Below are 121,896 nucleotides of genomic sequence, written 5' to 3'. Positions count from 1 at the left end.
AGTATACATATTAGGTATCGCCGCGTCCGTATCGACCAGCTCTATAATAATATCACATGAGCTAACCCCTCAGATGAACACCGTAAAAAATAAAAACTGTCCTAAATAAACAATTTTTTGTCACCTTACATCACAAAAAGTGTAATAGCAAGCGATCAAAAAGTCATATGCACCCCAAAATAGCGCCAATCAAACAGTCATCTCATCCCGCAAAAATCATACTCTACCCAAGACAATTACCCAAAAACTGAAAAAACTATGGCTCTTAGACTATGGAAACACTGACTAAAACATGATTTTTTTTGTTTCAAAAATGAAATCATTGTGTAAAACTTACATAATTTAAAAAAAAAGTATACATATTAGGTATCGACCGGCTCTATAAAAATATCACATGACCTAACCCCTCAGTTGAACACCGTAAAAAAATAAAAATAAAAACGGTGTAAAAAAAGCCATTTTTTGTCATCTTATGTCACAAAAAGTGTAATAGCAAGCGATCAAAAAGTCATATGCACCTCAAAATAGTGCCAATAAAACCGTCATCTCATCCCACAAAAAATGAGACCCTACTTTAGACCCTACTATGGAGACACTAACACATTTTTTTTTTGTTTCAAAAATGAAATCATTGTGTAAAACTTACATAAATAAAAAATTGTATACATATTAGGTATCACCGCGTCCGTGACAACCTGCTCTATAAAAATACCACATGATCTAACCTGTCAGATGAATGTTGTAAATAAAAAAATAAACGGTGCCAAAAAAGCTATTTCTTGTTACCTTGCCTCACAAAAAGTGTAATATAGAGCAACCAAAAATCATATGTACCCTAAACTAGTACCAACAAAACTTCTACCCTATCCCGTAGTTTCTAAAATGGGGTCACTTTTTGGGAGTTTTTACTCTAGGGGTGCATCAGGGGGGCTTCAAATGGGGCATATTGTCAAAAAAGACAGTCCAGCAAAATCTGCCTTCCAAAAACTGTATGGCATTCCTTTCCTTCTGCGCCCTGCCGTGTGCCCGTACAGCGGTTTACGACCACATATGGGGTGTTTCTGTAAACAACAGAATCAGGGCCATAAATAATGAGTTTTGTTTGGCTGTTAACCCTTGCTTTGTAACTGGAAGAAAAAAAAATAGTAAAAAATGGAAAATTTACCCAAACATTGAAATTCTGAAATGTCATCTCTATTTGCCAATAACTCTTGTGGAACACCTAAAGGGTTAACAACGTTTGTAAAATCAGTTTTGAATACCTTGAGGGGTGTAGTTTCTTAGATGGAGTCACTTTTATGGAGTTTCTACTCTAGGGGTGCATCAGGGGGGCTTCAAATGGGACATGGTGTCCAAAAAAAACTGTCTAGCAAAATCTGCCTTTCCAAAACCGTATGGCATTCTTTTCCTTCTGCGCCCTGTCGTGTGCCCATACAGTGGTTTATGACCACATATGGGGTGTTTCTGTAAACTACAGAATCAGAGCCATAAATATTGAGTCTTGTTTGGCTGTTAACCCTTGCTTTGTAACTGGAAAAAAAAATATTACAATGGAAAATATGCCAAAAAAGTGAAATTTTGAAATTGTATCTATATTTTCCATTAATTCTTGTGGAACACCTAAAGGGTTAACAAAGTTTATGCCCGACACAAAGTGACTTCAGACCTGAACTGGTCCCTAAAAATTGGGTTTTTGAAAAGTTCAGAACAATTTCAAGATTTGCTTCCAAACTAAGCCTTGTAACATCCCCAAAATATAAAATATAATTCCCAAAATGATGCAAACATGAAGTAGACATACGGGGAATGTAAAGTAATAAATATGTTTGGAGGTATTACTATGTATTATAGAAGTAGAGAAATTGAAACTTGGAAATTTGCAATTTTTAAAAAAAATTTGGTAAATTTGGTATTTTGTAATAAATTTTTTATTTTATTTTTTTTACTTCATTTTACCAGTGTCATGAAGTACAATATGTGCCGGAAAAACAATCTCAGAATGGCCTGGATAAGTTAAAGCGTTTTAAAGTTATCACCACTTAAAGTGACACTGGTCAGATTTGCAAAAAATGGCTTGGTCCTTAAGGTCAAAATGAGCCGGGTCCTTAAGGTGTTAAAGAGGACTTTTCATCAGAAAAAAGTATGTAAACTGACTATACCAACGTGTAGAGCGGCGCCCAGGGATCCCCCTGCACTTACTGTTATCCACGGGCGCCGCTCCGTTCTCCGGTTATAGCCTCCGGTATGTTCCTACTTAGGCTTCACCCAGGGGAACCTGCCGCGGTCTCTTTCTCCTATGCTGTAGCGCTAGCCAATCGCAGCGCTCAGCTCATAGATTTCTAGTGTTTTAAGTTTTGTGATTACAGCAGCCTCTGCATCGATTCAGGAAGTGTGTAATAGTGTACTAACAGGGAAGATGGGTTAAAGGGAGCAAATGTAATGCGAAATAGCAAGCTTATAGAAACCGGGCTGCAACTCCACTGCATCTGTCACATGGCAGTTAATGATGACAGTGAATTAGGAAGGTGATGTCTAAAGCACAAACAGCTGAGCTTTAAAGGCAAATAATTCACAAAGAGTGCTTCACATGAGGATCTAATCGCAATGCAACATTTCTTTTAACTCTGGAGGAATACCAAGTACAGTTTGCCCTGTAAAAATGTGAAATCCGGAATCTAATAATTCAAAATTTCTAACAGTCTGGCACATCTGGAATAATTGGCAGAACTGCCACCATAACAGATGTCCATCATTCATTACAGCCTGGGCCTCTCCCCAGTAACATCATTGTGCCTGATGTGCTGAAAAGATCGCACAGCCCAAGGACCTATCCCTCATCCTGTATTTGTCCCATGCAATGATCCTCCACCTGTACACTCTCTCAGCCTAGCAGGCACGTTGACTTCATTGCATCACACCTGCTAGGTTGAGTGGGATGTGCTCCGTTCATTGGGGGAACGGGGTAGGCAAGTATTAATGTTTCTAGTATTTACACCAAAGGACCAGCATTCATGTAAATGGGGAGCGTTCAGAAATTTGCTATTGGGTCCAGCCTTCTCTAGTTACGCCCCTGTCTGGAATCCTGGGATCTAAATTGTTTCAGGTTGCCTACTGAGAGATTCTATTCTATAGTACTAGTTTTATATTAGATTTATTGTCTGTGCCCATCAAATAAATCAAAATGTGCGATAATCCGACCACAATTATGCCATATTAAATATTTATTTTTTTAACTTCCTTTATGTGTTGCCTTAACGGTACCAGGGATGGGCAAACTGCGGCTCTCCAACTGTCTGCCTACAGCCATCAGCCTATAGCAGGGCATGATGGGATTTGTAGTTTTACAACAGCTGGAGAGCCGCAGTTTGCCCATCCCTGCCTTAACCCATCCCATATGTAGATTATTTAAAGCACAATTACAATTTAATAAAAAAATTTATTATATATTTATGTATATAATTTTATATACAAGACCAAAACTTCTATATACAGTTAAAATATCACAAATTACAGAGCTAATAACAATACTGTTCAAAATATTTTATCTGTATGAACATTAAAATTAGACGTTTAAAAAAAAAAAAATGAAAAAAAAAAAAATGAAAACAAGGAGTTCTCCTTTTCTAGTGCTTCCAAAGCACAGCGAGTGCAAGGCCACCTGACGAGTCTCCGTCCTGCTCACAGGATGAAAGAAGTCGGGGACCTGGGGAGTCTCAGGTGCACTTTCTTAAGGTCTGCAGACAAAACAGAAGAGAGTCTGAGGTAGGTTGTTTAGTGACTCATAGGATGTATACAGTCACAGGGCTGTCTTTCATGTTCCTCAATACAAAATGGCAGCCTATTCTGAAAATGGGACAAGCTACCTCATGTACTCATGAATGCGCCAAACAGAGACCATCACCAAGACCGCAGCCAGGAAACTGCTGGCTCACTAGTTGCAAGACTACAACTCCCATTTTGCCCATAACCAGCCACCAGTTACTTGCTTTGATCAAAGTAATGATCTGTGCTAGAGCATTGTTTTGCCTCTCACTCCCTCGAGTGCTTTCTAGAGCATGAAAATGGTGTTATATGAGTACATTTATCACCTGTTGGAGGGCCACCAGTGGTTATCATCTCCAGCCGGCACACCGGGCGGCACCCTCCATACAGAAAAAGCCTCACAGTTCATCGCAAGTCCTGACGCCTACATCAACTTGCTATTTCGCTGCTTGTCCTCTGTCTCTGGCCAGAAAGTGTCCCGAGATGCAAGGTGTTGGAGGAGGTCACCATGTCCTCTTTCTTTCTTCTGCGACAGCAAGCTCAACCCTGGTCCTCAGTCTTGCGGGCAGACTGCTATCTGCTGTTGACATGATTCACCATGTTTGGAACACCGCTGGGATCCAGTTCAGACAGAACTCTTTCCAAGTGCTGTATTAACACTCTCTTTTTAAACCTGATCAGTAAAAATACACAATATACATGTAGGTTTAATATGGGAAATTCCAAACTTACACCCCGTGAAAATAAAACAAAGGGAACTGATCTGCAGAACATTAAACTTAAAAGTGACATGTATGAATGATGCGGCACCATATTCTGAATATTGAATATATATTTAATAATCGCTCATCACAACTACTTCTGCAGCTCTCTAAAATGGCTCCTGTTGAAGGCACAGAAGTGGGGGAGGGCTCCTGCTGCAGCCAGTTGCCTTCAGCCAGAGACAGATCTGAGGTTTGTGTGAAAAAAGGGAAAAAAACAAAAACGATGATCTCCTCGGATACACGTAGAAGAATTCTTTATATATTTATTGTCATTTTGAAGTAATAGTGGAAAGTGTTTTCCGCTGGATTTTTTTTTTAAAGGCGCTTCCTGTTTGTCAAAAGGGAAAAGGACGCAGAGACCCGAGGCTTCAGAAAAGGACCGGCAGGGGATCGGTGGAGGAGGGCAACTCGGAGTTTGTATATTTTCTACATTTAGTGTCTTACCGTGCCGCTTCCTTGATTGTAAATTCTATTAACGTTTTTTGTACTTCAGATGATCCTTGCACTTCTTCAAGCAGGGCGAAGATTTTTTCATAATCTAAAAGATACAAATAAACCAATATAAGTTTACAATATAAAAAAAAAGCAAAGCATGCATTTATAGTCATACGTGATAGACCACATGCACATGAACGTTGTTTGTTTCCATGTCCGTTCCATTTTTATTTATTTTTTTGTGACGATAGGATGCGGACCCATTCATTTCAATGGGTCCGCAAAAAATGCAGACAGCACAGCGTGTGCTGTCCGCATCAGTATGTCCGTTCTGTAGCCCCGCAAATTTTTTTTAACATGTCCTATTCTTGTCCGTTTTAGGCATTGTTACAATGGATGCGCCCAAAAAAAAATAAAACGAAACGGATGGCATACGGATGTCAACCATATTTTTTTTTTTATTATTATTATTTTTTTTGCGGACCGCAAAACACATACGGTCGTGTGCATGTAGCTGAAATGAAGTTTCATGAGATCTTTCAATACAATGGCATATCTAGTCTAGAATGAATGCTTGCAGCCATTTTCTTATCCAGAGAATATTCCTGGATGACGTTCTTGCCTATGGTTACAATACATATTGGATCTTCCACATCCCACAAAGCAAAGTTGCTTTATTCTATATAGTAAACACTCCAAAATAAAAGGCAGTGTAAAAGCAGTTCAGTCACATAGAGAATCACATTTTATTTACTTTAAAGGGATCCTGTCATCAACTTTATGCTGCCCATACCAACGGCAGTATAAAGTAGAGACAGGTGAATTGATTTCAGCGGTCGATCCAACATCACAATCATTACAGACTGGGCCTGGAAAAGTCCCGGCCCCCTGAGAAGAGTCCTGGTTATTTAGGACTTCCTGCCCACCTGCTGATGGCTGACCGTCTTCTACCTAGTTTTCTCTCTTTTTCTCTAGGAGAGAACTGCCAACCATCAGCAGATGGGCGAGGAGAGCAGGAGATTAGGAATAACCAGGACTCTTCTCAGGTAGATTTGACTCTTTTCAAGGCCTGGGCTGTAATCATTATGATGCTGGTTCTCAGCAACCTCTTACTTTTAGCTCATGAGGGACAACCCGCTGAGATCAGAGCAGAGCATCGGTCACTACTTTATGCTGCCCTCAGTGACTTCAGCATAACGTTGATGACAGATTCCCTTTAAAGGGAGTCTGTCACCACTATATACAGCGCTTCCATGGCTCTGTGGCATACCTATGCATGATTGTAATGGTACCTTTGTTATTTTCCTTGCACAAGCAGGAAAAACAGCGTTTAAAGGGATTCTGTCACCTCTTTTTACCCTATAGTGATGCGGACATGCACGGCTAGATCGCCGCTAGCATGTCCGCAATATACCTGTCCCATATCATTGTGTGGTTTTATTGAGTGTAAATTTTTTTTATATATATATATATATATATATATATATATATATATATATATATATATATATAAAGTCCAGTGGGAGCACCACCAGAGTACGGGTGCAAGGTCCAACACAGGGCAGTGGCAAACCCCAAAATTGTATAAAGCGAAGAAGTAGGACTGCACTCCAAAATGTAGTAAAATAGCAGTGATTTATTCACCCATGATATGGCAAGTCTTGCGACGTTTCGGCTCACAAGAGCCTTCCTCAAGCTTGAGGAAGGCTCTTGTGAGCCGAAACGTCGCAAGACTTGCCATATCATGGGTGAATAAATCACTGCTATTTTACTACATTTTGGAGTGCAGTCCTACTTCTTCGTATGTATATATATATATATATATGTATATATCAGCCTGATAAGGAGCCCAACGGGTAGCACTAACCGTTCTGGAGCCCAGCCACGCTTCCCTGTGAAGGAGCCCAGCACCGCCTGTATCCACGAGTCTCCTCCTTGTTCACAAAGGCAGATCGCTGTAATCTCGCATGCACAGTTCCTTCCCTGAGGCTGATGCCAGCACAGGGAAGGAACACTATGCCGGCACGAGATTCCGGCGATCTGACTTTGTGAACAAGGAGGAGATTCGTGGATACAGGCGGTGCTGGGCTCCTTCACAGGGAAGCGGTGCTGGCCTCCAGAACGGTTAGTGCAGCCCCTTGGGCTCCTTACCAGGCTGATTTAATATATATATTTAAAATAATTTTTTACACTCAATAAAACCACTCAGATATGGGACAGGAATATTGCGGACATGTTAGTGGCGATCTAGCCGTGCATGTGCGCATCTCTAAAAAAGGTAAAAAGAGGTGACAGAATCCCTTTAATTTATATGCAAATGATCACTCGCAAGTGTCCAGGGGCGGCGTTCCCTGCGTAGGAGCCCAGGCTGCTCTGCCTTCTTTTCTCTTTACTCCTTCCCCAGCCTCTGCCTGCCCTCCTATTCCCTTGCGTCATCGCTAGGTGCGCAGAATCTCACCCAGACTTAGTGATGACGCAAGGGAATAGGAGGGCAGGCAAAGGCAGAGGCTGGGGAGGAGTAAAGAGAAAAGAAAGCAGAGCAGTCTGGGCTCCTACACCAGGTACGCCACCCCTAGGGCACTTGCGAGTGCTCATTTGCATATGAATTAAACACAGTTTTTCCTGCTTGTGCAAGGAAAATAAAGGTACCATTACAAATATGCATAGGTGTGCTACAGAGCCATGGAAGCGGTGTATATAGTGGTGACTCCCTTTAGAGGGAACCTGTCATCAACGTTATGCTGACCTCACTGAGAGCAGCATAAAGTAGTGACAGAAATGATGATCTCAGCGGTGTGTCCCTCATGAGCTAAAAGTAAGTGGTTGCTGAGAACCAGCATCATAATCATTACAGCTCAGGCCTTGAAAAGAGTCCTGGTTATTCATAATCTCCTGCTGTATTGTTTTTTTATAGGACGTTAGAAGGCTTAGAAGCATTTCTTTAATGTAAGAAAATTTCCAAAACCCACTTTTTAAGGTACTGATGGCGGTTTATGATCCATTTTGGTGTTGACAGGTTCCCTTTAACACATTAAGGGGTTAACAGCCAAACAAAACTCTATATTATTACCCTGATTCTGCAGGTTTACAGAAACACCCCACATGTGGTCGTACACTGATGTATGGGCACAAAGCAGGGCGTAGAAGAAAAGGAGCGCTGTATGGTTTTTGGAAGGCAGATTTTGCTGGACTGGTTTTTAGATGCCATGTCCCATTTTAAGCCCCCCTGATGCACCCTTAAAGTAGAAACTCCCATTTTGGAAACTAGGGGATAAGGTGCCAGTTTTATTGGTACTATTTTAGGGTGCATATGATTTTCAATTGCTCTATATCACTTTTTTGTGAGGCAAGCTAACCAAAAAATGGCTGTTTTGGCACTTTTTTTTATATATATTATTTACAATATTCATCTGACTGGGTAGATCATGTGCTATTTTGTAGAACAGGTTGTTACGGACGCAATGATATCAAATATGTCTACTTTGTCTATTTGTTTCAGTTTTACATAATAAAGCATTTTTGAAAAAAAAAAATATGTTTTTGTGTCTCCATTTTCTGAACACCATATTTTTTTCATTTTTCTGCCGATCGTCTTGTGCAGGGGCTAGTTTTTTGCAGGAAGAGTTGACATTTTTATTGGTACCATTTTTGGGTGCATATGATTTTTTTATCATTCATTATTACACTTTATGGGGCAAGGTGACCGAAAAATTGGTAATTTTGGCACAGGTTTTATTTATTTATTTTCCAGCATTCACCTGGGGGTTAGGTCATGTGATATTTTTATAGAGCTGGTTGTTACGGACACGGCGATACCTAATATGTATACTTTTTTATTTATTTTTTCACTTTAACACAGTAATAGCATTTTTGAAACAAAAAAAAATAATTATGTTTTAGTGTCTCAATAGTCTGAGAGCCATAGCTTTTTTTATTTTTTGACCGATTGTCTTAGGTAGGGTCTCCTTTTTTGCGGGATGAGGTGACGGTTTGATTGGTACTATCTTATGGGGCATACACCTTTTCAATCGTTTGGTGTTCCAATTTTTGTGATGTAAGGTGCCATAAAAAATTTGAGCCCTGTTTTTATTCAATTTTATTTACGGTGGTCACCCGAGGGGTTAGGTCATGTGGTATTTTTTATATATAGCATGTTGTTACGGATGCGGCAGCACATAATATGTCTACATTTTATTTATTTCACTTTAGCACAATAGCGGTTTTGAAGCAAAAAAATATATTTAAGTGTCTCCATTGTCAGAGTGATGGTCAAAAAATAAACTCATTGTCTTAGGTAGGGTCTCATTTTTTGCAGGATGAGGTGACAGTTTGATTGGTACTTTTTAGGGGGCCAACGCCTTTTTGATCTCTTCGTGTTGCAATTTTTGTGATGAAAGGTGACAAAAATGGCTTTTTTTTTATATACAGTTTTTATTTTTTATGGTGTTCACCTGAGGAGTTAGGTCATGTGATATTTTTATAGAGCTGGTTGTTCCGGACATGGCGATACCCAATATGTATTTTTTTTATTTTTTTATTTCACTTTAACACATTAATAGCATACTTGAAACAAACAAATTATGTTTTAGTGTCTCATGTTCTGAGACCTATAGTTTATTTTTTGAGCGATTTTCTTATGTAGGGGCTCATTTTTTTGCAGGATGAGGCGATTGTTTTATTGGTATCATTTTGTGTGACATACGCCTTTTTAATCGCCTGGTGTCACACTTTTTGTGATGTAAGGTGACAAAAATCGTTTTTTTTTTTATGGTGTTTATTGGGCGGGGTGAATCATGTGATATAATTACAGAGCCGTTCGCTACGGATGAGGCGATACCTAATATGTGTGGTGTGTTTTTTTTTTACATTTTTTATTATAAAATTAGGGGAAAGGGGGCGTTTTTCCCTCTTTTTTTATTTTTTTACTTGAAACTTTTTTTTTTTTTTTTACTTTATTTCTGACTAACTTTTGGGGGTCTGATCCCCTCTGCAATGCATTACAATACATCTGTATTGTAATGCATTGCCTGTTAGTGTATTACACTGAGTAATACACTAACAGGTTGCCTAGGAGACCAGGCCTGGGACTGGATCTCCTGGGAAACCGTAGAAGGCAGGTCCCGATGCCTTGCAAAGCATTGGACAGCCTCTGCATGGCATTGGGCTGCCTTCTCACCCATCGGGTCCCCACCACAGCAGCGCGGGGACCCGATGGGCTCCCTCACCCGCAGCAAAACCCTTCTATGTCACGGTCAGCGCTGACCGTGGCATAGAAGGGGTTAATGCGCCGGCATCAGTGTTTTCACAGATAAAGGCGCATACAGCAGGGGTCCGGCTAACGGAAACAGCCAGTACCCTTCAGCTAATCGGGCGGGCGCAGCTCCTGCAGCGGTCCGTAATAGTAAGACGTTGGGCGGCAAGTCACGTCCCGCTGCGCCATACTATTACGGCGCTGGGCGGGAAGGGGTTAGCCCATATCACACATTGATGGCATATTACTAGTATATGCCCACCAATGTCAGATAGATGTGGGTCCCAGAGTTGGGAACTGCACCTATCTCTAGATTGGGACCCCCGGGGTAAAGAAGAGCACACCGTGCATTCTCTCCATTCACTTCTATGCCCGTTCTGAAAAGAGCAGAGCTCGCTCGCTCGCTTGGCTATGTCCGAAACTCCCATAGAAGTGAATAGAGAGCACGCTGCGCAAGAGCGGCCTCATCTTCATTTGCCTCTAGGGGAGTTCCAAAATTAGCTGAGCCAGCACTCCGATAGAAGTAAATGGAGGGTGGCCACTTTCGCGCAATGAGTCCTCATTTACTTCTAGTCATAGGAGTGGGTTCCAGAGGTGGGACCTGCACCTATTGGACATTGTTGGCATATCCTAGTGGTATGCCACCAAGGTGTGAGATGGGCCAACTCCTTTACCCAATACAATAAGTTACATAAAACTGTACCATCACTTAATTTAGAAACCTTTTGTCCACATTAGCAGGATACGCTTACAATATAATGGGGCTTGGTTCAAGTAAAACAAAGATCAAAACGCATGGATTTTTAACCCACTTTTTCCCTCAACCCTTGACATATGCAGTACTTTCGGCAGATCATGGCAGTGAAGGAGTCCAAATAATTATTTGGCCACAACTTCCTTATTATAAGCTGCTGAGAACCATGGCATATTAGTCTTTGCATCTCGTCCAGTAGGCATCTTTAAGCCAGTTTTATTTCCCTCATACTAAAGACCTACAGATAGGCTAACTGGCCCATGTGAGATAGGGAGCTTAGTTTGTAAAGACACTGGGACAGGGACTGATGGTTTACATTTTTAATATGTTGAAGTTATATATTTTTAACTCAAAATAACTGGATTTTTGTACTCGCCATAAAATCCTTTTCACGTAGGATGCATTGGGGGACACAGCACCATGGGTATATGCCCAGCTGCCACTAACCATAGGAAATATTTTAAACAAAGCCACTTACTCAGCTCATCGCGACTCCCATAGTAGTGAATGGAGAGAGACGCACATGTGCAGCCACTGCTCTGTTCACAATGATGAGAACCAAGGAAGGTCGTGGGGACGCCCTCCCAGTTTTACGCCGAAGGGGGAAGGTTACGATCGTTTTTTCCCTCTGTTGGTACTTTTTCGCAGTCCACTTCTGTGCACTGTTAACTTTAGGCGCTGCCTTGTAACGACCTTGTAGCCTCCACTATACACTCCTACTCTATCATTCTTTGGTAATTCCTTGGCGTTTCTTTCCCATAATCCCTTTTCCCACCTTTTACTCCCTTTTTTTGTGTGTTCTGACACAATGGTGAGAGACAGGGCCCCATTCTCGAGATAGGTGCATGTCCTTTGGGACCTGCACCTTTGGTCTTGCACTCCTAACGACCATTCATTCCCACAGGCTGCTTTTTGTTGCGTTATTTAGCTGGAGCCCTGCTTTCCCTGAATTTATTTGAGGCCTGTTGGCACAAGCAGAGGAGTCATTATAGAGTAGGGTCCCATCTAAAACAGATTAGCTTGCCGTGGTGGATGGGCACAAATGATTTTGACCAAAAGATATTTGCCAAGTGCCACATATTCATTTATAGAGTGAATATATGATTAGTAAAACTTACGATCTGTATATTCAATGTTTGCATTGCGTTTTGGTTTTACTTGTATTTTCAGCCACAGCGACGCAGACCTATGCATTCACTTAATTTTATAGGATGTACTGACTGTGTGTCTTGTTTTTACAATATCCTGTGGATATGCCATAAAGGAATGACCCTTTAAAGGGAACCTGTCACCATGTTAATGCAGTGTAATCTGCAGCATGTTATAGAGCAGGGGGAGCTAAGCAGACTGATATAATTGTTTTATGGGGAAGATTCAGTAAAATCAGTTCTTTCTGAGCTCAGTTGCCCATATGAGGTATTACCAGTGATTGACAGCCTCTCCTGTATAAGTGTGCATACATAGATAGATGTCAGTCACTGTTAGATCTGCCCACATGGCTAATGACCTCAGAAAGAACACAGATTTTAATGAATTGCAAGTTTTTCCTATAAAGCTTCATATAAATCTATCTGCTCAACTTCTCTGCTCTATAACATGATGCCTGCAGATTGCGCTGCATTTCGGGGGTGATGGTATGTTATCGTACATGTGGTCTCTAAACTGCCAAGTTTCTGGATTTTACCACAATTCTACTGCACTTTATTGCCTTCATGTCCATAGCAGAGCAGGAAAACTCCTGTATAAACAATCTCTCCAATCCAACATTTTTAATAACATGCTTGAAGGGAACCTGTCCCCGGGATTTTGGGTATAGAGCTGAGGACATGGGTTGCTAGATGGCCGCTAGCACATCCACAATATCCAGTCCCCATAGCTCTGTGTGCTTTTATTGTGTAAAAAAACAACAGATTTAATACATATGCAAATTAACCTGAGATGAGTCAGAGCTTGAAAATATGACTTCTCTGGTCACACAAGTAAGATATGACTCTTATGTTAATTTGCATGAAAGGCAGGAAGTACAAAAATGCATAATCCTTATTGAATTTGTCTGCAAATGAAATTAAAAGTGTAATTTATATGTTATGGGTAAGACAATGAACATTTAGAAACGCTCAGTGAGGGTAGCATAGTAGAGGTGACAGGTTCCCTTTAATATACTGACTGCCTCTACTTACTTCGCCCCGGCTTTCGTACTTCTTTCATGACTTTAATCTTAATATCAGCGTTGATTCCATTGATGATACTTTGCATTTCCTTCAGGGAGTTTGGTGATGTTATTCCTGATGTACATTCCCGAGTCACAAGAGAATCTTCCAAAGGCACATAGTTTTCTAAAGGCGCCTTTATCAGTGTGTTATTAACTGGTTTGTGGTCCATGTTATCATCGTTCAAACAATTCAGTTCATCAGTAACAGAATCAAAGTTATTATTAGGCAGCATATCCTCATCTGCCAAAGCAGCAGGAACCATAAATGGAGACAGTCCATCCATTGGCTTGTCCACAGCCTGACCATTGTCCGTTCTTTCTCCATTCCCTTCTGTAATTAGCGAGTTATTACCATCTGTACAAACACAAAAGGCAGCATGCATGGATCTAATGTATACATGTACACAATAAAATACATTCCCAAAGTAGCTCCACAGCTGTTGACAGCATTATACCAATATATCGTTGCATCTAAAGGACCCTTTACACTGCTGACATTTGACCAGATTATCGCTAACGAGCATTCATACGAATGATCGTAAGTGATAATCTGCCAGGGTAAAAGTGTCGCCAATTACCCGATGAACGAGCAAAACATTCGCTCACTGGGTAACAAGAGGGTTCATGCAGATACCTAAATCGTCGTACCGTCAAATCACACTCTGCTGCCGGCAAATATTAATTTTGTATGGAGACGAGAGGTGGAGTTAGTGATCGCTCCTCCCCATACTGTGGAGGAGATCACTGCATGTAAATGCAGCTGTCTACTCTGCTGACAAGCAGGCGATTGTCAGGAAAGAATGCTACCTTCCCAACAATTGTCTGCTCCATTGGGCCATGTGAAGGGGGCTTAAGGCATGCCCTAACAAGGGCTTACACTAATCTGCTCTGGACGACCTCTTTTAGGCCCCATGCTGACAGCAGAAAACAGTCAGCACTTGGACAAAAGGGATCATGGTGCATAAAGGATATTTGTAGGTTGTCATGCAGGAAAGGGACCCTTTCCCTGACGTACATGTTAATCTTATTCAGATGTATCAAGAGTATTTCTGCAGCAGGTGTCAGCATGTCCTTACAGCTCTTTATTGTCTATGGGTACATCCACAAGAGGCATATATGCTGCAGATTTACAGAAGCAGCAAAGTGGGCGAGATGTAAATTTCATTCCACCCGCTACAAGGCACAATCCACCTAAAAACTGGCATGCCGTGCATCGATTTTAAATCCAGGTTTCGACCATGGACTTCAACCATTGCAATGCATAAGGTGAAACAAAGCATGTGTGGACATACCCCAAGGTATTCTGTGTCCATCCACAGGTCAAGCAGTCAATAAGTACTATGCTGATACAGCTCAATAAATTATAAAACTCTGCAGCAAGTGATCTGCCAGTGTATGTACTCCAGCCACTCTCTACGTCTCAGGTCCAGCATCTAGCAAATACCAGTAGCAGCAGCTTTATTTTAACAGCTTACCTTTGTGTATGGGAATTGGCTTTATTAGGTTGTGTGGAGCAGGGCTCCCAGGCACTGCAGGGGGCCCCTTCCCTCCCACGTGATTGGTTATTATAGGAGGGGTCTGAGGTCTTCTTAGCAGCAAAGGAGACATACTACGCCTTCTCTTCAGGGAGGCTGGAGTGTTGGACTCTCCCGGACGTTTTACTTTATTTTGGGGTCCAGCAACAAACTCGTCAGCTTCATCAATCATCATACCCTATAATTGAAGAGGAATAAATAAATTCCAGTGTTGAAAAAACATCAAATTGATCCACAATGTATAGTGGAAAACTGTATTTTTCCATCATTTAGATAATAACCCACATCTGCTGACACATATCCCTTTAAAGGGGTTCTCTGTTTTTCATTTATTGATGACCTATCCTCAGGACATCCACATCAGGTCAGCGAGGGCCCGACAGCCGCCAACCCCGCCGATCAGCTGTATGAAAGCAACTCTCTGCTCTTCACTTTTTTCCCTGCTCGCCGTCGACATTGCAGTAGCGAGCAGTGTAACTACAGCTCCTCCGTCCCCATTCACTTCAATGTCTTCAGGCCCAATTACATGTATGGAATTTTTCAAGAGATTCCGTAAAACATTTCATCCTAATAGGGACATAGTCCTTCTATTTCCTGTACAGTAGTGATTTCCAGACTGGCACTGCGAGTGTCAGAGTACAGGCTGCTGTGAATGTCACCTGCATTCTGCTGATGGAGCTTGCAGGGAATTTCAGAAGACGCAGTTACCCTGATTCACGGCTTGTGATGGGAGCCTTTCCAATAAGAGAGCTGTTATTAAAGCAATCCCCTAATACAGCAGATAATATTGCTTCTCTTTTACAATCACATTTTGGTATGAACAGCAGCAATACCTTTTTATCCTGTTTAAATGGATTTCCAAACGTGTGAAGCCTCTTTGGTTGATCTGGATCAATCTCTCTGAGAGGAGAAGGCATAAGTTTCAAATATTCTTGGTAGTTACCCATCTGAGCCACCGGGACGCTATGCAGACAGTCTGCAAAACCAGATAAAGGACACAACTGTAAACTGGTGTTTCTTTATCCAATGAATGAATAAATAAATAAAACCTGCCATCATCACAACCTAATATTAGCACCAGTGAGGGAAAACCATAACCATACCTTCATCCTGACCAACAATCAGCTTATGGGTTTTCAGTAAATTGGTCCTCATCCTTGTCAACTGATCCAAAAGATTTGCACGGGGAATGTCATAGGCATTTCTGTACGTTTGGGGCTTGAGATCCTAATGAGAAAAAATAAATAAATGCAATTTGAGGTTATTCAGAATGGTTGTTAATAACTTGTTATACAATGGGCAATCCAATTCAGTATTATATTGGAGCCAAATTACGCTAAGACCCTGGCGGCCATCCACATCTCTATCTAGTGCATCAAAGCAGTTGAACCTCTCATGCATTTGCAGGACATCAAAGCCTCAGACAATAACACCCCTTTGCTCTTTTTATGCCCTGTGGTTCTCCCATAGACTGAACTTCAGGACTCCCCAGCCTTCTCTACCTGACCAAATTAGATTCATGTGTGGCCACTGAACCCTACTGTTGGGCGACCCTTGGTCCACCCTCTATGGCTCCCCCTTCTTTCCCAGTTAGTATTTTTGTCTGTTACCCTTTTAACATAATGGAAACCATATCTGCATTGCAATTTCAGTCTATAACTCCAACTTTACTAACTTCCTTTTTTCTTTTATAAGACTGCTTCTCCTTATTGTGACTATAATGTTAAGACCTATAACTTTCCTGAAGATTTAATACTTCAATGAACCATAAAACATATGTACAGGAGACAAAACCCACTGTAACAGAACTACACAGGTTTTTAGAGTAATGAATGGAGGAGTCCGAGCAGACATTTCGGTAGACCTAGTCCGTTCAATGTATTACATTTAATGGAGAGGATTTCACTGCCAGTTTGCAGGATCATAGGGTAGCGCCGGCAGCAAGCATGAAGATTCAAATTATAGAATAAGACTCTGCAATCTTTATATTATACAATGTGTACTGTAGTTTGGGAGCTGACAGATTCCCTTAACCACTTAAGGACCACAGGTTTATACCCCCCTAGTGACCAGGCCCTTTTTTACAAATCGCCACTTCACAACTTTAACGGTTTATTGCTCGGTCATGCAACTTGGCACCCAAATGAATTTTACCTCCTTTTCTTCTCACAAATACAGCTTTCTTTTGGTGGTATTTGATTGCTGCTGAGATTTTTCGTTTTTCCGATATTAATCAAAATAGGCAGCAATTTTCTCCAAAAAAGTGTATTTTTTAACGTTCTCTGGTTAAATTGTTCAAATATAATTACATTTCTATACAAGTTTGTGTCAGAATTTATTGTGCTACATGTCTTTGATTAAAAAAAAAATCCAATAAGTGTATATTTATTGGTTTGCGCAAAAAGTTATAGCGTTTACAAACTATGGTACAAAAATGTGAATTTCCGCATTTTGAAGCAGCTCTGACTTTCTGAGCACCTGTCATGTTTCTTGAGGTGCTAGAATGCCAGGATAGTATAAATACCCCCCAAATGACCCCATTTTAGAAAGAAGACACCACAAAGTATTTGCGGAGGGGCATGGTGAGTTCATGTATGATTTAATTTTTTTTTCACAAGTTAGCGGAAAATGACACTTTGAGGGAAAAAAAAGATATATAAAGTTTCCATTTCTGCTAACTTCTGGTAAAAAAAATAAAATAAATCTCCCACGGACTCACTATGCACCTCAGTGAATACCTTGGGGTGTCTACTTTCCGAAATGGGGTCATTTGTGGGGTGTGTTTACTGTTCTGGCATTTTGGGCGGGGCTAAATTGGGAGTAACCCTGTAAAGCCTAAAGGTACTCATTGGACTTTTGGCCCCTTTGCGCATCTTGGCTGCAAAAAAGTGTCACACATGTGGTATCGCCGTACTCAGAAGAAGTAGGGCAATGTGTTTTGGGGTGTCTTTTTACATATACCCATGCTGTGTGTGAGAAATATCTCTGTAAATTGACAACTTTGTATAAAAAAAAAAATGGAAAAAGTTGTCATTTACAGAGATATTTCTATATAGTTCTGGCAAAATGCCACAATGCCGGTGTCCGTGTTTTGCGGATCCGTAAAACACATACGAATGTCTGAATGAAGCCTTTGATCAGGGAGTCTATTAGGGGTGATCAGGGGTTAATAAGTGACCTGGGGGGGGGAGGGGGGACAGGGTTGTAGTGTAGTGTGGTGATTGGTGCTACTTACTGAGCTGCCTGTGTCTTCTGGTGGTCGATCCAAGCAAAAGGGACCACCAGAGGACCAGGTATATTAGACGCTGTTAACAAAAAAATCGCATCTACTGCCTTCCAGCGAATGATCGCGCGTTCACAGGAAATCTCAGGCGAGACGACGCCTTTCTGCGTTAGCGTGACCTGGGAGAGCCGCCACAGTCACGCCTTTCGGTGTGACGGGAGGTGGTTAAACTGTCACATGTAAGTACTTCTGTCAAGGTACTTAAAGGGGTTCTCCTAAAAAATTAAAATACTTAAATACTTTATTATAAATATATTCTCAAATACCTTTAATTAATTATAATGGCTCGTTTTGTCTGGGGAGCAATCATCAGGGGAAACAAAATGGCCGCTGTCCTATTAGTTCACACAAAACCCGTCCTGATTACACAGGAGGACAAGTTACTTTACAACATTGAGGTAAAGAGCTGCCTCATCCTCCTCCTCCTCTCTACTTGCCAGGGATTATGATCCTGAATACAGATAAGAACTTTAGCTGAATCTCTGGGGAATTTAGTTCACAAAGAGACAAAGTACAGAAGAGAGGACGGACAGGACAGGCTGTGGTAATGGAGACTGTAAACAAGTGCTGCTGCTCATTAGCCGTACCTCACCCTCCTCTCATGTCTCCTCATCCTCTCCATTCCCAGAGAGATTTACCTGTATTCAGGATCACGATTCCTGACGAGAAGAGCAGAGAGGAGGATGCGGCAGCTCTTTACCTCAGTGTAGTGAAGTTAGGCTGAATTCACACATCTGTGGAACACTGTCCGTGAGATACCGGACTGGCATCCTGCTTAGTGCAGGAGCGCACGGCGTCGTAGCAACCAATGACGCAGTGTGCTCCTGCACTAAGCAGGATGCCAGTCTGGTATCTAACGGACTGTGTTCCACGGACGTGTGAATTCAGCCTAACTTGTCCTCCTGTGTGACCAGGACATGTTTTGTGTGTACTGATAGGACGGCGGCCATTTTATTTGTCCTAATGATCCCTAGACAAAACAAGCCATTCTAAAGTAATGGAAGGTATTTGTGAATAAGGAGATTTTTGTATAACTTACCAGTTAAATCTCTTTCTCGCTCTTCCTTGGGGGACACAGACCTTGGGTATAGCTCAGCTCCCTAGGAGGCGTGACACTAAGTAAAACTGTTAAGCCCCTCCTCCATCAGCTATACCCTCAGCCTGGAGATAGAGGCTACCAGTTGCGTGTCCAAGTAGTGAAAGGAAAACAACCAATAACAGGAACAACCAACCAGCAACCCAACGGGGCGCCAAACCATAACCCTGTAACCAAACACAGAAGGGTGGGTGCTGTGTCCCCCAAGGAAGAGCGAGAAAGAGATTTAACTGGTAAGTTATACAAAAATCTCCTTTTCTCGCCCATTTTCCTTGGGGGACACAGACCTTGGGACGTTCAAGAGCAGTCCAAGAAGGGAGGGACCACAAACCCAAGGCGGAACACCACCAGAGCATCAGGAAACCGCTGCCTGCAAAACCAGGCGGCCCAAAGCAGCATCCGCTGATGCATGCGTATGCACTCTATAGAACTTTGTGAAAGTGTGCAGAGAGGACCAAGTGGCTGCCTTGCACAACTGTTCAGCCGAGGCCCGATGCCTCTGCGCCCAGGAAGCACCGACTGCTCTGGTGGAATGAGCAGTGATGCCGAAAGGCGGAGCTCTGCCCTTGGCTCGATAAGCCTCAGACACCGCCAGTTTAATGAAACGGGCAATAGCCACCTTGGAGACCGCCAAACCCTTGCGCGAACCCTCCGGAACCAAAAACAGGGAGTCCGTGCGCCGAAAGGATCCGGTGACCTCCAAGTAAATCCTCAACGCCCTGACCACATCCAGACGGTGCAGTTCCCGTTCTCTGGGGTGGGAAGGAGAGGGACAGAGCGACGGAAGGACGATGTCCTCATTGATGTGAAAGGCGGAAACCACCTTTGGCAGGAAGGTCGGGACAGGCCGAAGCACAACCTTATCCTGGTGGAAGACCAGGAAAGGGTCGGAGCAAGAAAGAGCCGCCAACTCCGACACCCGTCGGAGAGACGTGATGGCCACAAGAAAGATGACCTTGCAGGACAGAAGACGAAGGGAGACTTCCCGTAAAGGCTCGAAGGGGGCGGATTGGAGCGCCGAGAGCACCACATTCAGGTCCCAGGAAGGAACTGGAGGGCGGTACGGCGGAACAGAGTGAGCCACCCCTTGTAAGAAGGTCTTAATGGGCCCTAGAGGGGCCAGGGGACGCTGGAGAAGAATAGACCGCGCCGAAATCTGTCCCTTCAGAGAACTGAGGCTCAGCCCCAGGTCCAGACCCGACTGGAGGAAGGACAGGAGTGTGGGAAGGGAGAATCGGAGAGGAGGGATGCTCCGGGACTCACAGAACCCCAGATAGGACCTCCAAACCCGATAGTAGATCCTAGAGGATACAGGCTTACGAGCACGGATCATGGTGCGGATTACGTCCGCGGAGAAACCCCGTCGCGTTAAGACGGCGGTCTCAATAGCCACGCCGTCAAACGTAGCGAGCCTAAATGCTCGTGGAAGATCGGTCCCTGAGAGAGAAGGTCTTCCCTGGAGGGCAGTGGCCACGGTGCGTCTGCCAACAGCAACATTAGGTCGGCGTACCAAGACCGGCGGGGCCAATCCGGGGCGATTAAAATCGCGGGAACGCCCTCTGCCGCGATCCTCCGAAGAACCCGTGGCAGGAGGGGAAAAGGAGGAAAGACGTACAGAAGGGAGAATTCGCGCCACGGAAGGACGAGCGCGTCGGCGCCGTATGCCTTCGGGTCCCGTGCCCTGGCCAGGTATAGGGGGACCTTGTGGTTGAATTTGGAAGCCATGAGGTCCACGTCGGGGCGACCCCAGCGAAGACAAAGGGCTTCGAACACCTCTGGGTGCAGGGACCATTCTCCCGGGTCGATGGTGGACCGGCTGAGGAAATCCGCCGCCCAGTTGTCCACCCCCAGGATGTAAATCGCAGATAAGGCCGGCACGTGCGTCTCCGCCCAGAGGAGAATGAGGGTCACCTCTTGCATCGCTGCGAGTGCCTCCCTGATGGTTTATGTATGCCACAGCCGTGGCATTGTCCGATTGGATCCGAACAGGGTGGCCCTTCAGTAGATGGGTCCAGTGTCTGAGGGACAGAAAAATCGCCCTCAGTTCCAGAATATTGATTGGAAGTCTGGACTCCGATAGAGACCAAACGCCCTGGACGGACCGGGGAGGGAAAACCCCCCCCCCACCCCCGTAAGCTGGCATCGGTGGTAATCACCAGCCAGTTCAGTGGGAGGAAGGACTTCCCCCTTAGAGGGATATGCAACCACCAGCTGAGGGAAGCCCGAGCCAGGGGAGGCAGAAGAAAGGTCCTGTCCAGACTCCCCGGTGATTTGTCCCAGGCCGACAGAATTGCCCTCTGAAAGGTGCGGGATCGGAATTGTGCGAACGGCACCGCTTCGAAACAGGCAACCATCTTTCCCAACAACCGCATGCTGGATCTGAGGGAAGGGCGGCGATGACGGAGGAGACTGTGAACCGACCCGCGAAGGGCCAGACGCTTGTCCGACGGGAGGCGAACCTCCGCCAACTCTGTATCCAGGAGCATCCCCAGGAAGATCAGCCGTCTGGAGGGGATAAGGGAAGACTTGGGGTGGTTGATAACCCAACCGAACCGCGTCAGGGTCTCCAGGGTGAGGTCCACACTGCCGGATGCCTGAGAGAAGGAGGGTGCCTTGACCAGGATGTCGTCCAAGTATGGGAGAAGAAAAACACTTCTTGAACGTAGAAGGGCCAAGACAGGGGCCAGGACCTTGGTGAACACCCGAGGAGCCGTCGCCAGACCAAAGGGAAGGGCGACGAATTGGAAGTGATCGTCCCCCACCGCGAAGCGCAGGAAGCGGTGATGACATGGAGCAACCGGAACGTGGAGGTATGCATCCTGAATGTCGATCGAAACCATGAAATCCCCTCTTTCCAGGGAGGCCACTGCGGACCTGAGAGACTCCATCCGGAATCTCTGTAGTCGGAGAAAACGGTTCAGGCGTTTTAGGTCCAAGATCGGTCGCACTGAGCCTTCCTTCTTGGGAACCACAAAGAGGTTCGAGTAGAACCCCCTGAACCTTTCCGTCGGAGGCACGGGGGCGACGACACCCTTGTCCATTAGAGAGCGAATAGCCGCGGAGGACGGGATCGGAAGAAACGGTCTGGCGGAATGGACGCAAATTCGATCTTGTATCCGCAAGATACAATCTCGAGCGCCCATGCGTCTGAGATGTGGGCCCGCCATACGTTCCTGAACAGGAGAAGGCGGCCCCCCACCCGGGTGGGTGGGGGCGCACCTTCAGGCAGAGGGCTGCTGGCCTGTGGGAGCCCGTGCAGGCTGGGACTTGCGCCAGGTAGGTTGCGTCCGAAAAAACGGCTTCTTGCGCCTATCTTGGGCTGGGCCAGAGGAAGAAGAACTGGCCGCGGGTCTAGACCCGGTGGTCTTGCGAAAGGACCGAAACCGGGACGAACCAGCGCGACCACGGGGGGCGCCCTTTGGCCTGGACTGGGGGAGGAGAGTACTCTTCCCACCCGTGGCCTCTGATATAAGTTCGTCCAGACGGGTCCCGAACAGGCGGGAACCCGTAAATGGTAGGCCGGCCAAAGAGCGTTTGGAAGCGGCGTCCGCCGCCCAAACCTTCAGCCAGAGTTCCCTCCTGACAGAAACTGCCAGGGCAGAGGAACGGGCAATGAGGGCACCCGCATCAAGGGAGGCCTCAGCAGACGAATTTTCCGGCCTGAACAATTAGTTGGGCTAAGGAGCGGAGGTCCTGAACAGGGACGTCCGACCCTAACTCCCGTTCCAGTTGCAAACCCCATTCAGAGACCGCTTTACCAACCCAGGCGGAGGCAAAGACCGGTCTAAGGGCCGAACCAGAGGCAGTAAATATGGCCTTGGAGAGGGATTCCGTACGACGGTCCTCAACAGACTGGAGGGAAGATCCGTCCTGTACCAGAATAGTAGTGCTTTTGGACAGGCGAGCCACGGGAGGATCAACCTTAGGCGGGGATGTCCACGTGGTCACAGAATCCGCTGGAAAGGGATAGCAAATGTCCAGCTTTTTGGGTGTAATAAAGCGGACGTTAGGCCGGGTCCAAGCCTTGGATACCACAGAAGAAAAATCAGCGTGTATGGGAAAAACCTTGGAGGCCTGTCTGGGGCGGAGAAAGGACACGCCGGCCTGTTCGGAGCTGGGGGGGTCATCGTGTATCTGAAAGGTATCACGGATGCTAGCGATAAGATGCCCCACCGCGGACGCCAATTTGGACGGAAGCTCTGAGTCCATGTCCACGTCCGAATCCGCCAGTTCTCCCTCAGAAAGCGTATCCCTTTGAGAGGATAGACTCGACTGAGCTCGCACGCATGGCGGAGAGAGCGAAGCATCTGGAGAAGATGTGCGCTCAACCCTTGAACGTTTCTGAGTATGCCGGGCCCTGGAAGATTCGCTGGGAGGCAGGGAACCAGTGGGGGCGGCAGAAACGGTAGTCCCAGCGGGTGCGACAGGGATTGTGGCAGCCTGCGGGAGAGGCGGTCTATCCACGAGACGGCCCACTACGTGTGTAAGGCTTTCCACTGCCTGAGACAGAGACCTAGCCCAGTCAGGGGGTTCAGAGGCACCGGGGGTCGCAGCGGGAAGCGGGCCCTGCATAGGGGCCTGACATGCAAGGCAATGCGGCTCAGATTGTCCACGCGGAAAAAGTTCCTTACAGGCGGTACAGGCATGGTACCAGGGTTTGGGGGCACCCGTGGGATCTGACATGCTGAAAGGTGGTTGTACTCTAATACAGAGACCACAAAGGGTTATAGCAGCTATGACCAGGAGGGTTAGGAGAGGGTTAACTGTCCTACCAGTGCCTCAGAAGAACGTCAGGAGTAAAGATGGAGCAGATCAGCAGCAGCAGAGAGCAGCAACAGCAGTGAGCCAGCAGATAGCGCCCACAGAAGCCGAGCGATGTACACAGGAGTTTAGAGTCCCCCACCGTGTCTCAGCTTCCTGTCAGGAGTGAGGAAGCGCGGGAATCTCAGCAGAATCGCGGGGAAAACAAGCTCCGCCCCCAACAGGACGCGCGCGTAAGCCACGCCCCCTGCTGCCGAAAATGCTCTCAGGGCTAAGAAGAAGCCAGATGCCAGAAAATAAAGGGCCCGCAGGCCCCTGGAGTGCGGCGATTTGCCCAGGTGGGTGACCCTCTGCCACCAAGTCCCCTGTTTCGCCGAGAAACAAGCTCCGCCGCGATCTGCCCATGTCGGGCATAAGCCCCGCCCCCCGATACGGAGCGGGCAGCGGCGGGAAGGGAGAGAGGGAGAGAGAATGCCGGGCTGAAGAAAGCAGCGTGGGGGGAACGGCGTGGAGGAAGGCGGCCCCCCTGCTGAGGATAACCTGAGGGGAGCTGGGGAGGGTCTGCTTGAGCGCTCAGAATAAGCGACCACGGGTGCCCCCCTTACCCAGAGGGGTAGGTGCTGCAAATAGGGACGGGGTATGGGCTGGAATAGCCATCTCACCGAACGACGTCTTCACCCTCAGTTCCTTCCAGCAGGGTCGCCCCTTCAGCCACTGGCACCGCAGTGGCAGGAAGCTGGTAGAGGGGCTTGGCGTGCGGGCGACCCCCTAGCTGGCGGGATGTAGGGGAGCCATTGCTGCCCAGATCCTCCTATTGCTTCTGTGGGGGAGGCAGCAGTGCAGATAAATTGGCACTGGCGCAGCTCAACCCCGGGAGAGCAGAGAGGTCCATGCGTCTCTGGTATCCCTAGGAAAAAGTAAAATAACAAAATTAGAAAAATAAAATATCAAGGAGAAAACAGCCCTGCAGTAGCAGGGAGTGTCTTGCCTCCTTGGACACTAAGCTAAAACTGGTAGCCTCTATCTCCAGGCTGAGGGTATAGCTGATGGAGGAGGGGCTTAACAGTTTTACTTAGTGTCACGCCTCCTAGGGAGCTGAGCTATACCCAAGGTCTGTGTCCCCCAAGGAAAATGGGCGAGAAATATTTATTATAAAATAATATTTAAGTATTTAATTTTTTTAATTCCTGGAGAACCCCTTTAATAGATTTCCAGGCAATATCCATAAATCTCAGCAGAGACTGACCAATTTCTCAGAAATGACAGACCTTCCGAATGAAGTAAAAACATTTCGTTCACACATTACCTATAGATGCACTGGCCAGCAATTCAGTGCATTAGTTTGTTTCTTGGCCCATTTTACACCAAAATTGTGTGTCATCTGCTGTAAGGCACATTTATTACTCATTTGCACCATAAAGTAGAGCCATATGCGCCATACATAGTCTTTTTCAAAGTGGAGGAGACTTGCTGCTTGGACACAATGCAGACACATTTGTGAATTGGCATTATTGGCAGCCATATTGGTTGTCACCCAGAAATAGACCGCTCAACAGAATTTTTAACGCAATGCAACAGTTTTGGGTTTTTTTTGTGTGAAAAAGCTCTTTACGGGGCCATTAAGGCAGGATATGAACACAGTACAGACTGAATGTGGCTTCTTGATTTACCTTATTTAAGAGGCCAATCTGAAAACCAGGAAACTCCTTCACGTTCATCTCCTGCAATCGTATTGGGCTTTCTCCAGAGATTTCCTGTAGCAGCTGTTTGAAGTGTTTGTTGTGAACTAAAGACAGTCTGGTGGAGTTATTTTTCACTTTAATCCCCGTCTCCTGTGGGACCTTCTTTCCAACAGATGCAATTATTCGTTCTGACTCCATTTTAGTCTGAAACATACAGAGAATTATGAGCAAGCAGTCACATTGGCAGGGAAGGACACGCAGCAGCATGAACAACCAGAGATGAATGAACCCCTCAAACAATGTCAGCATCAATCAGAAACGACATAGCTCACATGCTACAGAGCCTAAAACCTATCCACAAAAGGCTCAAGTAGACTATGTACAGCTCAGTATCTGACTTGCAAAGAAAAAGACACTCACCATTTCAAAGCCCCTCCGTTTCAGCGTCGAGGCTCCCGTCCCCACTGAACAGGAAGTAGTAAAGTCCTGTGTGTGGTCACTTAGACCGCTGCAGTCATTCACTGGCCTCAAAGGTAACGCGTCCCCAAGTGGCATGTGACCACAGAGGCTCAGCTGTCACGTGCCACTCAGGGACATATCACCACCGAGGTCAATGGAATGGTTCAGGGTTCAACAGGTCTATGAATGGGTCTTCATCACTTCTGTCAAGGACTGGAAGCACCAGGATTGGGAGACTTGGTGCTGGAACAGAGGGGGCTTTCAATCATGTTGGTTTTTTTTCTTCTTGTTTTAAGCAGTTTCCCAGCTCTCTAATTTGTTTTGTGGGTCAGACAACCCCTTTAACAAATCTCATCCACACACTTTACAAAAATATCCTCATGTAACTGGCATACGGTGCAGTTTTAAAGACTCCAGCCAGAGCCTGCACAGCATATTATTTTAGGAGCATATAATCATTTATGTCAAAACCGCTTCCCCAAAATCCGAATGGTATGTCACCTGTCAGGCCCAGCACATAGTCTGAGAAGGACAGCTTTAGAAGGATGGTCAATAGACACAGGAACAACATAGGAGAAATGAAGGAACTGTAAGTCTACAATAATGACAGTGGAAGGTTACCTGTTGACTAAGCTTTTTCAGATAGGAAATGATACTATAACTAAGACCACAATCCAAGTTGTCAGATATTAGGTTTGGTGCTCCCATCATTCTCAGGGCTTTCTTTAATGGCTAAAAAGAAGAGACAAAATGTTAAAATATTTTGCACAAAATAATTAAAAACTAAAAGTGATAATTGTCACTGTACCTATGGCCTCATGAATACCTACCATGACGCAATACATTGTGCCGTACCATGGAGACAGTCTCCACTAGAAGCAACACTAGTAATGTCAATGTAGCCTTAGGGCTTACAGATTTGTTTCAGAGATTTCTGAGACCGTTCCATAGATTAAAATGGGGTTGGTAAAAAAAAATCCATGCACACGCTGCAGAGACAACCCCATTCAGATGTATGGAATGGCTTTTCAGTCGTAGAAATGTTCGCAACTAGTAAACCATTATGACAAGGTCTGTTTTGCATTTTTAGACACAAATGTTTTAATTCATCTCATAACTTTACTGACTTTAAAGGGGTTTTCCGTGTTATAGGTTTTGAGGACCTATGCTTTGGATAGGTCAATATCAGATTGATGGGGGTCCGAGCCTCACCCCCCTCCAATTTCATCAATGGCGCTGAAAAGGCTAGAGCTTACCATTAAGAAATAGGGTGGCATCGTTTTCAAGTAGTTCTCAAAGGACTGACGCCATTTCAGCGTTGGCTTTAGTTTGTGCAGCTTGAACAAATCATCTGTAAAATGAGTGACATAAATTATTTGAAATTCCCCAAAAAAGAAAAAAACAATGATATATGTATATCCATGGCCAGTATAAAGCGAACTCACCGAGTAAAGGAAGTAACACAGGATAGTTGTATGGCATGACGAACAGGTTGACACAGGTAAGGGTGGTGCTGGCTTTTAAATAGCCAAACGGCTGTCCAATTTCACTGTACTTTCCGCTACTGCTCACAAAAACCTGCAAAAAAAAAAAAAAAAAAAGGAAAAGATGTTGACATAATAGAAAGTTACTAAAACACCATTTTACAATTTACATATATCAAGAATCACATACAAAGATGAGTAGTTTAGTCAATAAATTATTTAATTGATCCCGAGTTACAGTCTGTACTCGCCAGAGCTAGATGCACAATTCTCCCAACATAATCAAAAACACACATTAGAGGGCCACGCTCCCAAATCAATTCAAAACGCCAAATTCCTTGCATGTTGGATCTTTTAATGCCCTCTTAAAATGGCAAAAGACAAAAAAATTAAAAATGCATTTTCTATATGGTGCAATTCTCTCAGCATCCCTCGCTGCCTTAAAGGGGTTATCCCACAACAAACATGGATCCCTTATCCACAGAATTGGTGATAATTGTATGGCCAATGGAGGTCCGATGATCACCATAATGGTGTCCTGTGCCTTAGCCTGTGGCTAGAGTATAAGTATCTGATTGGAAGAGATCTGACCTCCAAAACCCCCACATATCATGATAACAGGGGTCCCAAGATCCCCCAATGACGGAAGTGACAGTAACGCTTCCGTGCTGCTGTCTAGGGCTGCAACGATTAATCGATGTAATCGATTATATTCGATAACTGGATTCGTTGTCGACGAATCCAGTTATCGAATAATCGCCGATTCGTTGCTATTCGGGCGGGCGCTGCATCTTTATTTTACCTTTTTACAATGACGCTCCCGCTCCTGTAACAGCCAGGCAGAGCGGACGGCGGCGTAACGTCACTCACTCACGTGACACGCCTGCTCCGCCTCCTTCATTCATGAAGTGGGCGGAGCAGGCGCGTCACGTGAGTGAGTGACGTTACACCGCCGTCCGCTCTGCCTGGCTGTTACAGGAGCGGGAGCGTCATTGTAAAAAGGTAAAATAAAGACGCAAGCATCGGGGCCGGGGCTGTTAGGGGGAAGGGGGAGGGGGGAATCTGTCTATGGCACTGCTATGGGAAGGGGGGTCTGTGTATAGCACTGCTATGGGGAGGGGGGAGGATCTGTCTATGGCACTGCTATGGGGAGGGGGGTCTGTGTATAGCACTGATATGGGGAGGGGGGGGGGGTCTGTGTATGGCACTGCTATGGGAAGGGGGATCTGTGCACTGTTATGAGGAAAGGGATCTGTGCACTGTTATGCCCATAACAGTGCACATATCCCCCTCTCCATAACTACGCCGTCCACAGATCCCCCATAATAGTGTCGTCCACAGATCCCCCATAATAGTGTCGTCCACAGATCCCCATAATAGTGTCGTCCACAGATCCCCCATAATAGTGTCGTCCACAGATCCCCCATAATAGTGTCGTCCACAGATCCCCCATAATAGTGTCGTCCACAGATCCCCCATAATAGTGTCGTCCACAGATCCCCCATAATAGTGTCGTCCACAGATCCCCCATAATAGTGTCGTCCACAGATCCCCCATAATAGTGTCGTCCACAGATCCCCCATAATAGTGTCGTCCACAGATCCCCCATAATAGTGTCGTCCACAGATCCCCCATAATAGTGTCGTCCACAGATCCCCCATAATAGTGTCGTCCACAGATCCCCCATAATAGTGTCGTCCACAGATCCCCCATAATAGTGTCGTCCACAGATCCCCCATAATAGTGTCGTCCACAGATCCCCCATAATAGTGTCGTCCACAGATCCCCCATAATAGTGTCGTCCACAGATCCCCCATAATAGTGTCGTCCACAGATCCCCCATAATAGTGTCGTCCACAGATCCCCCATAATAGTGTCGTCCACAGATCCCCCATAATAGTGTCGTCCACAGATCCCCCATAATAGTGTCGTCCACAGATCCCCCATAATAGTGTCGTCCACAGATCCCATAGGTCCCACAGATCCCCCATAACAGTGTCGTCCACAGATCCCCCATAACAGTGTCGTCCACAGATCCCCATAACAGTGTCGTCCACAGATCCCCCATAACAGTGTCGTCCACAGATCCCCCATAATAGTGTCGTCCACAGATCCCCCATAATAGTGTCGTCCACAGATCCCCCATAATAGTGTCGTCCACAGATCCCCCATAATAGTGTCGTCCACAGATCCCCCATAATAGTGTCGTCCACAGATCCCCCATAATAGTGTCGTCCACAGATCCCCCATAATAGTGTCGTCCACAGATCCCCCATAATAGTGTCGTCCACAGATCCCCCATAATAGTGTCGTCCACAGATCCCCCATAATAGTGTCGTCCACAGATCCCCCATAATAGTGTCGTCCACAATTTGTTTTAATATGGCCTTTGAACATAATTTTTCAAGTAAGTAATTTTGTCGTTTTTCCCGATTAATCGATTAATCGTAGAAATTAATCGGCAACTAATCGATTATTCAAATAATCGTTAGCTGCAGCCCTACTGCTGTCCCACTAATTCTCTATGGAACTGCCAAAGAGATCGGAGTACAGTGCTCTGCTATCTCCAGCAGTTCCATAGAGAATTATTGGAGCACACCTGCTCGACGGCTGCCCCATTCATGCAAGGAACTTATTCTCGTGATCGGTGGGGGTCCCAGAGATCCGATCCTCACCAATTCGACTGTTATCACCTATCTTGTGAATAGGATATAGGTCTGTGTCTTGGGAAAACCCTTTTAAAATATTTACTCTCATATCACATAAAATGCAATACATTTTAATTGGGAACCATTAAAGGGGTTGTTCTGTATACCTGCACCTCACACTGTTGGTGTATCAAGGCATATAAAATATCAGCAGCAGGAGAGCATGTCCAGCACTGCAGAGAACAGCACTGAGGGACGTCTAACGCATTTTATTTTAAGCCAGTTAAGGGCTTGTCCGAGATTTTTTATTATGATCTTGTAGAACTCCTTAAAAAAAATCTCCTGCATCTAGATGTGGTACATACAGTTCTTTGCACAGAAGATGCCCCCAGCACAGCTATGCCTGGATCTTAGAGGTCAGCCCCCACACCTGTACGCCACTGTATCAAATGAGAATACCCCCATAACTTTTACAGTGTGCGGTGCCTAGACGAGGCAACTGTTAAAAAGAAAACTCACCAACAATAGACTAACAGAAAAATGTTTTACGGATTAATAATTTTACAAACAATTAAACGTATTAAAGGAATCTGCCACCAGTTTATATGGCCCTTTGTTAGGACAACATAAAACTGGTGGCTGCAGATTCCCTTTAACAGGTCAACCCTATGGATATTCTGCCATGACTGCCAGGCTGTCCACTAAAACATTTAGCATGTAGAATCACAGATGACATGGTGCACTGACCTGCCAGCAGGTATGAGGCGACTTTCGTTCTAAAATATACTGCGTCAGCGGAGATGGCTCAAGCTCATACTTGTCAAAAGGTAGTTTGTCAATGACCATTGGTTCACAGTCCACACAGGAGAATTTCACCACAGGATGGGCAGTGCGTGGGGGCTGAAAAGACACATCAAATAAATACGAGCATTGTAGGAGTCTTGTGTCAGTAGCATAGTGGTGCACTGCTTTTTCTTTTATACATGACGGAAGTGAAATGCCACTCCGCTGCAGAATCTAAAATACTATTTAAAGGCAACCTGTCACCTGGATTTTGTGTATAGAGTTGAGGACACGGGTTGCTAGATGGCCACTAGCACATCCGCAATATCCAGTCCCCATAGCTCTGTGTGCTTGAATTGTGTAAAAAACAAAACGATTTGATACATATGCAAATGAACCTGCAAACAATAAAAGCACACAGAGCTATGGGGACTGGGTATTGCGGATGTGCTAGCGGCCATCTAGCAACCCATGTCCTCAGCTCTATACCCAAAATACCGGTGACAGGTTCCCTTTAAGAATAAGCAGTCTCAAAGGAAAGGATTAGAAAAACATGACTGCTGTCTTCCAAAAAAGTCCTACACCCGTCCATGGGTTTTATCTGCCATTTTAGCTAAGATGTATTACAATGAATGGGGCTGAGCTGCAATATCACACAAAATCTGGACAACCATGCTAGGAGTGACCAAGACCTAATACTTCTGACAGCTCAGACTGCCACAGTATATCCGTTTGGATACACATGTCAACCTTCAGATGTAAAGAAGAATGTCCTGACACAGCCCAGGAATCTCATCTGTAAATGGTGAGAAACTGAGACATTGGGTAATTTAGAAAGCTACAGAACTTCTTGTTATGTGCAACTGGAAAAATCACTTTCAAAATGGAACACCCCCCATGTAAACTATGTGACATGCGTAAAGTCCACTTACCAATGTTGGAGAGTTCTGGTCAGGCCAGAAGGACTCTGGAATTGGCCAGTGCCCAACAGGAACGCCAGTTTTTGGATTAGGCCGCACATAGATCAGTTTATGACAGCTGTGCCATGAGTGTGGCGCAAAAGAATTAATGGGTCTGAGGGAATCTGAAAGAACATCTAGATCGAAGGAAAAAAAGAAAAAGAAAAAATATCTTGATGATTAAGAAAATGGAAAGAAAATGACAAGTGATAAAACCACCTCCCAGTCACAGTGGAGTCTAGTGGAGAAGTGAGCAGCAGCCAATCTCCAGCACGGATGCAGCGTGTGGTTATCTGCGTCTCCTGATGAGCTGAGAATTTCATGTCCCCGCTCTATTATCTGATCATTTGGAAAGGCTGTTATTTGCCCATTTAAAATGACATGCTGCTCACGCTCAGCAGTATCCTGGAAGATTTTAATGTAATGAATGCATCTCTAAAATGCCTTCAACAGTGAAAGGTTTAGAGCGATAGGAATCAAACTGATCGGATAGTTTCAGATGTAAAGACAGACAGCTGCTCCTGGGTGGACATTCTGTCATTTTCCATAGACAAAGCCTAAAATGTCTGAACATTTTTACCTTCACCATTTGGCGTGGGGTCAGGGCCTGTCTTCTCAAAGTTGATCACGACACCACTCTGAACTTTTTGGACTAAGGACTCCAAACATTGGTTCAACATCCTCTGTGTCCTGACACAGTATGATCGGCCTGGAACCAGAAAAGCAGATAAAATGACCGACTGTTCGCACACTAAATATTCTGCTTATTATGAATAGTTTTTACAGTATTAGGGTCCATTCACACGTCCGTAAGTGTTTTGCCGATCCGCAAAACACGGACACCGGCAATGTGCATTCCGCATTTTGCGGACCGCACATCGCCGGCACTGTAATAGAAAATGCCTAATCTTGTCCGCAATTGCGGACAAGAATAGGACATGTTCTATTTTTTTGCAGAACAGGAAGCACAGATGCGGCAGTGCGGATAGCACATTCTGGCCCCATTGAAAATGAATAGGTCTGCACCCGTTCAGCAAAATTGCGGAACGGATGCGGACCCATTTTGCAGACGTGTGAATGGACCCTTAGGCTGGTTTCATACGAGTGTGTGTCACGCTCCAGGCTCGAAGTGTGAATATGCAGCAGCTCCCGTCCTGACCTCCCAGCACTGGCGGGGTTGCATAGCATTATATTGATTTATGATGCTATGTAACCCTTACAGTTCTTTCATCCTACCCTCTCACAGTTCTCATGCTACCCCACCTCCACTGGATCTATGTCTCGCATAGATTTGTTTTTTGTCACCAGAGATCTACTTCCCTATATTAGAACCTTACCTAGAGGTATTTCGGATCATGCCTCCCTTCTCCTGATTTTATCACAGCCTTTGGCCCTCCCCACTAGATGGTGGCGTCTAAACCCGATGTGGCTGGATGTCCTCCCGGTGGCGAGTAGCAACTATGAGAACATGACAGACAATACTGGGCAGAAAATGAGGGGTCCTCAGTTCCTATGGTGGAATGGGATGCCTTCAAATCTGTTATGAGGGGAGCATTAATCCATGCAATAGCGACGCACAGGAGGGAATTGCGCATAACACGGACTAGGTTGGAGGTAGAGGTCTCTGATAAGGAGCAAGAATTTCTAAAGGATCCGAGCAGTGAAAAGCGGGGGAACTGGTTGGAGGCGCAGCGTCTGTTCTGTTTACACCTCACAGATTATACTCAGAAGAAACTCTTAGCCCAGAAACAGACAATTTTTTATGATGGGGATAAGAATGGTAGGGCTCTGGCGTATCAATCTCGCTCAGAAACCCCCCAAACAGTGGTCGCAGGTGTTATGTCTGACCAAGATGAACTTGTGATTGTCAATTTGCCTCCTACTACTCTTCCTTATATGCCTCCAACACTACTTATACTACAACAGAGATATAACCAACTTTCTGGCTAGAATTCCAATCCCCACTCTTGCACGGGAGGATCGAGAAGCCTTGGCGGCACGAATCACGGATATGGAGATTGAACTAGCTATCAAATCCCTGACCGCAAGGAAAGCTCCTGGTCCGGATGGCTTCCTGGATGAATGGTATAAACTCCATTCAAAGGTACATAGCGGCAGGCTTCAGAAGCTTTTTGACCATGCTTTTGAACAAGGCGCTTTACCCACCTTCCTTCTACGAGGCGATACACAAGCTGGGGAGACCGCCGGATTAGTGTAACTTTTACAGGCCTATCTCACTCCTGAACCTAGACACTAAAATTTTAGCAAAGGTACTGGCACACTGAGACTGAGGGAGGTGATAGGTGATCCTCTCAGTAGTGGGAGCGGACCAGTCAGGGTTTATGCCAGGGAGAACCATGGATATAAACCTGAGACGTCTATATACCAATCTTCAGGTCCAACATAATACCAGGGGCATGAGAGTCCTGGCGTCATTAGACAATAAAAAAGCCTTTGACTCAGTGGAGTGGGACTTTATGTGGGCTACGCTTAAACTAATGTGTTTCCCAGAGAGTTTCCTACAATGGTTGCAAACACTTTATAAAACTCCAACAGCCAAGGTCAAGGTAAATGGGTATGTCTCTGATCCCTTTCCCCTTGGAAGGGGCACCAGGCAGGGTTGCCCTCTTTCCCCCTGATAATGCAGCCTTTGTCACTACCTATTTCGTCCAACTCAGCTATAGGTTAGGGGGTGGCAAAAATAACTGAGAAACTCTCCCTGTATGCAGATCACATGCTGGTATATTTGTCAAACCCAGGTAGATCTGAAGGCCCCTCTTAGATACTGTGGATAAGTCGAGCCTCTGCTTGATAGATGATTTTGATCCCATTCATATTTCGTTGCAGTCCAAGCTCCAAGTAGTAGAACAGTTCAAGTATTTGGGGATTGTTATACAATGAGAAGCCGCAAAGTTCTACCAGCTAAACATAGTCCCTACAAGGACCTATATCACTAGGCAAATGGAGGCATGGAAAAACCTACCACTGACCCCAATTGGTCGTGTTAATATCATAAAAATTATCCTTCTGCCAAAAATATTATATCTATATATTTTGTTCTTATGGACGGGATGTTTACCCCATTTCTGTGGCACAAAATGTGTCCTAGCATAGCGAGAAACCCTTCAGGCGCCATATGGGCGAGGGGTCTTGGCGCTGCCGAATCTCTCTCTTTATTATGAGGCGGTACAGCGGAGTTATGCGACATGGTGGATCACAGCAGATACAAGCAACTCGGCGGTAGTGTTGGAAGCTGCTCTAGTGGGGTCATATGAAGCTCTCAGACTCATTATATAGGAAAGAGACTTATGCAGCACGTCACTTTACTCCTACTATGGCAATCTGGGTTAAGTGGGTGAGTGTGCACACAGTTCAGGATGGTGGAGAGAGATGGTCACCGTATGCGCCATTATGGAGGAACAAAGTTCTGCCTGAACTATTTTCTCTGACAGATGGAATTTTGGCCTCAGAGGGGTTTGCGGTATCTCACACAACTCTATGACTTATGGTTTAAGATCCTTTAATAGTCTGAAACAAGAATTCATATTACCCCAGCACTCGCTGTACAGGTACTTCCAGCTCAGGCATGCCTGTAGTGCTCCGTTCGGTAGCGGTCCACTGAGGTTGGAATGTAACCCGGTGGAGGCTCAATTAGATAAACCAGTATCCACTTTGTAAGTAGCACTAATGGCTGGTCAAGATTCTCAAATTGATAAATCTTTTGGCAAATGAAGACGAGATGTGGTGGCTCTAGAGGCCCATCATGTGAAGGAATTGAGCCACACAAGAAGATCCATGGTTGTTAGTGCCAACTTGGGGTACTTTCACACTTGTGGCAGAGGATTCCGGCAGGCAGTTCGGTCACCGGAACTGACTGCTGGCATTTGTCAGACGGATCCAGATCCATCTGACAAATGCATTGCAATACCGAATCAGTCTCTCCGGTGTCATCTGGTGTGGCAATGCCCGATTATCCAGAACTTTTGGGTAGAGATACATGCCTACATAAACACGAAACTAGGATTTCCAGAGATTTGCACGTCGACAACGAGTCTGTTGGGAATAGTGAATGTTGTTATCCCCACAAAATATGGTAGAAAACTATACAGGCTGCTTCTATATTACGCAAGGAAAACTATCCTTCTGAACTGGAAGACCCCTAAAATACACAAACACCACTGGATACAGTTAGTCAATTCTGATCTAGGGCTTTACTAGCTTGTTTACGAACATAGGGGAACCCCTGACCGTTTCCTTGAAATATGGAATCCTTGGATTAATGCAGTAACACCTTGATTGAGTAATATTTCCTTTGTTTGATCCCGTGGGGGAGTGACTGGTTTGAATGTGCGTCCGTGTGACTGGAATGGAACATTTTGCATTTACTATTGAGGTTTCACCACTAATTTCTCTTCAGACAGAAACCACCTGTGCATTCAATTCTGAATAAGGACATGGAAACCACTAGATTACTTATGCAAATGTGATTGTCTGTGTACTGTTATACCTAGAAAGGTTTATTTTTTTCTTTGAAAATGTAATAAACTGATACTATAAAAAAAAATGTATCCTTACAGTTCTGGAATGTATTCTATAACACTGTCAGCATTATGTCCGTGTTATCCAGTACATTCCACAATTCCTAGGCCCCTTTCACACGGGCGAGTTTTCCGTGCGGGTGCGATGCGTGCGGTGAACGTATTGCACCCGCACTGAATCCGGACCCATTCATTTCTATGGGGCTGTGCACATGAGCGGTGATTTTCACGCATCACTTGTGCATTGAGTGAAAATTGCGGCATGCTCTATATTGTCCGATTTTCACGCGACGCAGGCCCCATAGAAGTGAATGGGAAGCGTGAAAATCGCATAGCATCCGCAAGCAAGTACGGATGCGGTGCGATTTTCACGCACGGTTGCTAGGAGACGATCGGGATGGAGACCCGATCATTATTATTTTCCCTTATAACATGGTTATAAGGGAAAATAATAGCATTCTGAATACAGAATGCATAGTAAAACAGCGCTAGAGGGGTTAAAAAAAATATCTCACCTTAGTCCACTTGATCGCGAAGCCCGGCATCTCCTTGTGTCTCTTCTGCTGAACAGGACCTGGGGTGAGCTGCTGCATTAAATACAGGTTAAAGACCTTTGATGACGTCACTCCGGTCATCACATGGTCTTTTACCATGGTGAATCACCATGGTAAAAGATCATGTGACGTACCATGTGATGACCGGAGTGACGTCATCAAAGGTCCTTAACCTCTATTTAATGCAGCAGCTCACCCCAGGTCCTGTTCAGCGCAGAGGAGACACAAGGAGATGCCAGCTTCGCAACCAAGTGGACTACTGTGAGTTAAATTATAAAAAAAAATTTTTTTTTTTAACCCCTCTAGCGCTGTTTTACTATGCATTCGGTATTCAGAATGCTATTATTTTCCCTTATAACCATGTTATAAGGGAAAATAATACAATCTTCAGAACATCAATCCCAAGCCCGAACTTCTGTGAAGAAGTTCGGGTTATGCAACCCCGGCATTGTTATGCAACCCCGGCAGTGCTGGGATTTCAGGACGGGAGCTGTCTGATACTCACGTAGCGAGTTCGGAGCGTGACACCCTTGTGTGAAACCAGCCTTAGGCTTCCTTGACACACAGCAGAAAATTTCTAGGACAAAATCAGTTTCATTCACTTGATTGGGGATTTCAGAAATCCACATGTTTGCCACCAAAACAGCCCAGCTCAGATGAACGAAATTTCAGCAACAAAGCCTGCACGTGTGAAGGCTGTGGCTACAAAACTGTAGGGAAAATGGCAGCTGCAATGTGACTCCAATTATTCCTAAGACTGCAGTCACTTCTCCTGCCACAAATTTAAGGCTGGGTTCACAAGTGACAGTGATTAGTTGCGGATTTGCGGTACAAATTTTCCGGCAGCAAATCTGCAGGGTTATACAGTACCAGCAAAGTGAATGAGCTTTCAGCAATTCTCACACATGGAAGGAAAAATCCAAAGCAGAAACTGACCTGTGGTGTGGATTTTAAATCTGCAGCATATCCGTTAATAGTGCGGATTTTACCCTTTCCAATGCAAATAACGATACTGCATCTAATCTGGAGCTTTTCTGCAACAAAATCCACAAGGTGTAAACTCTCACTTGGTGTGTTTTTTCTGCTGCAGATTAGAAGCAGAAATGCTGCAGATTTTTTGCTGCAGATAATTCACAGCTAATCAGTCAAGTGTGAACCCAGCCATAGGGGAAGGATATGCTGTGGATCTGCCGCAGCATATCTGCATGCTGCAAATCCGCAGCTTTAAGAAATCTCATCCACATGCTGGAATAACAAAACTGTAAATTGACCTGTATCTCAGATTTTAAATCTGCAGCACATCAATTTATGCTGCAGACTATCCACCATGGATTTCACCCTTTGCAATGCATAGAGTAAAGTCTGTGGCACTTCCGCCCTTTGTGGCCATACCCAAAAGAGGAGGCATCAGTAACAATTATCCTTGCATCCTACCTCCAGTGACTTCACACATCTGCGTAATAGCAGACTCATCAGTGGGTACACTCCCGACCTGCTCCGGCTCTACAGATGAAGCTCCTGGAAGCCGCAGTACAAGTGCAAATAGCCTTTGATCCCAACGGAATGGTTCTTTTGTAAGCTCACTTCCAGGCAACGGAGAGTTTAGGGGAAGATGGAGCTAAAGAAAAATATAATACAAAGAACAGTTACAGCAAATGTATTTTATTCATAAAAGAGTTAATTAACAATTAGCCACAAGTGTGTGCAGGGCATCTCTCCTGCATAAACCGATGACATACACCAGGCGGCAGGGAGCTCTCTGAGGGTCACTGCCCCTTTATTCTGCTGACTGATTCATGGGAGTCAGAAACCCACCAAATATTTCTGACCTACTGTATGGATATGACATTATTAAGGGGTACTCCCATCTTATAGAGAGATGGTATATATGGGACCCTCACCAACTCAGAATAAAGCTATCAGCACTGGTGTAGCACTGCCGCCCCTTCACAGTGGTGGCCCAGCCCCCGGCCGTGCAGGAAATTGAAGCACATCCCGTTCAACAGAACAGTAGAGAGTGCCGCAGTGCAGGGAAAATGCAGAGCTACAACAGTACTGTGGACCTTAAAGGGGTTGTCTCATCTTGGACATCGGAGGCATATCGCTAGGTTATATCGCCACCTCTGGGACCTGCACCAATCTTTAGAATGGAGCACACAAAGTGACAGAGGGTGCACCACCATGCTCGGCTGCGCTCCATTCATTTCTATTGGAGTGCAGCCGAGCGTGTCATGGCCTAGGCGTGAATGGTGCTCAGCTGTGATATTAAGCACAACTACTATACAATGTACAGTTTTGTGGTTGGTGTGCTGCAAGGAGACTCTGGCGGTACAGTGCCGCTGTCTTCTTACACAGCTGAACGGCAGGGGTATCTAACGGAGCTCCACGGATATGATATTGATAAGCTATCCTGAGATTAGGGCATCAGTTTCTAGATCTTGGAAAATCCATTTCAAGAACAATTTACATGCATAAGGCTCCATTCACACGTCCGTAAGTGTTTTGCGGATCCGCAAAACACGGACACCGGCAATGTGTGTTCCGCATTTTGCGGACCGCACATCGCCAGCACTATAATAGAAAATGCCTTTGCTTGTCCACAATTGTGGAAAAGAATAGGGCATGTTCTAATTTTTTCGGGAACGGAATTGCAGATCCAGAAATGAGGATAGCACATAGTGTGCTGTCCGCATCCGTTCCGGCCCTATTGAAAATGAATGGGTCTGCACATTGCCGGTGTCCGTGTTTTGTGAATGGACCCTTGATGTGATATTCATACACCATAATTGGGAACTCACCTCATCCAAAACACCTGAAGGAATTGTAAGCTTGTTGCCATCTGTGATCGTAATTAAAATGGAGGGCTCCAAAAAGAACGGATTTCTTCCCTGTAAGACATTAATAGCACACGTTTTAGAATCCAGCATGCAAACGTCGCCTCGCAGAATTCTCCTCTACATATGTATACGTCTAACCCACATACTGTCTACGGCTGCCTGCACACATCATTTCCTGGCAGTTCATCCTGCGATCTGCTGGCCATCTAATGTGTACCCTTACACTAATGTCTATCAGGGGGCAATTAGACGGCTGCTGTTAGGTACGCTCGCCATCTTCACAGTCAGTAGGCAATCTGATGTTTGGAGGGGCTGCCAGACACGCAGGTGTCTTTACTTTCAGAAGGCAATTAGCAAGGCCATGTTAGATTTTAACAGCTGATCCTCCTGTCCTACCCGGACGTTCATCCAAGATAACTGCTACTAGAGGTGTCTCGCTTACATTCTCCTACCTCTGTAGACATCAAGATGCTGATTTTCTTAAAAGGAACCTGTCCTCTGTTACATGCTGCCTGTACCATGAGCAGAATGACAGAGCTGTGTTTTATTCAGGAAAGCTGCGCCATTTGAGAGAGAGAATTTTTTTTAATTAACCTGAGCACATGAAGAGTCCAGGAACAGTAAGAAGAGTCCACTGTCCAACTTCTCCCCTCTTGACTTGATCGAGAGATGTCTTCTTGTATGCAGATAGGAAGCTCTTTGAATCAAGCCAAGAAGGGCAGGGAGAAGCTGTTTCTCCCCATGACCGGCTCGTTTAAACTATACTTTCTCTGAAACAACACAGCAATTCAGAGTAAGGCTCCATTCGCACTACAATATTTTTGGTCAGCAACCGATCCGCATTTTTTTTCGAATTGGAAGGGAGAGCGCATCCACCATGTGCTGTCCGCATCTGTATGTCCATTCCACAGCCCCGCAAAAAAGACAGAACACATGTCCTATTCGTGTCCGTTTTGTGGACAAGAATAGGCATTATAAAAAAATATAAATAAATAAAATAAAAAAAAATAAGACATCACCCGTATTTTTTGTAGACCGCAAAATCCATATGGTCGTGTGAATGCACCCTAAAACAAAGCTCTCTGTAACGGAGCCGGTTGGGATCGTTTGCTGCAGCATGAAACAGATGACAGGTCCCCCTTAAGCCAAAATTAGGGAAGGGTTGGTGGCACGAAGCTAAAGCACATGACTGGAGGAAATAGTTTGGTCTCTAATTTGGTAGATCAAGCAAAGACCATCTCACTGTCAGGTTAAGGGCTCATGCACACGACAGTATTTTGCGTTCAGTATACTGGACTTTTTTTAGCTCAGTATACGGAACATATACTGAACCATTCATTTCAATGGTTCAGCAAAAAATACTGAAGTGTCTCCGTGTGCATTCCGTTTCAGTATTTCAGTATTTCCGTGCCGTGAAAAGATAGAACATGTCCTATTCTTGTCCGCAAATCACGGTGCTTGGCTCCATTCAAGTCAATGGGTCCGCAAAAAAAACGGAACACATACGGAAATGCATCCGTATGTCCTCCGTATCCGTTCCGTTTTTGCTGAACCATCTATTGAAAATGTTATGCTCAGCCCAATTTTTTCTATGTAATTACTGTATACTGTATATGGCATACGGAAAAACGGAAAGGAAACGGAAACACAACGGAAACAAAAAACGGAACAACGGATCCGTAAAAAACGGACCGCAAAACACTGAAAAAGCAATACTGTTGTGTGCATGAGGCCTAAAAAGAATATATCAGTTTTTTGGGAAGGGCAGGGAGGTTACTCATTTAGCATTATTCAGCCAGGCCACATGCCGAGCTCACGCTTGGCTTTTTCTGTCGGCCCCCTAGAAATGAATGGGAGCGGGCCAATGGGAAGGCTTGGTGGTGGCTGGACCCAGCACTGCCGGCCACCACTTTGCCAGTCTTGTGTTTAGCTTCAGCAGTGGGACCCGTACCTATCAGACAATGGGGGCATATCCTAGCGATATGCCCCCATTGTCTGAGATCAGAATGCCCCATTAACTTCTACCTGTGAGAATTGTACTTTCATTTTGTGCCATCATCTAATAACCTTTATCTCTAAATTACCAATAGCTTAAAGGGAGTCTGTCAGCAGATTTACCCCTTTTTAACAGTTGCCATACCGCTGTAGCCGCAAAACAGATGATTAACACAGTACCTTTATATGCTTTGGTGGACTTTTAAATCTGCCAAAAATGAACTTTGATGAGGGCTCGCAAGTGCCCAGGGCGGAGTCCACCGGGTTGGAGCCCAGGCAGCTCTGCCTCTTCGGCTCTTATCCCCGCCCAGCCTCCTCCTCTGCTCGCCTATCTGTTGTCTCTCTTCCTCAGCGAGATCCCGCGCCGACGCAATGACTTCCTTGGCCGGGGCATGCGCACTGCCATGCCCATTGCTGACACGGCATCGCAGTAGCTTATGCGCATGCCCCGACCAAGGAAGTCATCGCGTCGGCGCGGGATCTCGCTGAGGGGGAGAGACAACAGATAGGCGAGCAGAGGAGGAGGCTGGGCGGGGATAAGAGCTGAAGAGGCAGAGCTGCCTGGGCTCCAACCCGGTGGACTCCGCCCTGGGCACTTGCGAGCCCTCATCAAAGTTCGTTTTTGGCATATTTAAAAGTCCACCAAAGCATATAAAGGTACTGTGTTAATCATCTGTTTTGCGGCTACAGCGGAATGGCAACTGTTAAAAAGGGGTAAATCTGCTGACAGACTCCCTTTAAAAACACTTATTTATCCCCTTCATGACATGTACGGCGGATGTCAGGTCTTTAGAGATGGTGTCCTTTCCAGAGCGAGTGCCATAGCTAGCATGTGCCTGTTTTATACAGCAGACACCAGCAGCTAATATCCACAATCAGCTGTAATGCCGATCGCAGACATTTAACACCTCCGATGCTGTGGTCAAATGTGTCCACGGCATCTAAGAAGCCGGAAACCCAGCGGAGATCGGGGGAGACATTCCTTGAAAGTAATGAGCCTGAGCTCGTATTAGGCTTCTAGGCTCATTACTTGTATATTACAATTCATGCCAGCAGGTGGCAGCCATTTCTGTATTGGATAATGGAGAAAAATTCCATTACCCTGTACCAGTGATGGTGAACCTTTTAGAGACCGAGTGCCCAAACTGCAACCCAAAACACACTTATTTTTCTCAAAGTGCCAACGCGACAATTGAACCTGAATACTACAGTCCAGTATAGTACATCTTTCATGTACTTTATCATTTAGCTATAATAGCCTGCCTGCAGTCAGTGTGCCCTGTGCTGATTAATGGCAGGAAAAAATAAAAATAAAAAAAATAAATCGAAGGAATAGTGGTACACCATAGACTTTTTCCAGGGCACGGGTGCCCACAGAGAGGGCTTTGGGTGCGGCCTCTGGCCCTGGTGCCATAGGTTCGCCACCACTGCCCTATACAAATTGCATGTCGAAAAATAAAAATAAAAAATTACCCATTTCCCCAAAATAAAAATACTTACACAATAAAATAAAAAAATTATGGGCATCGCCGAGTGCGAAAATGCCCTTACTATTAGAATCTAAAAACGTATCCCATACAGTGAATGATGTAACAAAAAAAGAAAAAGAAAAAAAAATAATGTCTGTTCCGCTGTTCTTTCATCACTTTACTGATGAAAAAAATTGAAATGATCAAAATTGAAAAGTGATCAAAAAAGTCATACACACCCCAGAATGGTATTATCAAAAACTACAGATCGCCCCTAAAAAAGTTATGTTGGTCAGAATATGGAGATTAAGATTTTTTTATATTTTTTTTTTTTAAAGTCCCCCCCCCCCCCAGTATTAAAAACACAAAAAAACAAACACTATACAATATCGTCATAATTGTAGTGACCTGGAGAATGAAAAGCACATGGTAAGTGAAAGTGGACGGCTTAAAAACAAAGTCTGTAGGGCTGGTTTCACACGGGCGTTGCGGGAAAAGATGCGGGTGCGTTGCGGGAACATGCACGATTTTTCCTCCGCGCGAGTGCAAAACATATTTATTGGTTATAAGGGAAAATAATAGCATTCTTAATACAGAATGCATAGTACAATAGGGCTGGAGGGGTTAAAAAAAAAGAAAAAAATATTTAACTCACCTTAATCCACTTGTTCGCGCAGCCCGGCTTCTCTTCTTTCTTCAGGACCTGGGTAGAGGACCTTTGATGACATCACTGCACTCATCACATGGTCCATCACATGATCCATCACAATGGTGATGGATCATGTGACGGACCATGTGATGAGCGCAGTGATGTCACCACAGGTCATTTTTCCTGTGCACAGCAAAGATGAAGACAGAAGAGATGCCGGGCTGCGCGAACAAGTGGATTAAGGTGAGTTAAATATTTTTTTCTTTTTTTTTTTAACCCCTCCAGCCCTATTGTACTATGCATTCTGTATTAAGAATGCTATTATTATAACTTGGTTATAAGAGAAAATAATAATGATCGGGTCCCCATCCCGATCATCTAGCAACCGTGCGTGAAAATAGCACCACATCCGCACTTGCTTGCGATTTTTACACAGCCCTATTCACTTTTATGGGGCCTGTGTTGCGTGAAAAACACACAATATAGAACATGCTGCGATTTTCACGCAACGCACAAGTGATGCGTGAAAATCACCGCTCATGTACACAGCCCCATAGAAATGAATGGGTCCGGATTCAGTGTGGGTGCAATGCGTTCACCTCACGCATTGCGTCAGCGCGGAAATCTCACCCGTGTGAAAGGGGCCTAGAACTGTGGCAGAATTGCATGGTTTGATTTTTTTCAAATTCCATCCCATTTAAAATTTATTTCCGGCTTTCCACTGCATTTGATGCCATATTAAATGGTGGCATTAGAAAGTACAACTTGTCCCACAAAAAAACAAGCCCTCACACCCCTATGTGAATGGGAAAATAATAATAAAAAGTTATGGTTTCAGGTAGGCAGGAAACAATAAAAAAAAAAAAAAAAAAAAGACTCCCGAAAATTAAGCCACATTCTTATCAGATAAAAATGTTTATAAGGTCAGATAAGGAGCCATCAGCTGAGCTGCCTGACTGAGCGCAGTAAAAACACAGCGCATGCTACTAGAAAATCCCAAGGTTGTTGAGAGAGAGAGGCTCAAAATTTTTAAGGTCAATTGAAAAAATTATTCTTTTTAGCTCAAAACGAGTACAACGCAATAAAAAAAATAAAAAAAAACTGTCACCAAAGGTGTCCTTAGCCTTTATTATAAATATATATGTGAAAATCTACATCTAAAAATAGGATTTTCTGATACACACCTGTCCATAGTTATCGATTCCAGACACCAGCCTATTCAAATTGAGTAAATCAAAAGAGGATCTTAGTGCTTGACCAAGCGTGGTGAGTCCGGAGGCCTGTAGGTTCTTCAGCTCATTCATGAACGTTGCATGGTTTTCCTTCCAGCCAGCCTGCAAATAAGAGATTTTATTTAAAAAAAAAAAAAAAAGTTTTAAATTTCAAGATATACGCAAGTTCTCACAGTAAAAAAATAAAAATATGGATGACAGTGTGTATGCTCTATTCACCTCGCGTTAGAGCCACCAGGAGTACTGCGCGACATCTCTCTGACAGCAGGCTCCAGTATATTCCACTGTAGAAAAAAACATATCTTGCGGTATACTTTATTTTTGTAGGATGCCTCTAAACAGGAAAGCACACTCCACTATGTTTTCTACACTGAAATATACCAGACTGACTGCGACCAAAAGGACACTTCGCTTCTGTCGAGGTAATGGACCCTAGGTATGGCTCAAAACACAATGTGAACACAGCCTTACTTAATTTGGTAACCCTGCGTGCGGTATAGATCTGTATCGACTCTTGACGTGTGTACGATGCGATCTTTATCATGGATATGTTACATCGCCCGTACACAAGTGCACAGTTGGCCAAAAGGTTTATGGCCACCTTTACTGCGCGAGAACCGCTAAAGCCACAAGGAGCGATATAGAAATCTTACTTGTATCTTATACGGACATGCCTTAGACACTACTATAGTTCTAGCTTTTCCCTGTGAACCAGAAAGCTTAGGATGAACAAATTTAGACCACATAATAGAGGGTTGTTTTTCTTAAAATAAAAGATTGAAAACCTGCAAAATCTGGATTGATGTCTTCAGCATATAGCAGCCGGACATAGAAGCTTGCCCTGTAGGTATACAGTGAGGATTCTGGCCAGGTGTGCTTATTGTGAAAAGGATTATCCTCTGGATAGGTCATAAGTATCCAATCGATAGGGGTCCAACACCCGGGATCAGCTGTTTGAGAAGGCACCAGTGTTCGCAGAAGCTGTGGCCTTCTGACAGCTTTTCCTAGCCCATGTGAGGTCACCATAAATGAGTCACGTGGACTAGGGGCAACTCCGCTCCATAGAAGTGAATGGGGCAGAGCTGTAATACCAAGCACAGCCGGGAGGGGAGGGGGGGGAGGGTTTTAACATTTCACAAACCAAAAAGAATGATCTACTGCACCTCACTCTCATGGGAAAGGAGACACCTAAGATGCAACATTTTGCCCCCAAATTTTAGCACAGGATCCTGTTGCAAGTAAGACAACCAAAAGTTAGACAATAGCGTCTAGCCGTGCGTCAATGTGACGTCCAGCCTGAGCCCCTGTGATGGACCGGGCACGCCTACCACAGGGTTAGTAAATCTGTCTCCTGTTGTCCTGTCCCGAGGGGAGGAGAACCGCTTCTGGTCTGCAGTGTCAATGAAATGGAGGATCTATGGCCAGGCCAGAAGACGTACAGCGAGTGTGACGTGTACAGTGGGAAGAGTAATGTAGGGTGTGAGGGGCAGAAGTGCCGGAAGCAGCGTGATGTGAGCCGTCTGCAGGATTTCACCTTCCTTCTTTTTCTATGAGCTAGGAATAATAAGGGCTGCAGAGCCGCAGATGAATACTAAATCTGGCCGCCCATCCTTTCTGCAAGCAAACTATCCTCGAGAAACCAGACAGTCAAAAGAATCGTCCCTGTGCGACCCACAAACCACCCATTCCAATGGTGACGGCACATCCAAAACGGGATACCGCCTACACTCTGTCGCTGGGCTCAAAGTCTTCCCAAATCAAATATTTAGGGAAACTTAAAGGGGTATTCCGGTAGATAAAAGTTATCCCCTAACTAAATCAGATTGGTGGGGGGGTCCCCCAGCGATCACAAGAACAGGAGCTCCGTACCCCCTGCAATGAAATTCATTTCTATGGGCGTTCCGAAGATAGGTGAGAGCTGTACTCTGGCATCTCCAGGATGCCTACTGGAGTACCCCTTTAAGGTCAGAAACACAAGTTCAAGGGCTCCTTTAAGTCCAACCCAAACCACAGGACTAAACGTATGTGGACACCCCTCCACAGCGAAAGCGTGGATTATAGGCGTTGTTCCACAAAAGATTCTTTTTTTTTTTTCAAACCAGCACCTGGACCTGAAGACTTCTGTAATTTCATGTAGTTAAAAATGTAGTATAGCCGCTGAGTTATTCACTGAAATCTAGCCGTTTGCACCAGTTTTTTCTAAATTCTCTGTCCAGCTCATCGTTGGACGCACATGCTCTGTTCCATTCTTCAACTGCCGCAGAAAGGACAGACCCCTTGAGCGGTCAGCTTGATAGACATCTACTAGAGCAATGAGTGGGGAGATCTCTGGATCCATGTGAGGTACAGGGCTGATTCTAGCTCATTAGAAAGAGATTGACACGGAGTATATGCATATGTCTGATTTTTAATGTTTTATATTACTCATTGAATACCTCTTTAAAGGGAACCTGTCTCCGGGATTTTGTGTATAGAGCTGAGGACATGGGCTGCTGGATGGCCGCTAGCACATCCGCAATACCCAGTCCCCATAGCTCTGTGTGCTTTTACTGTGTATAAAACCCGATTTCATACATATGTTAATTAACCTGAGATGAGTCCTGTACAAGAGATGAGTCAGGGACAGGACTCTTCTCGGGTTAATTTGCATATGTATCAAATCGGGTTTTATACACAATAAAAGCACACAGAGCTATGGGGACTGGGTATTGCGGATGTGCTAGCAGCCCATGTCCTCAGCTCTATACCCAAAATCCCGGTGACAGGTCCCCTTTAAAGAGGACCTCTCACCACTCAGAGGCTGTTAGTAAAGTATTCTTCATGAAGCAATAATTCTGGAGCATCTGGTCTTAGGACTCTTGTTCCTCTGTTATACCTCCTTTTATGAATTTGAATTGACAACTGAGGGTGGATCAGTGCTGTCAGAGTCAGGGTGAGGTCCGACAGAGGATGGCCAAATGCAGGCAAGCCATGCCACCCAATGCCGCACCCAACGTCCACACAATTTTACTGCAAATCTGTACAATCAGTGGATGCCACAGGGAGGATGTGGCTTGGACAAGTGCCAGGTGGAATAACAGAGGATGAGATAGATAGATAGATAGTCTGTTGAGAAGTAGCAGAAGCACAAGCGATGTCCTCAATGCTGACCAGAACTGTACTGGAAATCTCAAACTCAGGAGAAAACCAGTCAGCAGAACTGAAAAGCCTCAACTATTAAAACAACCCTATGGACAAACTGGTGCCTAACAAAACAATTCTCCTGCACATAGCTCCAGGGGGCACTTTAACCCCTTAAGGACACAGCCTTATTACACCTTAGGACCAGGCAATTTTTTGCAAATCTGACCAGTGTCACTTTAAGTGGTGATAACTTTAAAACGCTTTGACTTATCCAGGCCATTCTGAGATTGTTTTTTCGTCACATATTGTACTTCATGACACTGGTAAAATAAAGTAAAAAAAATATATTTTTTTTTGCATAAAAAAATGCCAAATTTACCAAAAATTGGGAAAAATTTGCAAATTTCAAAGTTTCAGTTTCTCTACTTCTGTAATACATAGTAATACCCCTAAACATTGTGATGACTTTACATTCCCCATATGTCTACTTCATGTTTGAATCATTTTGGGAATTATATTTTATTTTTTGGGGATGTTACAAGGCTTAGAAGTTTAGAAGCAAATCTTGAGAAATTTTTCAGAAATTTACAAAAACCCAATTTTTAGGGACCACTACAGCTCTGAAGTCACTTTGTGAGGCTTACATAATAGAAACCACCCAAAAATGACCCCATTCTATAAACTACACCCCTCAAGGTATTCAAAACTGATTTTACAAACTTTGTTAACCCTTTAGGTGTTGCACAAGAGTTATTGGCAAATGGGGATGAAATTTGAGAATTTAATTTTTTTGCCTAATTTTCCATTTTAACCCATTTTTTCCACTAACAAAGCAAGGGTTAACAGCCAAACAAGACTGTATCTTTATTGCCCTGACTCTGCCGTTTACAGAAACACCCCATATGTGGCCGTAAACTGCTGTACGGCCACACAGTGGGGCATAGAGTGAAAGGTGCGCCGTTTGGTTTTTGGAAGGCAGGTTTTGCTGGACTGGTTTTTTGACACCATGTCCCATTTGAAGCCCCCCTGATGCACCCCTAGAGTAGAAACTCCATAAAAGTGACCCCATCTTAGGGTCCATTCACACGTCCGTTGTTTGTTTCCTGATCTGTTCCGTTTTTTGCTGAACAGATCTGGACCCATTCATTTTCAATGGGTCCTGGAAAAAAACGGACAGCACAATGTCAGATTTGTTTTCAGGACCCATTGAAAATGAATGGGTCCAGATCTGGTCCAGATCTGTTCAGCAACAAAACGGAACAGATCAGGAAAGAAACAACGGACGTGTGAATGGACCCTAAGAAACTACACCCCTCAAGGTATACAAAACTGATTTTACAAACTTTGTTAACCCTTTAGGTGTTGCACAAGATTTAATGGAAAATAGAGATACAATTTCAAAATGTCACTTTTTTGGCAGATTTTCCATTTTAATATTTTTTTTCCAGTTACAAAGCAAGGGTTAACAGCCAAACAAAACTCATTATTTATTGCCCGGATTCTGGAGTTTACAGAAACACCCCATATGTGATCGTAAACCACTGTACGGGCACACGGCAGGGCGCAGAAGGAAAGGAATGCCATACGGTTTTTGGAAGGCAGATTTTGCTGGACTGTTTTTTTTGACACCATGTCCCATTTGAAGCCCCCTGATGCACCCCTAGAGTAGAAACTCCAAAAAAGTGACCCCATTTAAGAAACTACGGGATAGGGTGGCAGTTTTGTTGGTACTACTTTAGGGTACATATGATTTTTGATTGCTCTATATTACACTTTTTGTGCGGCAAGGTAACAAGAAATTGCTTTTTTGGCACCGTTTTTTTTTTGTTATTTACACCATTCATCTGACAGGTTAGATCATGTGGTAATTTTATAGAGCAGGTTGTCACGGACGCGGCGATACCTAATATGTATACAATTTTTTTTATTTATGTAAGTTTTACACAATGATTTCATTTTTAAAACAAAAAAAAAAATTTGGTGTCTCCATAGTCTAAGAGCCATAGTTTTTTCAATTTTTGGGCGATTATCTTAAGTAGGGTCTCATTTTTTGTGGGATGAGATGACGGTTTTAGTGGCACTATTTTGGGGTGCACATGACTTTTTGATTGCTTGCTATTACACTTTTTGTGACGGAAGATTACAAACAATTGCTTTTTTTACACAGTTTTTATTTTTATTTTTTTACGGTGGTCACCTGAGGGATTAGGTCATGTGATATTTTTATAGAGCCGGTCAATACGGATCATGTTTTAGTGTTTCCATAGTCTAAGAGCCATAGTTTTTTCAGTTTTTGGGCGATTATCTTGGGTAGGGTATGATTTGTGCGGGATGAGATAACGGTTTGATTGTTACAATTTTGGCGTACATGCGACTTTTTTGATCAATTTTATTACCTTTTTTGGGAAGTAAGGTGGGCAAAATTTCAATTTCATCATAGTTTTTTATTTTTTATTTTTATGGCGTTCACCGTTCGGGTAAAGTAACATGACCGTTTTATAGATCAGGTCGTTACGGACGCGGCAATACCAAACATGTGTAGGGAATTTTTTATTTTTTTTAATCAGTGATAAATGTGGTTTTTTTAACTTTATTTTAACTTTTTTTTTTACCCAGACCCACTTGGTTCTTGAAGATCCAGTGGGTCTGATGTCTGCATAATACAGTACAGTACAATATATATTGTACTGTACTGTATTTTACTTACACTTTGTCTGAACAGATCTATGCCTTCAGCACAGATCTGTACAGCACCATGGACAGCAGGACGCCTGAGAAGGCGTCCTGTTGCCATGGGAACCTTCCCCGTCTGCTCAGTAGTGGCCAGAACTACCCCGCGCATTTAGCCTAGGTGCCTGCTCAATGATTTGAGCAGGCACCTGGTTCCGATCACTGCCAGCCGCACGGCAGTGATCGGAAATACACAGGGCGTACATGTACGCCCTGTGTCCTTAAGTACCAGGGCACAAGGGCGTACCTGTACGCCCTGTGTCCTTAAGGGGTTTTTAAAGAGACCCAGCCATCCCAAAAAGGTTGGAGGGCAATTATGATGCCTCTCAGCCAAGCAGTAGGGCACGGTTGTGTCCCAGACAGATGACAATCTCTTTTAAATGAAAATCATATAAAAATTGCCCAAAAGGTGCCCATAGCATTTACTGCAGTTAATTCAAGACCAAAGCAGGCTCTATATGGGCAGATCCTGCCGCCTATACATTTTCCTATCAGCAGGGTACTACTCTATTCTATCTAAGGCTTCTTTCACATCAGCGTTAGGCCTGTCCAACAGGGGGACAGCCTGCTGGATCCGTACTAAGGCTTGCACACGTGTGCTTCACTATAATGGGGACGGGTGGGAGATGCGGCCGCAGCATAGCAAACATGCAGAGAGGCGGCCGGACAAAAAATGCAAGCCTAACGCTAATGTGAAAGAAGCGTCATCTATTCTAAACGATCTCCGGTGAATAGTAACCCAGACAATCCAGACTGTAAGAATGGGAATTTGGGACTGACATGACTTCAATATGGCTACTTTCACACTCGCGTTTGGTGCGGATCCGTCTTGTATCTTCACAGACGGATCCGCACCAATAATGCAAACGCTTGTATCCGTTAATAATGGATCCGTTTGCATTATTTATTTAAAAAAAAGTCAAAACGGATCCATCCTGACTTACATTGAAAGTCATTGGGGGACGGATCAGTTTTTAATTGCACCATATTGTGTCAGTGAAAAACGGATCCGTCCCCATTGACTTAAATTGTAAGTCTAGACGGATCAGTTAGGCTCTGCATCGTCAGTCGGTCACCAAAACACTGCAAGCTGCGCTTTAGTGACCGTCTAAAAAATGCAACGGAGACCAAACGCAGCCATACTGATGCATTCTGAGCGGATCCTTATCTATGCAGAATGCATTGGGGCTGAAATGATCCGTTTTGGGCTGCTTGTGAGAGCCCTGAAACGGATCTCACAAGCGGACCCAGAAACGCCAGTGTGAAAGTAGCCTAACAAGACTGCGCAAAATAAAAAAAATGACTTTAGTACAGCAACCAGTGAACCAGACACCAGACCGCGTATCGGGGTGTTCCAGGATGTTATTGCTCATGGCCTATCCTAAAAGCCATGAATAACTAATCAGCGGCATCCAACACCCTGCACCCCCCCACGGATTAACTTGCGGCAGCAGCTCCGGCGCTGGAACGGCACAGCTACATCCACTGTACAGTCATAGATGTCAGTGAGGGCAGTGCTGCACTGCCACCCACTACACAATGGACGGAGCTGTACTGAACAGCTTATCGGCGGGGCGTCAGACCTCAAGATAGACCATCCTGGACAACCCCTGTAATGCAGACACCTTATTTGATTTGGGTTTTTTGGCGATCTAAAAACATTACTAAGAGGGTCCAAACACCGTAACCACCCGGACTGTGGTCCAGAAGGAAACTACTTCTACAGCATATCCTCTAGCTGGACCGGGTCATGGTGCCCCTCACTATCCGTGCAATGTCTTTGACAAGCCCTTGTGTGTTAAAAAAATACCTCCATCAATGACTCCCTGTACGAGACCGTCCCTCTGAGACGACCGTCCCTCTAAGTCCTTCCTCGGGGCATCTATTCACACATGCAGCGTCTCAGTTGTGAATTTTCCTCCCACCAATTTCTAAGATTGAAAAGGACTCGACAAATGTGCCAGAGGATTTCAGTATTCCCCACACAAACAAGCGGCACTCCGGAGACGATATTCGGCATGAGGCTACCTGCACGTGGGTTTGGGTTGTCAAACAGAATTTCGGCACGGATCCATCTGCCTTTCTGCATGCGTTACTTGCGGGTCTGCCCCGATCTCGCCCTTTGCACTGCAAAAGGTAAAATCTGCAGAAACAGTCGACATGCAGGTCAATAGCCACACGGGAAAAAAAATAAAAAAGCTATGGTAAGTGTACATGAGATTTGTCAGATCTCATTCACTTTGCTGGTACGGTATTACGCTGAGGTTTCCAGCATGTAAATCCCATGTGCAGGGAGCCTCATGACTGAGACCAGGAGGATGGATGTGCACTCCCAGCATCCTGACCGCTTGTTGTGCGAGATCATATGAAAGGGAAGGCGTGATCTAAAGATTGGCGTTCACTTGGTATTTTTAGAAATATTTGCAGATAACACACTTTGCATTTACTGGCATGAAAAATATTTGCAGTATGTAAACCAGGCTATAATTGCCTTATCCACGTGAAGTGTTCAAAAGGCCAGAGCCTCTCAGCTGCGCAGATTTGGATCTGATCTTTCGCACGCCCCTGAATCTCCACCTTTTAACAACAAGGTTGGTCCTCCGTTTCTCTGAGACACAGCTCCAATTTCCCTTAGACCAGGATTTAAAGGGGTTTTCCGGTAATAATTACATTTTAGGTAATGCCCTGGCTTCAGCGGCCACAAGCAGCACGTCACTGCTAAAGCGGTGCTGTGACCCCGAGCATGGCCAGCTGGATGCAAGCAGTACATAGACTGGAAGATGGAAAAGGACCAGAGCAGCGTAAAGCAGACAAGTATGTCTTCTTTTCAAGGCAGCAGGCATTACATAAAATATAATGATCATCGGAAAACCCCTTTAAAACCAAAAGATTTGGGCTGGCTGCAGCCACCACTAGAGGGAGCTGACTGCATCCAGGTTTACTATTACATTCAGTGCATGCAGCAAGCTCCCTCTAGTGGTGATTGGAGGTAGACAGCTGGTTATCTTTTGAACCCATGTGGAGACAGGGGACTTTAAAGGGGGGCCATGTGGGCAGAGCTCCTGTGCTGTGTGTGAGAGGTTAGTGGCTTCCCTCTATAAGCTGTCAAATACTAGAAGTTGTAGTTCTTGTCTTATACTCACTCCCTGTAATGTCCTCTGATCGCCCATAACAACATGCTAGGAGTTGTAGTTCTCTCCTCTTATACCCCTCTCCCTATAATGGCCTTTGATGCCCCATAACAGTCTGAACATGCTGGCAGTTGTAGTTCTCTCCTCATATCCCTCTCCACGTAATATCCACTGATGCCCCATAGTGGATGGGGAAGGTTTCCATCAGAGTAGGCATTCTCTCTTACGGACTCTCGCTGGGTTATATGAGTAGGAAGGGGATTTTTCTTCATAGATTCAGTGTCCTGCAGTCTATGACAGTTCCACATGGTGGTAACCCAGCTTTTTCAGAAACCTAGATCTGCCTAACTGTGGCACTATTTAGGAGTGAGGAGGGGGGTTTTCTTTTCAGTTTGGACCCTGTCTTTAGTTCATTTTTAGGGTACCAACTACTAAAAAACCTATAGAACAATCAGAATGGAGTTTTGAACATTTACTTTAAAGAAGTTTTCTGGTAGTAGAATACTGATGTCCTATCCACCGGTCTCCCAGCGCTGTTTGAAGAGGCCGTGGCCTCCCCAAATAGCAGATCGGCTGCGACCTCGTATCAGATATTATATCTTCTGCTCAATCTTATAACTACTGGGCACATCCAGAAGTGCTGGTCTGGGGACTGATAACAGGTGAGGTCCATCATGACAGGTCACTAGAACTTCCCTGCAGGCCTCACTTGTAAAGAGCAGGAGAAGCCTAGCACGTTATGAGGATCATTGTGGATATAATAGGGGTCATTTTCCATTTCATATTTTGTAGCCCAAAAAAAATAAAAAAGGTGAACAGCAGAGATTTGGGAATGTTTATTTTGTCACTTCCCCCATGCTCTTTAGAAATTATTGGACTATATAAAGTCTTTGAGGAAAGCACAAGAGCCCTTCTAATATTATCTGGAGGGACTGAGTACAATGTGTTCTCACCAGACACATAGGACAAGCCTCATCATTCAATACACTGATTATTAACACCAAGCCTTTTTAGAGAAATTCATTTAGCTTTGGAAGGCATTTTCTACAGGTTATGAATATTCATTGGAGGCTGGAGCCCCCCCCCCCCCCCCCAAACTCAGTATATGTGCTGCATAACCTGATAATTAGTTTCTTACTGCTTGTAATGTACCGTAATTATTCTATCCCTGCATTAAGGGAAATCTTTTCTCCATGACCTGACTTTTTGATGTACTGTACTTTGTGCAATGCAGTCAATCTGAGCACACAGAGCTGCAGTGTAAAGCATGGGGAAGCGTCAGAGCAGCAGCAACATGAGTGCTGGGGACCAGCCGGACAAAAATCGCTACGTGCTCCGTTTTTTGTCCAGCCGAAACAAAAAAGGTATAGGCAAGGAAGTTGTGATGGCACACCCCACCGATTTCTAATAAGACCTCACCTATCAATGAGAGTCAAAGGGGTAGGAGAAGCCGGCATTTATATGACTGACCCAATGATAGATCTCAGCTGGTATATCTATTAGCCAGCAATTACTGAATGGTCCACGGCCTGCTGTCTAATATTTGGACGCTGCACACTTCTTCTGTAGGAGTACTTGAAAGGGCGACCATGCATCAAGTTGCATGAATCCCCCAAAGCAGGGGTTACTCTATGTACCCCGTTGGGGGTCTTGGCTAAAGGACTAAAAGGCGCACATACACTTTCAATAGCTGTTGGCCCCCCGACTCCTCCGTACTCCTATGTGCTGTGTTCAGCCAAGTGTGCATGTGCTTTCAATGGGGAGGAACAGATCGCCTGTTCAGGCTATTTTACTCCTTAAAATAGTTTAATGAAAACCAATGCACCTTAGACTTTTCCCCGCCATTCATCAGCGCAGTGAGTGCTGTGAACGGCACGGGCAGCGCAGCGCAGTGATGCTGCCTGAAATAACCAATAACAAGGCTCCGCACAGCAAGGAGCTTTGTTCTTGGTTGGTTTGGGCGGGCTGTCAGACCGGTATCATGTCCTACAGCTGGCGGGAGAAATAACTGTAAGGAGAAGGGGCTGTACTCAGGAGAGTAAGGGGAGCGGTGAGCTCTGCCAGAGGACATCGGCGAACACGGAGGCAGTGGAGCCAAGAGGATTCTGGAGTGGTGAATAACTACAGCCCAGACATCCAGTTTGATGTGCAGTACAAGGTGACAGTGCACATTGTAATGCAGGGGTGCACAACCCCCGACCCACATGCGGCCTCCGTCCTGCTGGGCAGAAACGCAGCTGATCGTACGATCAGCTGTGTTTCTGCCCGAAGTGCTGCACAACTGCAGGATTACAGCTCCTGCACTGTAGCAGCAGCAGGACAGGGAGACCGCACGAGAGCCGAGGAGAAGGCAGAAGCAGTGTATCAGCACTTCTGCCTTCTCAGATAGGTGAGAGGCGCACTGAGCAGTTTAGACCCAGCGATCACGTGATCGCCGGGTGTCAAGGGCAGAGGAGTACAGAGACTAACCAGCTCTGCCCTGTACAAAGCCTCTCCAGGAGGCTGGTTTTCCCTGTAACTGGGGCTCCTTTAGATGAAAAAAATAAAAAATAAAAAAATCTGTGTCCCCAAAAGGTCTTTTATGGACCTTTTGGGGACAAATTATGTGGCAAATATATATACCGTATTTTTCGCCGTATAAGACGCACCGGCGTATAAGACGCACCTAGGTTTTTGGGGAGGAAAATAAGAAAAAAAATATTTTTAACCAAAAGGTGTGCTGTGGGTTTGGAACTAGGTGGTCTGTGGATGGCACTATTACTGGGGATCTGTGGATGACGGACACTGTTATGGGGGGATCTGTGGATGACGGACACTGTTATGGGGGGATCTGTAGATGACGGACACTGTTATGGGGGGATCTGTGGATGACGGACACTTATGGGGGGATCTGTGGATGACGGACACTGTTATGGGGGGGAACTGTGGATGACGGACACTGTTATGGGGGGAACTGTGGATGACGGACACTGTTATGGGGGGAACTGTGGATGACGGACACTGTTAGGGGGGAACTGTGGATGACGGACACTGTTAGGGGGGAACTGTGGATGACGGACACTGTTAGGGGGGAACTGTGGATGACGGACACTGTTAGGGGGGAACTGTGGATGACAGACACTGTTATGGGGGGATCTGTGGCTTTCACTGTTACAGGGGGATCTGTGGCTTTCACTGTTACAGGGGGATCTGTGGCTGGCACTGTTACAGGGGGGGATCTGTGGATGGCACTGTTATACATGTGTCATTCACAGACCCTCCCAGCCCATAACTGTGCCATCCACAGATCCCCCGCCGCTCCTGTATACTAATATCATATGTCTTATTCAATTAATAGTTTTTAAATATGCCTCTTTATTCCTAAAAGTACCTTAAATCCGAAGCGCTTCAGTACAATGCCGGCAGGCCGGGCAGCCGGCGCGGCGCGTCACTCACTGACGTCACTTGCCTGCGCCGCCTGCTTCATTCATAAAGTAGGCGGCGCAGGCACGTGACATCAGGGAGTTACGCTGCCGCCCGCCCAGCCTGCATACTACTGAAGCGCTAAGGATTTAAGGTACTATTAAGCATAAAGGGGCATATTTAATAACCATTCATTGAATATGCCATATTTTATTAGTACACCGGAGCGGCGGGGCGGGCCTTTAGTACAGTGACTGCACCGCCCCGCCGCTATTGCCGGCCCCAGCTCCTCCTCCCAGTCCCTCCCCGAGTCCTCGCTCTCTTTACATCGCTGCCAGCGATGTAAAACTGACTGCATTCGCCGTATAAGACGCAGGGGCATTTCTCCCCCATTTTGGGGGAAGAAAAAGTGCGTCTTATACGGCGAAAAATACGGTAAAAAGTTTAAAATAAAAGAAAAAAATAATTGGAGAAAAAAAAAGTGCAAAAAAAAGTGCAAAAAAAAAAATACTAAAAGTCAGTGTCCCCCAGAGGTCTTTTAAAGACCTCTTGGAGGACATACAATGCTGCAAAAATATATTAAAAACATTTTTTGCAAAAAAAGATGTAAAATAAATAAATGAATAAAATACAAGTAAAAGAAAACAATAAAATGGAAAAAGTGCAAAATAAAATTGTTCACTTTTTTTTTTACATATTATGTGGCAAAAATATTTTTAAAAAATAAATGTGCTGATAAAAAAAATTAAAAATACAAATAAAATAAAATAAAGTGTGTAAAAAAAAAAAAAAGTCAGTGTCCCCCAAAGGTCTTTTTGTAGCAAAAATAAGTTACAAAAAAAAAATATATATAGTAAAATATATAAAAGAAAAAAAACGCCCACACCAACCAAAACCATTACAATTATCACCCCATTCATGTGAAACTATACATAGTGTATAATAAAACGATCCAACACATAAAGGGAACTAATTATAATAATTTGCCTATTTAAATAATGAGCTATAGTTTGAAAATAAAATGACCCCCCAAAAAAAATTGTAGTTTCCACTAATAAAATTAAAAATAATATTTTTTTAAATCCCTCTGTCATGTAAGAAAAAGCAGCAAAGGTTATTTTGGTAGTCCAACAAATAAAAAAGTTACAAGTGTTTGAACCATGTGCTTTAAATCACAAAAAAAGTGACTGGTCATTAACCCCTTAAGGACCCAGGCATTTTTTGCAAATCTGACATGTGCCACTTTATGTGGTGATAACTTTAAAACACTTACTTATCCAGGCCATTCTGACTGCTTTCTCGTCACATATTGTACTTCATGGCAGTGGTAAAATGGAGTTAAAAAAATGTATTTTTATTTATTTAAAAAAATACCTAATTTACCCAAAACTTTTAAAAATACCGTGCATAGTAATACCTCCAAAAAAAGTTATTACTTTACATTCCCCATTTGTCTACTTCATGTTTGGATCATTTTGGGAACGACATTTTATTTTTTGAGGACGTTAGAAGGCTTAGAAGTTTAGAAGCAAATCTTTCTTTCTAAAATCCACTTTTTAAGGACCAGTTCAGGTCTGAAGTCACTTTGTGAGGCTTACATAATAGAAACCCCCCCAAGAAACCACACCCCTGAAGGTATTCAAAACTGATTTTACAAACTTTGTTAACCCTTTAGGTGTTCCACAAGAATTAATGGAAAATGGAAATGAAATTTCGGAATTTCACTTTTTTGGAAGATTTTTCATTTGAATAAAAAAAATTCCACTAACAAAGAAAGGGTTAACAGCCAAACAAGACTCAATATTTATTGCCCCGATTCTGTAGTTTACAGAAACACCTCATATGTGGTCGTAAACTGCTGTACGGGCACACGGCAGGGCGCAGAAGGAAAGGAACACCATATGGTTTTTGAAAGGCAGATTAGAAACTCCAAAAAAGTGACCCCATTTTGGAAACTACAGGATAAGGTGGCAGTTTTGTTGGTACTACTTTAGGGTAGATATGATTTTTGGTTGCTCTATATTACACTTTGTGAGGCAAAGTAACAAAAAAAATAGCTGTTTTGGCATCGTTTTTCATTTTTTGTTTTTTCTAACATTCATCTGACAGGTTAGATCATGTGGTATTTTTATAGAGCAGGATGATACGGACGCGACAATACCAAATGGGACTACTTTTTTGGGTTTGTTTCAGTTTTACATAATAAAGCATTTTTGGAAAAAAGATTTTTTTAGTGTCTCCACATTCTGAAAGTCGTAATTTTTTTTTTTTGGGCGACTGTCTTGTGTAGGGGCTTATTTTCTTCGGGATGAGATGACAGTTTAATTGTTACTATTTTAGGGTGTATATGACTTTTTGATCGCTTGCCATTACACTTTTTATGATGTAAGGTGACAAAAAATGGCTTTTTGACACCGTTTTTTTTTACGGTGTTCACCTTTTTATTTAAGTATTAAACAATATTTTTGAAACTAAATAATTCATGTTTTAGCGTCTTCATAGTCTGAGAGCCATAGTTTTTTTCAGTTTTGGGGCAATTGTCTTAGGTAGGGTATCATTTTTGCGGGATGAGATGACTGTTTGATTGGCCCTATTTTAGGGAGCATACGACTTTGATCATTTGCTATAACACTTTTTGTTATGTAAGGTCCCCGTCACAGCAGCGCAGAGACCCGATAGAAGCCCCGATTCCCGCAAGAACATCGCACATGTACGGCGCAGGTCCTTAAGGGGTTAAACAATGAGTGCTTTCCCAGCTAGTAAGGCCTCATTCACACGACCGTACCTTTCTTTTGGTCTGCAGGACACCAGCCATGCGTGTTCTGCACTTTGCAGAACGGAGTAACGGATGCAGACAGCACATGGAGTGCTGTCCGCATCTTTTGCGGCCCCATTGAAGTGAATAGGTCCACATCCAACAAGCCACAAAAAATGCGGCTCAGATGCGGACTAAAAGAATGGCCACGTGCGTGAGCCCTCAGGGAAAGTGCTTACTGGTTATTGCACCTACAGTATATCTGAGGGTGCAGAAGGTGGTAATAACTAAGGATGAGCGAATCGACTTCAGATGAAACAGCCAAAGTCGATTTGTATAAAACTTTGTTCTATTACTGTACGGAGCAGTAGCTCCGTACAGTATTAGAATGTATTGGCTCCGATGAGCCGAAGTTATTAGTTCGCGAAGTCTCACGAGACTTTGCATAATAACTTCATAAATCAATTTCTACTGTAAAAAAATAAAATAAAAACATTTCCCGAACTCAGGTTCGGTTCCTAGTGGTAGCCAATACATTCTAAGGGCTCATTCAGATGGACGTATGCTGTCCGCAAAAAATGCGGATCCGTTTTTGGCAGACAGTTCAGCATGTCCGCAAAAAAAGGATTGCATTCCGTTTTTTTGCTGATCTATAGACTTCAATAGGGCCATGTCCTGATTTTCACTGACAAGTATAGGACATAAACAATTCACTGAAAAAAATGCACCAAAATGATACGCAACTGACAATACTAGCTAATTCCTCAGGCCGATGTTAAAAGCACTGTTCACTGTTCACTGTTCACTGTAATATTATGTTTGAAGGGACGCTGGGGGGTGGGGCTTGGCTGGGGGAGAGCGGCCGGAGGTTAGAGGTTCGCTGATTAGATCGGGCGGATCAATGGAGAAGGGGTTGGGGGGTGGGGGGGGGTTGGGAACTCACCTTGCAGGCTGGGGTTTTTTTTTTTTTTTTTTTTTTTTTTGGGTTTTTGTGTTTTTTGTTTTTCTTTATTTTTTTGATTGATGTCTATTAGAATTGTATCTTGGAATGTCAGAGGGCTCGGGGAAAGGGTTAAAAGGCAAGCTATTATGGATGCAGTAAAGAGATACCTTCCAGCAATTATATGCATAGTAGAAACTCATCTTACTAAAGAAACCCTGCGCCGTCTGACGACGGGATGGCACTCCCAGTCTTATCACTCCACTTTTAGCGGATCTTCTAGGGGCGTTTCAGTCCTGATTCATAATTCTGTAGATTTTATCCTCATAAAATCTCATATAGATGATCAGGGCAGATTCATTTTTCTACATGGTAAGCTGTATGGCCATAGTTACATTCTGGCCTTCTTCTACATTCCCCCTCCATTCTCAATGTATCCCTTGACTCAGCTATTGCTTTTTGCCGAAAATAGATCAGAATGCCGGTTAATCCTGATGGGGGACTTCAATGCGGTTATGGACCCCAATAAGGATAGACTTACGTTAGATGCAGACCGGGGGAGGAACCCCTGCAACTCCTTGCTGCCCCAGTTCTGTTTAGAGGTAGGAGTGGTAGATATATGGGAATACCTCGGCGGAGGAAAGAGAGTATACTCCTGTGTCAGCAGGGGGGGGAGAGCAATGTCTCGGATTGATTTAGCACTCACTAATGAGAGCAATTTGAGCAACATCAGCAAGATCCGATACGGAGTACGAACCGTTTCGGACCACTCACCCGTACTAATTGAGGTTCGCACTGGGGAGAATAAGGACATAAGGGGGCTAGGATTCAAGTTGAACCCATATTGGCTTGCCGTTATGGAGAATCCTCAGTCTATTATATTATTGATATCCTCCTTTTGGGAGGTAAATTTTCCCTCTGCCAACATCAATGTAGTATGGGACGCTTTGAAAGCGTATTTAAGAGGGGTCTTCATCAGTGAGATTGCTGCAGCAAGGCGAACATTTAGGGGTAAAGAGGAGGAACTGGCTAAGATCGCTATCCTTACCAATGAATGTTTTACCAGTCAACCCACGGAACACAACAGGGAAGAGATGCAGAAGGCTAGCTGTTGCTTGGAAAAGTATCTAGTAGAGAAAGCAAATCATAGAGTATTCTTTAAGGGGCTTAAATATTTCTCGGAGTCCGGACGTCCTGGTAAGCTCTTAGCAAGAATAATTTCTCAACAAGATAGGAAAAATCAATCCATCACTTTAATTCGAAATTTAGAGGGGGAAACTATAACAAATTTAGAGGGGATTAGGGATGCCTTCTTACAATATTTTGCTCAGATATATAGACCCCCTCTCGATACGACATCCGAACTGGCGATGCGACTCTTGGAGAAGATTCCACTTTCCACTTTGAATGAAGTTCAGGTGGAATTTTTGGAGGAGGATCTGTCTCTTTCTGAGTTGAAGGAGGCCTTGGGGTCTATCTCGGGGAGCTCATCGCCAGGGTTGGATGGCCTCCCATATGAAGTTTATCGTAGGTATGGTGAGACGCTCCTCCCCCAGCTACTTGAGGTGTTTTCCCAAGCGGCCCAGGGAGGGGGCTTGCCATGTTCTATGATGGAGGCTCTTATCGTTCTGGTTCCGAAAAAGGATAAAGACCCGGCAGAATTGAGCTCCTATAGACCAATTTCTTTATTAAATACCGATGTTAAGCTACTATCAAAAATTTTGGCTAGGAGGCTCTCGCGGGTTATTTCCACTATTATTCATCCAGATCAAAATGGTTTTATGCCAAGAAGGGGCACCCATCATAACTTGCATAGGTTATTTATGAATATTCAGTCCCCGGGGAGTGGCGCCCGCTCCATCCTGTCGTTGGATGCTACTAAAGCCTTCGACAGGGTGGAGTGGACCTTTCTCTGGGAGGTGATGAAAAAAATGGGCTTTGGCCCAAGATTCTTGGCGATGGTACAGCTCCTTTATAACTCCCCAGTCGCTAGGATAAGGATCAATGATATGATTACAGAGAGCTTTATATTAGGAAGAGGCACCCGTCAGGGTTGTCCTCTTTCCCCTCTGTTATTTAATATTTACATTGAACCCCTAGCGGCTAGTATTAGGCTGGATCCGAGGGTGGCCGGTTTTGGTACAATGGGGAATCAGGATCGAGTATCATTATATGCAGACGATATCTTGATTTTTATGCATCAGACAGATACGACTCTTCCTCGCATAATGGACCTGGTTGGTCTCTTTTCCGGTCCTTCCGGTCTCGAGATCAACTGGGATAAGACCGTTCTCCTCCCCATAGATGAACTGCGGGGCGAACGGTACAACCAGCTAACGATCTCAGATTCAATAAAGTACCTGGGTATAACAGTTTCTGCCAAACCACAGGAATATCTTCAACTCAATCTGCTCCCTCTGTTGATAAAGCTGAGGGTTAAAATAAAGATTTGGCAAAAAATTCTGTCGGCGAGAGCCGACAGAATTTCATTAATAAAAATGGTGGTGCTGCCCCAGGTTCTATACATCTTGCGCAACTCGCCTGTATGGATTGTAGATAAGTACTTTAGATTGATAGAGCGGATGCTTAATGACTTAATATGGGGGAGGAAGCGTGTGAGACTGAAGGTACTCTATTTTTCTATGCCCTATAATCGGGGAGGTCTTAACCTCCCCTACTTTAGGGGGTACTTTGTGGCCTCCCAACTCTGCTTGTTTAATGAATGGGAAAATAGCCAGTTCTGCAGCAGGGTGGTGAAAGACTCAGGCTTTGCAGATTTCTTTGCAGTACTTGAGTCTGACTATTTACTAAATGCAGTGAGTGGGTATACACTCTTCTGCAGAATGGCTATAAAGTCTTGGCGAATTATAAGGAACTGGTGTGGAGTTGGGGCATCACTTATTTGTACTCCATTGTGGCACAATCCAAAGCTTTTGAATTTAAATGACCTGAGTTGCAGCCAGTATTGGAGGACCAAGAATATTCAGTACCTGCATCAAGTGGTCAGTGGTGGACACATCTTGTCCCTTGCGGATTTAAAGCAAGGGGCAAATTTAGGTGAGGTGGCTTGGTATGCATATTTTCAATTAAGGTCAGCACTTTCTAGCACTGTGAATCGCTATCTTTTTATTATAGAAACTCCAGAATTTTTACACGATTTAATTTCCAAGAAAATAGTCACGAGAATTAAAGTATCTCACTGTTATAGACACTTAATGAAGAAGTTTTTTTCTGACGTTCTTTCACCAGGACAGAGAGCCTGGTCATCCTCGCTCTCAGCGACGGGCTCTCCGAACTGGGAGAATATAGGGGAAAGCTTAACATTGGTCTCGCACAATTTTAATCACATTGTGGTACAATTCAATATTTTGCACAAAATATATGTGACACCTATATGGTTATATAGGAGAGGACTTAGTACCTCCTCTGGCTGCCCACGCTGTGGTGAACCCGAGGCAGATCATCTACATCTGTTCTGGGATTGCCCAATGGTGAGCAGGTACTGGAGATCGGTTCAAACCAACCTGGCTCGTAAACTCAACATTGTGGTTCCCTTCACTCCCAGGATATGGGTTCTGGGAGATTTATCGGAGGTTAATTATCAACCCGCAAATGGTCGATTGTTGATTAAGGTGATGTTTCTGGCCAGGCTTCTCATTTCTAGAGCATGGTTTTGCCCCTCCGCTCCAGATTGTAATAACTGGTTGGGTCTGGTTGAGAAGGTGAAAAGTTACGAGAAGATCTTGCATAAACAACGAGGCTCCTACTTAAAGTGGGATAAATTGTGGAAAGACTGGGATATGATCAACTAATTTAAATATATATATATCTTTTTTTTTTTTTTTTTTTTTTTTTTTTTTTCTCTGCAAGGTGGGGGGAGGGGGGGGGGGGTATGGTAGGGGATTTGCTGGGGGAAGATCCAATTTGTCCGGCTTTTTGTTTGTATGCAATGTATTAATGCAGAATGTGAAGCTATAATGGAGCATCTTTTGAAATGCCGGGGGCTGGCAGGACTTACCGGCATTGGATATTGGTTAATTCTTGATTAATCTAAATTATGGACTAATATTCTGGTGAGGGTTCGGGGCTCAGGACCTTGGGGGGTCTGGGCATCGGGTGTGACCCGGGATGCGGCTTTTTCTCTTGGACGTGAGTTTCTACCACGGGCAGTGAGCTGACTCGGGTGTGGTTTGGGTCCCGTCATTTGTCCCTTCTTAATGAACTGGAGTTTATGCTGGGCACGGTTCTCTTAATGAGACAGTGCTGGCTGGTTACGTTTTTTTCTTGTCTTCTCAAGTGCTGGAGATTGTTGAGTGACACTTTGATTGTGTCCTCTCTTCACGAGATACCGCGGCGAACCCATGCGAGTCATGCTTAAACAGGCTATTATCATTTAATCCAACTTTATGGGGATGAGGCAGGAAATCCTGGGAGTGGGTTTTATACCACTGGGATAGAAGACTGCTGGACCCCCTTTTGTTCTTCTCCGGTTCTATGGAAGGGTGCGATTAAAGATCGCTATGAGCCTGCCCCAGATGGGATAGGTGTGCATCAGAGGACTCGCCCCACGGGTCTTGGTCCTGTCCGTGGCGCTTGCTTACGTCTGAGAGAGGCCGTGGCAGGTGCGTGTTCGCTGCTTGGCGGGCCCCCCGGGCCTCGGGCCTATGCTCCCTCCCAGTATAGAGATAATTATAATAAATAAGATGTCTCCTTCTATCTGTAATTCTAAACCCTTCAATGCCGGGTGGGTCCTGCTTCCCCCTCAGGCAGAGAGACCTCTATCTGAGTTTGGTCAATATCTATTTAATTATGGGTATTTGCATGAAATCATATTTAACTATGCTTTATGGACTAGAACTGACGGACACTTGGATCTTATTGCATTGTAAATGGTATATTGTCATGTATCTTTTTGTATGATAACTAAAAAAAATAAAATAAAAGTTTATATAAAAAAAAAAAAAAAGCACTGTTCAGACCCTGTTCACACACCACAGGCGGTTTAGTGGTAGGACCCCATGCGTGCTGAGACACCGTGACGTGGTGCATGAGGGGCTCCGATATGTTCCTGACTGAAAGATATTGGCAAAGTTCTCAGCTTTTAACATCGGCTTGAGGAATTGGCTAGTATATATCATTTTGGTGTATTTTTTTTCGGTGAATTGTGTATATATATTTTTTCATCTGCACAATGTATCATTTTGTGTAAGATGTCCTTGTGGTGCATGCAGTCCGCACCGGCATCCTCCATTGTACACATTTTTTGCTGGGGATTGCCGTTGTCTGCGGACCACATGCAGAGGAATTGCTCCCCCGGTTATAGACGCGCCACAGTGTCTGGGTTTGGAGCATTTTCACCCGTTTAGGCCACTTTTTTCAGTGAGTTTAAGGCTGGGTTCACACCTGAGCGTTTTACAGCGCGTTCCCACGCGCTGTAAAACACCCTACGCCCCAAGAAGTACATGAGCTTCTTTGGGGCGTCTTGTCGCGCGTTCCCGTGCATAGACTTCAGCGGGAGCGCGCGACAATGGGCGTTCGCTTGTCTCTGTATGCGCGATTGCAAACGCCCGTACAATTGCGCATACAGAGCGTACGCTCAGGTCTGAACCCAGCGTAAGTATAGGACATGTTTCATTTTTTTGCTGAGCCATGCAATGGAAGAAAAGGGCCCCATAGAAGTGAATGGGACAGCATCTAATCCGCAAAAAAACTGATCCGCATTTTTGCGGACAGCATACGGCCGTCTGAATGAGCCCTAATACTGTACGGAGCACTCGCTCCATACAGTATTTAAACAAAGTATTATGCAAATTGACATTGGATGTTTCATCCGAAGTCGATTCGCTCATCCTTAGTAATAACCAGTGAGCCCCGTCTTCTGCAGTGGAGGAAAGCACTCATTTGTGAATAGGAGGCAGGAAGGAAATGTCGCCACTTAACGGGGTCTCCCAGTAAAAAAATATTTTTATCAAGTTCCGGCAGCATAGTCCCCGAAATAGAAGATTCCTACTTTCCTGCTGTCTTCATCCTCCGGTCCCGGAGCACCTCTCCAGTAAATGACTTCAGCAGTGAAACGCTGCTTGTGGCCACATCACCACTGAAGCCAGTCATTGGCTGGAGCGGTGCAAGTGACTATGCCCACAGCCAGCCGGATGTGAACAGCACCGGGATCAGAAGATGGAGATGGTGGGAGCAGGAGTGTATAAATCTTTCTGGGCCATGCTGCAGGAACGTGTTAAAAAAAAAAAAAAATTACCGGGAAATCTCTACATCCCTATTACGCGGCACGATATTCAGGACAATTACTGGGAACAAGTCTTCATAGGAACATTCCCGATATCTGTCCGGTATAATCGTGCCGCTGGTCAGCCGATTCCTTGTTTATCAGGATGAAAGATGTACGATAATTGTGAGCATTTCTCCCTGTGTAATCAGGATTGTGCTGCCGATAATCAACAGAACTGAATGAAGCAATGACGAGCACTGATTAACCTTTTATTTTTTTTTGCATCCCCTTGAAATAGAGTGATGTGACAATGTGGCCCCCAGACCAAAAAAGGTTGTGCACCGCTGATGTAAGGCATCAGTGTGTGTAATGCATGGGGAGCCAGGTGTGAAGTATGTGGCGCAATGCGCGATGCCTGTGGCGCCATGTGTAGTGAATGCACAGCAGGCTATTATGGTAAAGTGACAATGTACAGGAAGATCCACCATGTTGGACTGGACTTTATCACTTGGCTATAATAGTCTGATGCTATTAAGGCTTCTTTCACACTTGCGTTTGATGCGGATCCGTCATGGATCTGCACAGATGGATCCGTTCAGATAATACAACCGTCTGCATCCGTTCAGAACGAATCCGTTTGTATTATCTTTAACATAGCCAAGACGGATCCGCCTTGAACACCATTGAAAGTAAATGGAGGACGGATCTGTTTTCTATTGTGCCAAATTGTGTTCCCGCTGAAGTCTATGTACGGGAACGCGCGACAAGACGCCCCAAAGAAGCTCATGTACTTCTTGGGGCGTTGGGCGTTTTACAGTGCTATCGTACACGCTGTAAAACGCTCAGATGAGAACCATAGAGCGTTTTACAGAGCGTAGGAACGCGCTGTAAAACGCTCAGGTGTGAACCCAGCCGTAGGGCACGTTCACACCACCACTATTTCTTTCTGTTGTTCTGCTATGTTAACTGACAGTCAGTGGAGTCTATTCAGCTCCGTTCCCATGATGGGATTCATTCAGTTTCCGTTCAGGATCCTGTCTTTTTATATAATCTGCAACAGATGCCTCGAACGGAGCCTCCAACGCAGATGTGAATAAGCCCTTAACATGATGTAGGCCTACGTATTATGTATTTCAGTTACTGAAACTTTCGTACTCTTCCTCGGCTAAAAATACTCTCAGAAATCGTAAGAGTATTTTTACTCTTCTGGAAAAAATGTAGTGTGACAGCTGGGGAGAAAGCTGCTGTCGAACACCTCTGGCAGCACCTTTTCCTGAGAGACCAGAAGAATCAGGTGAAAATTGAATTCGCCCAATCCTGGGGGGGGGGGAATTTGGCAGCTCCACATACACATTAGAATGCTGGTTAGGCGGAGAAAATGGTACTGTGTATGGGGGCGCTTTACACTCGCCATAATGAGCAACATAAACAACATTTTTAATATTGTGGAGACTCTGGACGAGAACTTCCACCTGCACGGGTAGCCAACAGAGGCAGGAACAGAGACAACCAGCCGACACGCTGTCCTAGGCTTTCTGACGGTTATACCTGGACTTTCTTCACTTGTTTCACCGCTGTCATGGCCGTTCTCTGAAAGTCAACTGATCGAAACCAAAGTAAAATCAGTGTTACTTTTTACATCTGTACCGCTGGCCGCAATGAATTAAGGATCTGATTTAAAAGGTGCAAAAAAAAAAAAAAAGTGAAATCTGTCACATCCCATTTATTCCTACGAGATGCAGTCGATGGATCCATCCTGCTATTAACAATACCACTGACATCAAGTTGATCAGGTTTAAAGGGCATCTGTCAGCAGATTTGTACCTATGACACTGGCTGACCTGTTACATGTGCCCTTAGCAGCTGAAGGCATCTGTGTTGGTCCCATGTGCCCGCATTGCTGAGAAAAATGATGTTTTAGTATATGGAAATGAGCCTCTAGGAGCAACTGGGCATTACCATTACACCTAGAGGCTCAGCTCTCTCTGCACTTTGACAGGATCAGGCAGTCAAAAGGTCATCAAGCCTGGGGCTGTCAAAGTACAGAGGGTGCAACAGCTGGAGAGAGCAGAGCCTCTAGGTGTAATGGTAACGCCCCCGTTGCTCCTAGGTGGTCATTTGCATATAATAAAACATCATTTTTCTCAGCAATGCGGCACATATAAACATGGGACCAACACAGATGTCTTCAGCTGCCAAGTGCACATGTAACAGGTCTGCCAGTGTCCTAGATACAAATCTACTGACAGATGCCCGTTAATAAAAATCTTCTGAGAGATAGTGTATGAGAAACATTTCAAACATTTTAAAGGGGTTTTCCAAGCATCATTTTCCCTTCTATGTGGGTGTCTATGCCAGCTGCTGGAAACCCCCTTTAAAAGCAATGGTGACAGCATAAGGCACTTTAAACATTCTGGTCATGGATTTTCTGTAGGCGATAAAGAACATATCCCTATTCAAGGCTGCCCACTTCTGACAAGTCTTTGTCTTTTGGTAGAAGGGTCTCCAGTAAATAAGCCATCTCAAGGCATTTCGCTGCTGTGACCCACAGTGATCCAAGTATGGGAACCTGCCGACAGGCCACGACACCTAGCAGCAGATTTCATCTCTGGTCAATTCCTGAATAACGGACAACCCCCTCCCCCCCTCCCTTCAAAATGTCCTATAAGGCCTCACGGACAAAAAGGCATTTTATACGGATAGCACAGACCCATTCATTTCTAAGGGGGCCATGCACAAATCTGTACTACTTTCCAGATTCATGCGGCCGGTCCTCAAATTATAGAACATGTCCTATTTCAGTCCCATTGCAGATGAGAACAGCCCTTTCTATTGATAGAAGTGCAAAAAATGCGGCGTGCACACGGAAGGTATCCGTATTATCCTGACCCGTTGTTTGCGAACTGAAATATGGACACGGCTGTTTGCATGAGGCCTAAATAGATTAATTTCTTGGATTTATAGGCCATTCTTCCTTCAGTACTGCTCATGTCCTTGCAGATACGCTTGTGCTGGTTCTCGCTTCTGTAAATTTATGCCACTTCAGCCAATATTAGCCAAGTAATGGACACAGATAAAACGCCTGCAGTGAATAATCCATCACTTTACAATTAAGGAGCATCAACTGTCACGTCAGTGGGCTGCTATGTATGTTATGTATGGCGAGGACCTGGGGGTATACTACATGTCAACATATAGACAAACTATGGACGCTAAAAGATCAAATATTTCAAAAGGTAAATTTAGTTACAACAAAAATGGCCAACACCGTGAAAATATCAGTACATAGTGTGAAAACCATCAATGGCCCAAGGGGCTGGTCATCTAGCCTTGCACAGACCCTAAATACCCTTTACCCCTGCTCAAACTTTCATCAGACACATTGATATTCAGCTCAATATCCAGGATGGACAGGGCACAGGAGTCATGGACAGCATGGAATTGGGGTGTCTGACCAGAACAGCTTATGGCCTATCCACAGGGTAGAGAAGTGTTTTATTCCTTAGGGGGTCTTGAGTTCTCCATTTTAATGGAGTGGCAGTCTTATATGTACCCAGCTGATCTATTTAAATAAAAAATAAAAAAAAGTAGTAGTCCATGTCTGGTAGTCCCCAATGGAGAAGAAGCGAGCACGTGTGAATGTCACTCATGAGCAATCTCCATTCTCGTGATTCCTAGGCGGTCCAACTTGGACCCTAACCAATCATCTCCTATACTGCAGATAACCCCTTAAGGGTCTATTCACACGTCCGTTGTTTCTTTCCTGATCTGTTCCGTTTTTTGCTGAACAGATCTGGACCAGATCTGGACCCATTCATTTTCAATGGGTCCTGAAAAAAAATCTGACATTGTGCTGTCCGTTTTTTTTCAGGACCCATTGAAAATAAATGGGTCCAGATCTGGTCCAGATCTGTTCAGCAAAAAACGGAACAGATCAGGAAACAAACAACGGACGTGTGAATGGACCCCTTAGGCCTCATGCACACGACAGTATTGCTTTTTCAGTGTTTTGCGGTCCGTTTTTTACGGATCCGTTGTTCCGTTTTTTGCTTCCGTTGTGTTTCCGTTTCCTTTCCGTTTTTCCGTATGCCATATACAGTATACAGTAATTACATAGTCAAAATTGGGCTGGGCATAACATTTTCAATAGATGGTTCAGCAAAAACGGAACGGATACGGAAGACATACGGATGCATTTCCGTATGTGTTCCGTTTTTTTTGCGGACCCATTGACTTGAATGGAGCCAAGCACCGTGATTTGCGGACAGGAATAGGACATGTTCTATCTTTTCACGGCACGGAAATACTGAAACGGAATGCACACTGAGACACTTCAGTATTTTTTGCTGAACCATTGAAATGAATGGTTCAGTATATGTTCCGTATACTGAGCTCAAAAAACGTCCAGTATACTGAACGCAAAATACTGTCGTGTGCATGAGCCCTTAAAAAGTTTTCCAGGATTTCATTACTGATGGCCTATCCTCAAGATAGGCCATCAAAATATGATCGCTGGGGTTCGGACACAGTAGCTCCTGCACTGGAACTACATAGCTCTGTCCATGGTGGAGTGGAAGGAGCTGGCTACTGCTCCTACGGAAGGGAATAGGACCAGTAGCCAGCCCAGTCCATTACAAAATGGAAGGAGCTGTGACTTTAAAACAGCTGATCGGTAGGGATGCGGGGTGTTGGACCCCTGGCTACAAATAATAATGGCCTATCGAGAGGATAAGCCATCAGTAAGAACCTCGTGGACAACCCCATCTGCATCGTGGTTTCTGTTACACCCAGAAGCAAAGCCAGATCAGTCACACAGACACCAATGGGGCGCAATGGACTCCTTTGAGCAAAAATGTGGCCCATCAGGGAACACCTGTCAGACCATCCATCGATTTTACAGGAGAAACACGGGGGGGGGGGGGGGGGGGGGGGGAACAGGCCTGAAACTGTTAAAAATAACAAATGATTACTCCCCTCCACTAGAGTCCCTGCTGTTCTGCACTCAATCACTGGCCTTAATGGCGACACGCCTCTGCCACCGATTGGCTGAGCAGGTCTTTCCTAGTGTTTCTGGGGTGTCGGGCCAAGACTGGAAGTGCAGAGCAGCAGGGACTGAGGCAGCGGCGGAGGCGAGTACTGTCATCCTTTGTTATTTTTAACATGTACTGCCCAATTTTAACTGGTGTAAAAGGTGGTTTTGCCGTAACCCTCAATATTAAGTTATTAAAGTTATCTGAAAAGGAAGAGGGGGTGGGGAGTGAATATGTGCAGAAACGCCGCCATACAGCTACACCCTGAGGTTGCAGTTAAACCAGCTGCAGCTTGAAGGGCAGAACAAGTCATACTCTGTTCTACTGAAGGGCAATCTACCAATATGTCAGGACTGAATGGTAAACTACAATTTGTTTTACTAGCTAGATATTAGGTGTCCAGACAGGAACAGTCATTAACATTCTTCCAGAAAAATGCCAGAAGAGATATAAAAGTCTAAACAGCTTTGTGAAATGGCACACGGCTCAAGATTCAATTAGTGTCAACGGGCCAAAGCCACATGACAATAAAAGCAAACTGACATTTACAAAGATCGCCATGCCGCATTCCCACATATAAGTGGGAAAGAAATCCTAAAAGAAGAGATAAGGATACATCTACGTAGGACGTAATTTGCGGCAAAAAAATAAATAAATCTACAAACAAGTCTGCATGAGTCATATACAGATTTGCCAAAAATTCCAACCTGTGCTTTGTAAAAGGCGATCTGCAGCGGAAATCTGCAGAGCGTGGATAAGGCATCGTAAAGCCTCATCCTATCGCTATTATTGTAAAATGCCAAATCTGGACCATTTCAGACGTGCCCTAAAGGTACGGCCACGTGTGGAATAAATTCTGTTGCTTCTCCGCAGGGAGATTTTTCAAGGAAAAAAATAAATAAAAATCACAGCAGAAAAGTGGATGAGATTTCACACTATGTGGAGAAAGCCTACGGCAAGAACGGACTCCTCTCCATTTATGCTGCAGGTTTAACCCCGACTTTCAACCTTTGCACCCTGGCGGAAAGAAGGGGTTTTTCACCCCTGAGGACTTTTTTTTTTTTTACGCACACAGACCCCAACCCCCCCCCAATTCCCACCGTGGCCGGAACCTGCAGCAGTAATCTTGCTTACCTGATCACTGCTGCTGGGTTCCCGTTCCACCAGTTCTGCAGGTCCCGGGTTTCCCCGTTTTGACGCAGGTCACGTGACTGATAGAACTAATGACTGGCCCAAGCGTTCACCTTATGCGCCTGATCACGCGATGCACGGGCGACATTACTGCTGCGGAGGTCACATGACCCACGTCAAAAAGGATGACGACGAGGGGAGACCTTAAACCGGCAGAACCGAAGGGGCAGCAATGGACCCAGAACCCCAGACGGGGATCAGGCAAGAAGGACTACCACCGTGGGTATGCAGAATAGATCCCCAGGTGTGAACGATCCCTTCACAGCCGAATTTGCTGCAAACTTTCTGAAAGAAATAAAAAAAAAAAAAATTGGGGCAATAAAGATTTTAAATGGAAAACACATATACCCTGAAAATAGACAGTAGTTTGGAAAGGCAGAAAGTGACTGCTGCGTGCATCTGGTGACCAGCAAGTGCCCAGAATAAGAGGGAAAATAGTGGCTAACCACCTACAGTCACCACTGGGTTCACAGCCTAAACTGACCGGTGCGAAGCATCAGCCAAAAGACACGAAAATAAGCTCCGTCTGATGAGATGGCAACGCCTGCATTTATTACGGCTGAAATGTCTCAGGGCTCGCCCCTAATTACTAGTCACTATTACCCAGTGTAATATCACAGAATATCAATGTGCACGACTGGCGACTCCCTACTATCCGATCATCGCAGGGTTAAACAACCATATAACCATCACACCACTGACGTTGTCGACCTCATTTTAGTCCATACTGGCCAATCACAGTTCGCACTGACCATACTGGACACGGTCAATGACACTGGGGCAAAGGGGCCGACAATTATTCTGGGAAGGTTGGTTCACAAAAGATCCTTTGTGGACTGGCAGAGGATGACCATGCATCAGTCATCGCCTAAAACTGTGTTTGGCGCCAAATTTCACACAAAAAAAACGGATGGCATACAGATGTCATCCGTTTTTTTGTTTTTTTTTGCGGATCCCCAATTTGCAGACTGCAAAACACATACGGTCGTGTGCATGTAGCCTTAGACTTAAGTCAGCAGGTGTCACAGTCAGGACACCGAGACATCTGGCAGCGCACACCGACTCCATATGGATGCCTCTGTTGTGTTAGACGCCTGGAGGACGTGTAGAACCGACGTCTTATTGACTGGATCATTCTGCTATAAGTATCCCCCCCCCCCCCCCCCCCCACACCCACACCTCAGGGAGCTCATTATGGTTCTCCAACAAACAGGCATTACTGGACCAGTGGCCAGCAGGATGGGGGGGTTAGGGGAGATGGTGGTTGGGAGACCCCAATTCTATTAAATAGGAGCAGGACCTGCATCTATCAGACGCCATTGTGTATGAGACAAGAACACCCCTTTAAGGAGCAGCAGATACCCATCAATTCTGGCACTGAAGCAGTTCTCTCATTGGTTGCTATGGGCAACTGCTCCACTCTTCTCTTGCACTTGTTTCAAAGGGTTGTCCCAACAGTTAAACAATGGGGATGTGTCTGATCACAAGAAGATGAGACCTCTGCCCCCTCCGATGCACGGCCCTGCCATGTGCTGTAGTCACTCTGTGCAGCCCCACTGCTGCATTCAGGGACCCTAGTGTGGTGACTGGTTAGGTTCCAGCACTCACATCCTCAGTGATCATCTATTTAAACCTGTAGAAAATCCCTCTAAAAGGTGAGCAGCCCCCCCTTTAGTGCTGAGTGTCCATGTGACCTGTAAAACTATTCTGTACAGTGACTGTATTAAGTGACTGCCCCCCCACTTCCCGGGTCATGGGGGGGCGCAGGGGTCACAAGAGTGCAGCCCCCCCGCGGGTAGCACTGACCATACTGCCAATCACGGCGCAGCGCAGCTAAACAGGAAGGGGCGTGTCCGGGAGTCACCCTCCACCAGTCAGGAAACTGCACCGGTGACGTCACTTCGCGCCGCCTCCCCCTCCGCACTCTCCTCCCCACCTCCATCTCAAGCGCTTCAGAGCCCATACAAAAGCAAGATGTCCGCCATCTTCACTGGCTGCGACCCGGCTACTCCCGCCGAAATCTCCCCCTCCCTCCTCAGCCTATAAGAGCCCCCCCACACACGCCCCGGTGCTGGGGTCTACGTCGGTTCCAGTCCCTCTTGAGGGGGTAGATATTTTTTTTCTGGAAGGCAACCTGAGCGGCCCTCGGCAGCAAACCGCCACGGAGTCGGTGGCAGCGGGGAACAGGGAGGGGGAGCAGCCGTAAATGCGTTTACCTTGATGCAGTATGGAGGCTCGTCATATGTCACCAGCATGTACCTGTCGCCCCTACTAGCCGGATCCCGGGCGCGCAGCTGCGGGGACACAAACACAACAAGGGGGTCAATAGCACAGAACAGTCAACAAGCCACATAGTGTCCCCTCCTCGGGCAGACGGCGGCTCCTGTTACCTTCATAAATATCTCAACCGCGCCTTTGGCAATATCCAAATAGGTCGTCCCCAAATACGTCCGCTGGTTCATAGAGGCGGACGTGTCTATGAGGAACAGTAAAATAGGCATTTTCAGCGCATGCTAGGCGGCAACCCCTCCGAAGCGCCAGCCTAACGCTGCCGTTTATTGCCCCCTGGACGGCCGCTCATCTATAGTCCGCTGTCTATATGGCGTTATATTAGGGGGCTGTGGGGGGGGTATCGCCCCTCTGTGGTGTTATGGGTCCCCGGCCGCCAGACGGCCCTCCGCCCCGTGTACTGCTCACTTGAGCTCTGAGTCTCCTAACCGTGTTCACTGATAGATAACTTCTCTTCCTAACCCTCGGCGGCGGACCATGTGACTGGCCGCCTCTTGATTGGCTGCCCGCTTTTTACATATTCATGAGCCGTTCTTTCTAAAAGCATACCACGGCGTCACGTGGTGACACGCCTTCCCGTTGGCTGGCGGTTGGTTTGCATAGATGAATATTCATGAGCGTGTGCTCGGCCTTTTGCAGCAGACGCTTTGTTTTGTGGGAGTTGTAGTCTGACGGGGCTTGAGTCGGTGTCCATTTTTGGGGCTGTGTTAGCGGAGTGGGCACGGTGTGGTGGGGGGTAGGGGCATGGGGGCACCGGTAATTAATTGTATCATAAAAATAATCACGGACGGTAATGAGGCCACGGATTGGGGAGGCCTCCCCTGCTCTCTGGTAAATAGTGCAGAATGTGGCCCAGGCTGCCACACTATTCTACACTCTGCTGGTACATAGGCCAACCTCTGATATCACAGGGTGTTTATAGAGCGGTTATACTTACCGGTGTGTATATATACCCATATTACAGGGTGTTTATAGAGCGGTTATACTTATCGGTTGTATATATACCCATATTACAGTGTGTTTAGAGCAGTTATACTTACTGGTAGGGCTGCAGCTAACGATTATTTGAATAATCGATTAGTTGCCGATTAATTTCTACGATTAATCGATTAATCGGGAAAAACGACAAAATTACAAAACAGAGGTTTATATGATCTTACTTGAAAAATTATGTTCAAAGGCCATATTAAAACAAATTGTGGACGACACTTATGGGGGATCTGTGGACGACACTTATGGGGGATCTGTGGACGACACTTATGGGGGATCTGTGGACGACACTTATGGGGGATCTGTGGACGACACTTATGGGGGATCTGTGGACGACACTTATGGGGGATCTGTGGACGACACTTATGGGGGATCTGTGGACGACACTTATGGGGGGATCTGTGGACGACACTTATGGGGGGATCTGTGGACGACACTTATGGGGGATCTGTGGACGACACTTATGGGGGATCTGTGGACGACACTTATGGGGGATCTGTGGACGACACTTATGGGGGATCTGTGGACGACACTTATGGGGGATCTGTGGACGACACTTATGGGGGGATCTGTGGACGACACTTATGGGGGATCTGTGGACGACACTTATGGGGGATCTGTGGACGACACTTATGGGGGGATCTGTGGACGACACTTATGGGGGATCTGTGGACGACACTATTATGGGGGATCTGTGGACGACACTTATGGGGGATCTGTGGACGACACTTATGGGGGATCTGTGGACGACATTATGGGGGGATCTGTGGACGACATTTATGGGGGGATCTGTGGACGACACTTATGGGGGGATCTGTGGACGACACTTATGGGGGGATCTGTGGACGACACTTATTGGGGGGATCTGTGGACGACACTTATGGGGGGGATCTGTGGACGACACTTATGGGGGGGATCTGTGGACGACACTTATGGGGGGATCTGTGGACGACACTTATGGGGGGATCTGTGGACGACACTTATGGGGGATCTGTGGACGACACTTATGGGGGATCTGTGGACGACACTTATGGGGGATCTGTGGACGACACTTATGGGGGGATCTGTGGACGACACTTATGGGGGGATCTGTGGACGACACTTATGGGGGGATCTGTGGACGACACTTATGGGGGGATCTGTGGACGGCGTTTATGGGGGATCTGTGGACGACACTATTATGGGGGATCTGTGGACGACACTATTATGGGGGATCTGTGGACGGCGTTTATGGGGATCTGTGGACGGCGTTTATGGGGGATCTGTGGACGGCGTTTATGGGGGATCTGTGGACGGCGTTTATGGGGGATCTGTGGACGGCGTTTATGGGGGATCTGTGGACGGCGTTTATGGGGGATCTGTGGACGGCGTTTATGGGGGATCTGTGGACGGCGTTTATGGGGGATCTGTGGACGGCGTTTATGGGGGATCTGTGGACGACACTTATGGGGGATCTGTGGACGACACTATTATGGGGGATCTGTGGACGGCGTAGTTATGGAGAGGGGGATATGTGCACTGTTATGGGCATAACAGTGCACAGATCCCTTTCCTCATAACAGTGCACAGACCCCCCTTCCCATAGCAGTGCCATACACAGACCCCCCCTCCTCCCCATAGCAGTGCTATACACAGATCCTCCCCCCTCCCCATAGCAGTGCTATACACAGACCCCCCTTCCCCCTAACAGCCCCGGCGCTTGCATCTTTATTTTACCTTTTTACAATGACGCTCCCGCTCCTGTAACAGCCAGGCAGAGCGGACGGCGGCGTAACGTCACTCAATCACGTGACGCGCCTGCTCCGCCCACTTCATGAATGAAGGAGGCGGAGCAGGCGCGTCACGTGATTGAGTGACGTTACGCCGCCGTCCGCTCTGCCTGGCTGTTACAGGAGCGGGAGCGTCATTGTAAAAAGGTAAAATAAAGATGCAGCGCCCGCCCGCCCGCCCGCCCGAATAGCAACGAATCGGCGATTATTCGATAACTGGATTCGTCGACAACGAATCCAGTTATCGAATATAATCGATTACATCGATTAATCGTTGCAGCCCTACTTACTGGTGTATATATACCCACATTACAGGGTGTTTATAGAGTGGTTATACTTACTGGTGTATATATACCCACATTACAGGGTGTTTATAGAGTGGTTATTCTTATCGGTGTGTGTGTGTGTATATACCCATATTACAGGGTGTTTTATAGAGCGGTTATACTTACTGATGTACCCACATTACAGGGTGTTTATAGAGCGGTTATACTTACTGGTGTATATATACCCATATTACAGGGTGTTTATAGAGCGATTATACTGATCAGTGGTATATATACCCGCATTATTACAGGGTGTTTATAAAGCGGTTATACTTACTGGTGTATATATACCCACATTACAGGGTGTTTATAGAGCAGTTATACTTATCGGTGGTATATATACCTGCATTATTACAGGGTGTTTATAGAGCGGTTATACTTACTGGTGTATATATACCCACATTACAGGGTGTTTATAGAGCAGTTATACTTATCGGTGGTATATATACCTGCATTATTACAGGGTGTTTATAGAGCGGTTATACTTACTGGTGTATATATACCCACATTACAGGGTGTTTATAGAGCAGTTATACTTATCGGTGGTATATATACCTGCATTATTACAGGGTGTTTATAGAGCGGTTATACTTACTGGTGTATATATACCCACATTACAGGGTGTTTATAGAGCAGTTATACTTATCGGTGGTATATATACCTGCATTATTACAGGGTGTTTATAGAGCGGTTATACTTACTGGTGTATATATACCCACATTACTACATGGTGTTTATAGAGTGGTTATACTTACCGGTGTGTATATACCCACATTGCAGGGTGTTTATAAAGCGGTTATACTTACCGGTGTATATATACCCACATTACAGGGTGTTTATAGAGCGGTTATACTTATTGGTGTATATATACCCACATTACTACAGGGTGTTTATAGAGCGGTTATACTTACTGGTGGTATATATACCCGCATTACAGGGTGTTTATAGAGTGGTTATACTTACCGGTTTATATACACCTGCATTACTACAGGGTGTTTATAGTGCGGTTATACTTACTGGTGTATATATGCCCACATTATTACTGGGTAATTATAGAGCAGTTATACTGATCAATTTTGCCACAAAGGGAACGCCGTGGGAACAAAACCCATAAAATGGTGGAGGAATAGCATTTTTTTCCAATTCCACCCCAGTTGGAATTTCTTTCCCGCTTTCCGTTACATTGTATGCCATAATAAATGGTGGCATTTGGGATCATTACTCCCGTATTCACGATGTACGCTCCTTGGAATATTACACAGCCTTAACACACGGAGCTGTGGATCGGTTTTCGAGGATCTGGTCCCTTTGGGATCTTCGCCACACCCAATTACATTTATAGAGCATGGGAGAGAAACATTTTTAGAGTTTTTCTTTGTTGTCTTTTTCTTTATACTTTACCTACTACATATGGCATCTCTACTTGCTGAGTAGCGGTATCAACATCTATTTCTGACTTCTGTAGAGTCTATATATGTCTTAAGACATTGTCATGCAGAATTCTACTTGTCTTTGTCAAAAAATGTTCAATAAAGTAAAAAAAAAAAAAAAAAGGCATTAGAAAGTACAACTTGTCCCAAAAAATAAGCCCTCATACAACTATCTGAATGGAAAAATAAAAAAGTTATGGCTCGGGGAAGAAAAATGAAGACGCAAAAGCGAAAACCTCTGGTGTCCTAAGGGCTAAAGTGGCTTTAGTAAAAAAGCAAAAAGTGTCCCCATGTTGTAGACAGGACAGCACTAATGGCTTTTTCCCGGAAAACAGCGCTCCACGTATTGTGATTGTATATGGCAACTAAATGTGCATTCAGGGAGCTGGTCGCTGGACAAAAAAGGTGGCGCATTTTGTGAAAGGGGAGGAGCTACTTTAAATGTGTGCAGCTCCTTTATAAAGTCATTTGAGTCTTCTGGGCTCCAATTCAAAATCTGATAATACCTACGTCATGTCTGGAATAGCAGCAGTCATGGATTGGACTTTGATATATTGGGTAACCACACGTCTTTAGGGAGATGTCATCAAAATCTCTCAGTAGTGCAGCCTCAAGCTTTGGCCCATGTGTGAAAATCGATGTGAATACAGATATTGACAATTATAAAGCCAACAGTTTAGACTGCAGAGGGCGCCACACATAACTAATGCATATGGGGTTCATGATGTTATCGTTCTAGATGAGGGACAAAACCGATTGAACCCCCCCCCCCCCCCCCCCCCATAACTAACTATGGGGGAGAAACTGCACGCAACTGACAAGACCGGTTTTGTCCTTATCCAGAACTATGACATCATCATAAGTGATGATGTCACAATGTTCCCCCAGCCTATAAAAAGGCTCGTGCAGCAGCAGGGGTCAACCATTTCTCACTTGGTTTTGAGAAAGCGCCTTGACAAGGAGGATCACAGTGATCACCTTCATTATTTTGTCTCTCATTGTCCAAGGACTGCGGCCAGGACCAAGTAAGAGCTCGTTCACCCGAACGTGTGAAGCCCGTTCCCAAATTGCAGACCGCATTTGCGAATCCACAATACACTGACACCGTTCCGTGGCCATTCCGTATCACCGATGCGTACCCATTCATTTCAATGGGTCCGGAGATGCGGAACGGAAGCACTGCGTTCCGTGCTTCCCCACTGCAAAAAGATAGAACATGCTCTATCTTTTTGCGGAACAGAAGGATCGCAGAGCCAATCAAGTGAATGAGTCTGCGATCCCCATGCGCCTGCCCCATGGACGGTGCCCCTTGCATTGCGGACCACAGCACTGGCTTCACACGTTCGCGGGATCGAGCCCTAAGGGAGGCTTTACTGACCAGGGATTCTCACATTAAGGGCACAAGCCTTTGTTCACACTGGATTTACCATGCAAATTGTGATGCAGAATCTGGCTCCCATTGTTTTTCAAAGGAAATCTGCGCTGCTGTTGCGCCGATTTATTCCTCATGTGGATTTGAAATCCGTGTTTCAGAAAAAAGAGTGGGTGGATCTGCAAAATGCAAACTCCAAAACCGCGTCGGCTTTATTGTTCAGCTTACGCATATATTGACAGTTATGAACCCTACCTGCAGAGGGCGCCACTCACATAACTCGTGTACGGTTCACAGGGTCATTCATATGGGGTTCAGTTGTGGTTCATACTTATTTGGAGATTGCAATGCAACCGACAAAACTAGTTTTGCCCCTCATCCAGGAGGATGGCACCATCAGAGCCTGGTCACCCATGTGCCTGCCCAGCAGCAGGGGTCAACCATTTTGAGAAAGTGACTTGATGATGTGGATCACAGTGATTACCTTCATTGTTTTCTCTCTTATTATCCAGGGACATGGGAGGCCACTGCAGCCACAGAGGCTAACATTAACCCTTTACCGCCATAGTCCACCATGGATGCTTTATTAACTCCCATTACTGCCCTAGACCATGAGGAATGCTGACATTAACCTCTTAGGGCCCATTCACACAGCGCCTAAATTCCATCGCTGTTCACGTGGTGTCTGCCTCCCATTGTTGAAGCCTCGGCGGGGGTCAGCTTGCGTTTTACCTCCATTCTAAGGAGGAAAATTTGTTACACCTATTCACATTAGGCTCCACTAACATTTAGTTAAAAAGACATATAATGAAAAGGACACATAATCCACAAAATGAGTGCCAAGTCAGATAGGAGTATAGTCACAGAATGTAAGATTAGTACAAGGTAAAAAAAAAAAACATTTTGCAAAGTCCAATCCACAAGTAATAAATAATACAGAACCGGAATGTCACCCATGTACACCTCTAATACCTTACCTGTTCTGTGTGTTCTGTTCTTGATAGACCTTCAATATCACATTCCAATAGTAAAGTATCCACTCCTGGTCATAATGGGTTAACTCTAATGGTAATAGGGCAAGGCACCAAAAGCATAATCGTGCCAGCCTCATATAGTACACCCTTGGCACATGCCCAGTGGCAGGGCTAGATCCACTGTGCATAGGCCAAAGGTGTATTGTAAGATGCAGGGACAGGTTAAAGGGCCTTCGAGATGTTGCCTCTGATGTCTGGCCCAGTCAAGAGAGCGCTACTTCAGCGCCCTAGATGGGAGGAGCTAAGGAGTGGCGAGGCCCCGTCCTTGGTGCAATTTAGGCAAATTTTCTTAATATGAAAAGATTAAAGGGAACCTGTCACCAGGATTTTGGGTATAGAGCTGAGGACATGGGTTGCTAGATGGCCGCTAACACATCCGCAATACCCAGTCCCCATGGCTCTGTGTGCTTTTATTGTGTAAAACATTTTATTTATTTTTTTAAATGTGATACATATGCAAATTACCCTGAGATGAGTCCTGTCCCTGACTCATCTCACATACAGGATTCATCTCAGGTTAATTTGCATATATATACAATAGTTTCTTTTTACTCAATAAAAGCACACAGAGCTATGGGGACTGGGTATTGCGGATGTGCTAGCGGCCATCTAGCAACCCATGTCCTCAGCTCTATACACAAAATCCCAGTGACAGGTTCCCTTTAAATTTCTCAATAAAGACACAAGTTTAGGCGAGGAGGATAGCGTTGTGATATACTGGTACTCCTGGTGACGTTTGCTCTTTAAAATGGTGATAAGACAGAATTTTCACTAAACATGGAGCTCTTGTATTATATTCCTCAGAACTTATTCTCATCCCTGGAATTTCCCTTTAGTTGTAATATTGCACTTATCTATGCAGATAGAAGTCATTTTGGCGCCTCCTCAGAACGTCCATGCTCCAGAAAATGAGACCTACACCTGCCAGCAAGGAGCTAACAGAGATTTCTGGTGTAATGTGTGCAAGTATCCTGGTGCACATATTGGTAAAGGTGTCGGGCCTACCCTTCCCACACCCCACATGCTATTTACAAAAGTGGCAAGCAGGTCAGAAAAGGGGGGAAAGTTGTAAATTTTAGCACAAAATGGGTTTGCACCAAAATTTGAGACTTTCAGACAGTTCCAATTGTTGCCTTGATGATATATACAGTATCCAGGATAGAGGGTTCCCACCAGATCACCTATGATCTCCACCCCAACGTCACCACGATCTTCATGTCAATATCCTCACATGAGATAGTCCACGTCCCAAATTGTTGTCAGGAGTAGTCCGAGATGATCTCCATACTGACATCCTGCCTTCCATTATAATCTGCGGATTGGCCATAGACCTTACAAAGAAATGTCCTGGTGGGCCGATTCCCAGGGGGCTGCCTGAGCCCTCGTCAAGGCCGGCCAGTGGAAGTTTTTGGGGAATGTATTTTATGATGGACTGTGGTATTTGGCTCTGTTGGGATGATATAATGCGCCACAATATGGTATTGCTGGCTCTTCCTTCCATGAGTTTCAGGGCCACTTTAAGTTCCCAGGGGGTTGGTTGTTGGATTTTCTGCCATCACCAAGGGGAAATGTAGGAACCTTACTGATGATGGTCTAAGGCAACGACTTTGAAAATAAGAACCCCAATCATATGTGGTCACCTCTCCAGTGGCTGGATAGGATCAGTAAATGTCCACCAAGGACAGTGGGGGAGAGCTGACGGCTCATCTCTAAACCAGCCCTGTATTCCCACATAAAGTAAGATGCTATATATAGGGTAGAGAATGTAAGTGTATGATGATGTCATTGACAGTGATTGTCACCATGTGACAGTGAGATTACAGGATCAGATACAGTAGTCTCATGTCATGACCACCCGCATTGCTTCTAGACCCCCAGCTCTGCTCATGCCTGTAGATAGGAGCTGTGTGTCTGGGAGAGTCCATCTTTATTCAAATAGATTAACATATATAAAGTTTACCGGGCCATTTACCCCCTTCCGGACAGAGCCTAATTTAGCAAATCTGACATGTCACTGTATGTGGTAATAGCTTTGGAACGCCTTTACTTATCTAAGCCATTCTGAGATTGTTTTCTCCTGACACATTGTACTTCCTGTTAATGCTAAATTTGAGTCAATATATTTTACCTTTATTTATAAAAAAAAAAAAAAAATCCAAAAGTTAACGAAAATGTGAAAACATTTACTGTTTTCTAAATTTGAATCTCTCTGCTTTTAAGGGCTTATGCACACAAACGTATTTTATTTCCGCTTGCGTTCCATTTTTTTATTTTTTTTTGCGGACCGTATGTGGAACCATTCTCTTCAATGAGGCTGTAGAAAATAGACAAGTTACTCCGTGTGCATTCCGTTTCCGTTTGTCCACATGGCCGTTCCACAAAAAAGTAGTGCATGTCCTATTATTGTCCGCAAATCACGGTCTGAGGCCCCATTCAAAAAATACGGAACGCACACTAAACACATCCATATTTTGCGGATCCATACTGTAGAAATGCTATGCCCAGCCCATATTGCTCATGTCTTTTGTGATTAATAAGTCACTGTTTCTGTTTCCGATCTGCAAAAAACGGATCAAATACGGAAACCATACGGATATGTTTTGTGCAATAACGGAACGGAAGAGGACGTAAATCGGAGGAAAAAAACCTCAGACGCAGCGGTATGCCGGCAGGCGCCTGCCCCACCCGCTTGGTAGGCCAAAGCTGGGACCCATGGCGCTGCAGCGTGCAGATGGTAGTCTGCAACACTGCGGTAATGCTCAGCCACGGACCGAATACTGACAAGAGCCCTGCCAGGTTTGTGAGGGTTAATCATGCTGACAGAGTGACCCCACAATTCCATAAACTGCATGCGCCCAACCTGTTGCTTTGTGCTTCCATGGTCCCAGCACTCCTCTGGGACTTCTTATATTCTTATAATTTAGTACATTATCACAAACACATACCTGTCCATAGTCGAGACCAGAGAGTCCTAAAATGTTATTCTGATTCCGCTTTGTTATATGAAATTGAGATTTTAAGGTCACTGATGTGGAGATTCTACCTGTGTTTAGAGATTTAGTGGGTCAAAGAAATGCTTGGAGCAAATCCACTGGCGCATTACATTAATGAAGATGCAGTGGAATAAGATTTCTGTGAATCCCTGGTTAATAGATGAATCGGAATAAATAAAATGTGCCAGTACTAATTTAAAAATATCGTTTTAGGGCTGAGATACATTTCAACATCAGTAATCACCTGGTTGCACAATGGATGTAATAGCCCATGGCAGTCCTGTCACAAACACATGCGGTTCAGGGTTTAGTTTCATCTAGTCTAAGCTTTTCCCAATTATCTGGGATACATTTTTTGGCTCATTTTAGCAGAATATTTTCTTATGGGGGCAAGAATCCGTGCTACAGGGGAGGAGAGAAGAGGAGGAGGATAGGAATGATAGTAGCAAGAATAGTGGTAGTAGTACATGCTCACTCTGTCGCTCCCCTTTGGCCCTGCAGTGATGGGAAGGGTGCACACTGTTTCTGGGGCTCTCCTGCCTGATGATGGTTGAGGTGCCCTTGGTGGTGGTTCTGAGGTGAAGGGCCGTATCCCTTGGTGCAGATGTAGATGGAGCAGTGTAGAAATACAGGAAGCAATGAGGCAGCAAAACAGTTCTTTACTGAAGACTTCAAATGCAAACACATCAGGACAGTTCTTAGCATGCACGGGTAGTTGGTACACAAAATGTACTACAGATGTGGACAGGTAGTTGATAGGCCAAAGTGTCTCCTGAAAGCAATTATCCTCACAATGCACTTCTATTGCTGACTTCTACTTAAGCATACAGGCAAGGCATGCACATTTTTTAGTCGAGGCAATCACAGGGTGGACCCTAAATGTCAGACTAAAATCTGCACCTATTTTGAGCAGATTGCTGTATGCTTCCACAGTGCCCTCTGCAGGATGTGGATTCTTCTACGCAGGTGATCAAGCTACTGATTAAGTATGTCCAGGGCCGGAAACCTCTACCCAACTGAACAACATGACTAGAGTCTATAAGCTTCCTGCAATGTAACTTACCTCTACAGAACTTCTGCTCTGCACCTTTCTCGTTCCTTCTCTTCTGGCCTGCTTTTCCAGTAAAGTTCTTTTCTGGCCTGGGCCTGGCTGGCACCTACTCCAGGGCTGGCTCCTCTGTAAGCTCCTACATTGCACATGTGCATTCTTCAATGTCTCAGACTAGACTCACTCACTGATTAGACTGAGGCCTCCTGCACATGAACGTGTTCTTTATGTCGCTGTATTGCGGACCGCATTTGTGGGACCCATTCACTTCGATAGGTCCGCAAATCCAGAGATGCGGAATGGAACGGAACGGCGCCTGAGTATTGCGGATCCACAAATGCGGTCCGCAATACAGCGACATAAAGAACACGTTCATGTGCAGGAGGCCTCAGTCTAATCAGTGAGTGAGTCTAGTCTGAGACATTGAAGAATGCACATGTGCAATGTAGGAGCTTACTGGAATCACAGATGCGGACACATTCACTTGAATAAGAACGGGGGCATGGAACCCCACAGAAGCGCTACTGAGTGCTTCCGTGGGCTCTCTCTCCGTGCCTCCGCACCGCAAAAAAATAGAACATTTTTTTTGCGGTGCGGACGGATCACGGACCCATTCAAGTTTAATGGGTCTGGACCCATCTGCATAATCCGCATGTATTACACGGATGTATTAAGAAATCGGTCATCATGGAATTTTGGGCCTAAAATGACCTCTATAATCAACAGTCATATGAAGGAGACTTTATGATAGAAAAAATTACATGAAAAATGGCTTATATGTTTCCATGAGACATATAGACTAGACATTCACACACTTACGGCTGTTACACCATGGATTTCAACAATATGGCACAGCTCTATGATGCATCTCTATACAACTATGTCATACACATTTTGGGACAAGATATAAAAAGATGCATGATACACGTGACACATGTTTCTTGCACCATTTTTCTAACAGTAATTACTTTTCTGGTGCCTTTCATTTGATAAATATTCCCTGGAGCGTCTAAAAAGAGAAGCGACTCCATCTGGACTCAGCTTTATGTACACAGTGCTGACTGCAGCTTCTGGCCTAAGTAATGAGCTCTGCAGATACATGTATCACTGGCAAAATCAAATATTCTTTGCATTTAGCTATAGTGTGTGCAGCCAAGCCTAATATGGGAAAGAGAAGAGCTGGAGTTGGTGCAGAAAAACAATAACATGATAGATAGATGTAGAAGTATTTGATTATTTCTTAAAAACTACATTTTTCATTGGATAGATGGTCTCACATTAGAATATTTTGGTATACAGAGGAGTTCATGGTGGACTCAGTGACTGCAAGGTGCCCAAATCATCACCCCTCCACCACTGTGATATGCAGTGTTTGGTATTTGGCAAATGTGGTGTGGTGCATTATGGCCAGAAATCTCCACTTTGGTCTCATCTGATCATAGAACATTGTTTTAGAAATCTTGTGGTTTGTTTGGATGCAACTTTGCAAACTTAAAGGGGTTGTCTCATCATGGACAATGGGGGCATATCGCTAGGATATGCCCCCCCATTGTCTTATTGGTGCCAGAAAGTAAAGGAGGGTGCGTTGCGCATGCGCAGCAGCCCTCCATTCATTTTCTATGGGGCCGGGGAAAATAGCCGAGGCGCTGTCTCGGCTATTTCTGTCAGTCTCTTAGAAATGAATGGGAGCGGGGGGCCACGCACGCGCGGTACACTCCCATTCACTTCTATGGGGAGCCAGCTTGCTGGGCTCCATTCTCGATATAGGTGCGGGCCCCAGCGGTGGGACCCCCACCCTTTAAGACAATGGGGTCATATCCTAGCGATATGCCCCCATTGTCCATGTTGAGACAACCAGTGATGGTCAGTTCGCAGTGTTCGCCAGCAAACACATGCGGGCTGCCATCTTTAGTAAGGTAGACTCACCCGTCCGGCGATGCACAGGTAATCCATTACCTGTGCCTGTGCGGGAGCCAGTCTAAAAGCAAATGCAGTCACCAGGAGCAGGCAGTTCCGAGAATAGCCGCCGGGGGCCTTCACCGGGCTGTTCTCGGAACTGCCTGCTCCCGGTGACTGCATTTGATTTCAGACCGGCTCCCGGCACAGGTAAGGGCTTACCTGTGCATCGCCGGACGGGTGAGTCTACCTTACTAAAGATGGCAGCCTGCATGTGTTTGCTGTCGAACACTGAGAACTGACCATGGTGGGGCTTGGGTGCCACAGAGCAATGGTGATGCCCTCATTGCACCAACGGCCAAATTTACATGTTAAGAAAAAGTATTGTAACTTGGCAACTGAGCCTCAGATCAACAATAGAAAGACAGCTTTTTAATCAGGTTATAGATGTGCGTCTCTGCACACAGAATGATAGGGAGGTCACTGGTGACACGTTCCCTTCTAAGGTTTTTTTATGTCCTGTTACGCAAATACCATAGAATTCAATGAGGGAGTAGTTTGTGGTTTTGCAGTTCATCCACATTTTTACTTAAACCCCTTTAACTTGAAAATTGTACACGGTGCCGATCTCATCCCGGTTTATTGTCTAAGCTTGGAAAATTGTTAACTATTTCTTGACGGCCTATGTCGACTGCAGAATTCTACTAAATAACCAGAGAGGATAAAAATCTAATTTAGTAAGCTGCAGTACAGAAGCCATTTTCTTTTCGTTGGGGACAGGACACGGATGAGATTGTTAACTTCAAACACAACAGAAACAGATGGAGAGGACATTTGCTATTATATATGCAGACAAACTTGTTAGACCAGGCAGAAGCAAACATCAGTAATGTTTTGTTAACCCTTTCATGACCAAGGGTCATTGATGCCCCAGTGTCCAGGTCAAAATTTACAAATCTGACATGTGTCGCTTTATGTGGTAATAGCTTTGGAACACTTTTACTTATCCAAGCCATTCTAAGATTGTTTTCTCGTGACACATTGTACTTCATGATAGTCATAAATTTGAGTCAATATATTTCACCTTTATTTATGAAAAGATCCCAAATTTACAAAAAAAATTGAAAAATTCACAATTTTCCAAATTTCAATTTCTCTGCTTCTAAAACAGAAAATGATACCTAATAAAATATTTAATACTTAACATTCCCCATATGTCTACTTTATGTTGGCATCATTTTGGAAATGTCATTTTATTTTTTTAGGACGTTAGAAGGCTTAGAAGTTTAGAAGCAATTCTTACAATTTTAAAGAAAATTTCCAAAACCCACTTTTAAAGGACCAGTTCAGGTCTGAAGTCCCTTTGTGGGGCTTACATAGTGGAAACCCCCATAAATGACACCAATATAGAAGCTGCACCCCTCAAGTTACTCAAAACTGATTTTACAAACTTTGTTAACCCTTTAGGCGTTCCACAAGAATTAAAGGAAAATGGAGATGAAATTTAAAAATTTCACTTTTTTGGCAGATTTTCCATTTTATATATTTTTTTTCTTTGAAACATTGAGGGTTAACAGCCAAACAAAACTCAATATTTATTACCCTGATTCCGCGGTTTACAGAAACACCCCACATATGATTGTAAACTGCTGTACGGGCACACGGCAGGGCGCAGAAGGAAAGGAATGCCATACGGTTTTTGGAAGGTAGATTGTGCCGGATTGGTTTTCTGAACGCCATATGTTTTTTGTTTTTCTGCCGATTGTCTTGTGCAGGAGCTCGTTTTTTGCAGAAAGTGTTGAGGTTTTTATTGGTACCATTTTTGGGTACATAGGATTTTTTGATCATTCATTATTACACTTTATGGGGCAAGGTGACCCAAAAAATGGCTGTTTTGGAACAGTTTTCATTTATTTATTTTTACAGCGTTCATCTGAGGAGTTAGGTCATGTGATAGTTTTATAGAGAAGATCGTTACGGACGTGGCAATACCTAATATGTATACGTTTTCTTATTTATTTAAGTTTTACACAATAATAGCATTTCTGAAACCCAAAAAATGATGTTTTAGTGTCTCTATAGTCTGAGAGCCATATCTTTTTTATTTTTTGGGCGATTGTCTTAAATAGGGAATCATTTTTTGCGGGACGAGGTGACGGTTTGATTGGTACTATTTTGGGGGTCATAAGCCTTTTTGATCGCTTGCTGTTGCACTTTTTGTGATGTAAGGTGACAAAAATAGCTTTTTTGGCACTGTTTTTTTTTAATTTTATTTTTATGGTGTTTATCGGACGGGGTCCATCATGTGATATATTTATAGAGACGGTCGTTACGGACGCGGTGACACCTAATATGTGTATTTTATTTTATTTTTTCATTTTTTTTATAGGAAAAGGCAATGTCTTTTTTGATTTACATTTTTTTATTTATTGATTTATTTTTACTTTTATTATTTTCACATTTTTTTTTTATCAGTTCCCTCTTGGATCTTGAAGATCCAGTGGGGCTGATAGTTGTACTATACTTTGCAATGCTCTTGCATTCCAAAGTATAGTACTTCCAGATTGCCTGTAGGTGGCAGCACTGGACACCTTTGCCATGGCAACCGGACGCTTTTGCAAAGCGTCCGGTTGCCATGGAAACCATCGGGTGCTGCAATCACAGCGCTGCAGCCCCGATGGTGGAGAGAGGGAGCTCCCTCCCTCTGTTAACCTCATGGATGCCGCAACCGCGGCATCTATGGGGTTACAGGAGAGTGTCAGCATAGAGCTGACACTCTGCTGATGGCGGCGGCTCAGGAATGGAGCCGCCGCCATCACACACAGAATGGGGAATCGGGGGCAGCGCTGGAAGGGAGGGGGGGATAAATCGGGGGGTACAAACTACAGGAGGGGCGGACAGAAAATTAATGCAGGGGGCGGGGAGGGGGCGGATCGCATGGCAGGAAGGAGATGAGGGCACAGATCGGCGAGGCACAGTGGGGCATCATGGTCTTAGAGCGGCACAGATGGGGGGGGGGGGGTGCATGAGGAACACTATCGGCTTTCAGGCTCTGATCTGCAGAGCGCAGATCAGAGCCTGAAACCGGCATTTTAACACTGCCGCGATCCGATTGGTTAGTCTGCACAGACTAACCAATCGGATCGATTGCCGGCAAGGGGCCACTCTGATTGGTCCCTTGCCGGCATTACTGCACTGTATGCTGTCCGTGACAGCATACAGTGCAGGGGCAGAAGCTTTAATCCAAGCGCTTTGCAGCGCTTGGATTAAAGAGCTTGTTTGACGTTTATATACGTGGTAGCTGCACGGGGTATGTGCAGCTATCACGTATATATACAGATTGCGGTCGTGAAGGGGTTAATGTCAAGTGATGATTAAATGCCAAAAATTCACTTTACGATGCTTGGTGTCTATGGTGATTAAAAAATACATGGTCTTCTACACAAATCTTAGCATTTCTAAATTTTTTCTCTCCTGTGTTTAAAAACCCTATCATATCTAAAACTGAGGTATGTGGACCCGCAGCTGTGCACTCATCCATCTATGCCTTCAACACCATGAATGAGCTTAAAGGGAATGCGTCATCAGAAAATGACCTATTATTTAAAGGGCATCTGTCAGCAGATTTGTACCTATGACACTGGCTGACCTGTTACATGTGCACTTGGCAGCTGAAGACATCTGTGTTGGTCCCATGTTCCTATGTGCCCACATTGCTGAGAAAAAGGATGTTTTAATATATGCAAATTAGCCTCTAGGAGCAAAGGGGGCATTGCTTTTACACCTAGAGGCTCTGCTCTCTCTGACACGGCCGAGCCCTCTGCACTTTGATTGACAGGACCAGACAATGAAAACCTCAAAATGCCTGGCCCTGTCAATCAAAGTGCAGAGGGTGCGGCAGTTGCAGAGAAGCCTCAAGACAGCGAAACAGATGACTGTGCTGAGGCAGGGGAGGGAGAGGTGTGTCCCTTTCCCTTCCTCTGATAGGCTGCAGGCACTAGGCCGGCAGCCTATCAGAGGGCGGCGTGATGGCGTCATCGCGCCGCCTGAGCCGTACAGTGCGGGATACAGGCCAGAAGAGACCTGCATCGCATTGCTGCCAAGGAGGTAAGTATAGGTGTTTATTTTTTTGTGTGTACAATACTGGTGGCTACTGGCACATAATGGGGGGCTCTGGCTACTGGCACATAATGGGGGGCTCTGGCTACTGGCACATAATGGGGGTCTACGGCTACTGGCACATAATGGGGGGGCTGTCATTACTGGCACATAATGGGGGGCTGTCATTACTGGCACATATGGGGGGCTGTCATTACTGGCACATAATGGGGGGTTAGCATTACTGGCACATAATGGCGGGGGCTGTCATTACTGGCACATAACGGGGGGCTGTCATTACTGGCACACAATGGGGGTGGCTGTCATTACTGGCACATAATGGGGGGGCTGTCATTACTGGCACATAATAGGGGGCTGTCTTCACTGACACATAATGGGGGGCTGTCATTACTGGCACATAATGGGGGTCTGTCATTACTGGCACATAATGGGGTCTGTCATTACTGGCACATAATGGGGGCTGTCATTGCTGGCACATAATGGGGGGCTGTCATTGCTGGCACATAATGGGGGGCTGTCATTACTGGCACATAATGGGGGGCTGTCATTACTGGCACATATGGGGGGCTGTCATTACTGGCACATAATGGGGGGTTAGCATTACTGGCACATAATGGCGGGGGCTGTCATTACTGGCACATAACGGGGGGCTGTCATTACTGGCACACAATGGGGGTGGCTGTCATTACTGGCACATAATGGGGGGGCTGTCATTACTGGCACATAATAGGGGGCTGTCTTCACTGACACATAATGGGGGGCTGTCATTACTGGCACATAATGGGGGTCTGTCATTACTGGCACATAATGGGGTCTGTCATTACTGGCACATAATGGGGGCTGTCATTGCTGGCACATAATGGGGGGCTGTCATTGCTGGCACATAATGGGGGGCTGTCATTACTGGCACATAATGGGGGGCTGTCATTACTGGCACATAATGGGGGGCTGTCATTACTGGCACATAATGGGGGGCTGTCATTACTGGCACATAATGGGGGGCTGTCATTACTGGCACATAATGGGGGCTGTCATTACTGGCACATAATGGGGGGCTGTCATTACTGGCACATAATGGGGGCTGTTATTACTGGCACATAATGGGGGGCTGTTATTACTGGCACATTATTGGGGGCACTATAGGGGCATCTACTGAGGCCACAAAGAAGGGGTGTTTTATATGGGGGCTCTGTACAGTAGAATTTTATACTGGGACACATTATGGTGGGTACTATGAGGAAGGGGGGAGAGGAGTACTATGGGGTTATCTACGGGGGACACTAAGGGGTATTTTATACTTGCAAATTATGGATGACACTGGGGGCATCTACTGGGGCATTTTATACTGGTACATTATGGGGGCACTAGGAGGAAGGGGGAGAGGAGCACTATGGAGGCATTTACTGGGGGCACTATATAGGGGTATTTTATACTGGCACATTATGGGGGCACTATGGGGATATAAGCTCAACTGGGGGCATTACAAGGGGGTATTTTTTGCACTGTCACATTAGAAGGAGAATTATTTCTACTGGGGGGAGACATTATGGTGGGCTTTATTACTCCCCCATGGTATGACCCCCTAGTAGCAGCACCAGCCTCTGGCCTCATGCACACAACAGCTTGTTTTCACGGTCCGCAAAACGGGGTTCCGTTGTTCCGTGATCCGTGTCCGTTTTTTCTTCCGTGTGTCTTCCTTGATTTTTGGAGGATCACCAGACCTGAAGGAAAGTTAAAAAAAAGTCGTTTTGGTGTCCGTCTGGCCGTGCGGAGATAAAAAGGATCCGTCCTGACTTACAATGCAAGTCAATGGGGACAGATCGGTTTGACGTTGACACAATATGGTGCAATTGCAAACGGATCCGTCCCCCATTGACTTTCAATGTAAAGTCAGGAGTCCCTATCGGAGTTTTCTCCAATCCGATGGTATATTTTAACTTGAAGCGTCCCCATCACCATGGGAATGCATTTCTATGTTAGAATATACCATCGGATTTGAGTTAGATCGTGAAAACTCAGATCCGACAGTATATTCTAACACAGAGGCGTTCCCATAGTGATGGGGACGCTTCAAGTTAGAATATACTAAGAACTGTGTACATGACTGCCCTCTGCTGCCTGGCAGCACCCGATCTCTTACAGGTGCCGCACCTGAGGGGTTAATTGTGCGTATCATAGCCCCCTGTAAGAGATCAGGTGCTTCCAGGCAGCAGGGGGCAGACCCCCCTCTCTCCCCTGTATTAAATTCATTGGTAACCAGTGCGGCCCCCCTCCCTCCCCTGTATTAAATTCATTGGTGGCCAGTGCGGTCTCCCCCCTCTGTCATTACTGGCACATAATGGGGGGCTGTCATTACTGGCACATAATGGGGGCTGTCATTACTGGCACATAATGGGGGGCTGTCATTACTGGCACATAATGGGGGCTGTTATTACTGGCACATAATGGGGGGCTGTTATTACTGGCACATTATTGGGGGCACTATAGGGGCATCTACTGAGGCCACAAAGAAGGGGTGTTTTATATGGGGGCTCTGTACAGTAGAATTTTATACTGGGACACATTATGGTGGGTACTATGAGGAAGGGGGGAGAGGAGTACTATGGGGTTATCTACGGGGGACACTAAGGGGTATTTTATACTTGCAAATTATGGATGACACTGGGGGCATCTACTGGGGCATTTTATACTGGTACATTATGGGGGCACTAGGAGGAAGGGGGAGAGGAGCACTATGGAGACATTTACTGGGGGCACTATATAGGGGTATTTTATACTGGCACATTATGGGGGCACTATGGGGATATAAGCTCAACTGGGGGCATTACAAGGGGGTATTTTTTGCACTGTCACATTAGAAGGAGAATTATTTCTACTGGGGGGAGGCATTATGGTGGGCTTTATTACTCCCCCATGGTATGACCCCCTAGTAGCAGCACCAGCCTCTGGCCTCATGCACACAACAGCTTGTTTTCACGGTCCGCAAAACGGGGTTCCGTTGTTCCGTGATCCGTGTCCGTTTTTTCTTCCGTGTGTCTTCCTTGATTTTTGGAGGATCACCAGACCTGAAGGAAAGTTAAAAAAAAGTCGTTTTGGTGTCCGTCTGGCCGTGCGGAGATAAAAAGGATCCGTCCTGACTTACAATGCAAGTCAATGGGGACAGATCGGTTTGACGTTGACACAATATGGTGCAATTGCAAACGGATCCGTCCCCCATTGACTTTCAATGTAAAGTCAGGAGTCCCTATCGGAGTTTTCTCCAATCCGATGGTATATTTTAACTTGAAGCGTCCCCATCACCATGGGAATGCATTTCTATGTTAGAATATACCATCGGATTTGAGTTAGATCGTGAAAACTCAGATCCGACAGTATATTCTAACACAGAGGCGTTCCCGATCTCTTACAGGTGCCGCACCTGAGGGGTTAATTGTGCGTATCATAGCCCCCTGTAAGAGATCAGGTGCTTCCAGGCAGCAGGGGGCAGACCCCCCTCTCTCCCCTGTATTAAATTCATTGGTAACCAGTGCGGCCCCCCTCCCTCGCCTGTATTAAATTCATTGGTGGCCAGTGCGGTCTCCCCCCTCTGTCATTACTGGCACATAATGGGGGGCTGTCATTACTGGCACATAATGGGGGCTGTCATTACTGGCACATAATGGGGGCTGTTATTACTGGCACATAATGGGGGGCTGTTATTACTGGCACATTATTGGGGGCACTATAGGGGCATCTACTGAGGCCACAAAGAAGGGGTGTTTTATATGGGGGCTCTGTACAGTAGAATTTTATACTGGGACACATTATGGTGGGTACTATGAGGAAGGGGGGAGAGGAGTACTATGGGGTTATCTACGGGGGACACTAAGGGGTATTTTATACTTGCAAATTATGGATGACACTGGGGGCATCTACTGGGGCATTTTATACTGGTACATTATGGGGGCACTAGGAGGAAGGGGGAGAGGAGCACTATGGAGGCATTTACTGGGGGCACTATATAGGGGTATTTTATACTGGCACATTATGGGGGCACTATGGGGATATAAGCTCAACTGGGGGCATTACAAGGGGGTATTTTTTGCACTGTCACATTAGAAGGAGAATTATTTCTACTGGGGGGAGGCATTATGGTGGGCTTTATTACTCCCCCATGGTATGACCCCCTAGTAGCAGCACCAGCCTCTGGCCTCATGCACACAACAGCTTGTTTTCACGGTCCGCAAAACGGGGTTCCGTTGTTCCGTGATCCGTGTCCGTTTTTTCTTCCGTGTGTCTTCCTTGATTTTTGGAGGATCACCAGACCTGAAGGAAAGTTAAAAAAAAGTCGTTTTGGTGTCCGTCTGGCCGTGCGGAGATAAAAAGGATCCGTCCTGACTTACAATGCAAGTCAATGGGGACAGATCGGTTTGACGTTGACACAATATGGTGCAATTGCAAACGGATCCGTCCCCCATTGACTTTCAATGTAAAGTCAGGAGTCCCTATCGGAGTTTTCTCCAATCCGATGGTATATTTTAACTTGAAGCGTCCCCATCACCATGGGAATGCATTTCTATGTTAGAATATACCATCGGATTTGAGTTAGATCGTGAAAACTCAGATCCGACAGTATATTCTAACACAGAGGCGTTCCCGATCTCTTACAGGTGCCGCACCTGAGGGGTTAATTGTGCGTATCATAGCCCCCTGTAAGAGATCAGGTGCTTCCAGGCAGCAGGGGGCAGACCCCCCTCTCTCCCCTGTATTAAATTCATTGGTAACCAGTGCGGCCCCCCTCCCTCCCCTGTATTAAATTCATTGGTGGCCAGTGCGGTCTCCCCCCTCCTAATTAAAATCACCCCCCCCCCCCCATCATTGGTGGCAGCGGAGAGTTCCGATCGGAGTCCCAGTTTATTCGCTGGGGCTCCGATCGGTTACCATGCTAACCAGGACGCTACTGCAGTCCTGGCTGCCATGGTTGCTTAGCAATTTTAGAAGCATTATACTTACCTGCGCTGTCTGTGACCGCCCGGGCGCTCCTCCTACTGGTAAGTAAAAGGTCTGTGCGGCGCATTGCTTATAGCACAGATCTGTCACTTACCAGTAGGAGGAGCGCCTGGCCGGTCACAGACAGCGCAGGTAAGTATAATGCTTCTAAAATTGCTAAATAACCATGGCAGCCAGGACTGCAGTAGCGCCCTGTTTGCCATGGTAACCGATAGGAGCCCCAGCGATTAAACTGAAGCCGCACTGACCACCAATTAATTTAAAACTGGGGAGGGAGGGGGGTCTGCTGCCTGGCAGCACCCGATCTCTTACAGGGGGCTATGATACGGGGTTAATTGTGCGAATCACAGCCCCCTGTAAGAGATCGGGTGCTGCCAGGCAGCAGAGGGCAGTTATGTACACAGTTCTTAGTATATTCTGACTTGAAGCGTCCCCATCACCATGGGAACGCCTCTGTGTTAGAATATACTGTCGGATCTGAGTTTTCACGATGTGAAAACTCAGATCTGAAAAGCTGCTATGCAGATAGATCTGCGGATCCGTCTGTGCGAAAGTAGCCTACGGATCACGGACGCAGATGAGAATCTTGTGTGCCTCCGTGTTTTTTCACGGACCCATTGACTTGAATGGGTCCGCTAACCGTTGTCCGTCCAAAAAATAGGACAGGTCCTATTTTTTTGACGGACAGGAAACACGGATCAACAGACCTATTGAAAGTCAATGGGTCCGCTGAAAATCACGGAACAACGGACACGGATGCACAGAACGGTCGTGTGCATGAGGCCTTATACACATATAGCCTACACTGTGCCACACAACATACAGTATACCACTACACTGTGTAGTCTGTTCTATAAGCACCATTGTTTTGTGGCGGCGGACAGAAAATAATCTGGAAGTGCCCCTCCCGAGACCAGGCTCTGGATCCGCGACTGCACAGCTCATGCGTTATTATACTTTGTAGGGCTGCACGATATGGGAATTTTGTGCGATTGCGATTAGGGTCCTAAAAATTGCGATAACGATATGCGATGCAATATTTTAAAGGAATTGTGCTAGAGGTCTATTTGCTTGGATTTTCCCATATGAGCCGCTGACGCGGCTGGGTATGACATAGTTATGGGGATCTGTGGAGGACGCTGTGTTGTGGGGGATCTGTGGAGGGTGCTGTTATATGGGGGATCTGTGGAGGGTGCTGTTATATGGGGGATCTGTGGAGGACGCTGTGTTGTGGGGGATCTGTGGAGGGTGCTGTGTTGTGGGGGATCTGTGGAGGGTGCTGTTATATGGGGAATCTGTGGAGGGTGCTGTTATATGGGGAATCTGTGGAGGACGCTGTGTTGTGGGGGATCTGTGGAGGGTGCTGTTATATGGGGGATCTGTGGAGGGTGCTGTTATTTGGGGGATCTGTGGAGGACGCTGTGTTGTGGGGGATCTGTGGAGGACGCTGTGTTGTGGGGGATCTGTGGAGGGTGCTGTTATATGGGGGATCTGTGGAGGGTGCTGTTATATGGGGGATCTGTGGAGGACGCGGTTATATGGGGGATCTGTGGAGGACGCTGTTATATGGGAGATCTGTGGAGGACGCTGTGTTGTGGGGGATCTGTGGAGGACGCTGTGTTGTGGGGGATCTGTGGAGGACGCTGTGATTTGGGGGATCTGTGGAGGACGCTGTGTTGTGGGGGATCTGTGGAGGACGCTGTGTTGTGGGGGATCTGTGGAGGACGCTGTGTTGTGGGGGATCTGTGGAGGACGCTGTGTTGTGGGGGATCTGTGGAGGGTGCTGTTATATGGGGGATCTGTGGAGGGTGCTGTTATATGGGGGATCTGTGGAGGACGCTGTTATATGGGGGATCTGTGGAGGACGCTGTTATATGGGAGATCTGTGGAGGACGCTGTGTTGTGGGGGATCTGTGGAGGACGCTGTGTTGTGGGGGATCTGTGGAGGACGCTGTGTTGTGGGGGATCTGTGGAGGACGCTGTGTTGTGGGAGATCTGTGGAGTACGCTGTGTTGTGGGGGATCTGTGGAGGACGCTGTGTTGTGGGGGATCTGTGGAGGACGCTGTGTTGTGGGGGATCTGTGGAGGATGCTGTGTTGTGGGGGATCTGTGGAGGACGCTGTTATATGGGGGATCTGTGGAGGGCGCTGTTATATGGGGGATCTGTGGAGGGCGCTGTTATATGGGGGATCTGTGGAGGGCGCTGTTATGGGGGACCTGTGGAGGACGCTGTTATATGGGGGATCTGTGGAGGACGCTGTTATAGGGGATGTGTGGAGGACGCTGTTATGGGGGATCTGTGGAGGGCGCTGTTATGGGGGATCTGTGGAGGGCGCTGTTATGGGGGACCTGTGGAGGACGCTGTTATGGGGGACCTGTGGAGGACGCTGTTATGGGGGACCTGTGGAGGACGCTGTTATGGGGGACCTGTGGAGGACGCTGTTATGGGGGACCTGTGGAGGACGCTGTTATGGGGGACCTGTGGAGGACGCTGTTATGGGGGACCTGTGGAGGACGCTGTTATGGGGGACCTGTGGAGGACACTGTTATAGGGGATGAGTGGAGGACACATAGGGCCATGAGGGGGGCCAGCTTAAGACATATAGCATCTTATGCTGGTCCTCCTCATGTGTCCTAAACTGGCCACATAACTGCCTTTTGCATGTAAAGTGTTTTACTCGTGTGTGTGTGTGGGTGAAGCAATCTCTCTCCTAAGAGGTCCGGCCTCTGTACTCACTATGAATGCAATGCTCTGCAGCGAGCGGCAGCGAGGTGGCCGGCCGGCGCGTGACTGACGTCACTTAGTAACGCTCCTGCTTGCTGAAGTAGGAGGAGCGTTACTAAATGACGTTAGTCACGCGCCGGCCGGCCACATCGCTGCCGCTCGCTGCAGAGCATTGCATTCATAGTGAGTACAGACGCCGGACCTGTTAGGAGAGAGATTGTTTCACCCACACACACACTAGTAAAACACTTTACATGCAAAAGACAGTTATGTGCGCGGGGCCCCTTTTATATATAATCGCGGCATTTTCGGGTCGGCCAAATCGCCATATCGCATTTGGCGATTATCGCAATTCGATTATTTTTTCGATTTATCGTGCAGCCCTAATACTTTGTGATAATGAATATGCCCCTCCCCTTCATTACATTCTCAGAAACAAGCAGAGCATGGATGTCAATAAAATATGCCCCCCCCTGGAAAAATTTCAGCAGACGCCCATGCACCCAGGTCTTACTAAGAGCCATAACCAAGTAGGGTACCCTACCCGCTCACCATAACACCTTCTTAGCTTCCTTTGCAGGACATGTTCTTGAACATAGAAGACTATCCTGGTACTCCACCCAAACTGCTTCCCCTTGCTATAGGAGGAGTCAAGACAGAGTGGGAGAGGTGGATCCACTTCTAGCAGAAAACCACTTGTCCCATATTGTTGTAAATTTATACGCAACTTGTGCGTTACGTGAAAATCGCAGCAAGCTCTATTTTGTGCGTTTTTCACGCAACGCAGGTCCCATAGAAGTGAATGGGGCTGCGTAAAAATCGCAAGCATCCGCAAGCAAGTGCGGATGCGGTGCGATTTTCACGCACGGTTGCTAGACGATCGGGATGGGGACCCGATCATTATTATTTTCCCTTATAGCATGGTTATAAGGGAAAATAATAGCATTCTTGAAACAAAATGCATAGTACAATAGGGCTGGATAGGTTAAAAAAAAATAATAATTATTTAACTCTTTAATAGGACCTTTGATGACGTCACTATGCTCATCACATGGTCCATCACATGATCTATTACCATCACCCCTCCAGCCCTATTGCACTATGCATTCTGTATTCAGAATGCTATTATTTTCCCTTATAACCATGTTATAAGGGAAAATAATACAATCTACACAACCTTGAACCCAAACCTGAACTTCGAGTCTGGGTACCACATTCAGTTTTTTATCACGCACGTGCAAAACACATTGCACCCACGCGATAAAAACTGAACAACGGAACACAATCGCAGTCAAAACTGACTGCAATTGCGTACCTACTCGCGCGGGTTTGTCGCAACGCATCCGGACACGCTCGTGTGAAAGAGGCCTAAATAGGCCTAGAGACATGACTCGGATATTAAATAAGCCAGCATCTCATCTGCAGACAATTGTTTCGGGGTGATTGCCTCTCATCAGTGCAGAGCAGAGAGTACCCAAATGCAATCGGTTGCGCATACGTCAAGGTACGTAACGTATTTTATTTGGTTGAGATTTCTTTATCCTGATGGAAGTTACAACAGAATATTCGGGGCGGCTTTCGAGTGAATCTCTCTGTATAATAAATAGGGGAAACACTCAGACACTACAGTAGTTTGCACTGGACCATTAATGATTGTTCTTTGCTAATTTTGAAAGTAGGATAAAAGAGGGGACTCAATAAAAGATAATATATCCGCAAGAAATTGCTGAGGTTATCTGGAGGAACAAGACAAGAATGTGTGGTGTAGACATAGCTTCCATGCATAACGTGCAGTTTTGTCTTCATTATCTGGATAGTCATTGTTGCGGTAACATAATAAGCCATTTTACATCACCTTGGGAATGTATAGTTGTTATCATTTATAATCCCCGTATCCTTGCCTGTTTTGCTGGCTTCAGATTAATTATACTTGGAATTGCCTGAGCTTGTTGAATGAAGGGAAGTACATCAATTCTTGGCTGAGAGATAAGGATTCCTGGAATATAACACTTCTGTAGATTTCAGTATAGGCTACTTTTACACTCGCGTTTTGGCTTTCCGTTTGTGAGATCCGTTCAGGGCTCTTACAAGCGGTCCAAAACGGATCAGTTTTGCGCCTGCAGCGTTTTGGTGTCCGCCTGACAAAGCAGAGCCAAACGGATCCGTCCTGGCACACAATGTAAGTCAATGGGGAGGGATCTGTTTTCTCTGACACAATCTGGCACAATAGAAAACGGATCCGTCCCCCATTGACTTTCAATGGTGTTCAAGACGTCATGGCTATAGGAGACTTAATACAACCGGATCCCTTCATGACGGATGCATGCGGTTGTATTGTTGTAACGGAAGCGTTTTTTCAAATCCATGACGGATCCGCAAAAAACGCTAGTGTGAAAGTAGCCTAAAAGCTGCGCATTTTATCTGCTCAATTGGTGCAATCAAAACCAAGAAATATATGAGGAATTCTTCTGTTTGTGTCCCAGGAGATCCGTCATTTCCCTCCAGATAGTTCTGCATGTGACTGTAAGGGTCTTTTTCCTCGTAATTGCCAATTCTCCCAGAAAAGGGAGAGACCTCCCAGACTCCCATTAGAATCAGCAAATCTGCTGCACGGATGGCTGCTTTCTCCTAAAATGTTCTTATGAACCTAGCGTTCCCAGTCATTGACCAGTGTAAACATTGGATCTAAATGGTTGCCGGTCAGCAGCACATCGTCTCATATAAACAGGGGATGTACTGCTGCCAATATGCAGACTGAATGGGGAGAAATTATTGTAATAATGATTGTAATAATGATTGTTCGTCCCCCTTTCAGTATGTAGCAGCCCATGTAAAACAGATCTTTTAAAGGGGTTCTCCATACACTGCATAGTGGCTGTGCAGGGTATTGCAGCTCAGCTACGATTCAAGTGAACACTACACAGTGTACAAAGCTTTCTGCTTCATACACTCAGTGGGGGTGCAGGGTGTCGGACCCCCACCGATCTTATATTAATGGCCTATCCTAAGGATAGGCCATCACAGTGTGTAGCCCGGAGAAGCCCTGCATCAGGCCATGTAAAAGGACCTGGACATCTATGGAGGAGCAACATCTAATGATTAATGGAGGGCATTGTGACTGGGGGCACTGTAGCTGATGCAACTAATTGGGGGCACTGTGGGTGCTAACTGTGGGCAATGTGCATTAGCGGACTGTAAACTTAAAGTGGCCCTGCAAATAACCTAAAAGTGGCCCCAATCTTGAAGGTGGGTCCAAATTGACAGAAGGCGGAGAAACACTAGTAGATGGGACTGGACGTACTGTAGATTTCTTGAAAACGTTTCACTCGTTCTTCCAACGAGCTTTCTCAATTCTGAGTGACTGTACAAGAATTCTCTGGGAATAAATATGTAACTGAATCAACATCTGGTAATTATACCCAGCATGGGGTCAGAGGTCATTATTCTTTACAGATATACCATGACCTGTATAAATTAGAACCTTCACAGACACTAGTAGATGGGGCCAATAGAAGTTGACATGGTCAGCAATAGCATAGTACCAAATAGTACACAATACCATCCCAAAGAACCAAATACCACAATGCAGCAAAGCATCTGTCTCTGTTATAGGGGCTGATTCACTGTCACTGTTCTAGTTTAGGCAACTTAACTCATCTGATATTGTGCCAGTGCAGGACCTTTTACCCATTATTCTCCTTTAAGTTTTATTGTGGCCCTTAGAAGTAGTACAGTTTTAAATGTGGGCCCCAGACCAGAAATGTTATTGTAACGGGACGTCAAAGGCGCACTCGGTCTCCAATCAGCCGCAGACCTGCCACTTAGCTTCTGGAGTGAGGATCTGTGTTTGGCCTCGTTCCCAGGGCGGCTTTGCTAGCTGGGAGGCTCCCTGCTCCTAGGTCTGCCTTGAGCGCCGAGCTGATCACTCGGTGCTCGACTTGTCTGTCTGTCGGTCATGTGACGCTGGCCACATCACATGACCCTCAGACCCCAGCCTGCTGGCCACAGGTTGCCTGTTAATTCTAGGTTCCTTGCTATTTGTTGGACTACTGAATACTCACCTGATCCTGTTCCCTGACGATCCTCTGCCTGCTCCACCTGTACTGCGCATCCCTCCTGGTATTGTTACCTCGGCTCCCACCTGACTACTCTTTGCGGACTCCTCTGGTACTTCTCTACTCTCCTGGTATTTGACACCGGCTTCTCCTGCGTCGCTCTCTAGGTATTGACCTGGTCCATTCACGTTCCGTTATGTGTCTTGTCTGTCTTCCCAGCACGTATCCTAAGTTACTGCCTTCTAGTTGTCCCCTGTCATTAGGACTTGCGAGGCAAGTAGGCAGGGCCAGGGGTGAGGGTGGAGCGCAGTGGTCACTATCCTCCCCCCTGTGTGTGTGTGGACGTGACCGTCACAGTTATGCATGCCTTCCTTATAGATCTATTCAATTTGATTCTGTAGCTCTTAAAAGTGTATTGTCATCAAAGTGTATTGTGGACCTGAGGACGCACATGTTGAACCGCAAAATGGTGAATGTAGTACAGGAGACGCTGAGAATATATTTAGGGAGTGGATGGTAGTAAAAGCCATGGGTTGCATTGCTCCTGGGCAATGTGGATGATATTCTCAGCCCTGCAAGACGGCTCAGTCTTTTGTGTTTATAAGGGGGCAGTCCTTAAAGAGGATCTTTTTGGACCGTGGGTGGTATCCATGGCTTGCCACTCAAGGATGGATGCTTCTACTTAATTCACACGGAGCAACAGGCTTAATAGTTGCAGTGTTCTTACAGGAGGCATCTAGCCTAGTGGTTAGAATATACTCAGGAGAAGCAACACCCTTAATGGTTACAGTCTCACGTGGGACACAGGTGTATGGTTATAAGAGTCAATAAGGACACAGTCAGAGGTGGAAGAAAGGGCAAATACATAGGGCCAGATTTATCATTACACTTACATCTTACTCCACTTTTACATATGTCCAAAGTCACTTTTGGCTAAGTCAGATGTATTAATGGTCCTTTAACCTCTTCTGGACACAGGGCATACAGGTACGCCCTTATGTCCTGGTACTTAAGGACATAGGGCGTACTTGTACGCCCTGTGTATTTCTGATCACCGCCGCCCGGCAGGCAGTGATCGGAAGCCGGTGCAGGCACCTCGGCTAAATGCCCGGTGGGGGGGGGGGGGGTCCCTGTGACCCCCCCATGTCGGTGATCGCCAGACCTGCGGTTTGTGGCTTTTCTAATTTGCGGTGGCGGGCGGTACCATCGGGTCCCCATTCAGCTGTAGGGGGGACCCGATGGCATGGAAGGCAGCGCGATGTCTAAGGAAGGCATCGCACTGCCTTCCTGTGACGTGCCTGTGAGATCCAGCCCCCTCGATCTCACAGGCCCCGGAAGCTGTATGAGTAATACACACTGTATTACTCATACAGCCAATGCATTCCAATACAGAAGTATTGGAATGCATTGTAAAGGATTAGACCCCCAAAACTTCAAGTCCCAAAGTGGGACAAAAAATTAAGTGAAATAAAATTAAGTTCCCCCCCCCCCCCCCCAAAATTTTTTAAAAGTTTCAAGTAAAAATAAACAAAAACATCATTTTCCCCAAATAAAGTAAAAGAAAATTGGTAAAAAATAGGGGGGGGGGGGGAAAGTATACATATTAGATATCGCTGCGTCCGTATCGACCGGCTCTATAAACATATCACATGACCTAACCCCTCAGATGAACACTGTAAGAAAAAAAAAAAAACTGTGCTAAATAAACCATTTTTTGTCACCTTACATCACAAAAAGTACAACAGCAAGCGATCAAAAAGGCGTTTGCCCACCAAAATAGTACCAATCTAACCGTCACCTCATCCCGCAAAAAATGAGCCCCTACCTGAGACAATCGCCACCAAAAAAAAAAAAAATATGGCTCAAAATATGGAGACACTAAAACACCATTTTTTTTTGTTTAAAAAAAGCTGTTAATGTGTTAAACTTGCATAAATAAAAAAAAGTATACATATTAGGTATCGCCGCGTCCGTATCGACCGGCTCTATAAAAATATCAAGCGAGCGATCAAAAAAACACACTCATCCCAAAATAGTGCCAATAAAACCGTCATCTCATCCCGCAAAAATCATACCCTACCCAAGGTAATATCCCAAAAACTGAAAAAATTATGGCTCTCAGACTATGGAAACACTAAAACATGATTTTTTTTTGCTTCAAAAATGAAATCATTGTGTAAAACTTACATAAATAGGGGGGCGTGGCCAGCCATGGAAGAGTGAGGACGTGCTCTCTGTGAGCTCCGCCACATTCCTGCAGAAATCCGCAGCCATCCTGATGGGGAAATCTGTTAAAAAGGGTAGAGCCCGTCCATCGGCTCCCCTGGCTTCTTCCCAAGGAGACCTACCTCTTCTTTTTGCCAGACAATCGGCCGCCCTGTCTCCAGCCTGCCAAGACCGCCGCATTGGCCTGCAAGATGGCGCCGCCTCGCCGCTGCTTCACTCACCGCCTGTGCGCCCGGACGCCCTGGAGAGCCCAACTCGGTCCTCATGCCGCCAGCGATCCTCCTCGGTGCCTCCGCTCCCTCTCTCTTCGCCGGCAACAGGTAACGGTGGGTCTCGGAGCTCGTCTCCCCGCCCGCTTATGCTGACCCAGGCGCCCTCCCCACCCGCCACCCGAGACCCTGGATCGGGGACCCCCACCGGAAGCTCAGGCCCGGCTGCAGGGCCGCAAACGCAGCCGTCGACCCACCTGTCAATTCCTCCTAATGAGGACCTGGTCCTGCACACTGCTGCCTCCACATGTGGACTAGGCCTGAGGCCTACAGCCCCCTCTTTCTGGCCGAACGAGCCTCTGTTAGGCCCTATTGAGCCCACTCACGGTGGGACGGGCCCCGTGCCATCTTGCTTGCCAGCAGCCACAACTCCTCCTGTGATGGGGCTACTTAATGGGCTGACACCTCCATTGCCCTCCACTCCCTTCGCCCCGGAGGCCACTCATCGGGGGGTCACGGATCCATTCCGCATCCCCTCTCGCTCTCCAGTGAACTCCTTAGCCGCTTCACCACACTGGTCCTCTGGATCATCATGGGACAGTCCGCGCCAACACCATCTGGGAGTGCAGGCGACCGCAATCAGTCCCTCGGCCAGTGCTCGGCCCGCTTCACACGCTGCATCCCCTGCCCCTTTAGGCGTGCAACTGTCGTCAGCGGCGACCATGCACAGTGAGGAAACCAGGCCTCCATCGCTGGCGGACTTGCGTACTCTTATTAGCACGTTACCCTCTAAGGAGGATTTATCAACATTTGCTACTAACATACTGCAAGAATGCCGTCAAGAATTCTCTCAGGTCCGCTCTGACATGAAAGTACTGGACTCTAAAATCGACTCCACGGTCCGTGACCATGAGGCCCTATCAGCCACAGTGTCCTCTCTCCAAGAAGCGGTCCATTCCCATAGCGAGCAACTAAACGCGCTTCATTACCACCTAGATGATATTGAGAACCGCAACCGACGCAATAATGTGCGGATCCGTGGCCTCTCTGAATCTGTCACGACACCTGACCTCATGCCCACTGTGGTCGGACTGTTCAATAAAATCCTGGGACGACCGCCAGGCACTCACATTGAAATTGATCGAGTACACAGAGCTCTCAGACCTCCCAATCCAGATAGCTCTAAGCCAAGAGACGTTATCTGCAGAGTTCACTTTTATGCTCTTAAAGATCGGATCTTGAACTACGCACGTCAGTTGTCGCCTTTGTCCTATGAGGGATCCTCCCTGCAACTGTTACAGGACCTCTCTCGCCATACCCTTGCACAGAGGGCTGCGCTCCGACCCTTACTGGATCTCCTGAGGGAGCGTGAAATCCCCTACAGATGGGGCTATCCATTTGCCCTTTTTGCTGGACCCAGGAAACAAGCGGTGGTTCTACATGGCCCGGAGGACTTGCCGGACTTTCTGCTGGCTCTGGGCTTGCCGCCTGTCAATATTGGCCCTTGGCCCACCATACTGAATCCTAAACCTGCCCAACTGGGTCGTCCCCGTTCACCTGAATCCAACAGATCTGGTCTGCCCATAGCATCTACGCTGCCTCCTCCTGGGCAAAGAAGACGACGTCCCATGAATCGTCGCCGAAGATCCTCAGCTGATTGGGACACTTGAATGCCCTTTGGAGTCCTGTATTCGCTTTCCATTGGCACTGATAATAATGCTTAACCTTGTTTCCTCCCCCTGTTTTAGGAATTGTAGTTCTAGTCTTTTGCAGGTGGGCCGTCATTGAGGACATCACACTGGTCGGGCCGTCTGATTGACTGTCCTTAGGCGGCTTTTGTTACGTTTCTGGTCTTGGACATTTTTGTTCCACGTTTAGCCATGCTTGCTTCTCTCTTCTGGACCCCGTCTGGATGGCGGGACTTATTATTGGTTCATTGATCTTTTTATGTCAGGAAATGTGGCTGGTTTGCTCTTCCTAAGCTGTCACCTTTCCCACGTAGTTTGAGGCACCCTCTGGGGAATCTCAGCTCCCTAGCGACTGCCTCCTTTGGTCTCTTGGACCCTGATAGTTGACTTCTTTTTTCTTTCTCTGCTGTTTGTCAATTCTTCTTCCCCTCCTTGTCCTTATCCCTAGTGTTCTTTCCTGGTGTGTTCCCCTCCCTCCTGTCACAGGTATGACGTCACTCAAGCTGGCATCGTTCAATGTGAAGGGCTTCAACTCCCTGGAAAAGAGATCCCAGGTGCTCTACCATTTCCACCGACGAAGGGCCCAGATCGTGTGTTTCCAGGAGACCCACTTCAAGCACGGTAAGGCTCCTGCCATTCGTAATAAATATTACACCTCCTGGCACTTTGCTGACAATCCAGATACTAAGTCAAAAGGTGTCGCCATAGCGATACATAAATCTCTCCCTCACCAGGTACTGGGCTGTGTAATCGACCCCGGAGCTCGTTATATTATCCTCACGCTTCTGATGGGAGGGCGGGAATTCACTATTATTAACGCCTATGCCCCAAACCAAAACCAGGTTGCATTCCTAATTGACTTAATTGACAGGGCTTTGCCCCTAATTCGTGGAACGGTCATTTTTAGCGGGGATTTTAATCTCACTTTTGACCCCACGCTTGATAACTCCTCGGGACGGGCAACCCTTTCCTATACGGCTATTAAAAAAGTGAAAAGAGCATTGTTGCAGCTACAATTACTCGACCCGTGGCGTTTGCAACATCCCTCGGACAAAGACTATAAATTTTTTTCGGCTCCGCACTCTTCTTATAGTAGAATCGACCACATTCTAATCCAGCAACCCGCCCTGTCATGGTTGGACTCCACATCCATTGGCAACATTTTGTGGTCTGACCATGCCCCGGTGTATTGCTCCCTCACCCTTCCGTTCTTAACTAAAAGTGAATGGACATGGCGACTAAATGAGTCTCTCCTCCTCAACACTGTATGCACACAGGATCTCTCTGACACTGTTGCTAATTTTCTGTCCGATCATGCCTCGGACCCCACGTCCCTCCCTATGCAGTGGGAGGCCCTCAAATGTGTTCTTAGGGGGACTTTCATTAAACATGGCTCTCGCCTTAAAAAAGAAAAAGCTGCCTCTCTTAGAGCAGCCTTGCAGAAAGTGGCTTCCTTGGAACTGGACCACAAGCGTGCCCTCTCTCTACCGGTGCTCAGAGACCTCCATAATGCACGAATGGACGCGTGTTTGTTACTGGACTCTTCCTACAAACGAATAGTTCAGAAATGTCGTAGTAAGTTCTACGAATACGGTAATAAGTGTGGCCGCTTGTTGGCTAGGGCGCTTAGGGGTCATATTGCTGCCTCTCATATTCCAGCGGTCAAAAACTCCCGGGATCAGTTATTGCACACGACGGAGGAGATTGCCTCGTCCTTTCAGTCCTTTTATACTGACTTGTACAATCTTCCGGACCTTCTGCTAGGGAATCCGACGGCTCACCCTACCCGTTGAGCGACTGCCCTAAATTGTCCACCGAACAAGCTACTACCTTGGAGACACCTTTTTCGGAAGGGGAATTGAAGGAAGTGATCGCTTCTCTTCCGGGTGGTAAGAGCCCGGGCCCCGATGGGTTCACCGCTGGCTTCTTTAAATCTTTCTCTACCATCCTTGTTCCCTTTTTGGTGAAGGTCTTCAATGCGGTATCTCCCCAGGTCCCCTTTCCTCCCCAATCCACTGTGGCCCACATCGCGGTTATCCCCAAGCCCGACAAAGACCCCCGTGTGTGTGCTAGTTACCGTCCCATATCTTTGTTAAACGTAGATTTGAAAATATACGCCAAATTATTAGCTAATAGACTAAACGCTTTCTTGCCCTCCCTAATACACAATGACCAGGTGGGTTTTGTCCCGAGAAGGGAGGCTCGCGACAACACTCTCCGCACCTTAGATATTATACACCATGCAAAAGTCTCCAACACCCCTCTTATGATTTTGTCCCTAGATGCGGAGAAAGCCTTCGATCGCATATCTTGGCATTCCCTTCGATCTGTTCTGTCTAAACTGGGTCTGGGCCAAAACTTTCTAGGGAAAATACTTAGTCTTTATCACCAGCCCTCGGCCAGAATTAGAATCAATGGCACCCTTTCTCCGCCTTTTCTCATCCGCAACGGCACGCGCCAGGGATGTCCCCCGTCTCCTCTTCTATACGTTCTTGTTATGGAGCACCTCCTCTCCGCGATTCGTGCTAACCCGGACATCTCAGGGGTCACGATTGGCGATGTGGAACACAAGTGCGCGGCCTTTGCGGATGACCTTTTGCTGTATGTCACCAATCCCCATGGCGCTCTCCCGTCCCTCTTGCGAGAGATTGCACTCTTCGGTAAATGGACAAATTTCAAGATCAACATGTCCAAGTCAGAGGCGCTGAATGTATCCTTACCTCAAACACAAGCCACATCAATTAAAACTACGTTCCCATTCAAGTGGCCATCGGCGGGGATTAAATACCTTGGGGTTAAAATCTCGGCGGAGCTGCCCGCCCTTTTTAAGTTGAACTTTGCCCCACTTCTGCGAAGTTTTCAGAAGGATCTAGATGCTTGGCACTGCCGAGACTTTTCTTGGTTCGGCAGGGTCAGCATTTTGAAAATGAACCTACTCCCCAAGCTGCTCTACCTCTTGCAAACCATACCCATCCGATTACCGCTCAATTTTTGGTCACAACTCAGACGCTGTTTCACGCGTTTTGTGTGGGCCCCGGGTAGGCCGCGGATTAAATGGGAGGTTCTGACCCGGTCTAAAGAACTTGGGGGTGTTGGTTTGCCAGATTGTAAGCTATATCACTTCTCCGCGGTATACGCCAGACTTTTGGATATGCTGCGTTTAGATTCCGGTAAAATGTGGGTCCATATTGCACGCTCCTCTTCCTCATGTGCGCTCACGGTCCTTCCCTGGTTAGCTGGCAAACCGGGTTTTAAAATCCCCCCGTTGTCCTTCACAGCCCATCATACCCTCGCGTCCATTGCATACATTAACCGGCGTACACTCCTCATTGATGCGTCTGGCCCCCTAACGCCGATTACTGATAATCCCGCATTTCGCCCCGGACTATCCTCAAAACCCTTCCTTACTGGTACTAAATTGCGCCCCCTCCGGTTTTGCGATGTCCTCACTACCGCGGGATTGAAACACTTGAACCAATTGATGGAGCCCTCTCTAATACGCCCTAGGCATAACTTTGAGTATGTCCAACTCCAACATTTTTACTCCTCTAGACGTGCCACCCACACCTTACGCAGGAGCCTTACGGTGTTTGAACAAATGTGTCTTGCCCCTTCAGCTGTTTTCAGAGATATTTCCACAATATACAACTTGCTTGCTCTCCAGACCTCTGACCAGCTTCCCTCCTTCTGCCATGCCTGGAATCGTGACCTGGGGAGTGACCTCACCCCATCTCAATGGAAACGGGCTTTTCTTCTTTCCCATAAAGCGGTAATTTCCACTAAGGCGCAGGAGACGAACTATAAAGTCCTCTCCAGGTGGTATAGAGTGCCGTCTGTGCTCCACAGATGGTTTCCATCGGTTTCGGACCGCTGCTGGAGGTGCGGTACTGACGAAGGCACCCTGTTACACATTTGGTGGCATTGCACCGTCCTGCGGCCTTACTGGAACTTTTTACATCGCATTGTGCGGACAGTGACGGGAATACCCATTCCCAACGCTCCTGAAGCACCCTTGCTGTTTATTTTTGATCTAACTATCCCTGCTTTCAAGGTTTCGCTCCTTAAGTATATGTTACAGGCCGCAAAAACGGTCGTCCCTCGCCACTAGAAATCACCTACGCCTCCCTCCCCGGAGGAATGGTTTGAAGAAATTGCCCTACATCAGCGGATGGAGGATCTCATCTGCGTCTCTCCGCAGGACACCTCTCGATTTGTCCAAACCTGGGGCCCTTGGGAAACTTTCCGTGGATCAGATGAGTTTCGTAATGCCCGTCTATAGTCCTGTACTCCCCTATCCTCCCCTTCCCCTGTACCCTTCCTCTTTGTCCGTGATCTGCTGTTATGTCCCCCCCTTTGTCTGTCTCTCTATTTCTATTTTTCTTATGTACATGTTTTGCTAGGCTTAGATTCTTATAGCCTTTTTTGCTTTATGTAAACACTGTAATCCTCTTACTCATATGTTGCCATATGTTCTTGCTGCCTTTACATGTGGAAAGCTGTACCTTCTTACCTCCTTTGTCTGGAGATTACTCTTTAATGTATCTGGCATTGCATGTCATTACAAAATGTTACTTCGCATTTTCATATACTTATTTTGAAAAACTCAATAAATTCTTGAATGAGAAAAAAACGTACATAAATAAATAAAAAGTATACATATTAGGTATCGCCGCGTCCGTGATAACCTGGTCTATAAAAATACCACATGATCTAACCTGTCAGATGAATGTTGTAAATAACAAAAAATAAAAACTGTGCCAAAACAGCTATTTCTTGTTATCTTGCCTCACAAAAAGTGTAATATAGAGCAACCAAATGTACCCTAAACTAGTACCAACAAAACATCCACCCTATCCAGTAGTTTCTAAAATGGGGTCAGCATATTGGAGTTTCTACTCTAGGGGTGCATCGGGGGGCTTTAAATGGGACATGGTGTAAAAAAAAAAAACAGTCCAGCAAAATCTGCCTTCCAAAAACTGTATGGCATTCCTTTCCTTCTGCGCCCTGCCGTGTGCCCGCACAGCAGTTTACGACCACATATGGGGTGTTTCTGTAAACTACAGAATCAGGGCCATAAATATTGAGTTTTGTTTGGCTGTTAATCCTTGCTTTGTTACTGGAAAAAATTGATTAAAATGGAAATTTTGCCCAAAAATTTAAATTCTGAAATTTCATCTCTATTTGCCAATAACTCTTGTGGAACACCTAAAGGGTTAACGACGTTTGTAAAATCACTTTTGAATACCTTGAGGGGTGTAGTTTCTTAGATGGGGTACATTTATGGAGTTTATACTCTAGGGTTGCATCAGGGGGGCTTCAAATGGGACATGGTGTCAATAAAACCAGTCCAGCAAAATCTTCCTTCCAAAAACCGTATGGCATTCCTTTCCTTCTGCGCCCTGCCGTGTGCCCGTACAGCGGTTTACGACCACATATGGGGTGTTTCTGTAAACTGCAGAATCAGAACCATAAATATTGAGTTTGGTTTGGCTGTTAACCCTTGCTTTGTAACTGAAAAAAAATTATTAAAATGGAAAATCTGCCAAAAAAGTGAAATTTTTAAATTGTGACTCTATTTTCCATTAGTTCTTGTGGAACACCTAAAGGGTTAACAAAGTTAGTAAAATCTGTTTTGAATACCTTGAGGGGGTGTAGTTTCTAGAATGGGGTCATTTTTGGGTGGTTTCTATTATGTAAGCATCGCAAAGTGACTTCAGACCTGAACTGGTCCCTAAAAATTGGGTTTTTGAAAATTTCAGAAAAATTTCAAGATTTGCTTCTAAACTTCTAAGCCTTGTAACATCCCCAAAAAATAAAATATCATTCCCAAAATGATCCAAACATGAAGTAGACTTATGGGGAATGTAAAGTAATAACTATTTTTGGAGGTATTACTATGTATTATAGAAGTAGAGAAATTGAAACTTGGAAATGTGCAATCTTTTACAAATTTTTACAAAATTTGGGATTTTTTTATAAATAAAATGATTTTTTTTAACTTCATTTTACCAGTGTACAATATGTGACGAAAAAATACTCTCAGAATGGCCTGGATAAGTCAAAGCGTTTTAAAGTTATCACCACTTAAAATGACACCGGTCAGATTAAAAAAAAATAATACGGTCCGCAAAACGGGGTTCCGTTATTCCGTTTTTGTTTCCGTGTGTCTTTCTTGATTTTTGGAGGATCATCAGACATGAAGGAAAGTGAAAAAAAATCGAAGTCAAGTTTGCCTTGTAAATGGTAGTAAAAAAAACGGACACGGATCACGGACGCGGATGACAATCTTGTGTGAATCCGTGTTTTTTCACGGACCCATTGACTTGAATGGGTTCGCGAACCGTTGTCCGTGAAAAAAATAGGACAGGTCATATTTTTTTCACGGACTGGAAACACGGATCACGGACGCGTATGACAAACGGTGCATTTTCCGAATTTTCCACAGACCTATTGAAAGTCAATGGGTCCGCAGAAAATCACGGAAAATGGAACAACGGACACGGGACACAACAACGGTCGTGTGCATGAGGCCTAAGGTGAAATAAGGCTGTGTCCTTAAGGAGTTAAGGCCTCATGCACACGACCGTTGTGTGCATCCGCGTCTGTTCCGTCATTTTTCAGTTTAGCGGAGGTGCCATTCATTTCTATGGAGCTGTGAAAAAAAATGATAGTCCTCCGTTTTTTCTCCGCGTCCGTGATCCATGATTCCAGTCCGTCAAAAAAATATAACCTGTCCTATTCTTGTCAGTGGAAAACGGAGTACAGACCCGGATGCACAACTGGTATGTCATCTGTGTTCGCGTCCGTTTTTTTTTATAGAAGACGTTGGTGCAATAAAATTACACTTTTTATTAACCTTCCTTTTTTTTTTCCCTGTCAGACAAAAAAAAAGGAAGACACAAGGAAACACAACTGAAGCAAAATCGGACACGGACCACTGGAGCCAAATCGCACGTCATGTGCATGAGGCCTAATACTGTGATAAATGTGGTTTGATGGTAGCAGTTTATCCTTCAGTAAGCGGCTTTACAAAATTCAAACGTCTTTACTAAAAAGTTGCATGTTCTATTAAAAAGTCGCATAACATAAAAATGGTCCTCACTGGAGGGAAATTTCGCAATTTTTTTGCGCACTTTTAAGTAACTTTTTTTTAAATTGTTGCAATAGTAAATCTGTTCAGAGATTCATTTACAATAAGAAAACACTTTCAGAAAACTGGTGAGCATAGCACAGAGCCAATAAAAGTCACCAATTTTTGTGCAGTTTTAGCGATTGCGCCAAAATTTGCAACTTTTTCACTCCATTATTTTGACTTGAGCTAATGATAAATCTGGCCCATAGTCTTGTAGGGACTAACACTGTAAAACGCGCTGTAAAACGCTTAACACATGGAAACCAATGCTTCCCTATGGCCCTGGTTCACACGAGCGTTTTACAGCGCGTTTGAACGCGCTGAAAAACCCCCTCCGCTCAAAAAAGTTCTTGAGCTTCTTTGGGGCATTTTGTCGCGCGTTCCCGTACATAAACTTTCGGGAACGCGCGACAATGGGCGTTCGCTTGTCTCTGTATGCGCGATTGTAAACGCTCGTACAATCGCGCATACAGAGCGCTCCTTTCAGAACGCTCAGGTGTGAACCCAGGGTAAGGCTACTTTCACCTGGCATTTTTGCTTTCCATTTGTGAGATCCGTCTAGGGCTCTCACAAGCGGTCCAAAACGGATCAGTTTTGCCCTAATGCCTTCTGAAAGGAAAAGGATCCGCTCAGAATGCATCAGTTCCATCTCCATTCCGATTTGGTATCTATCTGACGAAACTGAGCCAAACGGATCCGTTCTGACACACAATGTAAGTCAGTGGGGACGGATCCGTTTTCACAATCTGGCACAATATAAAACGGATCCGTCTCCTATTGACTTTCAATGATGTTCAAGACGTTGACTTTCAATGATTTTCAAGATCTGTCATGGCTATGTTAAAGATAATACAAACGGATCCGTTCTGAACGGATGCAAATGGTTATTATCTGAACGGATCCGCACCAAACGCGAGTGTGAAAGTAGCCTCTCTCAGCAGTCATTGCACCCGACTTCCTTGGGCATTGATACATGGTAGCTGTCTCCCTCTGCTTGGCAGCAATGAAGATGGCTTCTCCTTACGTGGCACACGTCCCCACAGTCTGCACAGGCTTAGCTTTAGGCGACTATCGCTGACTCTGCACAAGCATCTGTTCAGGTCACGGTGTCTCTTCTCACAATGCACTTCACGCACACAGTCTAGATGTCACCATTGATACAGGTGTTGCACTTGCGTTAGGCTGACCGGTCTGTTCCTCCTCCTAACCTGCCTTTGCTCTAATCCAGTAAAGTTCCAGGGGGTGGGGGCTAGAAAATGCAAGGCAGCCGTCCCTGCTCTGTCTACCCTTCGCTGCTTCCTAGGCCCCGAGGTGGTGCACAAAGTGCACGAAAAGTGTCTCCCACCTCCACTTGCTAGGGAACTAACACAGGTCTGGTTGATGCTTCTTCAGCCTTTTGTATGCCACCTCCTGTGTCCGACCACGAGGCTCTGCAAGGCCTTTCTATTTACTATCTGACAGGAGGGCACTTTGGGAGTTACCCCCTATTCGGACCTCTGACTCAGCCCAGTAACTCATAGCAATAGGCATAACCATTAAAGAATAAGAGTCTTCCTGTAAAGGGTTTTGCAAATGTTTGATGTCAATATAGATGGGTCTTCACTGGGATCTCAGTAGGCAGGAAATGCATATACATGTGACCTCAGTGTTAGACTGGGGTTCCTAGGGCCCACCAGTAAAATTTATTTTGGGGGCCCACCGTACGGATACATTCAAAATTACCTGCTCACACAGCAGCAAGATGCTACCAGATGATTGAATTTGGGGTCCCTGCAGCAACTTTGAGAAGGTAGGTCCTGGGGAAAAGAGGACACTGGTAGCTTTCCTCTCTACCTAGAAGTCATATCAGCTTTAAATGTGTCTATAATAATAAACTGCGGAGTTTCTTTAATAATCTATCAAGTTTTTTATATAAACATAGGCTGTTGAGGAGCTGTACATTGAATATATGTATGTAGTGCAGTAAGTCTACTGTGTTATGTGCCACTTGTGCAGGGGGTGGGAGACTAGAGGCCCACCTTGCTCAGGGGCCCACCGGGGGATTAACCTGTACCCCTGTGGGCCAATCCGAGCCTGTGTGACATCAGTAAGTGGGCTTAGAACATCCGTGAAGTCTCCAAGCCGTAATAAAAGTGTCTCCTACTAGTGTTGAGCGAACTTGTGTTTTAAGTTCAGCGTCTAAAGTTCGGGTTATCAAAGTATCTCGTTATGGATTCCGCTACCACGGACCATAACAGAATTTAGAATCCATAACGGGATACTTCGATAACCTGAACCCGAACTTTAGACGCCGAACTTAAAACACAAGTTCGCTCAACACTATCTCCCACCTGTAGCAACATATCTGGATCCTAACAAGAGGAGGTGACACAATGGCTCCTACAAAGTTATTGCCTTTGTGAGTAATCATTGCTACAAACAGAATGCTCCTCAACTGCTACAGAAAATCGGTGGCGATTCCACAGCAAAAACTGCATTTATTACATTCAGATTTTGATACAGATTGTGCTGTGGATTCAATGCGGATTTCTGCAACATAATGAACATGCTATGAATTGGAAATCCACATCATGCCTGTATTTCTGTGCTGATTGTTCTGTAAATTCGAAACCTGCACCACAAAGTCACAGCATGTGAATTTACCTGTATGCCTTCAACTTCTCTCATCTATCCAGTATATTATTGCAACGACCGGGTCCGCAGGGGCAACACATGAGGCTACTCATTTACTGACGGTTAGCAGAGCCTCCCTGGGCCGGCGTACAGTGATGGGGAAGACAGCACTAAATCCTTCGGGGCACTCTCTATCGCAGGGAACACCAGCCAGATGGAAGTTGAGGTGCCCTTGATGGTATAGGTCAGGGATACTCAACCAGCGGCGCTCCAGCTGTTGCAAAACTACAAGTCCATGATGCCCTAATAGCTGTAGGCTGTCTAGGCATGCTGGGACTTGTAGTTTTGCAACAGCTGGAGGGCCGTAGGTTGAGCATTCCTGGTATAGGTGTTTAAGGTGCTTTGGTGGCTGGGCCCCTGTGTTCATGACGCCAGCACCGTAAGGTGCAAATGTTGAGAGTAGTAGAAAGGATGAGGAGTCAGTTGCAGTAGAAAACAGTTGAACATTTACTGAATCAATCGTCTAAGGGCAGTTGTTACAGTTCATCAATACAGCAAATGCAATAATCCAGATGTTGGTTTAACTGGAATTCCTATAACAGCTCTGGAAATTGTCAGTTGAGGAGTTCTCTTAATGCTGTTACTTTACAGGCAGAGAATGGGTAAATTAAGTCCACTTTCTAGCACTCGGGTACTAAATATAATGATTTCTTATGTATCTTGAGCAATCCAATAAGGGTGTTCTCCCTCGTGGCAGGCAAACTCTCTGCTACATTATTTGATACAGGATGCTCTCCTGAAATATTCAGGTCCACTATGACCCAGAAGGCATTTAGTGGAAAAGGATAATTCTGCGCACTAATTATCCAGTTGTGTCTAGGTACCTTTAAGTTCCATCTGGTCACTGGTGCTTGTGAAGTCCCTTAGCTAGACTCAGCTCTAATCTTCACTAGACTTGATTTATATTCATACTTAGACCTAATGTCTTGTGCTGGGCTGCCGTAAACTCTTGGGTTGTCCTTTTCCAGGCTTGATCTGGGCCCAGAGGAAAGAAAGGCAGCTACATTCTGGACTGAGCCTGCTTTCCTCCTCCATACACTTCCTTCTCTCTGCTTCCTACATTACTCTAAACTTCAACAACCTTTATTAGCAAACCCCAGGCTTTATATAATATGTGGCGCCAGCACCACCTAGGGGCGAATAGATGTAATGACAATGCCATCCTGATATTAGGAAATACAATACATTAAATACAAATAATTATACAGAAATTTAAAGGGACCATATGTACACACATAAGTGGGATGCTGCATTATACACCAATGTCACCAGTGTTGTTGTGTGTCACGGGTTTCACAGCATTTTTTGCATGTGTGTTAAAATGACAAACATAGTTTCCAGTCATTTTTACCAATGAAAGAGCCCTCATATGACTATGCAGAAACGTTATGGCTCTTGGAATGCAGGAAGGGAAAAAAGCGAAAATTGCGAAGGTCCTGAAGAGGTTAAAGCAGACGTGCTGCTATTCAGTTGATAGAGTGCAAACTTGAGAGGAATAAAACTAGTCGTCTTAAAGGGGTTGCATAGGATGAAGAAAAATTGTGCCAAGGGGGTGAAATTGTCCCTTGGGGGTTTCAGCCCATTTTATTCTTGATCCAGACAAGCCCTTTAACGCCTTAGATCACTAGACAGACAGACATGGATCCTCTGGTGATTTGTCGTGGCCAGTGACCTGGTTGACATTTATTATGAGCCTTGTGATATTTTAAAAAATATTACACATCCATCACTGTGACATTCTTGGTAAATGTGTGTCAGTATATAGGATGTAAAAGTAAAGTTGTAGCTGAGGGTATGGACAGGTCATTACATATAAGGACAAAGAGAATTTGATAGGGTAATTTTTGTTATTTTCTAGTACTTAAAGGGGTTATCGCATAGTACATGAAAATCTCTTTCTCTTCAGGATGACAGGTCAGGGGGGGTGTTCTTTCTAAGGGGACATGTCCCTATCACAGCTTAAGGGTCCATTCACACATCCGTATGTGTTTTGCAGATCCGTGGATCCGCAAAACACGGACACTGGCAATGTGCGTTCTGCATTTTAGTGGACCGCACATCGCCGGCACTTAATAGAAAATGCCTAATCTTGTCCGCAATTGCGGACAAGAATAGGACATGTTCCATTTTTTCAGGAACAGAATTGCGGACCCGGAAGTGCGGATCTGCATTTCCGGATCCGGGCTGCACATCGTGCGGCCCCATAGAAATGAATGAGTCCACAATTCAGTTCCGCAAAATGCGGAACAGAATTGCGGACGTGTGAATGGACCCAAAAGGGTATGTCCTTTCATAAGGATCATGTTCTTTCTGCTGCAGCTCTCTCTCTCTGCAACTGTCACAGCTTCTAACAGTAGATCCAGCTGGTGGCAGTTTAAAGAGGACCTTTCATCAGTTTTGTCATAGGCTAATTATGGTATTACCTTGTAGGTCGGCCCCCACTGATGCCATAGGTGTTTTTTTTTATTTTTTCAAAAGCCCCTCCCCCCCGTTGATTTGGCGAGCTGTATTGTAATGAGCGGTAAACTCACAACGGGGAGGAGACGCAGACTTCTGCTGTGGGCGTGTCCTTCTCCCTGGCTGTGTGCGGTCCGCTCTGATTGGATCGCGCTCACAGCCAGGGAGGAGACGCCCACAGCAGAAGACTGCGTTTCCTCCCCATTGCGCGTTTACTGCTCATTATAATACAGTGTGACAAATCGGGGGGCCACAGCGGACGAACGGGGGGGGGGCTTTTGAAAAAAAAAAAAAAACACCCATGGCATCAGTGGGGGCCGCCCTACAAGGTAATACCATAATTAGCCTATGTCAAAACTGATGAAAGGTCCTCTTCAAGGATGGAATTGAGCATGTGAGTCAGAGATGTTTGAAGTGGACTTAGAAATGAGGAAAAGAAAAAAACAGCAGGTGGCGCTGTACAGATGCATTTTATTGAACAACTCACTGGCTATGCTACATTTTTAATTACATGCAATTACAAGAATATTCAGATCCAAGTGTAGAACATTTTCCAAGGAATCACCCCTTTAACACTTGATCATTTATCTCTAAATAGTTCTCATTGATTTTTCCTAGAACTTGTAAGGACTGATTGATCCACATTACACCCAGCAGCCAGGATTTCCCAACGCTTTGCTAGCAGCTATTTCCCAGTGACAGCCTGCTTGGATTCTGCCACAGTTGCAGAGCACACGCATCCTCTTGTTCGCAGTCACAACCAAAGACTGGAGGCTATTTCCTAAGCAGGGATTTGCTGATGTCCT

The 121,896-nt window shown here is 45.5% G+C and overlaps 1 protein-coding gene across 5 annotated transcripts; it reads right to left on the bottom strand.

The window, feature by feature from the left end:
* Positions 1 to 3,416: 3,416 nt before the first annotated feature.
* On the bottom strand, positions 3,417 to 76,373 carry LOC122946369 (integrator complex subunit 6-like). Of its 5 annotated transcripts, none has more exons than XR_006391236.1 (19): positions 76,061 to 76,373; positions 75,887 to 75,964; positions 45,095 to 45,244; positions 39,759 to 39,848; positions 38,395 to 38,578; positions 32,449 to 32,577; positions 31,842 to 32,005; positions 30,874 to 31,026; positions 27,440 to 27,572; positions 27,251 to 27,345; positions 26,616 to 26,726; positions 25,524 to 25,739; positions 15,817 to 15,940; positions 15,547 to 15,689; positions 14,654 to 14,891; positions 13,147 to 13,533; positions 4,971 to 5,064; positions 4,089 to 4,435; positions 3,417 to 3,734 (listed from the first exon to the last, which is right to left on the bottom strand). XR_006391236.1 is itself a non-coding variant. In XM_044305944.1 (19 exons), exons 4-19 carry the CDS (start codon positions 45,212 to 45,214, stop codon positions 4,336 to 4,338), a joined length of 2,481 nt encoding a protein of 826 aa, XP_044161879.1. In that variant the 5' UTR covers positions 45,215 to 45,244; positions 45,362 to 45,426; positions 75,887 to 75,964; positions 76,061 to 76,085; the 3' UTR covers positions 3,417 to 4,335. The 5 variants fall into 5 exon arrangements, 4 of the variants coding, with proteins under 4 accessions (XP_044161879.1, XP_044161875.1, XP_044161877.1 ...); XM_044305944.1 differs by adding an exon at positions 45,362 to 45,426 and having other exon boundaries at positions 3,417 to 4,435; positions 76,061 to 76,085; XM_044305940.1 differs by having other exon boundaries at positions 3,417 to 4,435.
* Positions 76,374 to 121,896: the final 45,523 nt, after the last annotated feature.

Source organism: Bufo gargarizans, chromosome 9, assembly GCF_014858855.1.
Source record: "Bufo gargarizans isolate SCDJY-AF-19 chromosome 9, ASM1485885v1, whole genome shotgun sequence".
Lineage (NCBI taxonomy): Eukaryota > Metazoa > Chordata > Amphibia > Anura > Bufonidae > Bufo > Bufo gargarizans.
The sequence above is the reverse complement of the archived record's forward strand: the minus strand, read 5'-3'. Positions and strand labels throughout refer to the sequence as shown.

What these genes read in the sequence shown, in the direction of transcription:
- LOC122946369 (XM_044305940.1), bottom strand. Translation starts at nt 76,171, where the DNA reads ATGCCTATTTTACTGTTCCTCATAGACACGTCCGCCTCTATGAACCAG. An exon ending in TGCCACCCTATTTCTTAATG is followed by an intron (nt 26,727 to 27,250) that starts GTAAGCTCTAGC and finishes TCTTCTTTTTAG; the next exon opens with CCATTAAAGAAAGCCCTGAG. An exon ending in AGATTGGCCTCTTAAATAAG is followed by an intron (nt 15,941 to 25,523) that starts GTAAATCAAGAA and finishes TTTTCTCATTAG; the next exon opens with GATCTCAAGCCCCAAACGTA.